Source organism: Sinohyriopsis cumingii, chromosome 2, assembly GCF_028554795.1.
Source record: "Sinohyriopsis cumingii isolate HCF-2022 chromosome 2, ASM2855479v2, whole genome shotgun sequence".
Classification (NCBI taxonomy): domain Eukaryota; kingdom Metazoa; phylum Mollusca; class Bivalvia; order Unionida; family Unionidae; genus Sinohyriopsis; species Sinohyriopsis cumingii.
In genome coordinates this window covers 72,567,141-72,689,036 of record NC_142962.1, presented here as the reverse complement: position 1 = coordinate 72,689,036, position 121,896 = coordinate 72,567,141, and the positions used below count along the sequence as shown (strand labels likewise).

Genomic DNA, 121,896 nt, shown 5'->3' with positions numbered 1-121,896 from the left:
TTGTTTAATGCTTTGCCTTGAGAATTGTATGAATTAGGTTATAATGTACATGTATTATGGTTTCAACAGAAAGGAATGTAGATGGCTGCATGTTTGCAGTCCACTTGATATACTAATCATTTTGATGTTGTAAGTGAAGCACACAAAAAAACATCAGGACTGCAATAAAACTCATTTGTAATATTCTGTTTTATTTCATCAGGTTGTCCTCAGCAGAAGTCTTGCTGAAGGATGTCTACTGGATCCTTTGATGATTCATCCAATTTAGTTGTCACTCTTTCTTCTCCAACGAATGAGGAAAAGGAAGAAGTCTTTTCTCATGCAATTGAAAAAGAAAGTCAGGTACATCATGCTATTTCTGCACCCAAAAAGTCAAAAGGATTCAGATTTTTCAAACGTGTCAAATCCCCTTTGAAATCTCCAATCAAGTCTCCTTTGAAATCACCTTTTAAATCTCACTCTAAGTCCGCTTCAAAGTCTCCTTCAAAGTCACCATCAACAGAGAATCTCACTGAAGAATTTACAAGCTTGGACCAGAGGCTAAAGGAGAAAACATCAGAAGAATGGCAGGCCTTCCACGAAATGCAAGAAAGGATCAAGCAGACTGTGCTGAAAACTCAGACTAGTCTAAGCAAATATTCTGGTGACTCCTCCACATCTGGAGATTCTGAATACACGGATTCACCAAAGAGATCTAGTTTGGCAAAATGGGCTGATTTTGATGATAATTCCACATTAGCTTTAGAGGAATTAGATAATAGCAAACTAAATCCCACTATCAATATATCTTGGACCTCCTCTGATATCGATAATACATTTGAACAGAATTATGTAGAAAGGTCTGGAGGATGTTTTTGTTTGGAAACAATACCTGGAGTTTCTCCTCCCATATCACCAGGTCCTCCAGTGAATAGTCGAAACTCCAGCTTGGAGAATTTACTGTCAGAAGAGGCACAAGGCATCAAGACAAGAATGGCAGATGTTCCTGAGGTAGATCTGTTAGGGCTATCTGTTGATAGTCAAGGCGACAATTGGACAGATGGAAATGCAATGTCTCTCAATCAGGATCTGCTTAGTCTTACAGGGCATAACCATGCCCCAGATGAGTCCACATCCAGTGGATACTCATCATCCTTTACCCAAGATGCTTTTATTATGGAGGCATCAGGTGGCAAAATCTCAGTGGGTGGCACAGGAAAAACCCAGAGCTTGGAAGGATACTCATATTCCATTCCCTCAGTTAAATCTCAGAGTCATAAGTTGTCACAAAGATCCACACCTTTTGATCAAGCACAAGAATTCAGTAGCCTTGGTGGTGTAGTTGAACTCTCCGGAGATAATTCGAACCAGACAAAAGCAAGTTCTATACAGACATCAGATGTCATGTCTAGCTTGGTGGATGAATTTCTTGATTTGGGGAAAGATTCATCAGGCTCATCGCCTCGCTTATCATCCTCCCCAGGTATTCATTTTGGAACAGACTCCAGACCTGCATTATCAGGAAGCATGCCTGTGGTGTCATCTACCCTCAGCACACTATCTTATGGACAGCCAACGGTTGCTAGATCCACTGTAGAACAGGATATTATGGCTAAGATTATTCGCAATTCCCCCAGCAAAGCACTTACATCAAAACAGACACAGGAAGCTGCCCCTACAAAGCTAGATGAACCTTTTGGCTTTGTGGCAACAGAAATATCTAAACGGCTTGATCATGGTGCCAGTGCTGATTCCCAAAACAGACCAAATAGGAAGGAAGCACAAGAACAAGAATCAAAATGGGCAGCAAGGGTTAATCATACTAGTAAAGATAGTGTATGTAAGAATCCTTTCTTCAAAGATGATATTGAATCAATACAAGGTGCTGATTTTATATCTGCTTTCAATGATGATCCCTTCAAAACTGAGATATTTGACAAAGCAAGTGAAGCTCATGGTGCTGATGCTTCATTTGGTGATGTATGGGATTCAAACACGGTGGGCAAGAATGCTGACGTGGAAGTAGAGACTGAGTTGAGTGATCTTGACAAAGCATGGGAGGCTTTAAATCAGAATAAAAGTAAATTGGCAAATACAGCTTGGGATACAGGTAGTTTGAACTGGACAGCTGATTCTGTTCAAGTAGAGTCCATAAAAAATCCTTTCCAAGATGATTTCTCAGCCATGGAAAATATAACTGTTGATACTTCAGCATTCATTGATAGTGATGGTCCATTATCAGTTTTAAATAACGCATTAAACCCTTTCTTGAGTGGTGACTTCATGGACTCCAGTACAATTCAGGCATTTACTCCTGGAACTAGTAACCCATTTTTAGAGTTTTCTAATGACTTTGTTGAATCCAAAACAGGAGTGTCAGACTTTGATAAAATATTTGGAGAATCAGCAGAAGAATCCCATTGGGAAGAAGCTGCTCCTGCTATGGATGATGATTTTGATCCATTCAGAGTATCCTCCTTTCAGGAGAAACCATCAAAAACAGCTACAGCCCCAGATGACATGGATTTTTTTGCTGGGTTTTCCCGCACCAATGATCGAGAAACTGTCAGATCATCAGGTGACAGCAAAGACTTCATGCTAGAGATCAAGCCAGCTTTGGAAACTGGAGATGTTTTCAAGGAACCTCCTCCTGCTCTTAAACCTCCTCCACGACTATCTCGCTCCCCTCAACCTCCAAGAGAGAATCCATTTGACAGAGATTCTCCTCCTGAGGAAAATTTTGCTAAGTTTGAGATAATGGACAATGAGAAGCCCAAAGAACCCATGAAGAGTATATCTACAACCAGCACTTTCAGTTCATCTGAGGAAGAAGACAATATAGAACCTCTTGAGGACTTCCACCCCAAATTTGAAAAAGAGGGTTGGAAGCTTATGTTGAGATATCCAACAAAAAAGAAAATAACTGGTAACAGATACTGGAAAAATGTTTTTGTTAAGATTGAGAAACAGAATGAAGGCCCTCCCATAATTAAAGTCTACAATGAGGAGAATGAAGCTACATCCATTCAGGAGTTAGTTCTGCAGCCATGTTATTCTCTGTCAGAAATGGCACTGCAACAGTATGACCATTATGGGAAGATTCACACTCTCAAAGTGCAGTATGTGTTTTACAGGGAAAGAGTTGGACTCCGTGCGGAGAGGATTACACCCTCATTTGTTAGGAAACCCAAAGCAACAATGATTCTGGATCACTCTCCTCAAGTGTCTGAACTACTCAAATTTGGCAGTCTTGACAGAGATGAGCTTGCCACTTTTGTGATTGAGGTTGAGGATGCTTTGATGCATCTTGAGGCTCACAGGGAGAAGACATTAACTTATAATAAAGATGAGGTGACTGTTGAGCTATGGGATGAATACAAGGCAGAAATTGGTAAGGATGGAAAGGTTTTATCCCAAAGAGCCAGAGTAAGGATATTTGTATTGGCATTTGTGACTGGCATGCCAACATGTCAGATTGGCATCAACGATAGGAGACGAAGAGGGAAAGAGGTTGTAGGTAGACATGATATTATACCCATAAAGACAGAAGAATGGATAAAGTTGGAAAACGTTGAGTTCCACTGTTCCGTTGATGTTGCTGAGTTTGAAAGGTCAAACAATATATTGTTTCGTCCTCTGGATGGTTGTCAGTTTGAATTGATTCGTTATAGAGTTCGACCACGATCCAATAAAGAGCTTCCTCTGCAGCTCACAATACAGCAGATTGTCAAAGACAGACGAGTTGAAATCCGCTGTGACTTATTAGTAACAGGATACCATGCATACAGTAAAAAACATGGACAGTTTCCATGTGAGGATATTGAAGTTCACTTCACAATTCCAGAACCATGGATCTACTTACTGCGATATGAAAGGAGGTTTGGCTATGGCTCCATAAAGTCAGCTACAAGGAAACCAGGAAAGATCAAGGGTCTGGAGAGGTTGACCATGATGGCCCAAGGGACAATAACTCCTGCTCTCATGGAGGCTGATGTTGGTGTGGCAAAATATGAGCATGTGTACAGAGCTGTAGTGTGGAGGATTGCCAGGTTGCCAGAGAGAAGTCATGGTAAATTGTTGTTTTCATGGCTTTCCATTCTTCTCCACTCAGTAACTTTATATAAGGAGAATTTCTATAAAAGATTTTCACACATATGACATCCAACATGTTCCCATATTTGCATGCTTGAATGTTTGAGAGGGAAAAAGGAATTCTTACTTTCAAACCACAGTATTTTGTTGGGTGATCTGCTAATGATTTTTAGCTCTACTGGTCATTGACCAGATGAGCTTATGAGTGGTCATCGTTCATTGTCCACCATCCATTAGCACAAATTTGTTATCACTATTTCCCTAAACTGATTGAAGGATTGCCATGAAATGTTTCACATTCATTACTAACTAGGTCATGTTGGTTATAAATAGAAATTGTGCTGCTCAGACATCCAGTATGGTGACCACAAATGCCATCTTAGAAATCTTGTATTTCCTACTGCTCCTGAATTGATGATCAAATCAGTATGGGGTTTTCACTGAAAGACTTCTTATTATGCCCAGTTGGTCCTAATTTTAAATGTTACTTCTCTAACATCCAATATGGCCACCTTGAAAATTTTGTTATTGCCTCTTCTTCTGAAGAGAATGTGATATCAGCCTGTGGATTTCACCAGAAGACTTATTGTAATGTCTAGTTGGTCCTTGATGAAAATGATCCTGCTCAGACATCCAGTATGGTCACCATAAAAGTCCTGTTTTTGCTAGTCCTCTTGAACAAATCATCATAGCACTTCTTACTGTGTCTAACTGGTCTTAGTTAAAAAAATTGCTGATTTGATATCTAGAACTGTCACCACAGCAGCTGGTTATTTTTTTTTTATCTCTTCTCCTCCTAAATGGAAAACCATATTGACATGGGGTTTTGTGGGAAGACTAATTATGGTATCTAGTTGGTCCTGAATGAAACTAGTGCTGATCTGACATTAAATATAGCTCATACAATGAACATATTAAAAGCCCTGACACTAATTCTCCTGAATGGATGATCACATTAACATGGGGTTTTCACCAAATGGTATTTAAATTTGTGATTTTATCAACCATTAAATTCATGAAAAGTAATACACACCAAGTAAAATAAAATTCATAGTAACCTACCTTTTCAGTCAAATTAATAGTAATTTAGTCATTGAGGATATTTAAGTTTATTTATTGTCTAAAATTTTAAGAATTCAGGTCAGGAAGAAGTTAAATCTGTCTTGTTAAATGTCAACTTTCATGTAAGAACAAATCAGTTGATTTGACAGGTGAAACATCATATTCCACTGAGCTATTGTTGCATTGCTAATGACGTTGTGAAGAGGTAAAGTGTTGTGCTTATGTGTTTGTTTATTACATGTTCATTACATCCTAATATATTTGACCCTTTTTCACTTACATTGATTAATATTGGTATGTGAATACATCTCAAGGAGAGTAACTCTGTTGTACCAAAATGCAGCTAAATGTGACCTAAATTTCATGCTTCAGTGACTTTTGTACTTTTAGCTGTTCATTTGCTATACATATAACCACTCCAGTGGCCTAGTGGTTAGAGCGTCCGCCTCAGATGTGGGAGGTTGTGGGTTCGATCCCCGGCCGAGTCATACCAAAGACTTACAAAAATGGTACTAACAGCTGCTTCGCTTGGCGCTCAGCATTAAGAGGTTAGTGTTAGGACTGGTTGGCCCTGTGTCAGGATAATGTGACTGGGTGGGACATCAGGATATGTGTCTGCGGCATGATGCCCCAGTGCTAGACATCACTATAAACTGTCACACTGCAGACATCATAGGATATGACTGAAACATTGTTAAAGCTACGTTAAAAATCCAAATGACACACACACACACTCATTTGCTATACCTTCATTATCTTAAACCCTATTACACCAGCAACCTTTCAAATGGATATCTCGATTCATCTTAAGGAGAGTCACTCTCTCTCTCTCTCTTTTGGTAGTCTCTCAAGCTGAGGAAGACAAGTGTGATCTCATTGACGGTCAATGCGCATGTGGCTCTGGAGTCGAAATTCCGATGCACATGGGCAGTTGCAGGTGGGGCATGGGACACTGGTGGTTGTGTGTGGCTTGGATACAGCTCTTCGACGTCTCTCACGAGCTGCAGCAAGACACTGGCGGTGGTCAACCTTGAAGGTGGAACAGGCTTTTCTGGTCAGGGATCACCAGTGTCTTCTGTCTGAGGTAGAGAGCTCAATCTGGTGGGGTTGAAGGTCTGTCCATTTTGATGTGTGTCTTGGGATTTTCTTTGTACCTCTTGCGAGGGCAGCCTTAGTTTCAGTTGCCCTGGGCTAGCTCACCAAAGAACAGCTGCTTTGGGATTTTCTTTTGATCCATGCGGATGACATGACCAATCCAATGAAGCTGGGCCTGGATTAGTTTGGCTTCAATGCTTGTTGTGTTGGCTTTATCAAGGACTTCCTAGCTGGTGATTCGGTCCAGCCACTTGATCTACATGATGGGTGTCAGGGAGTTCTGGTGGAATTGTTCCAACTGACTGATATACCTTTGGTAGACAGTCCATGTTTCACAGCCATACAAGAGAGATGGGAGGATAACTGCATTGTACACTTTCATCTTTGTTGACAGGTGTATATCCTTGTGCTATAAGACTTTGGTTCTCATTTGGTGTCATCCTAGTGCTTGACTGGCTTTTTGGATCCTCACGGTGACCTCTTTGTCCAGGGAGCCATCACTGGATGTTGTGCAGCCTAGGTATTTGAAACTCTCCACATTCTTAAGCTGCGTGTCGCCAATGGTGATGCAGGGTTGTGAATAGACAGTGTTTGGGGCAGGCTGGAAGAGGACTTTTGTTTTTCCCAGACTAATTGTGAGCCCAAAAAGGTTGGAGGCTTCAGAGAACCTGTCCACGATTGCCATTAGATGAGTCTCTTCATTTGCCATGAGGGTACAGTCATCTGCAAAGAGTGCTTCAGTAATGAGTCCTTCTAGCATCTTGGTTTTTGCAGCTAGGCAATGGAGATCAAACACTGATCCATCCAGGCGATATCTAATTTAGATACCAAGATGAAGGTCACGGATGGCATGAAGCAGTACCTGTTTGAAGAAGATGTTGAAGAGTACCAGAGTGAGTACACATCCCTGTTTGACACCGTTAGATATGGGAAATTTCACAGAGGGTTCACCGTCTGAGAGAATCTCTCCAGTTGTGTTATCATGGAAGAGCTGGATGAGGTTGGTAAACTTCTGAGGACACCCAAGCTTCTTGAGTATTACCCACAGTACGTCTTTGTTGACCGTATCAAAAGCCCTTGTCTTGTCCATGAAGACGGCATACAGATTCATGTTATGCTCAAGGTACTTCTTTTGGACTTATCTCACCATGAAGATCATGTCAACGGTGCTGTGGTCTAGGCAAAAACCACACTGAGACTCTGGGAGGTTATCTTTTGAAACTGCCGCAATAAGCCTGTTGAGAATGATGTAAGCAAGTATTATGGAGAGCAAGGAGATGCCTCTGTAGTTACTGCAGTCCACATGTGTGCCTTTATTCTTATAGAGGGTCACAATTGATGCGTTGCAGAGGATATCTGGCATCTCCTCTTCTGTCCATATGCTGATTAGCACATCATGGAATGACTCCAGAGTCTGTTCACTGAGAACCTTATACACTTTGCTGGGATACCATCCTTTCCAGGTGACCTGCCACAGTTCATTTGTTTAATGGTCATCCTCAACTCCTCTATTGTTGGGGGAACGTCCAGTTGGTCGTGCGTTGGCTGTTGGGGTATTTGGTCCAGAACAGATTGGCTGATTGATGAGGGCAGGTTTAGGAGCTGACTAAAGTGTTTTTTCTATCTGTCCTTAATGCCAGCCTTGTCCTTTATTAGTTTACTGCCATCTCCAGCAAGCAAGGAGGCAGAGCCAGACTTGAAGTGTTGAAGATTGACTTGATGGCATTGTAGAACTCTTTGGAGTTGTTAGTATCAGAATAGCAAGGCAAGGCGTTGCACTTCATCAGCTTTCCCTTCCCACACATGGTCATGCATCTTGCGGATTTCTCTCTGTGCCTCAGCTTGATAGGATTTGAAGCAGTCTTTTTTGGGGATGGAGTTTGTGTCATTCTGCCAGTCCATGAATGCTTTCATCTTTCTGGCAAGCAGATCTTCAATGGCACTGTTGTTCTTGTCGAACCAGTCTTCTTGGAGCACAGAGTCACCATAGCTGTTTCTCTTATCATGTCCCTGAGCCTGTTCCATTTCTCTGAGGCATTTCCACGTATAGGTCTGTTGGTGGACAGCTTGTCATCTAGGCTTTTCTGGAAATTGAGCTGGGTAGAAGGCTGCTGGAGTTGGACAATGTCAAATGCTGTCTACAAGTTTAGGACACCTTGGGTGATGTGGGGCAATGCACAGCTTTAGGGTAGTTCGGACAAATCTGTGGTCTGTCCAGCATTCTGCTCCTCGCATGGCCTTGGTGATGAGGACATCGTGGGCATTGCGCTGGCAGAGACTATTACATGTTACATGGTCGATTAAATGCCACTGACGAGATCCTGGATGCATTCAGGTGTTCTTGTGTTTGTTTGCTATTCTGAACATTGAGTTTGTGATTAGGAGGTCAAATTCTGTGCATTTATATCTTAAGGAGAATAAATCAATCACATAAATCAAGGTCACTGTAACCTCATTTTCCAGCACAAGTTTGTTGTGTATTTTCAGCTATTCATTTACTATACCTTAAGTATCTTAGAACCAATTTCACCAGCACTCTTTAAAGTTGATACTTGGGTGCATCTTAAGGAGAGTAACTCAATCATAGAAATCTTGGTCACTGTGACCCAATTTTCTAGAAGTTTGTTGTGTATTTTCAGCTATTCATTTATTACACTTTCTATATAGTTTTTTTTTTAAATTTTCATTTATTCCTACATTATGCACTACATATCTTGAACCTCATTACATCTAAGGAGATTAAAAGAACCATACCAAAAGTAGGTTATTATGACATCATTTTCATGGTTGAGTGTTGCTGTTTTCCTTCTCATCCACATCCTTCCATGACATGGTGACCTTGACTTGAGACAAGTATGCTTGAATATTATCAGGCTAGCTTGATTGACTGTCATGGCACTTAGCTCCCATTGCCTCAGCATTAATTCTCCATGTTTATTCCACATGTGTTCATTTTGGCCAGGGGATTCGTTCACATATCAATGTTGTGGGAAGTGAGACAATATGTGGTTTTGATTAAAGTTTTTCATTTGCATTATTTCCAAAATCTTTGATATGTTCTCATAATACTTTGCATAATTTTTATGAAACCTGTCCTTTTGACCTTGGGGTCATATGGAAAATTTATGTTTATGTTTTGGTTAGAATTGTTACTTTGCTTCTATTTACTATGATGACTGTTCTTCACTCTTGGTATGAATCATCATGAATATTATCAAGTTAAAACAATTCATTCTGCAACATGTTTGCTTGCCCCTTTGACCTTGTTGTAGAAATTTGTGTTATGATTTTGGTCAGTTTTTTATTTCATTTCCTTTACGTTTCCTAATTCTCTAATAGATTTTTTTGATGCTTTACATGATTCACATGAATCATCATAAAATCAAGACACTTGCTCAACCCATTACCTTGGAGTTAAGGTCACATAGAAAATGTGAGATGGTTTTGATTAATGATAATTTTCATTTGATTAAATTTCCTAAACCCCTTGATGGATTCTCTATATACTTGGGATGCAGTTATTATAAAGCTAGATAATTCATTCTATGACATGCATGCTTACCCTTTCAAATTGAGGTCAAGGTCACTGTCATAGAAAATTCTTTCCCCTTTGACTTTGTGGTCAATGATATAGCAAATATTTGTGTTAAGAATTTGGTTCAAGTTGTTTTATCTGTTTATATTTCCAAAACCCTTTGGTGGCAGTTGTTCATACTTGGAATGTATTATTTTGATGAAACTAAAACAATTCATACTGCAGCACACATGCTTTCCCATTTAATCATGGGATCAAGGTCATAGAAATTTGTATTAAGGGGTGAGTTAAACTTCTCATTTACGTTTTATTTCCTAAATCCCCTGATAGATTTTCTACATATTTATTCAAAATGAATCATTATGAAAAGTAAGACTATTCATTCAGTGACACACTTGCATGCCACTTTAATCTTGTAGTCAGGTTCACAATGATAGAAATTTGCATTATGCGTTTGGTTGAAGTTCTTAATTTATTTATATTTTCTAAATCCCTTAATTGATTTTCTTCATAATTGGAAAGATTAATTAAGAAGCGAAGACAATCCATTCTGCAACTTGCTTGCTTGACCTTTTGACTTGGGATCAAGGTCATATGTTTTGCAGCAGTGCTTTGATCATGGGTTCAACATGCAGGCCCTGTCCTTATTGTGTTGTTATTGTTACTAAGGACTATTATTTATTTGTCACTAAGTGTGAGACACACAACACACATACAAGTTAGGAAGCTTAATTGTAGCATCAATTTACTTCATGTCATAATCATTATACAAGTAACCTTATGGTTAGAAATTCCTTAATGTAGCAAACCCCATATATGACCCCAGAGAGCATTTAAACATAAAGAGAACACTTAATAAAAGATCATGATGAACAAGTTTCATTAATGTTTCCTTTTTGGAAGCCCTTCATTTCCACAGCTAGAAAACTAGTAGAATGTGAATAGATATTAGAGTGTAAAAATAAATAAAGATGGATATAACGGACTCTGTCATGACCTTGGAAAGTATTAATTTATATATGCATGGCTCAGCAATTTTATTCCACTGCTACTCATTTGTGGTTTATAAAATTCTCAAATATAGAAAGAAGCACTTGCGAAAATTATTTTTGGTCAGATATATATCAGGAACTCAATTGCAAAGAACATGAACTTAAATTCTTCACAACAGATAGTCTTTCAATTTAAAAAAAATATTCTAATCATGTTTTGGAAGCTTTTTAGAAGAAAACAAGCTTAAACATTACAGAGCACAAAACCAAAAATTGAATTTATTGCCTTCCTTTTTATGTGATTATGGTCTTTTTAGAATAGTGCTTTACTGATGTACATGTACTGAATATAAATGGAAGAGTCAAAGGAAACTCAGGCTGGTATGACCCTTTGCATGGCACTAACATTGATTCTTTTAAGTGTTTGTATAAATAGATAATGTGCACTGGTTGGAAATAAATTCAACTTTTCCAGACAAATTAGCTGTTAGGTCCCTGCATACAGTTATGATTTATTCAAAGACATAAATGATACCACTCCTAGGTCCCTGCATACAGTTATGATTTATTCAAAGCCATAAATGGTACCACTCCTAGGTCATTGTATACAGTTATGATTTATTCAAAGACATAAATGATACCACTCCTAGGTCATTGTGTACAGTTATGATTTATTCAAAGACATAAATGATACCACTCCTGAGTCCCTGCATACAGTTATGATTTATTCAAAGCCATAAATGATACCACTCCTAGGTCCCTGCATACAGTTATGATTTCTTCAAAGACATAAGTGATACCAGTCCTAGGTCATTGTATACAGTTATGATTTATTCAAAGACATAAGTGATACCACTCCTAGGTCATTGTATACAGTTATGATTTATTCAAAGCCATAAATGATACCACTCCTAGGTCATTGTATACAGTTATGACTTATTCAAAGACATAAATGATACCACTCCTAGGTCCCTGCATACACTTATGATTTATTCAAAGACATAAATGACACCACTCCTATAATTTGTGTCCTTTACAGACCTTATCAATGTGATAGTCTTTGAATCTGTCACAGTAGTAATTTTATTTTTCACATTTTATTGGGATTTTCATAGTTCAGCCGAGCATATGCTGTTATGATGTCCAGCCATGCTTCTGTTACTAATTTCATTTTCACAGCATAACTTGAGTTCTCCACCAGCTACAGTTACCAAACTTTGTGGATGGCTTGCAATTGGGTTAAGGAAGAAGCCCATTGATTTAGGGTTAAAAAGGTTACTGCAGAATAGCACTAGTTCTACAGCACATATTTGGACCAAAATCAGTGGCTGGCATGCATATGAGATTTATAACAAACTTGTTGATTTAGGGTCAAAATGTCAAGGTCAGTGTGATTAAAAGAAGGAAAATATTTTCTGCACAATGATATTCCTTTCATACATCACAGACCTGGACCAAACTTTGTGGATAGCGTGTACTTGACATTAGGCAGAAGCCTCTCAATTTAGGGATAAAATGGTTAAATGTCAAGGTTACTCTGGCTAAAAGAAGAAAAAGAATTTCTACAGAATAACATGAGTTCTACATCACAAACCTGCACCAAACACTAAGGACTACTTGCATTTGGATTAAGTAAAAAGCCTAATCATTTTGAGGTAAAAAGATCAAAGTTGCTGTGACTAAAAATTAAATTAGTGTCTCCACCATAACATTAGTGGTACAGACCAGAATCAGTCATGGTTGGCTTGTACCTTGGGTAAGGAACAAGTCCATTGACTGTGTATTTGGGTGTGGAGAGGGTCAAAAGTCAAGTTCAATGTGCCTGAAAGAAGAAAAATTATTTCTGCATCAAACTTTAACTTTTGACTTTATACATTGATCAAAATTTGTGGAGGGCCTGATGTAAAGTTTAGACAAGGCCTAGGGTATTTATTTTAGTGTCAAATGATAGGCCCGTCGTGGATCTGTGAAAAGTGGATTTTGCAGAATAAAATTTGTAGGTCCCTTCTTTTGTGGATGGCTTACACCTAGGGTGCTAAAGAAACCTATAGTTTCTGGATTCTGAAGGTCAGAGGTCACAGTCATGGTAAGTCTGATAAGAAAAAAATGGTTTGTGTGTCATATGTTTGGTTCAAAATTGCATTCCTTAATCAAAGATCCAGGTCAATACTCTCTAGAGTCAACCATGCCCAACTTGTGCCTACATAGAGACCTATTAAACATGGGGAGGGTGTTCAATGCGCCATTCAGAGTGCTCATATTTAAAGATAATTTGATAGAAGTATTTCTTTTATTTTAAAGATTGTTATTTTCCCAGATGATTTGATGGACCAGGAATTCTTTAATCTTTTTCACTTTGATTTTCTTTTATCATTTTCTTTGTTGTCTCTCAGCAGAAAATTAAAGTATAATGACTGCTATGGGTGGTAAATTAAAGTATAATGACTGCTGTAGGTGGTAAATTAAAGTATAATGACTGCTGTGTGTGGTAAATTAAAGTATAATGACTGCTGTGTGGTAAATTAAAGTATAATGACTGCTGTGGGTGGTAAATTAAAGTATAATGACTGCTGTGGGTGGTAAATTATAAGGTTAAAAGACCAGACTCCAATTTCACTAGCATGTCATTTAAGTAAAGAAGTGTCCTGAATTTTTTTTTATTGGTCCAGCTTAATGTGTTCCTTATGTCCATGCAGATCAGATCAGCTTTATTGGGTAAGGTTTGATGAAACAAAGGAGACCATCTTGGCATGGATCTACAACCATTTTCTGTTTTTGTTGGAATCATTTGTATTAGTGAAATTAAAAATGTGTCACAGCAGTTAAATCTTTAAAATTTATAACCAATATCTCAGGTTCATCTTAATCTAAAGAAAGAGAAGGATTTTCTATTTGTACAAAAGATATTTGCTTACCACTGTTATCTGGTGATCAGGCAGCTGTCTTATTTATGATAATTACCAAGGCAGTTTTCACTTCAGCCTTAATGTGAAAACAACTAAGACCCTTTTAATCCAGACACGTTTAATTCCATTATCATGAATGAGGATTCTGAGTGAAAATAAATTAATGATTCATAGAATCGCGAAGGAAGTCAGTTCCTGGTAATAGTCATTCAAATTGTGATGTATTTGGCTAAATACATGCTTTTCTGACATCAGTGTTCACTGAATCCCACAGATATTTAATATCGAGCCATTTCTATCATTCATTTTTTACTTGCGGAGATTTACTGCCATGTAAATTGCAGTAATTGTCTCATATACCTGAAATTGGCATATATATATATATATATATATATATATATATATATATATATATATATATATATATATATATATATATATATATATGTCACCCTGTGCAAAATAGACATTTGTCCCCCCCCCCCATCGTATTCAAAATTCAAAAACGTCTGAAGAACAGTAAATTTGCTTTATTCTATCAAAATACATGTACTCTAAAAAGTTTGTTTCATTTGAGCTCCCTTGCCTGATATTTGCACCCCTTTCCTTATCTGCTACAAATGGCATCTTGTGTGTCCTGATATATGCAAGCTTGTGGAAATTTATCCTGCTTTTTAAATGAATGGATTGTAATTTTTGTCAAATGCAGATGTAATTAACATTGCTTTTGATTGTCATTTATGCTTTTTTCAAATTGTTCTCCATGTGCTTTTGAGGAAAGCATTGATTCAGAAAATCCTTCTATCTGTTTCACAGACATTTACAAAGTTTCTTCTTCAAATTAAGATTTTTGAATATCTTTCTTATTGCTTGGTTTGTAACAATGAATTAATTTGGCAGGCATTAGGAGTTGAAATTAAATTTTTTTTTAAATAAACTCTTCTGATAAGAGTCTTGCTTTATATCAATCCAGAAAGAAAGCAAGGAAAGTTTAGCTGGTAGGTTAAAAATATTACCTATTAAAGACCGAATCTGTTTGAGAAAAGCCAAATTAATGTACAGGATATCTCAGAATAGTGCTCCTGAATATTTACAATCACTATTCCAGTATAGGCTACCTGGTAATACTCCCCACCTGCGATCCATGTCTACCAAACAGTATAAAATTCCCAAACCAAATAAGGAGTTATTTAAAAAAAGTTTCCAATACTCTGGAACTCTGCTCTGGAATAGTATTCCAGCTGAGATTAGAATTGCCCACTCTATTTCCTTCTTCCAAACCCAATATATCCAGTGGCTTCAGAGATGCAGCTTAAATAAATAAATTCCTTTGTATGAGGGCCTCAAGGTAGATTAGTTTTTAGCTAATTGTGTTACCCTCTTTAAATAAGGTCATTATTATTATTATTATTATTTATTATTATTATTATTATTATTTATGTAAATTATGAAGATTTTCTCAGAATTCAAGAATTGCTCAACTCGTAATTCCATTTTATCAATTTTAAAACAAAAAGTGATTTTGCATCATTTCCACTATCTCCATGATGAATAAAGATGTTGTTAGAAGATATCGTATGCAGATAATAGTAAAATCTCAATTTGAGGAAAATGGTCCCTTTATCATGCTGCCCTCCCATATATGCATGGATCTATGTCACACAACTCTATTCCTGAAACATTAAAAAGATAGTAAAAATTCTCCAAACTGGACACTTTGTGACCAAAATCTTTTAGCTGTTTTATGGCAGTGTCCAGCACAAAGAAGTTTCGTTATCTCAACTGATCATAACCAGTTGAGCATATGGAATGTCCTATTGTCTGTCCTCTGACACCCATCATCCATCTGTTAAGACAAGTTTGTTATTGCTACTTTGCCATGACTACTGGAGGGTTGCCATGACACTAGACACACACATTCATTCCTTGGTCTAGTATATCCTGAATGAAAATGGTGTTGCTTGCACAGTCATTATCTTAAAAATCTTTTTTATTGGTACTTTTTCTAAATGGATGGTCATATCATCATGGAGTTTTCACTAAAAGACTTGATATGACAGGTCAAATTGATCCTCATTGAAAATGCTGCCACACAGACATCAAACATTGGTCATTGCAGTCTGTCATTTTTTTAAATCTTATTATTGCTACCGGTACTTCTCTTGATTGGTATTAACATGGGGTTTTCACTAAAAGACTTCATATGATATATGGTTGGTCCTGAATAAAAATGGTGCTAATCAGACATCTAGTATAGCCACCATGGTTGCCTTGGTGATACTTTTCTTTTTGCTATTTCTCCCGAATGCAAAGTTATATGAACATGGGTTTTCACCAGAAGGCTTCTTATGTCTAGTTAGTCCTAAAAACAAATGGTGTTGATCTGAGGTCCAGTTTGGCCACTGCAGTAGCCATTTTGAAAATCTTACCATTATTCTTCCAGAACAGAATTGTAATGTCATGTTGGTCCCAAATGAAAATGGTACTTATCTGACCTTCAATATGGCTGTCACAGTGGCCATCCTAAAAATCTTGCAGACACTTATCCTACTCTAAGGAAAGTCATATTGGTGTAGATTTTTTCACCAGAAGACTTCTTTTATATATCTGATTGGTTCAAAATTAATATGGTGCTGATCTGACCTCCAACATGGCCATCATGGTGAACATTTTGAAATCTTGTTTTTTCGCTGTTTCTTATGGAGGGAGAGTCATGTTGACATGGAGTTTTCATCAAATGACTTCTTATGTTTAGTTGGACCTAAACAAAATGGTACTGATCTGACATCCATTATGGTCACTATGGCAGCCATCTGGAAAATCTTATCACGTCTAATACTGAATGATCATATACACATGGCATTTTCTCTTGAAGACTTTTAATGACATCTGATTGGTCCTAAATGAAATTGGATTTGCTCTCATACCCAGTATAGCTGCTACAATGACTAATTTGAAAATCTTTTTATTCCTCAATAATATAAGATATGGTTTCAACAGTTCAAAAGCAGAGATCATGTTGTCTTGAATTCCTGGCAATTCTTTTTGGCCATTAGAGCATCAATCCCCTCAAGGGACTCTTGTTAGAATTAGCACAGACTAATTGGAATCAAATTATGTGGCTTGTTTGCAGAGAAAACTAGGGTATAGGGAAGCTTCATCTCATATATCTTGAGGCATTAAACCTTGAGATGATTTACAGATGTACAGAGTGGTTTTAGAATTTTGGTCACCTCCTGGTGACAGGGATATATGAATAACTAAATGGAGCATAATGAACATGCAGCATTACATTTGATTGTTAGAGATTTCTATAAAATCTAATATAACGGTAAGAATTGCACAAGGATTTTTAAAAACTGATTTATTTTCTTTGCAGGTGCTTACAAGAGTCATCTTTTCAAGCTGAAACTAGAGCTTGGCCCACATGACATAATTCCTGCGACATTCCAAGAGTCTACTGATGTTTACTTCACTATGCCTTGCAGCACAGTGTCACAATCTCAGATCCGCTCTGTGTCAGTACAGAACCCAAACCCTCCAGAGAAGTGGGTTCGCTACATTGCCAAATATCACTATAAAGTGCATATCAGCCATCTGAAAGAGTTCCCAGAAAATGTTCCCTTTGATGAGGGCATCAAAAAAGAGGTTACAGAGAAGGGGTCAGAGGAAAAAGATGATAGCAATGAAGATGAAGAGGAGGAAGAGGAGGAAAACAAACATGTAGTTGACTCAGATGACAGCAGTGACTGAAAAGAGCAATTTGACAATGTTGTACAAAAGCAAAGTAGTAGCAAACTTCCAGCTATTATGCATGCATCAACTCATTCTATTAGGTTTTTATTTAAATTATGTATGAAACTTCTTTTGCCAACACAAGTCAAGAGCTTTATCTTTGGAGGCATACCTAAATTATGATGCTATTTCTTGTAAGTAGAGATCCTGATTTTTTTGGGTTCATATAACAACCTGATGGAATTGTTTCAATTTATTCTTAGTAGCTGAAATTATGTGATTTTCATTTCAATTCTGTATTATTTTGTTTTTGAATCATACGTGTGGGGTTTTAAACACATATTCTTGGGCCAGTATAGAGCTTGGCAAATTTCCTATTCCATGGTGTATTCATTAAAATTGATCAATCTGGCCTGGCAGTATTGGGAGATCAGGATATGGCTGGATGATAAATAAGGCCTGCCATTATTGGGAGATCAGTGGATATTGCTGGATGATCAGTCTGGCCTGGCATTATTGGGGGATCAGGATACTGCTGGATGATCAGTCAGGTCTGGCCTAATTGGGGGATCAGTGGATATTGCTAGAATTGCTCCACCAAACAATTTGGCACTGAGATTTGACAAGATACTGCCAAATAACATCTGTACACTCTTTGTTATTTTGTGTACTGTATTTGCTGAAGCTAATTTATGAAATTAAAAAACTACAAATATGCACACTTTGACAGGCAATACCACTGTCAATGGAAATTTCTTTTCCTCTTCAAAACCACAAAAAATGTGACTGACAAAAGTAAATGATACTCCAGTGTGTTAGTAAGTGTTATCCATTGAATATTTGCATAATAATTATATGAAACCAGATGTTAACATATCTGCCATGTTGTAACAACACTAAAATGTTCAAACAATGAACTTAGGAAATTGTGGTACAATTATTGTTGAATTTTATGAAATACCAATATTGTAAAGGATATAACAAAGAGATTATTGTAAACAGATGAAGAATGAAAAAGGAGATGACATACTTGCAAGCGAGTTTTTGAATTTAAAATTTAATAAATACAGTCAGCTGGTATATTGTCAGATTAAATTATGATAAAAAATGTGTCTTATATGAATGGGATATGTTTCATAAATGTATGCTTAATGCAGGACAACAGGTTTTTTGTTTCTCATGGAGTGGAGTTTGTTTCCTGACAAAGATTAATACCGTATATGCTCACTTATAAGTCCAGTTGCAAACAAACACTGATCTGCTGTTGCATAATGCACTAGCAGCTTAGGGTCTGTGTTGTTTGTTCAAGTAATTACTCCTAACAGACTGCATCAACCCAGATCTGCCAGCACATTTTGCAAGGGTAGAGTCAGGTGTGTATGTGGTGTACAGTTGGACTTATAAATGAGTACATGTGGTAATACTCTTTCATTTTCAGAGTTATCGACAATGCCAAGGGAATGACATTACAGTATAGTACTGTTTATATGTATGGCTGACTGAATTGTTACACACTTTTATTTAACAAATGAAATGTGTGGTTTACTGATTGTCAGTTTTGATGTTGATAGGAAGTAAGATACCCTTTTTCTTTGTAGAAACTTCACACCTTTCATAGCATAAGAAAAGGGCAGAATGTTATACTTGGTTGTAAATTATATTTGACATTTCAACGTATAACAAAAACTAATAATAATGAATGAAAACAAAGATCACCTGATAGTTATTAAAGAGTGGTATATGAAATCACATATTTAGTGAGTCACATGATTTACAAACTCTATGAACCCTTTTTAGGTGCAAAAGTATTACGTTTTTATGCAGAATTTCAGATTTTGGAATACACGTACCATGTATTGGATTATTTTACATATACATAATAAAATTTTCAGGATCATACATCACCAGGTTCAAAGCTCTGCAATTGATTTAAGTTTATATATCAGCAGCATAATAGATCCAACAAATAATCATTTGAAACAGTCTACCAACTGTTTTGAACACCAGTATTATTGTCTTACCTGCTTTGGCAGAAGTTATCAGTATCACTCATATCGACAATAACAGTATCACTCATATCAGTAATAACAGTATCACTCATATCAGTAATAACAGTAACACTCATATCAGTAATAACAGTATCACTCATATTAGTAATAACAGTGTCAGTATTAGTTTGATTTTTAGAAAGGCTTTCATTCTCAGACCCTTTTGGGGATTATCAACTTATTTGGACACAAGCTTTACTCTATGTTGCTGTTTCTGTTTTCTGTCACGTCTCTTTATCCTCAAAACTCCTATACCCCGCTGAGGTATTTCTCATACAGATCTTGGACCGTACAATCAGTAATTGTAACCGTTTGAGGGATTTGTCATAGAGAACATGGACTGTCCAATCAGTTGAATTGAATTTGTCATACATACATTGGACTGTTAAATTATTAAGTGGAACCCTCTGAGGGACTTTTCATACAGAAGATGGACTGTCCAATCAGTTGAATTGAATTTGTCATACAGACATTGGACTGTTAAATTATTAAGTGGAACCCTCTGAGGGACTTGTCATACAGAAGATGGACTGTCCAATCAATTGAATTGATTTTGTCATACAGACATTGGACTGTTAAATTATTAAGTGGAACCCTCTGAGGGACTTGCCACACAGAAGATGGACTGTCCAATCATTTGATCTGAGTTTGTCATACAGACATTGGACTGTTAAATTATTAAGTGGAACCCTCTGAGAGACTTGTCATACAGAACATGGACTGTCCAATCAGTTGAACTGAGTTTGTCATACAGACATTGGACTGTTAAATTATTAAGTGGAACCTTCAGAGGGATTTGTCATACAGAAGATGGACTGGACAATCAGTAGACTTATCCTTTCATTATTATTATGCATAGTTATTTTCACCGTCCATCTGCTCTTGAGGGAAGGTCAAGATCACTTGAAAACCTTACTGCTGGTTTTGTTAAAACAGTTAATGCATAGATAAATCTCCAAACATCCTTGAGAGTTTGGTTTAGTTTGGTTTGGTGTTTAACTGTACATCAATACATAGAAGAATATATTTTACAGAATTGTTGGAGTCAAATGACCTACCCAGAAACATACTGTGGCAGCCAGCCAAGCCTGTTCTGGGAATAATGCAGATTAGCATTCCGGTCTTGCATCTGGCACACTAACCACCGAGTCACCCCAGCCCACAAAATAATGTTGACAAGAGACTTGTATAGTATGACCTATTTTGAAAGACCACCTCTTCTACCAAACAATAATGGTCTCTCAGGACAGGTGGTCTCTCATGACAGGTCGTACACTACATAATGAATATATCCATGCATCAAGAATGGGGTCTTTCAAGACAGGTGGTGTCTTATAGCAGTGGTCTTTCAAGACAGGTTTTATTGTATCAAACTAAGCAATCAAACCATGTACATGATGAACACAGTATTTACAGTTCAGTGGACTTGGGGATTCTTCTTGCCCCTAATTGGCTGGACAGGGACTTTAATGATACAGGTATCATGACTTTTGCCTCATTGTTGCACAGTAATACCCTGCAGCAGGTCACAAGGTTTTTATTTTGTCAGGAATCGTATTTGTATGTATTATGTGATATACCAGTGGATTTACCATTGTAATAAATGCTCATTTTGTTGTATTTGTGATAATAGCCACCTTAGCTTATATTTTTTTCAGTGCCAGTTTCTTTATACATTTATTTTACCTGATTTTCGTCAAGCCCACCTGATTGAAGCCCACCTTGCTGGAAACACCTGGATAGAGGTTCAACATAGCAATCATTTTGGTACTCATTTGCTTGTTTGTCCAGCCACACCCTCAATTAAGGTCAACATTAAAGTTGTTTTTTAGATAAAGCTCAATATCAGTATTTTGTTTTGTAGCTAAACAAATGGTGAGCTTGACAAAAGGGTCTCTTGTTAGTTTTTATTATCAATGTATTTTTATTAAATCATATTTTCCACGCACAAATTACATTTATCATTTTTTATCAATTAAATGCTCATTTTCATTGTTTTAAAATTTGTGAATACCTCAGTTCTGATGCATCATTACCAGAATTTTTTTGATGAACATAACAAAAAAGGTTTGTTTTAGCCTTCATTCTTGTATTTCTGTCAGTATTTTTGGATTATCACATGTAAAGGATTAGACATGTACAATAAATAGACTGCTAAAATTTTGTCTACAAGTTAATGGATATACATATGGAGAAGAAATAACACCATATAAACCATTTTTTTGGTCATTTTAATGTATTGGTATAAGAAGTAATTATCATAACCAGACAAAAATGTGTATAATTTTTTCATTTCATATAACCTGATGGAATTGTTGAAATTCCTGCACAGCTTGCTTGTGTTCTCACTCTTTGCAAATTTTGGATGGTTCCTAGTTGGTAAAAAGCATTTACAAAGACTAATTTGATTTTTTTCTTCTTTTCATTGTTTGAGTCCACCTTGGTATGAGCATGAGCTTGGAATAGCAATCACTGGTGTCCATGATGTGCATCTCCATTTGTTCATCAACACCCTAGATTAACCTCATTCTTAAAGTTTAGATTAACCTCATTCTTAAAGTTTAGATTAACCTCATTATTAAAGTTTAGATTAACCTCATTATTAAAGTTTAGATTAACCTCATTATTAAAGTTTAGATTAACCTCATTATTAAAGTTTAGATTAACCTCATTATTAAAGTTTAGATTAACCTCATTATTAAAGTTTAGATTAACCTCATTCTTAAAGTTTATATTAACCTCATTATTAAAGTTTAGATTAACCTCATTATTAAAGTTTAGATTAACCTCATTATTAAAGTTTAGATTAACCTCATTATTAAAGTTTAGATCAACCTCATTATTAAAGTTTAGATCAACCTCATTCTTAAAGTTTAGATTAACCTCATTCTTTAAGTTTAGATTAACCTCATTCTTAAAGTTTAGATCAGCCTCATTCTTAAAGTTTAGATTAACCTCATTCTTAAAGTTTAGATTAACCTCATTATTAAAGTTTAGATCAACCTCATTATTAAAGTTTAGATTAACCTCATTATTAAAGTTTAGATCAACCTCATTATTAAAGTTAAGCTGAACATAATTGTTTACATTTTTTACTTAATTAAAGGCAAGAGTGACCAAAATAAGGAAGTTTTTTTTTAGCTGTTGCCATATTACTTATAATTACTGCTATAATCTGTGTATGTTTTAATTGGTATTCCATTTTGTAACAGATCTGATAACATTCTGTTCATTCCTGTATTTTTATGTAAAAAATTTTTATTTGCCAAAGACTTAACCTTGTTAAAATTACTCTTTTCAGATAGGTCTGTTATTAAATTAGTTGTTCAGTGTGTATTTTCTATATTTTCCACATGTAATAATTATTAATTGCAGATGTATCTTTTTTTCCTAATTGATGTTTCAGGTCATCTAATGGTCTGTTATTGAATTACTTTTTTTTCCATGTTATTATGTTGCATGAACATATTGGTATACTTTTTATAATTGATGTTTTAGGTAATATAACAGTATTTGGATTTTTTTTTACTGTACTACGTGTAGATGATATGAAATTAAATTGCATGTTTTTAATTCTACTGGTCATAGACCAGAAGAGCTTATGGAATGGTCTGTTCTCAGCCATCTATCTTCCATCCTTCCACCTGTTAATACAAGTTTTTTTTATTGCTAATCTTCCAAAACTAATTGGGGGATTGCCATGAAACTTTACACGCATTCATCCCATCGTCTATTTGGTCTGAAATGAAACGGTGCTGTTTCAACATACAATATGGCCACCACAGTGGCTATCTTGAAGGGAAAAAAATGAATGTTCATATCATGTGGCTTTCACTAAAAGACTTATGATGTCTAGTGGGCCCTCAATGAAAATTAGGCCCATCTGATGTCCAATATGTCTGTTACAGTAACCATCTTGAAAATCTTGCTATGGCTACTTGTCATGAGCAGAATGCCATCTTGTCTTGCAGTTTTCACCAGAAGACTTCTATGATGTCTAGTTTGTCTTAAACCAAAATGGTGTGGATCTATTGTCCAGTATGGCAACCACAGTAGCCATCTTGAAAATCATTTTATCACTACTCCAGAATGAAACTTAATATTGTCATACAGTTTTCACTAGAACATTTCTGATGATGTCTGGTCTTTTCAGGTAGTAGAGAGACTCATGTTTGAGGGACTCCTGATTGCATTTATTACTTACTGCATTTTATGCTTTCCAATTAATTTTGTAGTCTATCTGAATGATATTAAAAACAAATCGAGATTCCATGTAGTTGTTACATATATTACATATCCCATTTTTTATGCATTCCAAATATTGTTAGCATTTTCATTTTAATGGAATTAAAAACAAATTGGGATTCATACAAGTTTGACTGGATGCAAGAAAACGTATTGATACATAAAGATCAAGGAAAATACATAAATAGTCCCAGTCTGGGCATGTGATACAGCAATTACAAATTGAACATTCATATAAATATAACTACGAGGTAGAAATGAGTATGTAATAAAAATTTAAACCTAGTAGCTATGGTTTGTCATTGAAGTCTAGCATAATGTGAAGCAGTTAGCAGTGTATTTTTTTATGTGTATCAGGCACTTGACTGTGTGCTGTGTAGACTTGTACCCTCACAATTTTAATAAGAATTATTGTCCTTTTCACTTGCATCTGTATGCAGAGTATAACAAATAATGTGAATGCATCTAGTCTGTCATTTTTCAATGTAAATATTAAGATTGTCAGCTCAAGATGTGTGTATCGACAAATCAGTCTGATCATGCAGTCTTGTGACAGAAGCCGGTTTCAGAGTTTTGATTGATCACTGTAAAACTTGATGCATTTTATGGTAACCATTGATGGTGTGCATGTTGATAAAGCACTTTGCTCCTAATAATTTTGTTAGGCCCTTTTTACTTGAAGCTTAATTTATCACAGAACCCTGTGAATGCAACTTGTGTGAACATTTTCAGTGGATCTGCATGAAACTTTGTATATGTTATGCTCATCATTTGAAGATGCAAAGAAAGACAAATCACTTTACTGGTATGAATTTTTTTATAGATAGTATTATTTCTCTTTTTGACATGGAGTTGGATATGGATGCTAGTTGGATATACAAAATCTTTGTGAACCTAGCTAGTCTGTTTTTAGTGAATCACCATGAAACTATGTACATGTATGTCTATCCAGAGATCACATGGTTTGAGAGAACACTTATTTTGATAAAAGTATTCTATCAAGACAAGGTGTACTTTTTTTTGCAAATGTTATTTACTGTTTTAAATTGGATTTTATTGTATAATCTTTACTGTGATTGCAAAGATCTGTTTAAGACAGAATTTGATAACATGGTTACTTCTTTCTTATTTCATCACGTTTGATAGGATTCTAGATTTAAGTACAGTAATTTTGAGATCTACATCGCAAGCAGACGCATTCATTGATGTTTTGTCATTGGTTGCAACTTTGTACTGAATATTCATAATCAAGGAGAAAAATATAACCAAAATATGTCATGTTTTTATGTCATCTTGTCAGTGTAAAAGCGTTTTGTATAAAGCATAAATTATACAAGGAATCAATTATGGCGCATTGCTATGTCAGCTAGACATGCTGAACCATCATTAAATTGGCTGAGTTAAATGTACTTGTGCACTGTATAGTATCACAATTGTTAACTTGTAGGCAATATTGTTTGTAGGATTGAAGTATTTAAATTGGATTGTAAATAAGTATGCATAGAGTTGATACAGTAATAATTGACATCTTTATGACAGTAACCCATTTGTATTTTAGTTATGTGAAACAATATTTGCACAGCTTTACATCCTCATAAAAGTGTGCTTTTTTTAATATGTATTACACCTACTTAGATTAGATTGTCAAGTCATTGTTTCACTGTACTCGAGTAAAATCATTTACTACATGTACCCCATTTTGTGCATACCCAGTGTGCAAACATTGCTGACACAGATCTGTCATTGAATAATCAACCAACAGATCAGAATTTACAGTGCTTACTATACACTATAAGTTGAACGACATAGACCCAGATCTGTCCAAATCTGTCATTAAACAGTCAACCAGCAGATCAGATTTAATGCTTATTATGAACTGTAAAATTGAACAGCATAGACCCAGATATGTCATTAAACAGTCAACCAGCAGATCAGGATTTAGTGCTTACTATAACTGTAAGTTGATTAGCATTGACCCAGATCAGCTGGTGTAATGTATACCAACAGATCATGGCTATGGGCAAGACTGTTTGCAGTTTGTATTTTATGTTAGTAAATATGGCATGGAATGTATACAACAACAAACTGTATATATATATCTGGTTATGGACCATTGTATCAGATTATAGCATTAAACAGAGTGGCATTATTATCCGGATAACATGGTCATATATATATATATATATATATATATATATATATATATATATATAGATATAGATAGATAGATAGATAGAGTGTAACTACAAAATTTGGTTTATTGCTTCTTCATCATACACATTTACACATTTATAAATGAGAGCAAATAATAGTGATAAGCAGTCCCACCAGTTATAACTAGGTAGGTTTCACACTTTGAATAACTGCTACAGACTGAAAACTTTTAACATAATGGATCATCATGGCTGCAAATTTAGTTCAGAACAATGACAAAAACTGCTATATTAAAAATTATGAGGATGAGATGATGGCTTAAATGAATATGATGGCCAGGAATTAACAAAATATATAGATCATAGAAGATTGGTCAGCTGACCAAATGAGCTTCTTCTCTAAATAAAGTCATTATTATTATCTTTCTACAGATTCACTACTGTTTATACTAGTAAAGTTCTACGGTCTTTAATTTTTTTTGTATTTTCCTCCTTGGTTCATATCTGGATCTGCCCATGATATTTTCAGATTGAAGCTTTTCAAATCTACAAGATATCTACATTTACATGATATTACTTCAAATATATTTATGCTTCACAAAGCACAAAGTTACTGGTTTGATTAAGTATGGATTATAAAAAATCTTATTATTTATGGGATATGAATATGGTCTGCATGACCACCAATCTCAGGCATAGTGTCATGTTGATATAACTACACATGTTGACCAAACCTTTTAACAAACATTTAGATTTGTTGAAATAAGATGATGAAATGCAGAGAAATAGTAATTAGTTCACAACACTTGAAAGGAGTTATTTATGAATTCATTTTCCATCTTATGTAATTTAACAATATTGATGAAGTTTTTACATTATAGTTTTTTTATAGAGTTCATTATTGTTTCTTTAACTACATGTATTTGTAATTATAAGCTTTGTACTTAGTATATTTCAGGACTAGCTGTATGTCAATTGCATGGAATAGTTGCCAAAATCATACCACTATTGCCATAAACACTGCAGATTACCTCCCTTTGTTGCTCTCAAACTCTATAATTTAACTATTGCAAGACATACTATATTTATATTTAGAGCTAAATCACCTAGTGTATGTTCTGGAGCAAATGAAAGACATAAATAGCTATTGTTTTGGAAGTGGATATTAATGCACACTTTTACAGGGTAGGTAAAGAATTGCACAAATTTCAAACTTTCTAGTAAGCCTTGACTGAGATGCTGTTGTGTTTGCAGAGAGATTATATGTGAAATCTTCTTTGATATGGCTGACTATTGGTCTTTTATATCACTGATTACATGTATTAGTTGAGCAGATATTAGTTTCAAGGAGGAAGGGGGCCAATTGTATGGAGATCAGACTGTTGGCTCTAATATTGGCATCAAATGTGTCTTTTTTAATTTTCCAATACTGTAATCAGTGCTTTCAACTTTTACATAGATTCTGTCCTTGCAGGTACATAATTGTGATGGGGGGGAGGCAGCAGGCTAAAATTATCATGTATATCTGGTGTAAAGATGACGATTATGGAAGGTTTTTCTTCAGTACCCAATCTTTAGATTTTTCAGAAAGTTTGCAGTTGCTTCAATCAAGAAATGTTTTTGCATACTGGTAATCCAGTGCACAAAATTTGTTTTACATTTTTTTATGTAAACATTGATATCGACAGTCAATGAACTGAAGGCTGATCCTTATAAAAATGTATAGCATCTTCAGAAGTATTCTGTGGATTCTTTTTTGTGAGCATCAATTTTTGTGGTTTTGTGAAAACCAAGAGTACAGTAAACAATTTATTATAAACTTACCTTGTAGTAAATAGTATTATTACACATTATTAAAAATAATCTTTCATTGGTAAGATGCTTGATATTTTGATACTCACCCCCACCAACAAAAATGTCTTGCATCAAATGCAATACATCTGCAAAATTCAGTTAAAATATACGACTGAATTTGTAATTTTGCATAAGCCATTATTCTTCCTGCATTCTTTGTGACCTTGACCTTTAACCCCACCCACTCACCTCAAATCTATAGCTGTCTTTCCTGTCTCAAATACAAGCGATCCACAAATTACAAATATTGTTAGTGGCATGATATGCCTGTAGTTTTTTCTTGTTGTGGAAAATACTATTTTCTTTCTTTTGAGTCCTTCTCTGCTGACCTGTAAGCGTTGACCTCCAAAATTAATAGGTAACTTGTCTCAAATGCATGCTGCCTTTGAAGTTTAGTCAAGCTATGTACTGTACTGAGAAAACAAATTTAAAAAATGAACCAACAAGCCATTCTTCTTGTAGTGAGATTGAGCTCTCAACAAACATGGAAAATATTCACCTATATTGCATGATTCTATATTCCTGTATGCCATTTTTAAAAATGATTAACAAGATTATTCCTCCATTTGTGTTATATATATATATATATATATATATATATATATATATATATATATATATATATATATATATATATATATATATATAACACATACATAGAGTTAAAAAGAGTTTACTAAAAAGCTATATATATAAAAATTGCACTATTTATCATATGTTACTTCCACCATAGTCTTACCATGATAATTTTTTATTCACGAAGAAATTGTAGCAATTATTGCCCAGAACTGTCAGTGTTGCATTTATAAGTTAATGAGTGACCATGATTCGGATGTATCGGAAAACCCACCGATATTAATAACCATGATTCTGATGTATGAATAAACCCATCGATGTTAATGACCATGATTTTGATGTATCAATGAACCCACCGATGTTAATGACCATGATTTTGATGTATCGATGAACCCACCGATGTTAATGACCATGACTCTGATGTATCAGTAGATCCATCCATGTTAATGACCATGATTTTGATGTATTGATAAACCTACTAATTTTAATGACCATGATTCTGATGTATCAAAAACCCACCAAAGTTAATTGTCAATTTAGTTAATTAATAAACATAATATAACTGTTTTTATGTTGTCATTCTTGCCCTGTCCTTTCCTATGAATCAGATGATTTGATGAGGTACAGGGTGCAAGCACTTTCGGTATAGATAGTTGCAGTACTCAACACTTGACAGTAATCTGTATTATGCCCATTCTCTCTTCCATGACTGACAAGGTGGCACATTTTCCCTGAATGTAAAGAATGCTTCTTGTTCCAAGGGAAGAGGTACAACCATCCATCTCCTGTGTGCATGTGATGCTGGGAGCATTGCATAATTAGCTAGAATCTTAATGGGAATATAATTTTTCATTTATTTTGCAAGCTAATTTTGGTTGGGTTTATTTTTAATTTTTTTTTTTTTGTCAATTGATAATGGGACCTTGTGTCCAAATGGTTATGTAATTTATGTCTTTGGTAGCCAAAACTGGTTCATTCTGTATTAGTTTTCCACTTTATAACTATTAAGGAGCAATTTATGTTCATTTGGTATAAACAGATTGTATGAAAAATCATTTGGTCAACAGTCAGCCTTACATGCATGTATTTATTAGTAGGTAGCTTTTCTTTTCCGTAGATGAGGTTTTAGATTAAACAACAGGATTAAACCTCCTTGATTTGGCTTACTTGGCTTATATAACAAGTAACAAGCTTAACCAAATGTGATTAAGCATATTCATTGTGTTCAAGAAATTTATTCCCTAGTTCAACTGAATTTGTTACTCCATCTCCCTTCGACCAAATGAAATGATCAACAGATTGTGAAAACTACAACTACTTGACTGTGACTGCATTTACTTTGGTAAGGAATAAGGCATCCAATTAAGTATAGTAGGACTAAAGCAATTAGACTGAGCTGTGTTAGTTTGGCCTGCTGGTTATGCAAGATCTGTGAAAATTTGCATCCTGTTTGCCTGGTGTTGTGAATGAAGCTGTGCTACAACTAACTGGCTATCCGTTGTTTTCACGTGACGTCACAAAACGTTTGTACTTCCATATCCGCCATTTTGAGCCCCTAGCCCCTCAAATTGGCACCTAATAACATTGTTCATCCTGCATAATTATGAAGGCACGTCTCATTTTGTGCGTAAGAGTATAATAATACATCACATTCTGTTGTGCATGTCAACCGCATGAGACAGAATGCGTGACTTTTCTACTTGTTTTCTTCAAGTAAAACGTTTAAATTTCAACAATCTTTGTTATTCGTTCATAAGAAAAAGATCAATCAATAAACAAATGCATAAACAAATGGATACACAAACAAGCAGAAACATTTAATAATTTGTAATTTTCATGGGATGAAATCAATCATTTGGTTATCTTTCAAGTTAAAAAGCTAATTGTAAATATATAATTTAACATTTCTAAAAGCATTTCAGGAATACTTTGTTTTGACATTCGACACAAAGTCATGTTCCATTTTGCATGTGTTTCGTTTGAATACAGTGAAGATGAAACGTCTGTTTGAATGGTTATCACTTTCATTCAGTATCATCCTACTTCCATCATCTCCACAACAAATACAATATTTGACCAGTCTAATTAAACTGGTTTGTCAACTGTCTTTGGTACAAACACCTGTTGTCGCAAAAAGTATTTGTACATAAAATACATGCTGTAAAATTTTAATTCATAACTGATATTGTATCCCGAAAATCATTGTCTGGAAATACTCTTTCAAGATGACAAGCTTAGGGATATGATACGAGACACTTTTTAAAAATGTCAGTATTGCCTGTTTGTAAAATAAGAATGCATTTCTATTTGATAGCAATATACATGATTACGGTTCAGCTTCACTATTATGTCTTTCGATAAAAGCAAGGGAACTTCTAGCCTTAGTTTTATTTTTGTTCTATAGGGCACTTAATTTCAAGTTTAATATATGTATTGTTTCAATGAAGTAAATGTCCTTATCGACAGTTAAATCAGATTATTATCTTGAATATACATTATGACTAATGTTGACAAAGGTTTGTTAAGGACTCATAATGGCGGCGCAAGTGTGATCGCATTGCATTGTGGGTATTTGCGTACTCAATCGTGACATCTGTGAAAACAACCCATTAAGGCAGTAAGAGATTGCCCCCCCAATTCCAATCATATATGTGGGGGTCAACGTCTTGCATTTTATGAATATCCCACATTACAATGCCTTTCATTATAAGTTTATATTAAAAGGAAGGTATCATCATGGATTGTATTTCATCAAGTGAGAGTAAAATTAAAAAATTAAATGTATCATGTACTTCATTATAAGACAGTCTTACTATAAGGTGGTAAACTCTGTGCCCTTCTGACAGAATAATAACGAGGGAGTACTGTCAAGTACTTCATTATAAGACAGTCTTACTCTAAGGTGGTAAACTCTACCTTTCTGACAGAATAATAATGAGGGAGTACTGTCATGTACTTCATTATAAGGTAGCCTTGCTATAAGGTGGTATACTCTATGCCTCCCATGGACAATGTTAAAATGAGGAATTACTGTAACATACATTAAGGCTATCTAAGTACATGTATAAGGTGCTGTGCTCTATGGCTCCCATGGACAACTATATACATGTAATTAAATAGAACTGAAACGTGTACACCACTATGACTGCCAGCACCAGTACTGTATTTAGTGTCATTTAAATTAGCATACTTTTAAGGCCTTGTAACTCGCTCACCCTACACATTGAAGCTACGGCTACCAAAAGCATCTTTTGTGTAATGGTAGCTTCAGCAAAATTCTGGCTAAAGGCTCAAATTTATCTGAATCGAGCCAACAGAGATTCCATTTTTGAAACAGGGTGAGAGATTTTGGTCTATGCAGGTCAAAAATGGCAAGTATGTCTGATAGATCTTTAACATGACCAATATCTGCTCTGCCATGATGCCTGAAAGTGTTGGAAATCATGGAGCTGTAGCCTTTCATAGTAATCGGGGAGAAATTTTTTTCTTGAACATCCAGAGAAAGAATCAGCCAGTTGTGGCATTAAGAGACTCAGGGATTGATGATGTTGAATTTGCACCAGTTCGTGAATACTTGACAAAACATCGGGATGAATCAGTTCTCTAAATCACCTAAGTAACCTTAAAGGAGACAGGAGACCATTCCTGCTGATCACCTACATGGAACATACACCACAGTCACTGCTGACAGTGTCAGCCAGAACAGGGTGATGATGCAGTTGATAATTTTTGTGAGAGCCCAAGGACTTGTGTTGTGACCAAACTGAAGCACACAAAACAGATATATTTTTTCCTTTGTTGTTGTTGTAGGGTTTAACTCCATTTTTCAGCACATGATAGGCTATACATGGCGGCCATAATTAAAGGTGAAGGGAGAACACAGGAAATCCCTGGAAAGAACCACCGACCCTCAAGAAGCTAATGGCAAGCTTTCTCACATACCTACATTGGCCGAATCCAAGACTCGAACCCATGCAGACAGAGGTGAGATGGCAGTGATCCTTAACGGAGAGCGCTTTAGACCACTTGGCCACTCGGGGCACATTTCCTTTGTAGGTAAACCAAAGGAACTTGCATGCAACGGGATGAATATGGATGTGGAAATATGGATATCAAGTCTAGACTGATCACAAATTCATTCCTTTTGTGCAATGTTTGATTGAACTAGCCATTTCCATTTTGAACTTTGGCGCTGCAATACATTTGTTGATTTGGCTTAGGCTGATGATTGGCCTGAGCTTTCCATAGACCTTTCACTCAAGAAAGAGCTTGGAATAAAATCACTTGAGCAAGGTTTCCAAACAATCTCCACCGCCTGATTGTCAAATAATGACCTGATCTCCTTTTGCACAATCTCAGCTCTCTTCAAATCTCGTAGGATGTTCATCATTAACAGGAGGGGGTTGGTAAAATGAAATCTCAAGTCCCTTTGAAACAACCTTGAATGCCTTTTCATTTTGCGAAAGAGGTTGATCTGACACTGATGGTGCTAGCTGGTAGATTGTCTGCAGATGGTCAGGGTGGTGACTCAGCAGTTGTTAGGAGGCTTGAGGAAAGAGAAACTGCTTCCCATAATGAGGAGCCCATTTCTGAAATTGGATTGAGGCTGAAACTGTTCTTGTTGCTGAGCAGTATTCTGACTCATTTCTTTGTCGATGATCATCTCGTCTTCGAGACCAAGACTGATTTGGCCTGAATGTTTCAGATTTGAGCAAACAGAAGTATCTCATCTTACCAAATTTAATTTGGATGAGGCTGTCATAGCATTAACCACTGAACACAGTGATACATAGTTAATGATCTTGGTGATCCTAGCTGTTGATTCCCAGGCATGATCACTTTTTGCTTTTCATAAAGTCCAAAAATGTCTAGTGATACTAGATCATCCAACACTGAAGATGTTGCCACAATATTCCATATAAGCTTTAAGGTGGCATGAAAGACATTCTAGTTAACCACATAGTCATATTTGCCACTGCAATGTTCTAGCTATAAAAGTAACCAGTATGACAACAACAAAAAAAGTTGATGGTAGCTGACTTTCTGAGGAAAACATCTTAGAACTCTTTGAGTTATTGATTAGTTTTGAATCAATAATTTCTTTTGCTGACTGGCAGAAGGAAGCAGGATGCTCCTCCTCATTTTCTGGGTCTACAAATGCCTTGACCTTTGGTCTAGCTTGCAGCTGGTGATGCAGATATTTGGATGCTGCCTTGACAGTAAACGCAGTCCATTCCATACTTCGATCCGAGTTTGTCAAGGATATCCCCACACCCACTGTGTGACTTCTCCTCATCAGGGCTTATGTAATTATACAACAAAAACACACCATAGACAAGGCATTACCATCATCTCTAAATGTATTACAGTAATGCTCCAAAAAATGTATTACAGTAATGCTCCAAAACTGCAAAAGAAGGGTGAAGGCTCAAAACATCATATTCTTCTGGACAAGACTTCAAAATTTTCTTTGCTTTTAATCCTCTTTAACAACACTGCAAACCAGATATTTTCCATGCAATGACTGCATACACTGCATATATGAGACAAAGAACATTTATTACATGCATGGCACATTTAATGAGTGTCCTCACTCACTTTGAAGAATGCTGAATCAAAGTAAATTAGGAAAAAATCCAAAGTGTACAAAAAATTCACAAAAACACCACTTATTATTAAAAAAGTTAAAATATCTAAGCTGTATGTGTGAATAACTTCCAACACTGCATACTAATGACACTGTTTTGGAACACAAGGTCAGAATAAAGTCCATATTGCATTAAAATAACTTCACACATTAGTTAAGAAATAAAAACATTTGCCAGATGCAATAACAACCTTCTAGACTCGTACTGACTTTCTGTATTCATGGCTTAAATTTGTGAACATTTTCAAAAGAGTTTTGGGAGGTCTTGTAGAACTTTCACAGTAGTACTAAGTGAAAGCTTAAAACTGGCACAACTTAGTGGTGGTCAAGAGGCAATAAATGGATAAGAGTTTCTTCCCTTTGCTAAAATGAGGCAGCAAGCTTATTTTCTTGAAGTTAATGTACACTGAGAATATGTGCAAAGGAGAAACTCTTCAAATAAACTCCTATCAAATATTAGAACATGGGTTTTCTTAAGAGATGACAACACTAATTTGCCACCTGGTTTATGTGGAAACCAAAGAACTACAAGGAAGTCAAAAAGAAAATACAGCTGTGGTAACCTAAGTCACAAGAAACATAACAACAAACATGATTAAAACTGGCTAAATGAATCTTTTTGGTAGATTTTATTTTATCTGGTTACTATGGATACCAAACTGTTACCAGGGAAGCTACCAAAAACACAAGTCTGAAAGAACATATCCAAAGAAATATTGCTAATAACTTTGATAAAATTAGCAGTGCATTTTTTAAGTCAACGAGATACCCCTAATTTGTTATGCATATCCTTGACTGAGCTTGAAGAGACGTACATGACAGTAAATTAAAAAACTTTACATTTAGCATAATCTCCACATTTTCCACCTGGATGTTATGGAAACCAAAGCATTGCCAGGGAATACACCAACAACACAATGTCAGCAAACATAAATTTCTACAAAGTTTTAATAAAACTGATTTTGATTTTGGACGTCAAAATATTTTTAATTATTTACTGCTATGGAAAATAAGTAATTTACTATGGAAGCCACTAAAAAAAAACAACAACAGAAGTTGCTGAAAAATGATCAAAGGAATATCTCTACGAAGTTTGATTATGATTTGCTATTCAGTTTTGGAGATATTTTTTTTAATGAAGTTAACCTGGATGGACACAACGTGATGGGCATAGAGCGGGACTATAAGACTAGATAAAATGATGACTTTGGAGGAAGCTGAGAGAAAAAAAAAGCTACGATGAACATTTTATTATCATTGATAAACTATTTCAATACAAAGACAAACAAGCTGCAAATTTACGATGTTTGTAACAATGGTACACCATACTTTATACATACAACTCCAATACTAGAACAATATAATGTAGCATTATAGAGATCTGGTTGGAACTAAATTGCATTTGTATAGACACAGACACTACAGACTAAAAATCTGCAAGTAAACAAGAGCCCACTGAGGGGACTGATGGTGCTCTCCAGCCCAAAAAGAATTTCTAGGAAAATAAGATAATACTATTTCTTGTTGTTAACTGATATTCTTGAGAAACTCCAAAATACCAACATTGGCAACAAAAATATTGTCTAACCCATCTGAATTTACATAACCAAAAGATAGCTGTATGTGCAGAACAAAATTCTTTGTCATGATCAATGACCCCAAACCTTATATCATGGATAGACAATCATTCAACTTGTAATCATATTAAAAGGTTTTTGTCAGAAATGACTAAATTCAGAAAGTTTACAATCATAAAAACAAAAGTACTGTAAACTGTTTATTTTATGCCTGCCATGTGACCAATAGTACTATTTAATGTAAAACCCTCTTCCATTTGGCTGAATAATTTATTTTTTAATGTAAAGTTAATAGATGCATTCCTTGTCTTAAATGAAAGCTTTAAAAAAATTAGGTCAATGTAAAAAGTAAATCTTAAGTTACTTTGCATAATATATTCTTCTGTCTGATGACCTTGAGCACTGGGTTTATTGACCTCAAAATAAATAGGTGAGTTTCTGATCGCAAAGGCAAGCCATCCACAAAGTATAGTTATGCTTTGTGACATACGAATTAAGTTGCTTTGTAGAAACAGCTTTCCTTTATGGAACCCCTCTGACCTTGAGAGCTTTGACTTTTATCAATTGGAGTTCTTCTACAATGTTTAGTCAAGGCATGAGTTCTGTTGAAATAATTTTATCCTTGTTTCAGTCCCTGTGAGCTTGACTTTTGACCTTTTGACCCTAAGTGAATAGGTTTCTTCCTAGACTCAACTGCAAGCCATCTACAAGGTCTTGGAACTCTATGACCTTGATCCCTGGACCCCAAATCAAACTATCTTTGCTATTAAGCCATTTGCAATGTTTGGTCAATGTATCTAGAATAAAACAAATACATTTACAAAATCTGATTACACTGAATGGTGGAGAATGCAAGTTATTGTTTGGAAACAAAAGGTGAGCAGATAGATCTACAAATGAATGGGCTGAACAAAAATGGAAAAATAGCTGTGATAAAAATATAATCAGGTCATCCACTAAGGACCATTATAAAGTGTGCATAGCTGTAGTTTTGTGCTTTTCCATGCCAAAAGAGATTTGGGATGAATATAAGGATAGACTGACAGCAGCAGCAACAACAAAAAAATACTCTCTCATACCATCACGTTGGAAAATAAAGACTAACACAATCACATTTGTCCAAAGTATGCCTTACTCCTAACATTATTGACATAAATAGATTGGGCACTAAATGAACAAGCACAAATAGACTGATCACTAAATGAAGATGGGTAAATTTAATTCGCTTACACAAGACCAGTATGTGCAATCTACCAAAAAATATGGACTACAAAATACCTCTCGGACTTTAAATAATACTTACAAAATGTTTGTAAAGGAATCTGCAGGAAAAAAAGTATTATGCAAAATTCAGCATATATATTTATCCCTCTCTGAATGCTGCTTGATGAACAGAGTTGTCGTTTAATTTGTAAATCAGCTAATTCATCCAAATTGAAAAGCCAAATGCAATTGATAAGCAGTAATGTACATAAGGAATAATAAATAACCAATTCCTAACAAATGTGTAATCATCAATTACACAGCTCTTCTATGCAGCTTTTAAGTACAGTACCATCTATACTCACTCACAAGTCCAGTCAAACTGCAAACAACAAAGATCTTGATCTGCCATAACATAAAGGACCTGCAGATTAGGGTCTATGCCGTTTACTCCTAACAAACTGCATACACCTTGATCTGCTGACACATTATCCATCAGCAGATCTGAGTCTGTGCAGTTTTTAGTTGGACTCTTCTTATAAGTGAGCACATCACTGTATTCGAAAATTAGCCACTATAAACATTAATTACCATGCAAAAAATATATTCAAACTAAAGTGATCCTGACAATGAAATATAGGTACCTTTTATTAAAATAAATTTCTTTTCCCAGCTTTTTTATTTTTTTACATTTTTAGGACTTTTCATGGTCACTGTATAACCAATATTGTGCTTGCATGTAATTAAATCATGTACAGTAAAGATTGTTTATAACATTTCAATGGGTATTGGGATTTTTAGACCATTATAACAAATGTTTTATCCATAATTTCATCTTTTTTCCCTTTTTCTTAACTGTCCATGTCCATGACATTGGCCATACATGTAGTGAACAATTTATTCTGGTATTATTACTGTCAGAAACTATGTCATGGTTATAAAATTTTAAAATATAAATTTGATTAACGAGCATATAATACATTTTTTTATATGCATGTTATCATGAAAAAAGGACAAAGCATTAAGTTTTACCATAGGATGAAAATATAAATATACAAGTACTTGTACCTGCCTGTAAATACAAAAAAAATCACTTGTGAATTTTTCTTTGTTCTATAACTTTGTTGCTTCCTGGCAATCACTAATATCACAAACAATATCCTCATGGTAAATCAATTTACATTTCAGTTGGTGGTGTCACAGGTGTGACAGTATCACAATCATAATTAACATATTCCATTAATTCAACAACCATGTTACCAAAATAAGTGTCATGCACCACAGCAATGATATATGTTTGCTCACTAAACCCTGCCTTGCAAAGTAATGTGGAAATATCACAGACAGTACATTTATTTTGTCCTCATATGTTAACTGCATTGAACCATAAACCTCGATTTAAAAGTACCAATTATAAATGAGGTGTGAATATCACACTTTTGTTACTTGGCATCTTTCTTAGGACATTCTTATCTACAGATTATTAATTATGTCTTATCAGTTTTTACCTGGTGCTTTTGTTGTCACTCCTTAGTTATTTAAATGACCACCATTGGTTTTGGCTCATCTGGTGACAAAAATGTAATAACAGTAATTTTTCCAGGTGAACCACACCAATGAAACTCAATAACATCACAAAGGAATGTTATAACAAATACATAGTAATTAGGAATATAACAGGGGAAATTAAAATCAAACATTCTAACAGAAACTTTGTACAAAGTATCTAAGATTGTAATAAACAATCTTTATGGTACATAAATGCATACATACATACATACATAGATACATACATAACATACATACATTTAGAGACTGGGCAAAACAAGAAAAGTGAACATTATTTTCTATGACAATAATACTGCTTGAGTTTTTAGCTTAATTTTTACATCATTAAAAATCCAAATCACACACACACAAATATTAATGCCAATGTTAGAAAAGCATAAAATGCAGGTCACAGTGACCTTCTGTGGTTGCAAGGGTGTAGTACTCATACATGATTTTCATTTTCCATAAAAAGAGCTGAAAAAATGTTAAGGGGGCTTTGGAGGCCCCCCCAAAGGAGTCTTGAGTGGCAGCGCCCCAAATCTGGGGGTCCAGGTGGCCAAATGACTCCATCCAAAAATGCATTGTACTTGTAAAAAACTGCTCCTAGTGCAACTTATGATCATAAAATAAACCAACATAATCATTTGAAAAAATAATAAACTTACCAAAAATGTTCAACTTGACTTCAATAATTTCACAATATTTCTTGTCACATGAATTTGTTCTCCAACACTATTGATGCTGAAGTTATTTCATGTGCATGTCAGTGTTCACATCATAATTAAGTCACAATAATTTCTCTGTTTTTGCAGCAAATATATTATACTTATATCTTTTCATAACAAATCTGTAAAATAAAACACCCGAGTATATCAACCATATCCAAATAATCCCAAACATTCACTTGTCTTTTTCGCCACTGGACACAACCTGTTGATATTCCAGTCTGGCTTTTTTTTTGCGGCTTTGGAAAGATTTCTTTAGCCTTCCTTTTTGTCACCACTGACTTTTTTGCCTAAATGTGCAATTGTTTCTTTTCCTTCTCAATGACAGCCTTTTTCCTTTCAAGCTGGTGCTTGTATTAGTGACATGCAGCGCACATATTTCGACAAAGGGCTACATCTGTTCAAGAAATCTTTCTTCTTATAGTATTTAACTGCACTTTTTCAAGATGCCTTCTGAGATTCAATTTTTCTGTATGCAGCTTCTTTTGTAGGTGCTATTCCAAACTCTTCCAAATGCGATTACTGTAATTCAGATCTTTCTTGCAGAGGTCACAAAATGCCAGTCCTCTAGCATTCAGTTTTCCTTTAAACTGACTAACTAAATTCACATCATTTTTATGCTCCAGCCATTCCCATTTCCATACATTTTTTAAACCTTTACCTGAATTTTTCATGTCATGGTCTCTCTCAACAACTCAGGGCGCCATATTTTGCAAGCATGCTTCTTCTTTCCATTGCCATCAGTTTCCATTACACGAAGACTCAATGGATAAATTTAAACCTTTGACCAATCAGAATACTCTTTACGAGAGTTGTGTGCTAACTAATATATGGAATGAATATTTTACATGGGTCATTGCAGAATGGGACAAAACAGACCATTTTTAAAAACCGGATCAGAGATGATATAAGAAACAGATTATATCAAGAAAAAATCTGATTCAAGACAGAAGAAAAGTGGAATTCTGCTTTAAAATGGAGAAAAATCATGTCTGAGTACTAACAGATGTGCGTGTGTGATTTGGATTTTTAATGTAGCTTTACCAATTTTACAGCCATGTTGCTATGATGTCTGCAGTGGCAGTTTATAGTAATGTCTAGCACTTGGACATCATGTCCCACCCGGTCATATTATCCTAAAAACAGGCCAACCAGTCCTAGCACTAACCTCTTAATGCTGAGTGCCAAGTGACGCAGCTGCTAGTACCATTTTTATAAGTCTTTAGTATGACTTGGCCGAGGTTCTAACCCATAACCTCCCACATCCGAGGATGAACACTGTAATCCTCTTAGGCCACTGGGTTGGTCTAACAGAGATGGATCCAACTCTCAAACTTCATTACTTGAATATGAAAAGTACTGAAATATATGAACTATAAACCTAATTTCAACACACAGAAACTGAAGCATAAAATTTTAAGTGACAGAGCTTATTTTTGCAGTAAATGTTTAGTATTTAACAAGATGCATGACACCAAGTTCTATGATTAGAGATACAGTGTAGGTTAATATGCATATTGCATGCCAAAAACTTGTTTTGTAATGAGGTAGACAAAAGCTTAATCAAAACCAGCAAAAGATTATGTCCTTTCTTCAAACTGTTTTCCAATAAACGGGATCATATACACAGACTTGTTTACTTTTAATACAGATGTTGGTGAACTAAAAAGGATTAAAAAAATTGTGATCCATCCCTAGATAATCATATCCTGTACAAATTCATATTCTATAGAGGGCAATTCAGATGAAATAGTTGTCCAAAAGTCTGTATTTCACCCAAATGCAAAGTTCACTCCACCATGTCTTGCTTTGAAGCTATTAACCCAACTTGTTTGTTTCAACTGAATGCATTAATACTTAACTGTATAATATAAATTTCTGTCTGAATTTTCCCTTCAAAACAAAAGCTGCTAAGAAAAAGAAACCATATTTTCTGAAACCAATACGGACACTAATTTGATCAAAATAAATGCCAGACATTATACTGCTATTTATTAAGTCCTCACCGAAACTTCACACATGATCCTTGAAAAAGTGAAAACAGAACTTGGGCAACCCTACTAGAAGCAGAATTATCACTCTGAAAATATCCTGATCCATTACCAATAAAATCACAAGTTTATCAAACATTTCATAATATATGCATGTTATATGAATCTCTATGGAATCAGTTGCCAATTTTCAACTGTAATCTTTTTTCAATACCACTTTGAATACAGAACTAAGCAATACACCTGGGGGAGGATAACAAGCTTTCAAATCTTTTATCAAGTTTTAGTAGTATTTCAGCAGTATTTTATGGTGACTATTCTGAACTTTCTACACTCACTTCTCCCTATTTTGATTAACTGTCCTATCTTCACAGAACAGAGAAATTCTGCACAAATATCTGAGTCCCGCAAGGACCCTGTATACTCGCTTATAAGATGAGTCCAACTGCAAACTGTACAGACCCAGATATGTCATCGCATAATACACTGGCATATCTGGGTCTGTTCAGTTTGTTGGGAATAATCAGTAGAACAAACACAGACCCTAAACTGCAGGCACAATATGCTACAACAGATCAGGATCTTTATTGTTTGCAGTTGGACTTGCCTTATAAGCAAGTACATACTGTATCTGTACTACTGCTGTAGTATTCCAATGCACGCTGTATTGTGAGTGTCATAACACAATGATGTAAAGGCACCTGAAGGCAACATACCCCAATATACATACATTTAAATTCAGATAATAAACAAAACTGAAGAGCTTTTGTTTTATTCAATAAAAGTATTAATGATTTTGGCACTATTTTTATGTTTATTATTATCCATCTGCCTGACAAACATTAATCCCTTTATGGAGTTCGGCTTGCGGGGGGGGGGGCTTTATTGGACTTTTTTTATTCACCCAAGCTGAAATCCCTATGCAGATTCTAAAAGGCTATTTTGAAAAATTGTGTCCAATTGACTTGGTTAGCATTAAAGCCAATTTCAACATTGGTATGAAACTCTATATGCCAAAATGAAACAAGAGGCAACACTGAACATGTGATTATATAAAACAAGGTATAGTCTGCACGGCTTTGTTAAGATAATTAGACATGTTGTGCAAGCATCTACAATCTGAAAATTTTTACTTTCAAAGGAATCACAAATTAAAATTTGAAAAGAAGCCCCTTATATAATGATGCAATCCAGCAGCAACTTTCAAACAGACTATATCCAGTTGTGCCATGATCATGTGATCCTATGATCAGTGCATATGTTCCAAATGTTGGCAGTGCAGTCTAATTTTCTTTACAACGTCAAATGTGGGATTTAGCTGCCAAGAAAGAAAGAAAAAAAACCCTCCAAAAAACTTGTGAGAAAAATGTTCAGAAAAACACATTTGCTGCAGATTTTTACACCAATACTGAAAACTAGTTCCAATCTTAACCAGGTAAAACACAAAATTGTATTCAATATCCACTTCAGAACCAGCAGAGATATTTTGATAATAACTAATTCTGGTCGAAAAGTGACTGCCAACATGAATTTTAAAAAAATAGAAGAAAGGCCTGAAAACTGTAGCATACATTTCAATTATAACTGTTTTTAATGTTTAACTTTAATTATTTGAATGTGTTTAACTGGTAGATAATTTGTTTACTGCAAGACTCTATAGCTCTACCACCCTAGAGCTAAATATAAGCTTTGATTTTTGGGGGACAGATTGAACAATTCTTTATTTTAGCTAGACCTGTATCATCACATCCCACTGTGGATGATCCAATACACCATTTATCTTTCCAGGAGTTCTATTTCATTAACCAAATTTGTAATTGATATTGCTGAAAATGGAAACTAAATCATCACAAGTACAGCTGTAATTTGTTTGGAATATACATCCACTTTTACTCTTGTAATAAACTGTCCTTTACAACATCAGCAGTGCTATGTATTACATACACAGCAAGGAATATGTATAGAACAAAAAATGATCCTCTGCTTCTATGCATACTCTCCAATGCACAAGAACCCATATCTTTCATAGACCCCGTAATTTATCTTCTTCTTATGATGAAGGTTAAGATTGTGGTATGCATGTCCTTCATTGCTTGATGCTTTGTTGCCAAATTACTGAAAAAGTGACACCAATGGTTTGCTCCTAATTATAAAACTGTACAAAATATCAAAAAAAAAGACACTGTCTGCATTACAAGAGAATTGTTCACTTTCAAAGATTTTAACAATGACTGCTTCAGAGCAGAATAAAAACCAATACTCCTCTGGCAAACCATTGAACAAACCCAAAAACATTGGCACAAACATATTTTAAAGCCAAACTGGAACTCTCTTATACCTTAATGGCTAGGTTTTATGCAAGGGATTCTGAACAGTAAACTGAAAAAGAAACAACTTTATCTTTCTAGTACTCAATATCGGCTACCGCAGTCATTGAAAATACAGCACAAGAAGAAAACTTATGATATTTGCAACCTGGCCATAAATGTAAACAAGAGCCACTCGAAGGGACTGACACTCAAAGGGCCAAAAACTATTTCCATGATGTCAAGAAAAGAACACTTCTTCCTGTTAACAGCCATGTGCTGAAACCATCTTGATCTTCTTTAGCGATATCAATATTTTCAAATTAATTTCTCTGGTTGATATAATGGATGCCATATAAGCACCAGAAGAAGCCTTCTGGTGAAAACCTCATGTTGATATGACTTTATATTTTTGAGAAACAAGGCTGCCATTTTGGATTTCAGACTGGCACAATTTCCAATAAGGACCAACCAGACAGCATAAAAAGTCTTTTGCTGAAATCACAATGATGGTGCAACCAGCCATCTGAGAGAAGTAGTGACAGAAAGATCTTCAAGATGAATATTATGGCAGCCATATTAAAGTCAGATCAGCAACATTTTCATTAGAACCAACTAGACATCATAGAGGTCATTCAGTGAAAACCACACTGTGAATTACAATTAATTCAGGAGAATCAGTGGTAACTAAATTTGTAATGGATGACAAACTAGACATCATGTCTTTCAGCAAATCCTCATGTGCACACAATAATCACAAGGAGTAACAATAAAAAATATATTCATGATAGCCACTGTGATGGCCATTTTGGACAGCAGATTAGCACAGTTGTCATTTAGAACCAATTCAACATCATGTCAATTAGTGAAACTGAACATCCATTCAAGAGTAGCAATAACAAGAGTTTCAAGATGGCTGCTGTCATGGTCATACCAGCCATCAGATCAGCTCCCTTTTCTTTTAGGATCCACCAGAAACCCACATAACTATCTGGATTCTGGTTCAGCAATATTGCTGATTAAAAAAAATTCAACATGGTTGCTGTGGCAACCATACTGGACATCAGATCTGTAAAATTTCCATTTATGACTCCATAAACACCAAGAGATGTTTTTCACCGACAACTCCACATACTGATATGAACATTAATTCAAGAGTGGTGATAACAATTTACAAGATGGACATCAGATTGGCACCATTTTCATTTTAGTACGAGTGATAAATTGTGCTAACAGATGAACAGATAACTGTAAAGAGACCTTCACATAAGCTCTCCTGGTCTATGACCAGTATAGCTAAAAATATAACCCTATTGAATGGAACAAGGATTCTGTGAAATGCACTGTTTCACCTGTAATGCATTTACCTACCATATCAGGGTAAAGTCCAAGGTCAGAGCTCATCCCCTACTGAAAAGTTGGATTTTGCCAAAACTCAGCAGTATTACTATGTGGATAGTCACTATATATGATGAGCTTCCATAATCAACACACCTCGTGTCAAATCTTACCTGCCTGTAGAAAATCTATTTTCTTACAGATAACAAGATAAACATAAATGCTGCAACTTTAATAAGCCAATCTACACGATAATTATTGCTGACCTTCAGTTCTGTTTTCTTGTCTTTCATGGAGAAAATTCTGAATATTCTGCTTTCCTTTTTGACATGATTAGAAGTTGAATATTACGAAGATGCAATACAGTGATAGCAGCAATTGTTTGTGAAGTCCAATATGGCGGACAAAGACAGGAAGGAATGGTAGCCTCGATTTTGAATGAACCAATCATATTTTAGAAACCATTTCCAACATACATTAAATACATTTCTATCAGAATGGAAAAGAGTGCCCATTCTAAACAGAAAATTGCAAGGAAGTTTTTAATTATTTTTTTTAATTAAAAAACTTATTTTTAGCAAGAAAAACATGTGCCCATATGCAGGATCAAATATAGGACAAATACGGGAACTATGCTTCAACCATCAAGATGCCTTGATCACATGAACAATTGAAGAAATGACCAAGTGTGAAGTGTACCATATACTCATTTATAAGACAATATTGTAAGAATTATATGATGTAACAAATTGTGGTACCATATATAGCCACTTTTAAGTTAAGTCAAATCGCAAACAAAAAAGATCCTGATCTGCCACAGGGTAAATGTTTTTTTTCTACTGATCACTCCAAAGAAACTGTACAGTACCAGATAACAGATCTGGGTCTGTGCAGTTTGCAACTGGATTCAACTTACAAGTGAGAAGTTATACAGTAGTATGGCTAAATACATTTTAATTGTTATGTCTGAGAAAATAAATCTTATTTCTAGTGATTTCATGCGGGTAGGTCTTGATGTAAGACTGCTTAACCTTGTTAGGCCTAAGTGGCTATCCTAGGTGATAACTGTGTGGTTTAGGCAAATTTAAACTTCACAATATCGGATGTTCCCTGACCTGCTGTCCAAATTATCTAACATGGGGTGGTGATGGTCAGGAGACTAATCTGAGTACATACTTTAAATGATGATTTAAATGATGTTGAAATTGTGACTTTCAAAACTTTATCACAAACTTAAGGGTATAAAATTAAATAAAGTAAACAATTATTATCTTCATTTGAAAATTGTATATGATGATGATCAGTGACTTTCAAAATCTTTAAGAGTCAAGGATACTGACAGTATTGTTCCCAGTACAGGTGTATGTGTGTGTGTGTGTGTGATTTGGATTTTTAACGTAGCTTTAACAATTTTTCAGTCATATCACTACAATGTCTGCAGTGTGGCAGTTTACAGTGATGTTTAGCTCTGGGGCATCATGCCGCAGACATACAGCATGATGTCCAACCCAGTCACATTATCCTGACACCAGGCCGACCAGTCCTAACACTAACCTCTTAATGCTGAACACCAAGTGAGGTGGCTCTTAGTACCATTTTTATAAGTCTTTGGTATGACTCGACCGGGGATTGAACCCATGACCGTCCACATCCGAGGCAGATGCTCTAACCCCTAGGCCACAAGAGCAGTCTTCCAGTATAGGTATACCATATCTAAATATTTCATCATTTTCTGAGAGAAAAAAAACTAAAGACATTTTTGTGAGTACTTAAATTCAACAATCAAAATTTCATATTTGTAGTATATAATTTTGTAGATTAATGTAAAAAAAGACCATAAATAATGAATACAAACAAACAAAATTATGCAGACAATAAATGGTTCTTTTAATGGTTAAAACACTACTACCTCCTGTATGAGCAGAAATGAAACATCAGAGATCAATTACTTACACTCAACATTAAAATGGAACCAATGCAGCCAACAACCCTAAATTAATCAGATATTAAAGCCCACATGCATGATCTCTTACTTAAAATACTGTCCTGAGAGTTGCACCAATCATATTTTCTAAGGCATTAGCACAACGGCTTACATGTGGTATAATTACCTTACAATAAATAAAGACTGTACAAAAGAATTAAAATTGCACTTCCACAACTGGTATGCTAAAAAGGTCACAGAATAGGAAGATGTCACTGGTGAAGATCAGTATGCTGCATTGAAGGCCATAAAACCTCATCAATCAAGCTTATTTATGCTGAATGAATATTTGGAAGTAATGTGAAAAATATGAATGATCAGACCAAATTAACCATGGCTTTGAGATATCTGGACTTAATTCAACAATTTCAGGATTATTTACCCAGAAAGCATCTGAGTGTACCGGCTAGTTTGACAGAGATGCTGTTGTTGTTTCAAGTTTTGTCCAAAAAACTCGTTGATCTGCAAGCTTCGATACTCTGCTGTAATTAGTATATATACTTGCATGGATAAAATGAGGCATGCTTGCAGGATTTAAATTTTTGAACAGTTTCCCTTGCATGAAGAGTCAGTCTGAATATGTATGATGTCCAATTTTCATATGCAATTGTCATTATTTTTTCTTACATTTTCAGTAATACTAGTAATTGAATACTTTATACTTGTTCTAATTTGTCTCTATCCTTACTTATCTTGCATCATATCAATTTAAGGCAGTGAGTTGAAATCACAGCTATTTAATATTGTAAAGATATGAGTGCACTGAAACAACATAAAATGCAATATAATTCTATATTACGGGTCAAAAATAAAACAAACAAATGCAAAAGCTAATATTTTATTACCAGATTACAGTATATGGTGTTTTCTCCCATAGCTTTGTCAGTCTCTAGGAATGTTAAAAAAGAAAGGGGGTTACTTCATCACATATGAGTTTTTTCCCATTACAACTTTAAATTCCTGCTTCAAGGGAAACAATACAATCCATGAAAATTAGTGAAACCACAGTAATTGGCAACTGCAAAATCATAAAAGTTATGCAAATTTTTCCAAATCATAAAAAAATATGTATAAAAAAAACTTCGCCATGTAGTTTTGTATCAAAATTTTAAAACTGACCAAATGAAATGATGACCAATTAACCTTATGTCGCAAAATAATTCCTAGTCACAGTTATTTGATCTTGAAAGTTGTGTCATGGATGCAAGTCTATTTATAACATTTGAGGTGGATCTTTTCTGACATGTTTCAGCTGGATATATTTATAATTGCTCCTTAAATTTAATTCTAAGGATAGACTTTCAAGACTGAGCAATTACCTTGCACTGAGAAGGTTAAATAAAAGGAAACCACCCCCCAAAGACTTGTATGACCTGGGTTCAACATATCTGTGCCCAGAGTCCAGGCTCTACCAGAATGACAAGTCTTGAATACCAATGAAGAAAAATAGCCAAGTAGGCTACTAAATAATATAATGAAATGCTGTTTCAAAACACATTTATAAAAAATATTTTTCAAAGGATAATAACTGTTAAAGACAAATATGAAGTCATAATATTGAAGATGAATGCTTCAAACTCAAATGCCTTCTTTTAGTTCCTAAATTTACACTGGGTTACCAGATTCTTTTCCTGGTAGCCTGCTGGACTACCAGCTGTTTCTAATATTTTTAAGTTATCCCGTACCAAAACAACATAGGAAGACATCTCATGGATAATAAATGTTATGTAATTATAGCAATACAAAGCATCTTGGGATATGTTCAACATTTTCTAAGTAATAACATGAAGTTGACTGCCCAAAATATAAATTGAAATATGACTACAAATTTGGATCTTTAAGCACTTTAATGAAATAAAAATTGCTGGTGAGCAGAAAATTTTATTTTAATTTATCTAGCAGTAACAATTTTTTAAGTACAGGTTATGAATGGAACAAATTGCTTTTTATCTTAATATTATTTATTTCTTTTTTCCCAAACATTATCAAATGGAGTTCAAATCATTAACATTGAAAAATATCACTGCCAACGCAGGCTTTGTTGCTACAATGTCCTCTGCAAAGAAATCCACCCACCAACTCACAAGGAGGGAGTACAAACCAACTGTCACAGGTAAAACTGGCAATTACATAACAGTTTCCTTTGATGAAGACACATATTCTACTCTCTCCATTCCTAATTTCCAACTCTTCATCTAAGCCATAGCTTCAACCGTAAAGCATCCACACCATTCAGGTAATATCGGAACAGACGCTTATCACGGACAAACCCAAGGTTCTCATACAGACGTAAAGCAGACTGGTTTGTGATTTCTGTCTCCAAAACAACCTGTAGATAAACAGAAAGTAAACAGAAAGATTAATAGTAGTACATTATTTCAGCTTCAAAAAAGCAGTATATGATGAGGTAACAGACATATGTCTATATGTATGACATAGATCAATCTTACAGTCAGATTGCTTTGCATGTGGTGAATATATAAGCAAGATAAGGCATGTCTACACATAAATTCATACAAGTCTTTGCCTAATCAGTGCCTTTCTTGGGAAAACAAATGTTTCATTCATACAGCAAACATGCTAGAATGACCACTTAAAACAATAAAGAAACCAGTTTGGTTAGTAAACACCTGGCCACTGACCATGGAAAGCAGATAGCTCTTCTATACAGAGAAAACATTCCACTTTGGATATAAGGGGATGGCCACTGAGATCAGGTGACTGCTATATAAACATAACCATTATGGCAGGTCTGGCTGTATTTGGTAACAGAAACCATACTGTGATGTGGAACTGCATATACAATGCTGTCATGCATTTCTGCACACCTAAGGTTTTGTCTCCAATATTGAGACAAAATGCATACCGAATTTGACCGATTGACGAAAATAAAATACTGCAATGGTTACCATTTGAAAAGAGGCAATTGTCACCAGAATATTCTGTTCAAAATAATATTATTTTGGAAACACGGCATACAAGCCCCGTGTTTTCATGACTTGCATTATGTCTGCCAATTATGCGCACAGCTTTGAAAAGATATAATATTTATGCATCAGGCTATAGAAATGAAATACATGCACATTACTTTGGACTGTTTCTGTCAGCACTTCAGTTGAGTAATTAGGTCAGGTTTATAGCTAGTTTTACAAAATTCAACATAACAATGCTAATAAATGGCAAGTGATATTAAGCAGACTAAACCAATGTTGTAAACAAAATTAGTAAAGTTCAACATTTTATAAAAAATAAGCTATTATGTGGAAGAGAAACAGCAATCAATAGGGTGCAATGTGTTTACAATGTCTTGTTTATGGGGAAAAATTAATAAAGAATTTAGAAACAGACTATACGCCAGGAAATTTTGTGAGAATCTCGTTCTAGTGACAAGCTGGCATGTGGGTAGCAGACGATTTTGTAAGTGTGGGACAACTTCTTGCAAAATCGGAAACTTCGGTTTAAGATGCATAATTTTTTTAAGGTATGCATTTCTATCTTTTATAAAAATGTTTTTATTTATATGATTCTAACAGATACATAGTAAATAGGATTTTCTGGGTTACAGGTTCAAGAAGGTCATGGAATGGGGTTCTCACGTTGGCATGCAGAAATCATTTTCATATGCATTTCAAGTCGAAATGTGGGATATTTTGATACACTTTGTGAATATCACTTTTCTTAAAGTACGCTTGTTCTTTCTTGATACAAAATGAATTTTTGACAAAAAATAACACGTGATCCAATGTTTACAGAAATGACATCGTTGCGCAGAATTACCCGACATGGTGGTATATAATTTGTTTAAAAATTCAAAATCTTGATGCTAGTTTCCATTATTTTAATTTGGTCAATTTAGTCCACACATTGATAGAGCATTTTTTCATAACTTCTTCCTACATGATGCTATTTTTATGACAGCTGCAATGTTTAGTAGTAATCTTTATTTGAAAAAAAGATTTTTTTATTAGTCTTGATTTTGCTTCCTATAAATAATAACTGTTATAACCATCTGCACGAGGGCACTTGATCAACATGCTGTTTTCTAGACATCATAAGAAGTCTTTTAGTGAAAACCGCATGCTGATATGATCATCCGTCCAGGAGGAGTAACAAATTACATGGTTTTCAAGCTTGCTTCCGTGTTGGTCATACTGGATATCCAAGCAGCAGCATTTTTATCTAGGACCAACCAGTCCATGGGATGAATGTATGGGTCAAGTTTATGGCAATCCTCCAAGTAGTTTAGGAGATAACAAACTTGTGCTAACAGACAGACAACTAACAAAAGACAATCTCTTAATCTTTTCTGGTCTATGACCAGTAGAGCTAAGAACCACACCATCAGCTCATGTGGTCAGGTGACCTAAATTCAGAGACTCGGGTCATATTACTCACCTGAATAATACTGACAAAGCAAACTTCTGAATAGACTATCTCCCAAACTTTATATCATGTTGATTTTATCTATTTATTATATCCTGATTTTAAAAAATTCTAAATATAATGGTATAATTAATGTGCACAGCCTCTTGTTTGTAATCAGGCACCCAAGCAGCTATTTATTTCTGTTTGTTTTCTTGTCTGAGCAGCTCTGATATTTTTACTTACTTCTGCCAAGTGTTTGAATCAACTGCTATTTGCTGAAAATCTGAAAGTGATCCAATGAAGGACAACTCACCTCATCACACTCATCTCTGACCATGGCTCTGATTGCTTTCAGCACAAGGTGAGAACCTGTAGTTATAAGAAAACTGTGGTACTTTTTGTTTTATCATATATATGTTCATTTATTTATCATAACAATAATGATTGCACTTGGGATTTCTTATGGGTTAATTAACTTCACTTATAAGGAAACACAAGAAAATCATTCAAACATCTAATATGAAATGTAACAACCAACAACAACTGGTAGGGCCACTCTGGTGGCTTAGTAGTTAAGAGTGTTTGCCCCGGAAGTGGGAGGTCATGGGTTCGAACCCAGCCGAGTCATAACAAAGACTTACAAAAATGGTACTAACAACTGCCTTGCTAGGCACTCAGCATAAAAAGGTTAGTGTTTGGACTGGTCAGCCTGGTGTCAGGATAATGTGACTGGGTGGGACATGATGCTACATGTCTGCAGCATGATGCTCCAGTGCTAGACATCACTATAAACTGCCACACTGCAGTCACTGTAGCGATATGATTGAAAATTGTTAAAGCTATGTTGAAAATTGTAATCACACACACACACACACACACACACACAATCTGCCAGGAGCAATATTTCTAAATGCACTCCATCAGAAAAGTACATAAAACAGTGGAAACAAGTCAACTGTGGATGGGAAATGTTATACCAGTGGTATTAGATAATGCTTACCTTACTGTTGTAATCTGCAGTGTTTAAGGCCAAATGCAGGTTGTTTTATGAGGTGTTCGAAGTAATAAAGGGTTCAAAGGTGGTCCATGGTGGTTTTCTTTTAATAAATATCAGCTGACTTTGGCTGACATGAGATACAAAGAATAGCCTGGACAATATATGATTTTGATGTTTTAATTGTTTCTGCATTGTTCAAGATGTTTTAGAGGAATATTTAATATGGCAGTTGATATGCTTTTAGTTCAATTCACGTCAAATTGCCAAAACATAAGCTTTCTCTCAGAGCCCAAAAAAAACCTAAGAAATATGAACCTTGGAAATATATCTTATATCCAACTCAAAAACTTTGTCCAGAGGCTGAACTTGACTTGGACAAGCATCGGTGAGCTGTGAGCAAACTTGACGACAAAAAGTGATTCAAAGGGAAATCATGACCAGAAAACAACTGAGAACCTGTTAAGTGTGAAACTTGATACAGAGGTCTGGCTAGAACTTTAAAACTAGGAGTCCAGGACTCCTATTCTGGAAAAAAACAATAGGATTCCTGCAGTCCTCTCCCATAAGCATATTGGGCAAACCTGAAGTGGCTAAATATCCAGAAGAGAAGAACCAGTGGTTGCCACTGAGTTTAATTTTCCATGTTCTGTACACCACTAACATGGAGCTCTTGTTTGTTCATCAGACTGATATGGAATTTTGTCAATTTAATGAAAGGCCTTATTCCAAACACTAAGCCAGGCATCAAACACTTTCTTACACTTTGCTACTGTTCCAACCAAACTATCAGTTCAAGCAACTTTAACACTCTCCTGATTCTCATTACAATCTTTGTCAATTTGCCATTTAACCCCAAAATACTAATTCAAATTTGCAAACACCATTTTGCCCAAGTCTCAATATGTCTTAATTTCAAGGTCACGTGCACTACTTATTCTGCAGGAAATTGTTGCAGGAAATGAACACAATAACGAAAGCTAAAGTTGTACATCTGATGTACTCTTATGTACATCTCTGGGTCTTTCTGCCTCTGAATTCTGTCCTTGTAAATATCATCACATTTTCCCACCACTCAGCAGATAGTCGAAGTCTTTGATCTTACCGCCCAACTACTTTATTATGTTCTTTTGATTGTACTCTGGTAATGAACACATGTATATCTGGAGGTCTTTAAGAAACCTTATTCTGTCATTGTAAATATCAGCACAGTTAAAATGATCAATTTGATAAATACATTTTCACACTAAGCAGGTGGTTGAAGCACACTGGCAAGCATTTGAATTTGCCACCCAGCTATTGTGTGCATACAAAGGACTCCTGCATCAGTGATTTTTTGCGTCCCAAATAAACAAATTGCATCCAAATACATATTAAGCGTTTCCGAGACCTCTGTTGATAATCATCATCAATGTCAGTTTGTGAGGGAAAGTAAAATTGCTTGTGGACTTTATTTAATAAGCAAAAAAAAAATTGTTGCAGTAAACTATGATATATACACCTCTTCCTTTTTCACTAAACTGTCCTACAATGGCTGATATTTATTAATCATAATGTCCTACAATGGCTGATATTTATTAATCATAATGTCCTACAATGGCTGATATTTATTAATCATAATGGCCTACACTGGCTGATATTTATTAATCATAATGGCCTACACTGGCTCATATTTATTAATCATAATGGCCTACACTGGCTCATATTTATTAATCATAATGGCCTACACTGGCTCATATTTATTAATCATAATGGCCTACACTGGCTCCTATTTATTAATCATAATGGCCTACACTGGCTCATATTTATTAATCATAATGTCCTACACTGGCTCATATTTATTAATCATAATGGCTCAAAGAAGTGTATTTTCTTTAATTTCTCAGTCTCAGAAACAACCTGCCAGTGATGATCATTTCAACTCTCAGTCTCCAAAGAAACAGATAGAACAATTAATCTAAAGGTGTTAGAACTCTGAAGCATCTGTTTGCTCTATGAATAACAAACAATTGCAGCAATGAGCACATGATAACAATAAAAAAATCTTGAGACTTTCATTCGGACTCAAGATTTTGGTGTGAAAGGTTAAATGACTCTTCAGATTTTAAAACTATTGAAAACCGTGTATTTTGACTTTTTGTATTGTTTAACTGTTACTATGTTCTTCAAAATGTTTCCAGAGGAATATTAAATGGCAGCTGATAGTTTACTTCATTTTCAAATCTAAATGCCACAAAATTAGCTTTCTCCCAATACTAAATCAAAATCTAATGGCTAATACATATGAAACTCTGGATTATGCGTATATGTGCTGTGTGTGCATATTTTCGATGGAATCACTTATAATGTGGATTCAATGTACAAGATGCGATTTGCAGGTGAGTACATGGTGTTGATACTCTATTCATGCTATACATTAGACACATATATATATATATATATATATAAATAGTATTCATGTATATGTACCAATTCGTGGTTCTCTAAATATAGTAAACTATTATAGGTGCCTTCTCCATTTTCTGTGCCAATGAAGCACATATTTTACCGCCCGCATTTATTACCTACCCCCCCCCCATGCAATTTCTTTGGGTATATGCATCATTTTCTTGAGCTAACTGACCTGGTTGCTTATAACACAGTTCGGTCTATAACACGGTCAGGTTCTATGGCTCCCAACTACCGTGTTATAGCAGAGTCACACTGTATATTTAATAGTGTACAATCAATTGTCAATATCATTAATCCAATCAATCTGTGCTCTTGAAACAATGTTTTAAGTCAAATAAGTTACTACTAAGTTGTCCACATGGCTGAATGCACCATGATGCAAGTCCTGCGCTGAAGCAGCTCATCAACAGGGGTATCCAGGGTAACATTGCTGGCGCTGGTATGACAATATCAATGCTACATAATATTTATATGTCAGCATTAAGCTGATTCAGCGTGTGACCGTTATTCGTTGATTAGCATCACTGCAGGACTGGATAAAGAACATTATATAACTATAGTGAGTTGTAGTTTCGTAGTTGGAAATTTTGCTAGGTATCTAATCTGCCTAGCTATCTGCTAATGTGTATGCTGGAAGTTCAACAGCCACATGAGGCCTCTTTGGGTGGCTGGCTGCTGTGAATAGGATCAATGCATGGGTGGTATTGATAATTTGTGTGCAGTCAATCAGAAGTAGTTTAAAGCAAGTGTGTTAAAGCGTATTTACTTTTAAGAATATATTATCTTTCAATTAACCCCCAAATCAAGTGCTTACTCCTTAACTTCCACTTTTTAATTCTGATTTAAAATTCAAGACATGTCAAGATGAATGTTATGAATGAATTTATATTTTGGAAATGTTTACATTGGCACCAATTATTTTTGCCGATACCGATTATACTGATTGTTCTAATAATTGGCCCGATTATGAGTATGGCAAAGTAATCAGTACAGCTTTTGATGTAAGACTGGTTCCAATTTCATTTAGAATCTCTGCAGTCATCCATTAATGCACTGACATGCCACGAGACCCTAATACATACAAACATTCATTTATTTTATATGGAAAACTCCATGTCAATAGATGGTCACAGTGCTGGATGACTGAATGGCCCAATTTGGGACCATTTATGCATCATAAGAATTCTTCTAGTGTTGTTATGACTATCTATGAAAGAGCATTTGCAATGTATCCCCTAGGGGCACAAGACTTTCCATTTACATGGAGTAACATTCAGCTTTTAAGACAGTTGCTATGCCAGATTTACTGGATGTCATATCAGCACCATTTTCATTTGGGACCAACTAGACATCATATTTTTTTTTATGAAAACCCCAACATATCGAGGCCCTAGATGGACAAGTTGTCTAAAGTGCAAGCCCTTATCAATCATTGCCATTTCACCGATGTCCACATGGGTTTGAGTCTTGGGCTCAGCCTATGTGGTTTGTGAGAAATCTAGGCAGTAGTTTCCTCATGGTTAGTGGTTCCTTCCTAGGTTTTCCATGATTCTTCCTCAACTAGATATCATGTGTAGCCTATCATGTGCTGAAAAATGACATTAAGCCCATGACATCAACAAATGCAGTGATGGTTTGGGCACCCAACTAGGAGAACAACATAATAAAAGTAAACATTCAATCTGATTAAAGAATAACATACCGATACAAATGTTCATGAAATTTATCACTCTTTTCTTTTTAGGGGCTGAGAACATCTTTATGAAATATGGTCCATATGCAAAGCCACATTTTTCATCTTGTCCACAGCTGTCAGACCAATTATTTTCCAGGTCTGCTCATGGGAAGCAGAAAAAAGCCACTCTAAGCAGATGGGCTGCTTTATATGGTTTTATTTCTTGTAAAGTCATTTTAAAGGAATGTTCAGAATCTGGATGTTTAGGAAATGTTCTTAGTACTTAACACAACCACCTTTGCATTTTCCCTCAGAAAATATGTTGTTTTTATGTGATGGGCCTAATGCCAATTTTCAACACATGATTGGTATAGCTGTCAATGAGTACCAGGGTACAAGCCCATTCATATTTAAGTGGGTAATAAAATGAGCCATTGGGTACACCTTTACCATATACAGGTTTTCTGGAGTACTTGTATTCAAGTTGACAGTCCTTTTGACCAAGCCTCGAATATAGGTACACCCTCCTTTGATGGCCTGATAACTCGTGAACTTGCGTATAATGTGAGGTCGGGTGTGGATCCCATTTATTAAACCAGAAAATACCCCAAAATTTGATCCCTATTTCAGTATTTGGTGAACTTAATTGTGATCAAAATTGGTAATGGAAACTTTGATATATCGCTCATTTTATTGTCAAAAACAGTAGATAGGGCCTGGAAATTTGTATCAATATTATGAAATATCAAATTTAAAAATGGGGCATACAATTTTTTATATTTTCTTTCCAAACAACATTCCTAGTACACCAAAATTAACGATAAGCAGGGATCGTCCTGGGCTTCGCCAATGTCGCAAATTGCGAATTTTTTTCCTTATTGGCGACAAAAATATCCCATCTGGCGATTTTTTTGGCGACAGACTTTTTGGTTATTTAATTTGTACATACAATCATAGATTTGGACTGGATAAATTAAAAGGGAGAACGAAAGGAAGCCACAAACTTGACTAAGCAATGCATTGGAATCAATCTGTTACACAAACAATCCTTTGTTTGTATTGACAACCCCATCTTTACAGTGCATTGTTACATCATAATCTGCTTATGCTGACATCTGGGTTGAGTACTGTATGCTGTGATACAGTCAATCATGCTACCGAACTATACCTACAACTGACCGACTTCTAAGACGCGAATAGAACAGATACAATTGAATGGCTAAATCTTCTGTTGTTTTTTTTTTTTTTTTTTACATATACCAGTACAATAGTTTTGCTGAACCTTCATAGAAAACTGATAACCTTTGAAGTACCGACTACTGTGTATAAATACAAAGTAAATGGAAAAAATCTCAATCACAATTATGTCTGTCGCCAGTACAGCATTTTACTCATTGATCTTTTCCTTTGCCATCAATCCGTGTTACGGCTGCTGAGACTTAAACTCCGAAACAAGAAATAGCACCAAAAAAAACCAACCAGTTTTGCATAATTAATAATAATTATTTATTTCTCAAAATACAAGAGTGAAAGAATCTCTAAATTGGGTGTGAATTTATGCTTATATATACGGTCCAATATTGCCAGGTGTTGACTCGTGTAAGTTTCATTCGTGGGAATGGAGATCCTATTTTGTTTGTCGAGAAAATTTATACAGCATTCAGTGACCATTCTTGGGATTTAGGAAGCAATTCACTACAAGCTTTGTGAAGCTAGCCATAAAGGGGTGGGGGGGCTGCTGATAGACTACTGGTGTCACCTGTCAGTGCTGTGGACTGTGAGCGTGGATTCAGTAAGATGAACCTCATAAAAACTGACATCAGAAATAAACTCTGCATCTCATCTCTCGAGAATTTCATGAGAATCAGCATGTACAGATGTGAAAAATTTGACTTTGAAACTACATTCAACAAGTGGGCAGCCCTAAAATTGCGACGGATCTTCATGTAACACTTTGTAACATTTTGTTAATGCTTGTTGAAATTAAAGAATTAACTAACCCATCTTTTGTAATTTTCATTGCCTGTTACATTAATAGACTAAATGAACACTTGGAAAAATGTACACTACTTGTTCTGGCGACACTTTTTGAAAATTGGCGACAAAATATTGAGGTTGGCGATTTTTTTGGCGACAGCTTTTTAAAAGCCAGGACCATCCCTGGATAAGTAAGGAAATTTTGATCAATGAAAATGTCACTTATGCCGAGTGGATGCAGTACTTTAATAAATAAATACAAATTAAAAAAAAATTTATCAATTGAAATTTTTGTTCTAGTTTTAACTCCGTTTCTTTTTGTTGTTGTTGTTGGGTTTAATGCCATTTTTAAGCACACGATAGGCTATGCATGGTGGCCAGTATTAATGGTGGAGGAAGAACCCGGGAAAACCCGGGAAGAACCACCGACCCACGAGAAGCTACTGGCAAGCTTTCTCACATACCCACATTGGCCAAATGCTAGACTTGAACCCACGCAGACAGAGGTTAGATGGCAGTGATCCGTAACAGAGAGCACTTTAAACCACTCGTCCACTCAGGGCCCCCTATGTTTCTTTTAAGTGTAATCATCATAAATGCAATGCGTCCTCTTGTAATTATACGTAAAATGTGTCAGTTTTTTGTAACAGCTATGTCCGCAAGCGTTTCTCTGAGAACCTAATTAAGTGCCAACAGTGTTTTGAAAACTGACTCGTGGAAGTATTTGTTGTATTGTTGCACTGAATTAAAAGCTGGCCTCCTTTGTATTATTACATTAATTATGTCTTTTAAATCAAACAAAAGAGGTGGAGTTAAAGATAAGTTAAAAGGCAAGAAAATCCTACAAACTTAAAATCTAGCGGCCCTATGTATAGCCTATCGTGTGCTGAAAAGTGGCATTCAACCCTACAACAACAACCTACAAAGCTTAAGCTCAGTCTCTCAATAAGCATCCACATATGACAGTAGGACAGAAAGTAAGATGATATTTACAATCACAATATAGACCACAACAATTTACTAGATGATGATAAATTTAGGCAAAGTATCCTATTGCACTGACTTTAAAATTAGGGTAGGTTGGTACATTTTTTTAAAAGTAATCATTTATAGTACAGTCCTACCCACTTATATCAACATCACTTATGTTGACATGCAGCCTATTTCTACAAAAAATCAAAGTCCCGGTCCCTTGGTCTACTATTACTATCAAAATTGTCATGTGTATGTCGACGTCGAGATAAAAAATAAACATACATGTTGACAGAAGCCCTTGGTCCCAGCTTGAACGAATCCTTTGTTTTCTAATCATTTATGTCGACAAGCTGCCAGTTCCAACCCATACTTTGTTCAACAATTAGTTGATCTTGCCGCCAGGCTTTAATTTTCCTGCCTAATCATTTATGTCGGCAAACTGCCAGTTCTGACCTGTACTTTATTCAAGAATTAGTTGATCATGCTGCCAGGCTTTAATGTCGTGGTCGGATAAAAAAAAGACTTTTGTTTGGTCTATAAAGTTGGCCTCTCGTGGCGACTGAAATAAAAGCAATGAAATCTGATCGATTATTGCATTTTAAAACTATGGTGCTGTGAAAGTTTCCTTTTTAACTTTATATATTTTTACGATGCTACCAACGGCAGTGTAAAATGCAGATTATATTTAATGTCTCTGGAAACTAAATATCTGGCTGTTAAGGAAGTTGATGGTGGAGCATCTCACAAAGATGTCTGTGAAAAATTTTCTCTTAAAGATAACACCCTGTCAGGATGGTTGAAAGCTGCCGAGTCAATAAAGAAAAACTACGTTAAAAGGTAACTGTGCTCCCCCCAAAGGAAGAAGCAGAAGACTGCTAAATTTGAAGACGTGGAGGAGGCCACAGCAAAATGGTTCAATGAAACCTGCAATGCACATTCCACCTTATCCACAGATCATGATATGATCATCAAAAATGTGAAAGAATTTGTGAAAAAACTTTGTGTGGGGAACTTTGCTGCAACAAGCCGTTGATTCAGTTGCTTTAAAGTTCGTGATAACATTGGATACAAAAGGATTTGTCGAGAAGCCAATGCAGCAGACACATCACAGCTTGATGGATGGAAAGCCCAACTTAAAGATATATTACAGAATTATAAGTCTGAGGATATATACAATGCAGAAGAAACGGCTTTATTCTTTAAGTGTACTCCAGACAAGACATACTGCATCAATGGTCAATCATGTGTTGGTGGGAAACAGCCTAAAGACCGCATCTCTGTTCTAGTCACATCAAACATGATTGGCAATGATAAAATGCCACTTCTCGTTATTGGCAAGTCTAAGAAGCCTTGCTGTTTTAAAAATGTGCACCATCTTCCTTTGGATTATTAAGTGAACACAAAAGCTTGGATGAGGTCGGACATTTTTATAGAGTGGATAAGGAAACTCGACAGAAAAATGAAAGTGCAAGGAAGAAAAATTGCCTTGCTTGCGGGTAATTGTTCTGCGCACCCACGTGTGGACGATCTCCAATACATCCAACTAATTTTTCTTCCTCCCAATACCACGTCACTTATACAGCCGATGGATCAAGGAATCATCCAGAATCCAAAACTACATTATCGAAAACTTCTCACCCACAAAAAGCTGGCTGGGATTGATCAGCAAGCAGAATTTAAGGAAGATTTGCTTGGGGCTCTGTACAACTAGAGGAAAGCTTGGGGATTATTGAAGCCAGAGACCATACAGAACTGCTTTATGCACGTTTTCTTCCCGAAAACAAGGAATTTCATTAATTCTCCCCATCAGATATCCCACATAGCCTTGAAGAAGATGGCTTATATGAAGGTATTGGACATCTCATGGATGAGTTTGTTCAGATGGCTATTGAAACAGATGACAAGGAACATTGCCTTGCAGCTCTAGCAGATGATGCCGTAAAAATGGAATGAAGTTTCAGAAAACGGCACAGAAGACAACATAATTCAAACTGATGCTAATGATGAATCGGAAACACTACCTTTGCCATGTGATTCATGAAGAGGGGCCTTTTCAATGTGCAATGGTTTGACAAGATTTTCTGCACAATCAAACTCATTGGTAATATCGGAAGAAGCACATGGTCACTTGGAAAAGTTGCATCTTCTTCTCCAGAGAACAACTATCAAGGCTCAAACAGAAGAAGTTTGCATGAAGTTTAGAAATGCATGTACTCTCGTTATCTCCCATGCCCACTTGTTGTGCTAACAACATTTAATTTTAATTAATTTAAATTTAAATTAAATTTTATTGTAATTTTATGCATTGTTTATGTTATAGATAATAATCTCAATTACATGTATATGTATTTGTCATTAAAATCTTTTACTGCTACATGTATTTGTATTTTGAGAGAATTCATAACTTGTTATCTCTGGGACATATTTTAAATGTATACCACTTGAGCTGACATTGTTATAGTATTGTATTGTAAGAATCATTTTCTTTTAATACCTCATTAGCATGTGTCAATATATACAATATTATGCCTTCATTAATCATATCAGCCGCATATCTCTTGTTCGTTTATGTACTTTTCACGATGACTTCTGTAACTAAATACATGTACTGTTTAAACCAACCTGTTGACAGGTTTTCATTTCCCTGTGAATAGCCCCATCCCCTTGGTAGCCTCAATAAGATGGGAACAGACTGACCAAAATCTAGGCCAATTTAAGTACATGTACTTGAAGCATGTAAATAACAACTGTGCAACCATGTGCTAATGCCGACATTAAATATCGTAGTGAATGTTTTTCATATCAGGATGTGGCCGAAGCAATATTTTATTGTGGATTTTATTATACAAAGGTAACCAAAATGTAATTTGTCAATATACAAGTGTATTTCACACTCGTTTTGTCTTGATGTACTCAAAATTTCCATTGTTTTTGTTTTCTCAAAGTGTAGATGCTACTCACTGATGACAGGTCACCCCATACTGATGAATTTAACTTGTATCTTTCTTTCAGACCCCACCAACACTTGTCTTGACATCCACCTATGTCGACAATATTTACTTGGGCCCAAGGATGTTGACATAAACGGGTAGGACTGTATAATGACTAGTATACATATTGTACTAAGCACTTCAAACACTGTGCAAAACCAGCTCAATTAAATGCACAAATCATTTTCAGGATGTTTTTAAAAAAATTAACTGCTACGATCGGCAACAAAAACAGGGATCATCAGCCAACCGGAAATACATGTTTGCTTTTGGCCTCAGACAATGAGGATGAATTCTTGGACTCTGCAGCGGATGACATTAGGTAGGGAGATATACTGGATAATGTCAAATTAAAACAATGCATGCTTAACTTCTGATTTGTACACATTTAATACAATTTCCCTTTGATTGGGTACCTGGGTAACCAATCATTAGGATTGATGGGTACCTGTTATAAGTTTTCTAAAATTTTGACACCTAAAATGATAGGCTATACATGGTGGCCAGTGTATTTGGTGAATAAAAAATATAGAAAAAAAAGCAGGATAAAACCACGAACTCACTGGAGACTAGTGGCAAGCGTTCTTAAAGAGATGTCTCACAAAGATTTTAAAACTAGGAGTCCAGGACTCCCATTTTCGTAAAAATAAGAGTCCCACCATCAAAAGTTGCAGTCCCTTCTTTCCTACAGAATCAACACAGACGTGATTGCATGTATTTTTAGATGGAGAGGTTTCTGTAATGTACTCACTATAATATAGCTTCATTACAACAGTCCATTGACAGGATCACAAATTTATGGTTTATTTATTTGTATACGTACTTGAAATAATTTTAGGCAAATAAATAGTATCTGATTTGCTATTTTCCCCCTGTATTTTCGAAATACGTGTCAAGTCAGAAAACAGCTTAGACCTTAAAGGGCATCTTGCGAACTCCACAACATAGCATTGTCCCATAAGTTTCTGACCAATAATTTGCATTTTAAAGTTAAATCTTTAATAAAATAATACATAGGCTTTGGTTTCAATGATTTTTATATTTTTTCTGAATATATTTGCCTGATGATTTAAGAAAACAGAAAATCTAATCAACTGGTACATCCCAGACTTAGCAAAGTCTGCCATTATTTCCCATTAGGCCTGCAGGTTCACTTACAGTTTCAAACTAATTTTATGACAAAATAGTGTACAAGAGGCAGTTAATATATATCCAGATCACCGATTCTGATCTTAAAACACAAGTTTGTTTGTTTTATCATCAAAGGATAGCATGTAGGAAATTGATAGTTGCTACCTTACTCAGAAAAGGGTTAATGGTCAATCAGCTATCAAAACATAATGCTTGTGAATGAGCAAGAGTTTGTTTGTCAACATAATTGACATAAAAACTAGGCCTAGCTACTGATGCCTTGAGGCATTCATTTCGCTACAACACTATAACTAACCGTGCTAAGGCGAGGGGCATTTTAAAAAAAATTATGGTATGGTCAGTGAATGTACCTCTTAAATAATCACAGGGTTAAGTCGTTTTCACTTTCCTAACAGAAGAAGGTGAAGTTTACATTTTTAGGCGACTTGTCACCCACTTACAAATGGCATTTTGTCTAAGTCTCAACATGTCTAGACTCTGAGGTCACTGCTTATTCAACTACATTCAGAAATGAACACAATAACGAAAGCTAAAATTGTTTATTTGATGTGCTTTTATAAATGACCGCCAAGTACATCTCTCGGTCTTTCTGCCTCTGAATTCAATTAATGTGAATATCAGTACATTTTCCCACCCGGCCGCCAGTCAAAGCCTTTTTGAACTTGCCGCCCAGCTACTAAATCATGTTCTTTTTTATGTACTCTTATAAAATGGCAACATGTATATACATCAAGGGGGTCTTTCAGTCACTGAATTCTGTCATTGTAAATATCAGCACAGTTAACTAATCAACATATTTTCCCACAAAGCAGGTGGCTGAAGCAGGACTGGCAAGTCTTTGAATTTTGCCGCACACCTATCACATGCGTACGGAGGACTCCCACGTCAGTTATTTTCTGCATCCCAGATTAAAAAAATTGGCATCCAAGTAGGCGTAATTAAGCGTTTCCGAGACCTCTGTTATACACCCAAACTGGCTGAAACCGAGACTCTACCCATGCAGACATTGGTGAGATGTCAATGATCTGTAAAGGTGAATCCCTTGACCACTTGACCACAATATCAAGCTAATATATACTATATCGCTGTATTTTCTACTAATTAAAACTACTATGAATATATGCATTTAACAACAATTAAAAATGTTATTTTGTTTTAAAAAGAAGAACAACTTAACCTTCATGAACCACATCCAGTTCTTGACAATGCAAGAATAAGCAACCTTCATGAACCACACCTTATTCTTGACAAAGCAATCTATTTTACATCTGCTTTTTTTTCAAGGACATTGAAAAAACTTTCTCCAAAGTTAAAATACTGAGGACTTTACTGTCAAGATATAATTTCCCCATTAAATTATATTTAATGTTCTCAAGAATTAACCTATGATTATTAATCCACTTATAGTTACCAATCTTCTTCCTCCTATATGCAGCATCCACAGCCAGCATCGCTATATAACCTCTGCGTACCATCTTTTTATGTAGGTCCAGTTTACAAACTATGGCACCAACAAATTTTTCACCATCCATTGCCTAGATAATAAAGTAAAAAGTAAGGAACAAACTTTTACTCATAAATGAGGAGACTTAAATTTTAGCAAAAGAATTGACATACTGATGTTTAACTCTTCCTAGCGTTGTGTTCAGACAACAACAAAAAGGATCAATAAATTCTGGGCCGGTGATCTCTTTTCAAATTAAAAATCAAATTAGTCAACTCATGATGTAACTTGATAGGAGTAAACAGTGGGAAGACAATTCATATATACAGCTGATGACTCAACTGGCTTTGTAGGCTGACTCACAATTTTTATGTCCCATTATTTTAGTTTTGTGGTAATCATGTGCAAAAAATACTAGAATAAAATTTGGATACACTGATTAATACATAAAGGACAACTTTGATATGAATCTAATCTTATGCCATGTTCTGTATCAACTTGCTATACTACACATTATATTGTCAAGAGCATCTAAATAGCAATGAATAGAAAATCCAATGTTGTAAGCAGTGTGATTTTCCAGAATACTGACTCCCTTGTGAGTGGGTTTCAGGTGATTAGCAGATTTAAGTTGTTTCACTGTCAATTGATTCAATGTGCATAATATACATTGTGCCCATTTTACTTACAAAATGCTGCCAAACTGCTGTGGCAATGAAAAGTTGATTACTGCATTTGGTTTCAGGTGCAGCTACTCTCTAAGATACAAATATTTGAGTAAAGATGTTTGACTGAAAAATTATTTGGATTCGATGTTCAGTTATTTATTTCACCTCTAGTCTCTGCCATATTTGTAAAAAATCTGTTGAAGTGCAATTCACACCGACTCAAGACTTTACACTTTTTCTGTTAAAAAATCTTAAATTATTTCAAGTTTCAATGGAAAGTAAAAAAACGCAGTGGACATCAAAGCAGAGATCCATTCCAATTCCTTCCTAAAAGAAACGTGTGCAGTATGCTGCAATCAAACTAAGAACGTTGGACAGATAGTTATGTTATTAATATATATTATGGTTACATTTTTATTTCAACCGATAATACATCACTGAAAGTTTATAAACACATGGAGACAAAACTGTCTCCATGACTTTCACAAAATCTTGACAAAAAGTGAAAAAATCTTTAAGGTAATTATTACATAATTACAATCACCTGTCACAATAAAATTTATGAATTAAACCATTGTGGTTATTTCTGGCTTCAGTCGAATGTGACCAAAGATTAAACTTTTCCTAATAATTGCTGCAATCAATTCACCATCAGACTGTCTCAGAAAAAACAACTTCTGTTATTTATATTTTAGCTTCACATATGACTGAGGGTCAAGTAGTTCTAACTTTTAAAAAAAGTTCTTTGCTGATATTTAAGTTACAAATCTAGCCTTGTTTAAAAAATATTAGTATGTTCTGGAAACTTCTGACCCATATCCCTGGCCACTGTATTATGTCTTAGGTACATGTATTCACAATTATTTCATTCCTCCTTATGTTCAGCCAGTATAACTATGCTGTGTTCATTCCAGAGGAATAATTTTTTTACTTATTCCTCAAAATTACAAACTCCTCATTGACATTTTGAGCAAAAACACAGTTTTGGGATTATTGTGAATTCATTCAAATACATTCTGGATTATATCAGTGTGACACATCAAGACTATTGGTACATCAGCTCATTTGAGATTATTGGTATATCAGCACATTCAATATTTTAAGTCATTTGCAACAATCCTTACTTTTGGGATTATTTGGAATCTAATTACAAAAATTGTACTTTCCTTATAAATTTTCACTCTGTAACTTGGAGAAATAAAAATTACTTTGACACTCATTAATTTCGCCTCTTTCCATTATTTAATACCATACAGCTCTCAGCAAAATATAAGGATGAGAAATCCTGGACTCTTTCCTCACGAAACTCAAAAATCCCCAACATATATCCAGAGTCCCTGACATAAATTCTATAGTCCAGCATGGACACATTTCTTTTTAAGATATATTAAATATAGATCAACTTTTTACATCTGAGTATTCAGAAGTGATCACTTGTTCAGTGAAGTGAAAGCCTGGTATTTAACCTTCATCTAATAAACTGCACAACCTTTCTGACTAACAATTAAATAATGTTCTAAAGATATAACTTAAGTATTTTCTTCAAAGTAATCAACGGGTTCATGAACATGAATTGAATTGTCCACCATAATCATGATACATATACCAGTGAAGACCAAGTCGTTCACTGCATCAAATTAGGCTGTCCTGATAAGGGAAGCAATAAACAATACCTACGTAAAATGCAAAAGAATATAAACTTGTGCAGATCTTGCAACTTACCAAAAAGCATAACTTGGGCCAGTTATGAATAAAGTATCTATAAGTGTAAATTGAATATGGTTCTGACAAGTCCTTGGTAATCAATCTCATGATATCACCCATTTGGTGCTCTGATTCATAGACAACATAGTCTATCCCATCTTGGGTATCTCTTTCTGGTTCTCCCTTTTGACCCACTTTGGTTAGTGCTTTGGTATTGTCCTGAATATTTAAAGAAGCTACATTTGAATTGAACTCTATATCTTTCTCAACGTTTCCCAAACTATCACAACGTTCTCTTTTCAAGGATTTTTTTCGATCTGAATATGAAAGTTCGCTCTCTGCGCTATGGCACTGACAGTCTAAGCCATCAGATGTAGGTCTTGTTAGGCTTTCAAAATCCGCATTTGGGGTTTTCTCTTGTAACTGATCTGCAGCTTTAATCAGGTGAGGAATAATACCATTATCTTCGTGTATGTGCCTTATTTTTCCATTTGGTAATGTATGGTCCAGTTCCTTTATGGATAGACCAAAATGACTATCACAGCAGTCTGTAAGAGGCGAGGCGGATTCGCCGTTGCTGGTTTCATAAATATTTGGCTCCATTTTCTTCTCGTCTGTCAACTCCTGATCTGCCATTATAAAGCTTTTATACTTCCCTTATAGTTCAAAATCTTAAATCTCATTAATTAAGTAAGTATATTATAATCGTATGTGCTTGACAGTTTTGCACCAACTTGCTCAATGACCATGTTGTTAGAAGCCATACTACTTCCGGCGATTCACTGATTAATTGGCAACAGTATATCATTCCGCATGGAGATTGTCCAAGTATTTTTCAACGTTACCGTCAGTCAGATGTGATAGTAGCTGACAACATCGCTTATTTCGTGAAAACAACATAATTTTTAATGAGATAAATTAATACAATGAAACTATTTTATGGAGCGGAATAAATTCCTTTAGGTGTTTCACGGCACTTCCGGTGTCTGTGCAAGTCTTGTGTAAAATAGAAATATTTGCATGGTTCCACAAGTTTGATGCCCTTGATATCTGTTAAATCTGGGAAAGAAATTGAGGTGATAGAGAACCTGTAATCACGTTAATTTTTTTTTAACTTTTAATATTGTATTGCCATTTAAGTCCAACTGAATTTATATATAAATAAAATGCAAGATGAAGAGCGCGCTATAGTAAGGTCCTTGCCTCCGATAGAAAACCTGTAATCACAGATTTTTTTAACCTTCAATATTTTATTGCAATTTAAGTCGGATTGAATTTATGTATAATTAAAATGCAAGATGAAGAGTGCGCTAGAGTAAGGTTCCTTGCCTGTGACAGAAAAGCTGTAATCAGAGAGTTTTTCCCTTCAATATTTTATTGCCATTTAAGTCCAACGGAATTTATAGTTACATATAATTAAAATGTAAGATGAAGAGCGCGCTGTAGTAAGGGTCTCCATTAAAGAACCCATAATCAGATATTTAACTCTCAGTATTTTATTACCATTTAAGTCCAACTGAATTTATATATAATTAAAACACCAGATGAAGTGTGTGCAATGTCCTTGCCTCTGAGACCTCCCTTTTTGAACAAACGTGGACTTGGACTTCCATTTTTGAAATGCTAAAGAAAGTGGTGTTTTGTCAAGTTTACTTGGAGCAAGATATAGCATTTACCTCGGCTGGATGAAATGTCTACAGCTTAGGTTTTGCTTCAAGTTTTTTTATCTGCATATGTGTTTCATGAACACTTTAATAAATTATCATTATGGCTTGAATCATTTTAATTCTTAAATAAAATAATTTATGCTACAGGGTTGGTACTGGCTTTAAAAAAGTTGTCACCAAAATAATTGCCAACCTCAATATTTTGTCGCCAATTTTCAAAAACTGACACCATTTTCATAATACGGTACTATCCATTTATCTCAACACCCTTTGGAGCAAGGTAATATTGTCAGCATAAGCAGATGTTTTGATAAGGGGTGGGCTAAAAATAATTGAAATTTTGCATACAAGTGTAATTTTATTTGGTGATCTGTCATCAATGACTAGGATTTGCACACAGATATACCAACACCACCCGAAAAATGGAAATTGTGATTAAATGAAGTCAACTAGTCTGAAATACACTTCTATATTGACAACTTACATTTGTACACTATACTCCATAATTTGTTAAATAATGTACATGTATATTGGATCATAAGTTAGAAAATTCATTTATTAGTCAAATCCTGTTAGAAAATACAACTAAAACATATGTATAAAAAACATAGCAGTCCTCGTTTAATCTGTTGTCAACAAACAAATAATTCACACTGACATTCATTATCCTAGTCGCGCGTGACTTTATATCTGTTTATATGCTAAATGTACATGTACATAAGTTAGCCTTGATTTTGGTCAACCAGGGATGGCTACCATGATGCCGAGGCTACCAAGGGGATGAGGCTATTCATAGGGAAGTGAAAACATGTGAACAAATTAAAAAGTTGAACAAACATTCTTGTGAGATGTCCCACCTTCATTTAATTTGATGGTATCTTATTTCAAAATATTGAAACTCATAATTGAGTTTTACACTGCCATTGGTAGTGATCGTAGGCATGACTTTTTTGTTGCAAACAGGAACTTTCACGGCACAATAAATATGTTCTAATCACTATAAAAAATGAGAAAAAAAATGCTTTTAAGTTTGTTGCTGAATTCCTTTGATCAAAGATCTTCGGCTTGATTTGATGAAGGTACATGTGTTATTGTAGCCGCCACATAAAGCCCTCTTTGCAGGACCAAACAAATGCCCAGTTGTTTATGATGGAATTTTTGCTTTCTCAGTATATATATATATATATATATATATATATATATATATATATATATATATATATATATATATATATATATATATGTATGTATGTAGATATATATATATATATATATATAAAACGTTCGGTGCATCAAAAGATATTAGTTTTTTTTAAAGTTTCAGCAAATCTATTTTTTCTGGTACATATTTCAAAAAGAAAATAATATTACCATCCTCTGGTTGAATGTAATGATCCCCATTTTCCACCTTCAGAGGTGGTCGATTGTAACTAGACAGGTAGCCTGAATATTTTGGTTATATTACGGCATACAGTACTAAGGCCAAACATCAGCATAAGCAGATTATGCTATAGCAACGCTGTGTTAGGGTGGTTTGTCAATATGAAAAAAGGATTTGTTTATGTAACAATAGATTACAATGCAATTTTATATCCAAGTTACGGATTCCTGTCATGTTCCCTTTGAATGTCTCCACTCCAAACCCAAGACTGTAAATACAGTTTTTAACAGCCAAAAATCTTGTTGCCAACAAAATCACCATATGGTATATTTTGTCACCAATAAGGAAAAAAACAACAATTAGTGACATTGGCAAAGCCCAGCGCAATCCCTGTACTAGACAGTTATGCTCGCCACTTTTACCTTGGGAGTCAAGGGCAGTCATAACAAATGTTTGTGTTAGGATTTGGTTGTAAAATTCAGTTGACAATGTTTCTGAAACCCCTCGATAGATTAAAAGTAAACTTCATATGAATCATTATGAAGCCAAGACAGTTCATTCTGCGACATGTTTGCTGACCCCTTTAACCTTGGACTTGGTCATATAAAACTTGCGGTAAGGCTTTGTCATTGGTATACACCTAAACCCCATGATGGATTTTTTTTAAAAACTTGGTATCATAATTATGAAGCTAAGGTGTTTCATTCAGAAACATATGATCATGCTCCTCTAATCTTGGGGTCAAAGTATAAAAAAAATTGCACTAAAGTTTAGGATAAAGTTTTTTCTGTACTTTTTAATCCCTTTGATGGATTTTGTTGATGACTCATTTTGAGGTTATGTTCATTCTTTCTGTGACCTTGGATCACATCTAACAGCACTCCTTTGATCATAGGTTTGACATAGTCACATGCCTTCATGTTATGTGAGATAATCCTACAAAATGTATTAATTTCTAGCCATGTGTTTTTTGTTTGTTTGTATAATCAGGCTTTTATGTTTTAACTTTTTATAAAGTATCGCCCTTACGAGGACCACCTCAACTGCTCCGGTGGCCTAGTCATTAGAGCGTCCACCTCAGATGCGGAAGGTCATGGGTTTGATCCCTGGTTGAGTCATACCAAAGACTTATAAAAATGGTACTAACAGTTACCTCGCTTGGCGCTCAGCATTAAGAGGTTAGTGTTAGAACTGGTTGGCCTGGTGTCAGGATAATGTGACTGGGTGGGACATAATGCTACATGCCTGCAGCATGATGCCCCAGTGCTAGACATCACTATAAACTGCCACACTGCAGACATCTTAACGATATGACAGAAAAATTGTTAAAGCTACGTTAAAAATCCAAATCACACACACACACACAAAGACCTCCTCATTCAATGTAATAAATGACTTGGCCTTTACCTGTATATGAATCATTATTTTGACATAAGATTCAAGCCTCTATGTTTAATTTATCTCCTTGTTAAAATTGTTGAGGGAAACATTTCAATAATACCATCATAACATAATTTAAATCTATTATATGGCCTTCACTGTTAAAAGAAAGTTTTAAAGATAACTGCAAGAAGCACAAAGAGCAAGTTTATCCTCTGTAAAATGAGTGATCACTTAATAATACCCAGATTTAAAAACTGTCCTATTGGATAATTATACAAGGTCCTAGAAAATCTGAATCAAGTTATTTTCACCATGATGGATATTGATGATGCTTGATATGATCATTATGAAATGCTGCAACTTGTACCTTGTATTTGGGTCAAAGTCACAGAAAATTTGCCTTATAGCTTAACCAAAGTTTTTTATTTTTTTCATGTATTTTCCTAACATTTTGTAACATGGGCATGAATGGTGTTTTCACTTACTATAAAAAAACATTTTGTGAAACAATACTTTATTTATTTGAAACATTTGTTTTTATATGTGAAATAACGGTCTAAGTTTAAATTAAATTAAATTATATTTTCACATACATAAATGTTTTGTATGTGTATATGTATGTATGTATATATATATATATATATATATATATATATATATATATATATATATATATATATATATATATATATATTACATATTTTTGATTCTTTTTCACATATGTGAAATTCTTTTTAATAAAAATAGCTTACCTATAGCTTTTGTTTACCTTTCTTTTTTGTGGTGAAAAACCCACTGTCTGTTTGATGTGAATTTATCCTCCTCTAATGTAAAGAATTGTCATTATGATGCAATCGTCTCATGCAACTTGCCCTTGTCCTTGGTATGTCATGCACAAAACAGGTGCGGATAGTTCATCTTTTAAATGATGTAGTGATCAGAGTTGTGTCAGTGATTCACCAGAGAAAATTTGCCTGTAAGAGTGTTTTTTAACTGCATTTATGGCCTGACCTATACATTTTTTTTGATCTAATGGTATTATGCTATCCATTCGTTTTTCCAAATCATAGGTGGTCACATTTCCCTGTGGTATTCAGTCTCTTCAGGGACTTGAAGTTACTTTGTGTACATCCACAGAGGTCAGATAAACTTCACTACCTTAATCAAATATATCTAGGTGCCAGTAAGTCATTGTATGCAAGAATAGTGACAGCCTGTTACACAGAGGCTACATGTTCTTCTGTCTAGATTGACTCTTATGCTGTATCTGTACTATTTTTATTCAGTGCATTGAATTTTCTTTTCAACATTGTTGTTGTATGTGTGTCTAATTCCTTTAATCAATATATGTTTTAAGAAAAACTTTCTTTCTTACACACCTGTGTTCTCTGTTCACACTGCAATACCTTTTTGTTTGATGCATCGGGGATGATGTTCAGAACAAGTTGATCCATCTCCATTCTCAACCATCTCATTAAGAACAATTTTGGGAGTCTTACGAGTGGGCTCAAACTAGGATAGGGAATCAGATTGGCATCCTCCTTTCCTGTTATCCCAGTGAATCCCTAAGGGATGTGGAGCCCTCAACCTCAGGATCATTGGTCTTGTATGCCCCCTAGAGCTTTTGGACCCTGCCCTCACAGCAGAAGCAATACTGCAGCTTACGTCTTGCCATCACCTCATCACCGAGTGGAAACAATTCAGAAGGCTAGAGGTGTCACTTCTTTCAGAACAGACAGACATTTTCATCTCTCCCTGGCTAATGCCATTCCATCAGCAACCACCCAGCATGTTGAAGTGTGGGGCTTAGCAGAGTGGTTCTGTAGGACACACGTTACTAATGATATGAAAAAATGGGAACCAGCCTGGAAATGGGTGAACATAAAATAGAGTATATATGGGTCTGGCTGACCAGGATTGGTAAATAATGTAAGTTATGTTTTAGAAAAAAGAATCTTTTGAGAGCTTATCCTAGTTGTAAGTAAAAAAAATAGAGACATTGTTTTATTGGTGGAATTTCAGTCCTTTAACAGTTTTGAGTTTGGGACAATCAATACTAAAATTAGCACCTGACTCTTTGGTGCAGAATTGAAAGCACATGTTTTCAAACACAATGCATGTCCAGAAAATGCCATGGCTCATACCCTTTCCTTTACACAGAAGCTGCCATCCAGGTTTCATCTATACTGATAAATGGAGGTTTGACCATGAGCACTCAAAAATGTTAAATTATTGAATTTTTAGTATGGTGTTTGTGTAGGTTTACTATCGTAAATGAATTAGTACCATGAGTCCTGTACCCACTCCACAAACAAGGGACTTAGTGATACCCACACATTCCAGGAAGTGTCTTCGTTGATGCTATCTCCATTCTGGTAGACTCTTATAAGTTCAGTGTGGAAGAAGCACTTCTGATGCCAGCATCTACACTCACTTCATCCTCTTTGTTGGATGTGGAAGATTAGATGTAGTCTTTTGAAAGAGGCCTCCTTGAACCCAGCTGCCTTTGAGTGCATGCTGGAAGCTGTGGCCAAGATATACCAGCATGCACTTTCTGTTGCCATGTCTTCGTCAGTAGAACTTTTTCACTTCCACAGTGACATTGCTTTGGACTCCTCAGATGTCGCCCACATTCAGTATCTTCTCAGGGCTGCTCTGCTAGAACCTGAGACTATCGTTGGAGGCCTCATTCCTGCCTTTGGAGGCCTCATTCCTGCCATGGCTTCTCATGACTTTATGGATCATCAACATAGATCCTATACATCCACTCCTGGCACATCGCCATCGGCCAGGAAATATGTCAATGTGAATGGCCCTCAAGGTCCTTCTGCCAGGTTCTTCAAGCAGACACATCCCCATTCCAACAATCAACCTCAAACTAGACCTCCTCCTTGTCTGTCAGGCTCCCAGAAACATAAAAACAGAGGTTCTCAAATAACCTGGAAAGGAAGGAGGCAGTTATACCCCCCCCCCTTTCTTTTCCCAAAGGAATGGGTTGGGGATAACTGTAGGGACTTGAACCTTCACCTGCTGAACATCTCTTTCCCAGACTTAGGCCTCTTTTCAAACATCATGGATGATGGTTGGGTCCTTTCGGTTGTGCATATGGGGTACCAACTCCAGTTTCAGGAACTATCTCTATCCAGGATCTTCCTCTTTCTTCACCAATCCAATCTGATGAAACTGAGTAATTTCACACGTACCCTGTTTACAGAAAGGGGCAATAGAAAGAGTCTGGAATGATCAGACACCTGACTTGCATTACCATATCTTCCTGGTTACCAAGAAAAATGGAAAGTTTTTGCATCATAATCAACCTCTTCCCTTTAAACCATTTTCTTCTTGAAGAACCTTTCAAAATTGAGACTACCTCCTTAATTCAGAATGCACTTCACCTGTCCGATTGGGCAGTCTCCATCAACCTTCAAGATGTGTACCTACACATCCCCATATATCCTCCTCACTGCAAGTATATCTGGTTTTGAATAGACCAGAAGGTTTTTCAATTTCAGGTCCTGCTGTTTGGAATTTCTTCTGCACCTAGAATATGAAAATAGTAGCGGCTTAGATCCAGTTACTGGGAACACTCATTCTCCAGTTTTTCAGTGAATGATTCACAATGTACAGGTCCAGTCCCTTCATCACCATCTCTTCCACTGTTGGTCAGTGATGGCTAAATTGGGCTTTTGCTCAGCCTTGAGAAATTGGAACTTATTCCATCACAAAACTTTGTTTAAATGGGGATGAATTTCCTCACAAATTAGAACTTCTCACCAGATTGGATAGATCAGACCTTGGCTCTGTTAGAGTGGTTCAACCTGTACCTGTCCCTTTTTTTGGAACTTGAATGCCACTGCTGACTTGGTTCTTTTAGGATATCTTCATAAGAGACTTCCACAGTTCCTCCTTCTCGCAAGGTGGAAACCTCACAGATATTCTCTATCAACTCAGATCCTTCTAGGACCAATATTTCTTCACCATTTGTAATGGTGGAAGGAATCAGATTCATGATTGGAGTCCCCATGCATGCACCCAACTCCCAATCCTATCTGTTTGCCAACATGTCAGGTTCCGGTTGGGGAACTCATTTAGAACTGTAGGGCACAGTTCTATAGGGTCTTTGGACCCTATCCAAACCATACTTCCACATAAACAACCTAGAAATGAAAGCATTATAATTAGTGTTGCAAGGGTGCATCAACAGAGTAAAGGGTCAATTGTCATATGTCAGTTGTAGCTTATCTCCAACATCAAGGAGGTGCAGATACCCATCTCTTTCTGTGGAAGTCTGGAACCACCTGTACTGTGCCACCTCAGGGAATATAACACACAAGAATTTGGGCAGGAAGAACGTTTTGTCCAGAACTGGTGGAGCCATCCTCACAGAATAGACTTTACACTGCTCTGTTACAGAGTCTCTTTTCACACTGTGGAGAAGATCCCTAGTGGATCTATTTACAACCAGGTTCTACAGTAGACTTCTTGTACATTTCCCCTGTCCTAGATCAAGGAACATGGGCAGTGGATGCCTTTGGTCCACAGTGGGATCACCTTCCCACCTTTCCAACTGCTACCTCAAGTTCTGCAAAAAATCAGAACTTTTACAGCTCAAATCACTCTTATAGCCCTCACTTTGCTCCCATTGCTCATGGTTCAGTGATTTTCAAGACCTATTGATTGCTTAATACAGGTTTTTTCACAGGAGGGATCTTCTGTTGCAACACTGGAGATCATTAATACACAACAGCCCACAAATTGTCCACCTTAACATTTGGCTCATCTCAAGCACTCTGTACCAGTTGCATCATTCAGGCCAGAAGAGTGTGTGTGTGTGTGTGTGTGTGTGATTTGAATTTTGAACATGCCTTTAAAAAAATTTTAGTCATATCAAAATGATGTATGCAGTGTAGTAATTTATAGTGATGTCTAGCACTGGGGCATCATGCTACAGACATGTAGCATCATGTCCCATCCAGTCACATTATCCATCCTGACACCAGGCCAACCAGTCCTAACATTACATCTTAATGTTGAGAGCCTAGTGAAACAGCTATTTGTACTATGTCTTTGGTTTGACTGACAGGGGTTCGAACCTCTGACCCCCCGCATCAAATGGCAGACACTAAAACTAATTAGGCACTGGAGCAGTCATGCCAGAAGACAAAGTTTGATTCTTGCCTTATATATCAACACTTGCTGTCTCCAGTTTAAAGGGAATTATGATTTGGTTCCCTCTTTTGTCAACCAGGACTTTTTGCCAAAAATCAGTTACCTTCCAAAGCTTCACTACCAATAAAAATCCTGAGTCTCAGTTGAATCAGATGATACAGATAGACTTTTTTGGCCTCAGAAGGCACTCTGTTTCTTTCTTAATGCATCCAGTTGAAAAAGGAATGGTAGGAAACATCTTTTCCTTCCTTTCAAGAATTCCATAGACATTTTAGCTGCCACTATTTCGTGATGGATTGTCACCATAATCAAAAGAGCATACCAGTCTCTTACTGATCTTTACCTTTCTTTATGAAACTTCAGCTGTTGCTACCTCCTGGCCCTACCTTAATCACCACTCCTTGGAGGACATCATAAAGGCAGCACTTCGGTATTCCCATACTAGCTTTTCCTCCTTTTACCTCCATTCATTAACACATTAAAACACAGGCATTTTTTTCTGTCTGAGTCCCATTGTTTTGGCACAACATGTGTCCCAAGAAACACCAACATTCCATAACATGGACCTCTCCATCAATGGTGAGTACATTCCATTTACTGTTGCTTTTTTTATCAGTTTAATGGAGCATCAGTCAACCCTCATTACTGACAAATTCATTTAAACAGTAGCTATTGATAAGCTATTGCTGCTATTAAAATGCAGTTTTTGGAGAGTAAAACTAATTTTAATTATGCATTACTTACCCATAGCTGTTATAGGATGCCCTTTGATGTCCTGATATTGTAGTTGTCTATGAAAATCTGAACTATCTGTGTTTATTATACACATGACATACCAGTGACAAGGTCGGTTGCATGAGTGGATTGCATCATACTGACAATTCATCATCCTAGAGAAGGATGTATTCACATTAAACAGATCAAAAAAAGAAAGCTGTATAATAGTATGGGTAAGTATTGTGTAACTAGTTTTGCCCACCCACCCCCCAACTACATTTTAACATAAGTGAAAATAATTTCATGTTTGTGAGAAACAATTTACATAGTATAAAGTTCAATTTCACATGTGTGATAAAGCATTTAACATATGATAGAAAGAATAAAAGTGGCTGAAATGGCAGGATATATCAGCTTCATTGATTCAAAACTTGATTTTCAAAATTACTCCATGATTTTGAGGGACTTTTCATTGTGTATTAGAAATTGTAGTAGCTCAGTTGGTAGAGTGTCAGACTCCAAGTCTAAATGTCATGGGTTCAGTACCTGCCCAGGCCAACCTATTCTGGCTGTCTCAGTGTGTCCTTGAGAAATTCACTTCGCTCCCATTTCCTTGGCATGATTTATCTGGTGTGTTATATTTGCCATTAAAACTGAGAGAAAAACAACAAGAAAGATAATTATGTTTTATTCAATGGTCTGGATTTTGTTTCACATTTTGGCAAACTTCATTCATCATTTCTTTGTGTAATGTCTTTCAAGAAAGAGTTTAAAAATGATTTTTAAGTGGAAACAGTTTTATATGAAAAAATCTTGAATATCCTAAAATGTTGTGACACACTCCTTGGTCACCTTACAAGTGACCACCAACTATGCTATCTGAAAATATGGACTTGTTGGGCTACAGTAATAAATACTGTATGTACTCACATATATGTCAAGTCAAATTGCAAACAGATTTTGATCTGCCATACATAATACTCCTGCAGATCAGGGTTCATTACAAGTTAATCTTGACAGTTTGTTTTCATGCACAACCTTATAAACCAGCTGGTATTAGCTATCAATAAACATTTAAGTTGCTGATTTCTTTTTAATTTTGATAGGTTGACTTTATGTTTCTTAAGATCATCACTTATAGCAACAATACAAAATATTAGAAACAGTTGTGGAAAAATTACTTTTACTGTAAAAGATTTGGCACAATGCCATATGTACTCATTTTTAAGTTGAGTCCAACTACAGACTATATAGACCCAGATCTGCCATCACATAATGTTCCTGCATGGGTCTGTACAGTGTGTTAGGAGTCACCACGACATTATGCAATGATAAATTAGGGTCTGTTTTTTGCAGTTTGAACTGAATGATGCAAATACATATGGTATTTTCTGGCTTACTTATTTAACCCATATGTTGTGCTTCATTTGTTAAAATTGAAGTTGGTGAAGAAAAATATCCTAATCAATTGAGGTATAGAAGTGGTTTCCAACCTTTTTTGGCTGTAACCCATAAAAAAATATTCTGAGCCTCATGACCGTGCTTCCACATTTTGATAGGTTTTGCCACCACCAAAAAAAGAAATCCTGGCGACCCTCAAAAACATCTCACGACCCTTATTTGGGTCCTGACCTGGGGGGTTGGAACCACTGGCATAAAAGGTATAAGTTACAGATAAAAATAGCAATCTATCAGACTATTCTTATTCTATTTTAAAACAAGAGCTATGCTCTAATTTCTTTTTCATTTGCTTGAGCAGACAATCATTGTTGAGAGATATGGCAGCTCCAAACAAAGCTGAACGTGAAAAATGTTGGAATGCCAGAGACAATTACTGGGAATGTGTTGAAGTAGAAACTGCAGATTCTGTGAAGTGTACAAAATTAAGGAGACTTTTTGAAGAGTCATGTTCAAAAACTTGGGTAAGTGGTTCAGTATATACTGTATTTCTCAGTGTAACATGGTTTTGTAGATACTACAGTTGGCAGTTTGTGGACCTCAACTACTGCATTATTATGAGGGAGGGCTTTGATAGTAGTAATAATAATGTTAATAGTAATAATAATAATGATACTAGTAATAATAATAATGATACTAGTAATAATAATTATGATAATAGTAATAATAATAATGATAGTAGTAATAATAATGATAATAGTAGTAGTAATAATAATAATGATAATAGTAATAATAATGATAATAGTAATAATAATAATAATAGTAATAACAATAATGATAATAGTAATGTACAATGATAATAGTATTATTTTTACTATTTATGATATTCACCGCTCTGGTGGCCTAGTGGTTAGAGCGTCCGTCTCGGATGCAGGAGGTTGTGGGTTCAATCCCCAGCCAAGTCATACCAAAGAGTTATAAACATGGTACTAACAGCTGCTTCGCTTGATGTTCAGCATTAAGAGGTTAGTGTTAGGACTGGCCAGCCTGGTGTCAGGATAATGTGACTGGGTGGGACATCATGCTACAAGTCTGCAGCATAATGCCCCAGTGCTAGACATCACTATAAACTGCCACATTGCAGACATCGTAGTGATATGACTGAAACATTGTTAAAGCTATGTTAAAAACCCAAATAACAACAACCACAACTATTCATGATACCATATTAGGCAGCACCTCTGATGCAGGAGGTTGTGGGTTTGAACCTCTGCCGAGTCATGCCAGAGACTAAAAAAATGGTACTAACAGCTGGCTTACTATGCACTCAGCATTAGGAGGTTAGTGAAAGGACTGGTCATCCTGGTGTCAGAATAATATATTGAGACTGGGTGAGACATCATGATATATGTCTGCGGCATGATGCCCCAGTGCTAGACATCACTATAAACTGGCACACTGCAGACATCATCGCAATGTGACTGAATTTTTTTAAAGCCACATTAAAAATCCTAATCAATCACACACACACACATTATTATTATTATTATTATTATTATTATTTGATTCAGCTTCTAGTTTTAGTACCATCAGTAACTTTATTATTGTTTTTGTAATCATCATCATCGTCTATATAAAAAAAGAATTTTGCTCACTGAGATTAGAATCCTATGATATAATATTTCTTCCGAGATTAATATTATATGTGGACTGAAAATTGCATTAGTTGATTATCAGTATGATGCCAGTAATCATTAGTATTCATTTTATCAATGATGTAATCCAAAGTTCATTATTATGAAATGTTTTATATGTGAGGACACCTAGTGATGCTCAGACGAAAACAATAATTTAGGTGAATTAGTTGAGATTTATTTTTAAATCTTTCACCATTTTTAAGCTCCTAGCTGTAAGATCAAGTGAGCTTATGGTATTGTCCAGTGTACATCTTGCATCGTCTGGTATCCATGAACAACTTCTGATGGTATTGTCCACTGTATGTCTTGCATTGTCTGGTATCCATGAACAACTTCTGATGGTATTGTCCAGTGGACATCTTGCATTGTCTGGTATCCACGAACAATTGCTGATTAGATCTGCCATTACTACAAATTAATAAATTACTTTTAATGTTGCAGAGCTGCTGAATAGGATTTATTATTAGAATTTATTAGGCCCTTTTAAGTTTGTACAATGATATCGATCAGCTATGCATTACACCAGTATCATTCTACTGCTGATTGCATCATTTGCACATTATTTATGACTTAATAGCATGAAATGTTATTATTATATTGTTGTTGCTGTTGTTGGAACTGAACTTGTTTTACAAAATAATTGGTAAAATGAAAAATTAAGACAGAATTCAAACTGAAGAAAACATAACCATGAATGTCTACATTTTAAAAGACAATTAATTATTAACTGCTTTGGTGGTCTAAGTGGTTAGAGTGTTCACCTAAGATGTGGGAGGTTGCAGGTTCAAACCCTGGCTGAGTCATACCAAAGACTTATAAAAATGGTACTAGCAGCTGCCTTGCTTGGCACTCAGCATTAAGAGGTTAGTGTTAGGACTGGTCATCCTGGTGTCAGGATAATGTGATTGAGTGGGACATGATGCTGCATGTCTTGGCATGATACATCACTGTCACTATAAATTGCCACACTGTAGACATCATAATAATATGAGTGAGAAATTGTTAAAGCTACACTAAAAATCCAAATCAGACATACACACATACACGCACAAGTAATTATTCTGGAAGGGAAATTAAAAAGGATATGGTATGCACATTTCAATGATTTTTTTTTCTTCTCGTCTGTACTCTGTAGAATTCATACTTTCTGTACAATCTATTTGTAGGTTCAATATTTTGATAAGAGAAGAGACTATTTGAAGTTTAAAGCCAAACTGGAAAGTGGAGAAATAAGAGATCCTGTAGAAGTTAGAGCTGAAGCAAAGACTTCCTGATATAGAAATTAAAAACAGTAGTGTATATAAATCAACATTAATGTTTTCATTTTATTCTCTACAAGACTTTGTTGTGAGACTGAAAAAGAAGAGGTTGCTCCAAGACACTTGAAAATGTTGTTCCCAAAAAACTGCCACATATGCCTTTCATATTAAAATGTTTTAAATAATTTCACATAAACATCAGATTGAAGGAAAAAGTTGTATATAATTTTTCTTTTGTATAATGCACCTTGGATTGTCTAGCGTCAAAGCTATCATTGTTTAATGTACAAGCAGAGCATTGCCTATGTTGCTTTTATTATCAAGGTTATCCATGTTTGTCAAATTAACACTTACTACACTGCTACTAGACTGATCATTACCTTATGTTATCTACATGAACACAGGTAGTGAATAGCTGTAAAATACTCAGGTTGTGACATCTGTCACTTAATAAATAAGGAAATTGAAGAATACTTGACTAATGTTAATATTTGAAATAAGTCCTGTAAAAGAAAATGAAAAAGTCAAGAAGGACCATAGACCTTTCCAACAGAAAGTTCTTCAGTATTTGTCTCCCCCTGGACACTGCATGTCACCATATCTATGTTTTAAGGTACTGCTTTTATGAGCTTGATGCAAGAAAAACTGAATAAAGAAAGGCACAGACACAGAAAGCTCTGAATTTTAACCCTCTAACTCAAGATTAAACAGTAACACCATAGTATTTGTAGACACTTTAACTCTCAAACACTAGAGTAAACACTAACATCACAATTTAACTCTCAAATGCCAGAGTAAACACTAACATCACAGTTTAACTCTCAAACACTAGGGTAAACACTAACATCACAATTAACTCTCAAACACTAGAGTAAACACTAACATCACAATTTAATTCTCAAACACTAGAGTAGACACTAACATCAGAATATTAATACATAATTTAACTCTCAAAAACTTGAGTCAGTAGTAACATCAGAGTAATAGTAGACAATTTAAGTGTGACAGTTATATCCACTTAAATTTTATTGACCACGATTTTGAGAAGTTGTCATGTGGGGAAATATAGAAATAAAAACTTGACCCATACATATTTAATTAGGGCTGAAACAGTAAATTCCTTGATCAGTTACTTGTAATACATTACCCAAACAGTTGCCAGGCAACCTCAGTCCGAAACACCTCACCTGCATAACGTGTCACACTTGCTGACAAAATGATACCTCCCACTTGTTTGTGCAGTAGTTCTAGGTATACATTCCACCTGTACTAACTGTGTCATATTCTCAGGCATTTCAGGTAGTATATAGCACCAATCAGACAAATTATCAGGCTCATTAAAATGCTAAATAATGAATGTGTGTGCTCCTAGTGTTAAAATGAATTGCCTGTACTCTCAGTGGAATAAAAAATGGTTTTGTGTTCATGAATGAGTGTGTGTACATGTTTGCATAAAGTTTTATTAAAAAGGGTATAAATATTATTCAGTTTAAATTCATAGAATAGCAGATTTTGGGTTGCAACCAAGGAAGCTGTATTATATTAACATTTTTAATATATTTAGCCATATGCTCAGCTTACTAAATACACATGTTACAAGGTGATGGGAGATTGTTGTTGTTGTTGTTCTAGGGTTTAACGCCATTTTTCAGCACAAGATAGGCTATACATGGCAGCCAGTATAATTGGTGGAGGAAGAACCCTGGAAAACCCAGGGAAGAACCACCGACCCACGAGAAGCTACTGACAGGCTTTCCCACATACCCATGTTAGCCGAGCCATGGACTCAAACCGACGCAGACAGAGGTGAGATGGCAGTGATCCGGAACGGTGAGCGCTTTAGACCACTCAGCCACTCGGGGCCCCAGGTGATGGGAGAGATGTGGTATTAGTAAACTGGTTACTAAAGTGATTTTAAAATTTGACGTTCATCATATACTAACAGAATTTTGTTTGTTGAACAGTTATTTGTGATTATTTGTTTCATTCATTACTAGATTAACTGATCCATTTGTGTGTTTGTTTAGAAATTCATTTATGTACCTACTTTTGTGATACTTTTAAAAAAAACTTAAAATAATTGGTGAATGAAACAATAAGTGAAAAAATATGAAGTTTCAGATATTATGATCTGGAAATTTGGGAAATATCAGTTTTGTAATGGCAGAATGTCACATGATACAAACATGGTTTCTGTAATGGCAGAATGTCACATGATACAAATTTGGCATCATTCTTTAAAACCATAATTTATTTCTCTATGAGACTTTGGGAAATGCACACCAGCCTAAACATATTATAGTTATTTTGGATTGATTGGATCCTTAGCTATGTAAAAATATTTCTTTATAAAAGAGTTAAATATGGTCACATGATACAAACATGGCCTCATTCTGCAGGCATTTCACAGTAATCATCTAAAAATAAACAACACAGACCCTGTGTGTAATATGTCAACAGGTCTGAGTTCAATCAGTTTACACAAGGGTGTGCTTTGTTCAGGATTTTGTACTTTGTAAATGGGCAAATACAGTAGTGATGAGCAGAAATCAAATGCAGAGGGGTCAAGGCTTAAGCTGATGTCTTATGAAAGCTTGAATTTAAAATGCATAGTGCAGCTTCCTGCATCACACTCATTTGCACACTTCGGTGCAAATTAAGCAAGATATTCAACAAGTTGTAACAGTAGTACCATTTTGTCTCTTATGACCCCAAAGAATAATGCTATTCAAGTTTATATCACCTTCAAATCCTCCAATGAACTATTGACAGCAACAAAGTCTGCATTTGCAAGTTCAGGCATTGCTCCACAGACCAGCAAATGGTGAAAGTTCATGACCTAATTACAACCGATGGTATGAGGATGCTAACTGAATTCTGATTTTGTTTGATTTTAAATACAGAAACATTGTTATGTCCCATCATGGCAGTTGTAGGGCATTAATTATATATTGTTACCCTATCTTGTTTTTCCATCTGTCACAGCTTTGGTTAAATTTTGAATGTTGGTCATTTCAGGCAGTGCAGGTGGGCATACATGTTCCATGGAGATATTTTTTTGTTTTAGTGTTTAAGTGTGTGTGATAATATATGAAAATGCCAAGCCTGCTAGCTAGTTTTAATTATGTTTATACAATTCGTAAAAGAAAATAATTAAAAAAATTATTATTATTAAAATATTAATTCCCAGTCATTTTCTTCAGGTAACTTATTTTTAATTGCATGGTGTTGCTGAATTTAGTCATGTGCTTTTACCCTCCTTGTGATCACAAAATCCACTTTTTGAGTGTCAAAAACCACCATGACCAGTCTTGAAGGTTGACAGATATGCAAATGAGACTATCAACTCATCAGGTTGTGGAAAAATAGCTTTATTAATAATAGAAACTTGCTGTGTACATAATCTTCATGAAAAATGGATTTAGACCTCGGTATCTTGAAATTCCAAAACTCTTTTCAACTCTTTGAGCAAAAAGTGTTTTGTGCATTGCCTATTACAGATTCCTGTATGGTTGTTAAAAGATGTCGGCAAAGGTTTGTGAAACTTAAAACCACAATTTGTGATTAATGGTGCATAAAATTGTTTCTTGTATTATCTGACATATTCATCCTTTGGTTTGCTTCAATATGATCCTGTCCTCTGAGCGTGCCAGGCACGACACTATTATATAAAATTCATCGTTTGCAAAAACACTTGATTATAGTTGTATGACAAGTAGTGATAATACATTTGTGCTACTGGTCAACAGACACAAACTACAGACAAATGTAAAGCCATAGCACAAGTTCATATGGTCTATGACCAGTATTGCCATAGCTAAACAGTAAATAAATGTTATGTGCTAGTTTTTGTTATAATTTACCTCTTAAGTTTAGAAATTGAAAACAGCCATGCAAAGCTCAATCTTCTGAAAGATGCAAACCAGAAGAAAGACTTTCTCAAACCCAGTCAACCTCATCTTCTTTTTCACAACTGTGATTACCAGTGGGAAAAATTGGGGAATACATTTCCTACAAATTTGACCGCTCCGGTGGCCTAGTGGTTAGAGCGTCCGCCTCGGATGTGGGAGGTCGTGGGTTCGATCCCCAGTCGAGTCATACCAGAGACTTAAAAAATGGTAATAACAGCTGCCTCGTTTGGCTTTCAGCATTAAGAAGTTAGTGTTAGGACTGGTCAGCCTGGTGTCAGGATAATGTGATTGGGTGGGACATCATGCTACATGTCTGCGGCATGATGCCCCAGTGCTAGACATCACTATAAACTGCCACATTGCAGACATTGTAGCTATATGACTGAAAAATTGTTAAAGCTATGTTAAAAATAAAAATCACATCACATCCTACAAATTTTGTAACCCTCTGTATTGCTTCTTAATTATGCTGGTTGCAATTATCTGCTGTGGTGAAGATGCAGTACTGATGGAGAAAGATAATAATGGCATGAAAATCAGACATGTTAAACATGTGTTTTGGATTTTTAATGTAGCTTTAACAATTTTTGACTCATATCACTACAATGTCTGCAGTGTGACAGTTGCATAGTGATGTCTAGCACTGTGGCATCATGGCACAAACATGTAGCATCACGTCCCACCCAGTCACATTATCCTGATACCAGAATTACCAGTCCTAACATTAACCTCTTAATGCTGAGAGCCAAGTGAGGCAGCTGCTAATACCATTTGTATGTCTTTGGTATGACTCAGCTGGGGTTCAAATCCACCAATCATCTTGCCATTAATCCCTGACAATCTCCTTGTCATTAATCCCTGACAATCTTCTTGCCATTAATCCCTGACAATCTTCTTGCCATTAATCCCTGACAATTTCTTGCCATTAATCCCTGACAATCTTCTTGCTATTAATCCCTGACAATCTTCTTGCCATTAATCCCTGACAATCTTCTTGCTATTAATCCCTGATAATCTTCTTGCCATTATTCACAGACAATCATAAGAGATTTGTTGCTTTATTTTTAAACATAACTCATCTTGGAACTTATTTTCCTTTAAATTTAATGAAGTACATGTACTGATATTTTAACTTCTGGATAGATATTATTTGGCCCATTACATAATCCAAAATTCATATTGCAGTAATATTGATATAATGTCCTTTGTGTCAATTCATATTTGTTCAAAATCTTTGCAGGTATCTTTGTGTGATTTTTTGTGTCCAGCTACTGTACAGGTCACATTGACATTCAGTACTGATGTTTCAGTAATGGGTGCAGTATTCTAGAAATTTGATTACCCAGATCTTTAAACAGCAATTCAAGTTTTCTTTGTCACTACAATTTCTAGTAATCTGGTTGGCCAGGCCCTTTTGAATTTTTGGGGGTTCAAGTCTGTATGAAATTATAAATAATATACTTAACACTACTTTTTCTCACACTCACATTGAAATTTACTGTGTAAAGTATTTGCAAGCCAATTATTTAGGTCTGACTGAGTAGCTCACTTACAACAATTTGTTTTTCACTGGATGTAAAATTTAACGATAAAGATTTTTTTAACCAGTCTATTTTTTTCTCATAACATAACAGTTTGAACATTTCTTTCAGTTCATACTTCAATGAACATAAAATAAAATTGATCCTTAATTATTCATTTATTCATTACCAAAAAAATTACAATTGCAGCTTTGTTTGATGAACTGACTCGCAGTTAATTAAAATTAAAATTAAATTTATATGGACCAAATCTGGAATGGGCCAGGTATGTCATGGACTAAGAGCTTCAGTCTCCATGTATCTAGATTCTCCAGTTTCATCCACTGCAAAAGACCAAACTGCTCCAAAATCCTAAGCTATCTAGCGAGTGGGGTAATATAAGTTGTGAACTCTTGATGAATGACTGACATGAAATAAGTTTAACCTTTCAGATAAATAAATACATTTTAAACTTGTAGATACTCAAATCACATTATCTAGTTCATGGGCAACCCTTACATATTTTGTGGTTGCATGGGCAACAGTATCCTATTAAATACCAGTACATCAAACTTTGACATCTGCAACTATAAAATCACAAGGGCAGAGAAAATGGAATATCTTCAGACCTACACCAATCCCCAGGTAACTGAAAATGGAATACCTAGGTGATACTGCATGATCCAAGACATAAATTAAGGAGAATATTTAACACAACAGTTTCAAGATCAACAAGCAACTGGCTATTTATTTTCTTAGGTGGAAGTGTGTACTTCTGGATAAAACAAAGTAGGGAAGGATCAATAACAAAGAGAATTGTTTGTGCATCATGATTTATTGATAGTTGTGATGTGATACAAGAGCAACATGCACACATGCATTGTATGCATGCATACACACAAACATGCCATTGTCACTTATAACAATTTTTATTGATAGTTATGTATGCAATATGTGAATATTAAGTATATACAATATATCTGAAATACCAATAAAAAATGCTACAAATAAATGTGAAACACAAATGCACATACATGTACATACAAAATCTTTTTAAAAATCTCCCTCAACCATTCAATAATTAATTTCCACCCTATTTTCCTAGAAAACATCCATCAGTAGACAAAATATAAACAAATCTCATCTAGCATATATATATATAAACATATATATGTATTAAATGGAACATTTGGGCTAAACTATAACATGTACCAAATTGAAACTTTTTTATTTCTTACATCCATAACATTATGAGATGCTGTATTTTCTGTATATATTGGGACACAATAAGATTTATTTTTCCTGTCCCAGAACTATTTTTACTAAAGTCCTGTGTCCCAAGACTTAAAAAAATATGTTGAATTCACCACTACCTGCCAATGCACGCTGCAACAATATAAGCAAAATATTTGATAATAAAATGAAAGAAACTAACCATATATTATCATATATTCCTCTTTGTTCATCAAGAGCAATTTATTAAAGAAAACAATATATTCCCAAACTTTGTATATGTTGCATATGCATCCATTCTGCAGTGTCTTTTGCTTATGTAAGATAACAAGACACATTGCTCAAGATATAAAATCCAAAGGTTATTTTATTACAAAGCAAGCTGAACATGGAAAACAACTTTGTGTTCTTTTTTAAGTGCACTGATTTTTTTTGTTCAATATCAAGTTGGCCAACATAGAGAAGCCACCTTTGGTTCCTTTTTATGGTATTCATGATAATTTTAAAAATAAAATGAAACAACAGAACAGTTCTTAAAGCAATGCAATTTAGTGCTTCATGCATGGACACCAATGACCCAATACTTCCCAGGAGATTTAGAGGAGAAAATTAAACCATTTGATGAATTTGTAAAGGTCAAAGAGAACACGATTTCACCAACAATATTAACATGGATGAAACTCCAGTGTACTTTGCTCTCATTCCTGGATGGACTGTCAGTAAGAATCGGGTTAAAAGTGAGAACCTGCATGACTGTTGCAGATAAAAACATCTTACTTTAGTCCTCCTATGAGAATTTTTCATGACATGAGGAAGCTAAAAAATATTCATGTACCGAAAGTATGGATCATACATGTGGAGAAGGAATGGGTCGATGATAAGATGCTGCAGTGGATAAAGGGTTTTATTTCAAGAACACACTTTAATAAATAAAAATATTTAAATTTAAGTTTGATTGCATTTCCTTACATGTAATTTCTGAATGATTTAAAATGTGTCTCACAATCGACTCTAAAACAAAATGTGAAACAGACCAGACAGTGCACTAAAGTTACTTAAAAAATACAGTACATAGTGCAGGGTGAGTGAAGAAACAAATCAACAATGTCAAATGATATGTTCCGTCTTTGTTCAATCTGCTGACATGCAATCTGAATTGCAATGCCTCATTGTAGTAGGTACTAGGCAGCCAAAAATATTCAAAGAAAGAAAATTCATACAAACATGGCATTTGTCTATTTTCACTATATAAATGAAGTCATTTATTTCTCAGTTTCTATTTTCTTTTAACATATACAGGCTCTTGATGGAGAATAGTGGATTTTTTTAAAAATCCTGTCTACAAAGGTTTCCACTTATAAAAATATAAAACTCCTTTGGTCTCAGATTACCATGTTAACATTATAATGGTGCAGTACTATCATAATTCAACCTCTACCTTGTTTATGTGATAAACATGTCTGAAAAGAAATTACAACAGCTTAGAATTAAGACAATAATAACAACTCTAAAGGATGGATTTTCCCATTAATGATTGATATGTGAAATAATTCATTCCCTATTTAGATACATACCACAAATGAAAATTCTGAATGATCCTAACACCTCAATTAGTCCTTAAAGACATAAGTAGGTTACTATTACCTACCCTTTTTAAAAAGTGTGAATATTAATCCTCAAAATTATTGCACTTATTGCTTGATGACTAGACCGGCAAACAATGTCAGAAAATCTGAGCTTAACGCAATAACCATCGTCATCAATATAGTATGACAAGCAAGATGCCACCAAGATTTCATACAGCAGTTTCAGAGAAATGGGAGATAAATGCAATTAACACTGGTCAATGTCAAAAGAACAACAACGTTCTTGAAAAAATGATACCTATTTCTTGTATTAGCTTTGCATGGTAGATAATAAATGTATGAAGTGGTCTTAATGTAAAATGAAAAATCCTAACATGATTAAGTTTTAATTAAAGCAAACAAGTGATACTGAATGTAACAATGAGTAACCTTGGTGCTGAACAATTCTTGAATCCAATGGAATTGGTGCTGAACAATTGTTGAATCTAATGGAATTGGTGCTGAACAATTGTTGAATCTAATGGAATTATTTCATCCGGACTCAGTTTCACTAAATATCTTCAAATTCTCTTCTTAAAGTTGATATTTTACATTTTTTCCTTTGTTGGCTTGATTGGTAATAATGACATTTCAAAGGAAATGTTGGGGGTTATTGAAAACCCAAAATCTTGTTACTTCCAAAAGATTGCAGGTATACAATTTTTAATCTTTAAAGTTAGTTTTTCTTTTCTCCTATTTCTAGGAAACATTCCAACTTGATCAAAAGTAAGCAAGATCAGAATCTAAGGAGGAATTATGAGTTTCATAAAACCAAGACAGAGCTCCAGATAAAATAACATTCGTTCAAATATGCATGATTCTTTGAGATTCTAAACAATTTTCTTTAAAATGTTTGGTGCACAGATCACAGACATTACATGAATAACAAAATGACGAAAGGAACAAAATTACAAATATTGCATAAAGTTAAACAAAATAATCCATTTTCTCACATGAGATATGAAACTGATAGTACAAGAGCATGTTATCTAAATTAAATGTCATCAGTAAACAAAGTGTTTTTTCATGTGATATGAAGAAAACGGTATTGTCTACCATAAAAATTATGCCCAAGGGATAAATTATGAGTAATCAACACCGATCCTAATAATTTATTAGTCCTGTGACAAACAACTTGCATGGGAAAACACCACAGTATAGTATGCATCAAGCTGACATTAAAAATGTCACATGCATTTAATATTCCTTTGAACAACAAAAAGTGAAAAGCAAAAAAACAATCCACCATGAAGTCCAGCTGCTACTTGTAGACCAATCAACATTTTCTACAGTATTCCTGCTTTTTGGTATTTGCATGCAGCTTTTTTCTGCCACACAAATGTACTATTTCATGTCTATAGTGCTAACTCGAAGACACAAGTATGTCCATTCAATATTCTTGTAGTCTCCTTCAACTTGATTCCACCTGAAAATCCTTTGACAGGAATGGTCACACTGGTAAAAGAAAAAGAAGAAATAATGAGTCATATTACTGTATTTACTGCAACAGTGACATAAATATCGGCACTATTTCTATTTAGTAGCAACTTGACATCGTAGGAAGTCTTTTGGAGAAAACACTATAATGATGATATGACCTGCCATCTAGGTGAAGTAGTGATAACAAGCAAGATGAGAAGTTGGATCTGCACCATTTTAATTTACGACCTACAAGACATGATAAATCTTTCTCAAAAAGCCTTCCTGATATGACCATTCATTCAGGAGAATAATGATATGTTTTTCAATATGGCCACTGAAGCAAGCAAATTTACTAACTGAAATAGCACCATTTTCAATACTACATGACGGTCTACTCGGGAAAGTGATGACATTGTGGTAAATGTGGTGGCCATGTTAGACATCAGATCGGCACCATTTTCATTTAAGACAACCAGATATCATGAGAAGTATTCCAGTGAAAACTCCATAACAATATTATGTTTCATTTACGATCAAAAATAAGATTTTCAAGATGACCCCATACTAAATGATTCCCATTCAGGAGGAGTAGCAATAACTAGATTTTAAAGCTTGCTGCTGTGTTGGCCATATTGGATATCAGATCAGCACCATTTTCATTTAGGACCAACTGAACTTTATGAGGAGTCTTAATGTGAAATCTCCATGTTGATATGACAAACCAGTAAGGAGAAGCAATAAGATGCCACTGTGGTGACCATAATTGACATCAGAATGGACTGGAATGCCCCAAAGTTACCAAAAATGAATTTTTATTGATGCATGTCATATCTCCATTATGTTGGAGTCCTTGATTTTGATCAGACTGTAATACATTTAGGTATCATCAGGTACCATCCTCTGCTTGGAGGTGGGGGTGGGAATGGCATGTTTGTGATGGATTGGTATCACATTCAATGCTTTTTGCAAAGGAATCCAGTAGATTACTAGCACTATCAGTGTCAGTCAATAGTACGTAGACTGGATCAACAAGTTGTTCATAAAGATGCATTTACTAAAATGGAAACTAACTGTGGCAGAGAACAATTTTACAGTTACAGATTCAGTGGAGAATATTTTGCATACATGCATTAGCAGTTTATATACTAGTTCAGTATGTGCATGCCTGATATGTGGTCATACAGTGCATAAATGATCCAATGCAGTGAATCTAAAGAGGGATTCAACCTGCTGCCTAGGTATATGTAAGCCAGCAGAAATTCAGTCTCTACTGGGCAGGCTTTCCACCATTAAATCTGCCCCAAATTATGTTCTCTTCCAGCCTGGCAATGTCAGACAAAAAATAGGTTCCACAAAACTTACTGGTCTATAAACAGTAGTAATTTGAATTTCATGCATCCTGAAAACTTCATTCGATTGAAAGTGTTTTCTTTCAAATGTAAAAATGTTATTACCCTAATTTTTCAATATTATTATAATAACCGTACTTACACTCAGATTTCCTCTTCTGACTTTGCTGTTTAAGAGCCTGAAATAAATAAAATACATGAAGATAAATAATATCCAACAATAAATAGCCCATTTCATGCAGACTTCAGGGAACTTTGTAATTTGCTCGGAATTCTGATCACGTGGCGGGTGGTCAGTTGACCGTAATAGCCACTCGATAGGTGGTGGGCAAAATATGGCTAACGCTTCAGCATCAACTTCTGTAACTACTTCAACATTGTTTATTAAGTTGAAAAATACATATTCAACAGTGATGCTGCTGCAGATATTGACGAAATTTAACATTGGAACCATCCTGTCTTATTTTCTGGAAACTAGGGCAGATTTCAAACCCATACGAGAGAGTAGCTTTGAACTGTTTACATCTGAACATGTGCATGTAAGTAAGGAAACGGGTGTCGAAGTAAATTTAATCCTGACAATCAAAGAGCAAGTTGTTCAAACTATTTCTGTGCATCCAAAACGTCACTATAATAAAATCGTTTCACATGAGTTTATCAGATTTGTTTTTGAAAGTCTGTGGATAATTTACATATAAATTTCAATCATTTAATTAATTTTATTTCTGAAATATTTCTAAACAACAATGGATGCCATTTTGTTATGTACATGTACCCACCATTGTTTGACTGTCTGGAGTATAAAGTAACTCAGGAGGTTATTCGGATAATTACGGAGCAACTAGGTTAAATTCGGTATGAAATGGGCTATTCCAACCAAGATTACAAAGATGTGTCCCACCTCTCAGGTGTCACAGTGGTTAGAGCATCCACCTCAGATGCAGAAGGTTGTGGGTTCGATCCCCAGCCAAGTCACATCATAAACTTACAAAAACGCTACTAACAGCTGCCTTGCCTGGCACTCGGCATTAAGAGGTTAGTGTTAGGACTGGTCGTCCTGGTGTCAGGATAATGTGACTTGGTGGAACATCATGCTACATGTCTGTGGCATGCTGCCCCAGTGCTAGACATCACTATAAACTGTCACACTTCAGACATCGTAGCAATATGACTGAAAAATTGTTAAAGCTAAGTTAAAAATTCAAATCACACACACACGCACAAAGATGTGTCCTCACTTGCTGTTTTAATAAGCTTGTTTATGCCCAACACTAAATGCCAACCCAGATATTAAAGTTGTCTGCTATTAAGACTGTTTCTTAAAATAAGCAATAGAAAAAGTGTGACAAGCAACAAGCTTTGTAAACTTTGACAAATAACTTATTTCCCAAGAATAAAAAGAGAAAATGCAAAAAGAATGTACGGTATTGCAAATTAATTCTCAAATAATCCTAGAATTATTAACACAAGTCCTAATGAATAAAGTTCTGAATAAACTTAAATGGCGTTCCAAATAATTTCCAATGCTGAAGGTGTAGTGGCCAGTAGTCTCTAATGTACTAATGGCCTGAATTGCAGTCATATGCCAAGTCTTTTGTTAAAAAACAGTAATATAATCCAAGGTTTCCTTGTTTGAATTCACTTTAATTCCCAGATAATGTCTCTTTCCAAGAATATTACAGAGCACTTTGTATTTCCAGTTTAGAATAATTTGAATTAAATAATTTCAGCCCAAATAAAACACCGAACACAACAAATTATTCTGCATCAAGATCTTATAGCACAAATAATTTCTAGATAAACTAGATTATTTAAAAAACCAAGACCACAAAAGAAGAGCCAGGATGTAGGACAAAATTTCATTTCCAGAACAATCCAAGCTGTAATTAGGCACAGTCTGTTACTAAAATTATAAGAACACGGCAAACATAATGTCCTCGACTCAGAACAAGATTAAATGTTTACTTCTATCAATAATGATCCTAATATTAAACCAACACTCAGAGAAATTATTAGCATATGTATTAGTTGTTTACAGAATTTTTAAAAATCAATGATTCTGGTCAGGTAGAAAAAGCTGGACAAAGCTGGCTACAAAATTCAATTTTACATAACCCATTAGCATATTAATAAATAAAAAATTAACAAATAACAAATAACACAAATTAAATATACATAACAATACTGAGTCACTGTTTTAATAAATCTACTTGGGCCATCTTCCCATTTATGAAATTTACAAGAACATCTCAATTTACAAACAGTGCATAATAAATCGTACATGTAAATGTATCTGATATCCTTTTAATTTGGCATAAATTTAATGCTGAATTAAATGTTAAAGAATAAATTAACTTTTCAGAATAACAAGGCTTTTTTTTATACATAAACAGCAACAAAACCCTGCCTCCACATCCATTCAAGGTTGATAAAATTATCTTTTACACTAAAGACCAACTTAGAGCTGACATTCCTATATAAAGACAGAAATAACAAATTTATAGAAACAAGCATATATGTATTCCAAAAAAATATTTAGGATGTTATTTCATTTTAAACTTGTATCAAATAATTCCTAAAATAGAATTTTATTGTAATCGATGTTATTGTGGATTTAACAATTTTTCAGTGCTCAATAGGGTAAACAAATTTAATTAGGATAATAGGCATTTTCTGTTTTTGGTCTGTTCAATTATATACATCTATCACTGGATGCTTTGTCACTTGCCTAAACTCTTGGAAATTTACAGTCAATCAACTAAAAGCAGCAGCACTACACTTACACTATTTCTAATATTTTTACCACAATCAGGCTGCTTTAATCTAGTTTGATAATTGCAACATTTTGTAAGCTGTATTCAAACAATGAATTTAACTGTGCTGTTTGAGTACATTACATTTCACAATCCAAACCATATCAAGCCATTTGCTACAGTCCTGGAAAAAAATGTATAAGATTACTGTACACATCTACATACTATTTTATAATCTGAGTAGTGTACGAGAAACTGCCAAACTTTATACATGCACTGATATACACAGACACATATGCAGAGTTATGTCCAGTCTGCAACCTTACACATTTAAGTACAGAAAAAATCTGAAAGGATATGCACAGACTGTGGCAACATGTCATGAAAAGATACACCCGAAAAGTAAGTATCCATATCATTTTCAAGTTTGTTAAATGTGTGCAAACTATTTAGAAAGTCCTCTAAGTCATGAAGACCTTTAGGCTGGTACTTGGTCATATGCTGCACTCAACTGTTTTATGGCTATGTACCAGTTTTATTGGATCATGTAACAATGTTCTTAACAATCAAGATTACATCATGTTTTCACAGACCTCTGAATCACTGAATTCAATTACTCTATTTAGTATCTAAATGAATTGGAAGAACTGCAATTAATGAAAATGACAATGGGGATTTTGCCTTGGAATCTGATTTTGGCACCAGGAGTAAAAGCTCAACCATTTTGGAGTAAAGAATGCATAATACTGCTATTATTCCATTAAATGACTGGCACGTAAAATAAACTTTCTTTTCTTTACAACTGTGCAGCAATTTAGACCAAAAAAATCCATGATGGAATGTTTGTACTATCTGAAGACCTTCTCATCTTCAAGAAGAACATAAGAAAATTGCATAGCTACTTAACAAGAAAGAGAAATACTAGCATGAAATTAATGCACTTTAAAGGAATTTAATATCAATTGACAACTGGTGATGTCAAAAGTAATGTTCATAGTAAATGAAGAAATAATTGGCTGACACCCCTTTACATGAAAAAAGACCCATAAATCTTGGAAAGCTGGAGAAAAACACTGCACAACGTTTTCAATATGTTGACATGCTGCGCCATCCTGGACATAAGATCAGCACCATTTCATTTAGGAACATCACAAGACGTGTTTGTGAAACCCATGTCCTTATATAACCTTTAATTTAGGAGAAGTAACAAAAACAAGATTTTCAAGTTGGCCACTGTTGGCCGCCAGATAGACACCAATGTCATTTAGGACCAACTCGACACCATAAGTATTTTTGTGTGAAATATGTTGAAATGGCTTTCCATTCAAAAGGAATAGAGATAACAAGAGTTTCAAGATGTCTGCCATGGTGGCCATATTGGATATAAAAAGTGGACATCAAAAGTCTTGTCAGTGAAAACCCAATGTTGATATGACCATTTACAAGTAGCTATTAAAGGATTTTCAAGATGGCTGCCATGCTAGCCATATTGGATGTCAGGTCAGCACCTTTCGACACAATATGAAGTCTTCTCAAGAAGCACCCATGTTGATATGACAATCGATCCTAATGGAGTAGCAATAACAAGATTTTTAAAATAGCTGCTGTGATGGTTGATCATACCAGATGTGGAACTATTTTCAGTTGGACCAATCAGTCTTTGGGATGAATGTGTGTAAAGTTTCACGGAAATCCTCCAAACAGGAGTTACAATAACAACTTGTGCTATCGATGAAAGGCCATCCATCAAACAATAGGCCTACCCATAAATTCTTCTGGTTATTAGGAGATAAAAAAATATATGATTACCACACTAAGCTAAATTAATTGTTTACACTTGATTAATAGTCATCAAGTCCAAACACACATAATAAGAACACTATGTTAAAAACTTTGTTTGCATCAACCTTTTTAATTGCTGTCCAGTCTTCAATAATCTCCACATCTTTCAACATGTATACAATGTAAGGTCCTGACACCGTAACTGGTTTTCTGCGTCTGTCAGGGTTGAAGGGGTCAGATTTCTTCTTATTCTTCTTCAGAAGATGAGTCTCATTCCATAAATCTGAAATAAAAAGTTAAATATAATCAAATGAGCTAGAAGATAACTCTTTGAAGCAACCAACTACCACAACCAGACAATTTATCCTGCAAGGCTACTGAGACACAAAAGTAGTGGTGATCACCTTTAAAGTGTGAGAAACATGACTTATTACCCAGAAAAAGTTGAATTCTACAATAAGTAAATTTATTGTACCATGAAAAGCGGCTGTTAAATACAGATGAGTGCTTAACACATTACCCTCTGGAGGTTTTTGTCATGCTCGCCTGAAATTCGAGTACGAAACACATTTTGAAAGCTATTTCTGAATGCATCCGAAAACACCAAATCCCAGGTTTTCATTGGCTATTTTGCTCGCGCAAGAGCAGAAGGGTTAAAGTTGGAGTTTTTTTGTTGTTGCTAAAAGGACCCATTATTTTTGTATCGAGACCACTTTTTATTCCAAATGCCCATCTTATCCTATTTTTTGCAAAGGTTCATATGTCTGTTTGTAGTTCATACCGGTTTGCCTGAGATATAAGACCAAAAAGTCTAAAATCCAGCCACAAAATCGGATCCTGATCACGGGCTAATTTTGGATACAAAAAATTGATTCCAAACATTGAGGTTTTTCCCTCTGCATTTTGTAGTGCAACTAGAAATTCCAGATTATTTGGTATCATTGTAGAGCTACATCTGTCTACCTTTCTATAATACCACCCACTTTAGTGTACCATGCATGACCATGATGCTACAGAGCTCAGCAGTAGGCTACTACCTCCTGCCATGTTAACTCATCACTCTGGGTTAATGTGTTAATAAAGGTAATTTTTAAAGTATGTTTGATTATCTTGCAATTTATTGACCAATTTTGTATTTTTCTTTGGCTGCAATGGTGAAGTGATTCACATTCTTCTTGCAGTAGCAAGATACACAAAAAGGTAGCTCAGAAATAGTAACAGCAAAAAAAAATAAAAACCATACTACAGTAACTGCAACAATAATTGCAAAACAAAATCAGATACACTTCCTGATGCACAGCTTTTAGGAAACAGATTTGTTATTCTCAAACTACCTGATGAAATGTCGATATTATGTCTATCTTCTTCCAATCGCCTGATCTTCTCTTCTAGTTCCTGCTTCAGAGTATCATATAATATCATTTTCTCACTCTGAAATACAGAATGGAAAACAATTGTAAATGGCTGCGTAAATACACACAATTAAAGAAGAAGAATCAGAAGTTTTTATTTTCTAAGATAAATATTGTGAAATATAATGAAAATTTAAGAAATCAAAAGCTTTAATGTTTTCATTAAATTTTTTATGCAAGAGCAGTTATTAGCATATTTCTTTGTGTATGATTTGGATTTCTAATGTAATTTGAAAAAAATTAGTTATATCGCTACAATGTCCCATTATCCTGATACAAGGACAATCAGTCCTAACACTAACCTCTTAATGATAAGCAACTAGAGAGGCAGCCGTCAGTACCATTTTTATAAGTCTTTGGTATGATTTGGCCAGGGTTCAAACATGTGACCTTCCACAGTCAAGGTGGATACTCTAACCACTTAGGCCAAAGCAGTTTTAGCATATTCCTTTCATGAAAATTATTTATTGTGAAGAGACTGTTCAGAAAACATAAATTACACAATTTATAAACTATCACAATTCAAACAACATTTTAAAGCCTATGATATTTTAAATTTTTCGTTCTTCATTAATTAAAAAGTTGGAAAACTCTAATCTGCTTCTGAAAAACAAACTTCACTTGTTTTGCAAGATTGGTTCTGGAAATGTACATTTTAGTAAACATTTACAGGGCTAAAGGATTATGTGCCCAGTCAGGCATTTCTTATATAGAGGATCTCAAATGGCAAGCAAAAGCTGGACATTTCATAAATTTAATATATCATTACCCATGAGATTCCTTTTATCACATAGTTTTTATTCCAGTCGAAATTATTTAGATAGAAAGAAGAAGGAATAATTTCGTTCATTCTGACATACGGTGCATCTTTCATTTGTTGTGCATAAAATATAGTCCCAAACAAAGTTGAACTAATAAAAGTAGATTGTACTTTTTTTTACAAACTATAAATTAAAGAAAAAATTTCCATCCGAATATACAAAACATTTTATAATGGCAAAATAATTTTTCAAAACAGAATGATCAATGTGATGTGATACCACATTGTTAGATACGGTACACAATAGGCCTAGAGTACTGTACATGTTTACCCTAGAATGTCCCTTTCAGAATAAAACATTACATTGTTGCGATTTTCATGTGAAATAGGATTACTGGATGCAGAAATTCCCACATTTACTGCAATGCATTTGTGACTGGGTATTTGCAGGATCATTATTTGACTGGAACAATAGATTGCACAGAAGACGTAAACAAATTTCTTTTTGAGTTGGATTTGCATACCATATATACTGCGCAAAGATCAGCTGTGGTTGGATAAAGTTCTGTCAGTTAAGAGACCCATTTATGTCCAAATTCTTCTGTGAACAGAGGAGAGTTTATTTACTTTTGTAAGTTAACATGTAAACCACGCTTGTATTTATGGTGGATTCTATATCTATGTTACAGATATACTGACTCTCCCCCACCTCGCCATCAAATAAGCAATACCCTTAGTTTTTCTTCTTAATGTTGTTCTTGTTTTGTAGTTTTACACCATGTTTCTCATTATGATATTGTTATACATGATATAACAAACCCCTGTGGGGGTAACATCCATATTCAGACAGCCGAAATAATTTTCCTCAATTTCCTTTCACGAGTCGAGTTCAAAAATGGCCACCAAAAATGTTCATTCAAAACAAAAAAACTGCAGAAGGCAGGGTTACAAACATTTCCCCACAATCCCAGCCAATCATTAAAGAGGACACTGCACAATAATTTCCTGGGCTTATTTGGACCACTCAGAATCACATAAAGTGATATTTTAACATACAGAAATATCAAAAATATGAAACTGCACATACTATAGAACTATACCTATTATGTGATAAAAACAATATAGTTTGACTCATAATGTATATGAAGTACAATAATATTAATAAGCAAACAACTTGCCATTTTATACTGGTTGTGAATTCAGAACAAGTGGGCAAATTACAAAGGCATAGCATTTGTAACTAACTAAGAATTTATTTTTTTGCATAGTGAAACAATGCAAAGCTTTCATTGATACTAAGGGTTATCAGCTACTGGAGTATGAAAAGCAACTACATTTTTAAATTCATATGAAATTCACTGAAAAACTGATTTAACACTGTCTAGGTGTATGACGTGTTTCCTATAGACACACTGTCAAAATACACAGATTGATTAGCACACCATTTACAAATTCTACTCATGAAAGCATCAACATTTTCAACTAATTCTCACACTATTTTAAATATAAAATTAAATGTTATACATATTTACCGTATATACTTTAATAAAAGACTAATGGCAAACAAAATGGACCCCAAGCTGCCATCATATAATGCATATGCAAATCAGTCTATGATATTTATTCTACTGATTGTTCTCAACAAACTGCAAAGACAAAGATCTTCTGGTGCATTATGCTATGGCAGATTAGGGTCTATGCTGTTTGCAGTATGACTGAGAATATACAGCACATGGGAGTAAAATGTTTTGATTTTTTTTTCTGACTTGTTTTACCAATGTGCAAGTGGATGAATCTCTACAACATGGATAGGTCAAATATGAATGGTAACCTACAAATGCAAACTGTGCTGTTACCATAGAAAATTGCCACTAACTTGATCTTACCCTCATGTTTTGTTCAGCTGCCAGTTCCTCGCTTTCACATTTAATTTTTACACTTTTTATTCTCATTTCTCTCATTACTCCTGAAAACAAAAACATTTATCATTATATGAAACCAAATAATATCCTTCCTTCACTTTTGATAGCAAGTGGTTCATTAGGTTGGAACAAATCATTCTAACATCCTGCAAAAATCCACGTCAATTTTCTAATATAAAATGTAAAGACCAATTCCAAAAATCTTTTGCCCCCTGACCCCAAACACAATGCTCCAGTAGACAGGCCCTTCCCTACTTTATAGCCACTCTATCCCCTAGAAAAGTTACATAAGGTAAATTACAAAATATATCTCATTCAAACTGTGTCTGAACAAAATCATAATTTTCCAAACAATGGAAACTTGGATGTTTCGGGATCTCATTTGTTTATAATTGGCAGATTTGTCCTTTATTTTAAGACAGCAATACAGGCCAAGTAATTGTTAAAACCCTGAAACAGGCTTGGGTTAAGAGGGAATTTTGATTAGCAACTATACCAGTACAGTGCGACCATGCCATAACATGCCCCATGATAACGCGAATTTGGATATAACACGGTTGTGACATGGCTCACAAAATTTTGTATATTCATTCGTACTTGAATTTTTTTTTATTACATCAAAGTACATGAAATAGTGTATACAAAATGTATTATCATTTTTGGGAAAAGATTGCATGTGATTTCGAATATAATATGATCATGATGTGGTCCCTGAAATTTTAAATACATGTATGTGTACTTTTCTTGTACCAGGGAAAATATTTTTAAGTACGAAAAATAGTGTTTAAAAAAATGTTTAATATAATACGATCATGGCATAGCTTCTGTAATTTAACAATTTCGACAGGTTCTTGAAGTGTTATATATGAAAATAAACATTATCAGAAATGCTACTTATTATTGATCCATGAGTAAAGCCAGTAAGTCAACTTCATGATTGTCTTCTGTCTTCAATCAATTCTGTATACAATCATTGCCAACATGTTTTTCTTCTTTAACTGCATACACAACCAAGCAGCAGACAATGTGGTGGATGATAAAAGATTCTCAAAAAACGACAGATGTCAACATGTTTGCTGGGCTTGGCAGCATTATTAGTTGACCAGTAATTAATGTCCGCTTTATTAGCTGGAAATTGAATGAGTATGAAATTGTAAATGCTTTCAGCTTTAAATTATTTTTTTTTATAAAAGTGACTTGTGACCATTGAAGGCATACTGCACTTAGTTCTCGGGTTTTACATGTGTATGGTGTTTACTTATGAACTTGTTATTAATTTGCTATTATTTTTTTTTTATAAAAGTAGTTTACCATTATGGAAAACTAAGTTCACAAGTGCAAGTAGTTCTCTGCACTTTGTGCAATGATTAGTATAGTAGTATTCACACATGTTTTGATATTCACAAAATCTGAAGTAAAAGTTATATGCACACTGAAAGCATGTGTTGATTGTTAATTATTCTTGCTGTAGTCATTCAAACAAATAGGCGTACAAGAGTTAATTATTGGAAATTTACAATGGATAAAGGTACACAGAAATGCATGAGAAAATTTTAGCAGTATGAAATCTGTACACACACCGTTCATAGACCCTAGAACGTAATGAACTGTACAGTTGCTTCGTCTTTCTAAGCCTAATTTTGCTGTTAATTTTTCCCACTGACACACAATGATCTGTGAAAACATTTGTGAATAGTTTAAATATGTATGAAATTTTTGCAATAGAATTACAGATATTATGGATTGATTGCAAGCCCCGATGGTACACTATCAGACGGCAAGTAAACAGTGTTAATACTCTGTTCATGCTATATATCAGACATAATAATTATTGAATATTGTAAATCTGTGTGCAATTTTTCAATGGAATTACATGCATTGCGGATGTTACAAGCTAGACATAACTGAATACATCCTCTGCACTTAACAATGCTAACACAAACCTCAGTGTCTGCCTCATGATCAACTGTCACTTATGTCATTTTTTCAGTGAATGAAAGAGCAATGACAACTTAACAATGACAGTGCTAGACTGGCTATAGCATTACAGTTTTATATACTTTCCATTTCTTTCAGCAAAGTCCTTGAAAAGTGAATTAAAAAACAAGAGTCTCAAGAATCTTGCAGCAATCAACATTTGGCAGCAGTTTACTCACATTGAAACATTTAAAGCTGGATTACACCACAAAATGGCTAAATACAAGAAATACTGGGATTGACATGATTTATTTCACAATCCTGTTTTCTTTACCTGCAACCTGAGTCCGTATTTTCATGTTTTCCTGTAAATCAGCCAATGGATTCAGGTATTCAAGGGCTTTTCCTGCCTTCACTTCCTCCAATTTCATCTCTACCTGACTCAAGCGCTCTCTATACAGACTGGAAAGAACAAAATTCCAGACATAGTGATATTATTCTGAAAATGTTAACCTTTTCATTTGTTACTTATGCCAATCTTTGGTATAATTAATTACATAGTTTGTCAAAGACTTGGCACAGAATTAGAACATTATGTTTTCATATAAACAGAAAAATAGTACCTCTAAAAGTGATCAAATTAAAATCAGATCTCCACTGTCCTAAGTGAAGATATGAGAGTAACCTCTTAGGGTCATGTTCTGGTGACATATGTTATTACCTTTATCAGTAGTTTTTTTCAGCCATTAAGATGAAGTCTTATATCGCCATGTTTGGAGAGCATCAATGTTTGCTGAACGATTTGATTCTCTTTCCCATTTTTAAAAGCTGCATCTCCTTTGGCTAATTCAGAGGTCACCAGAACATGACACCTAAGCCGTTGTCAGATCTTCACATAGGAAAGCAGAGATCTGATTTTATGATTGCTGCCAAAAGTTTCTTGTATTGCCCATATGTTTTTCCTCAATACATGAAACAAAATTTACTTCTTTGTTGTTGATAAACAGAAAATGTATTGCTAAAGGCATCTGTACCATTGCCAGTTAAGTTTTCTCCTGACAATGGTATCATTCCATATAAGAACACTAAACAAAACATGTAAATAAATCAAGCACACATATGACCTTAATAATTCATACGGTAGTCAACATTTTTATGATTTTTTTATATGTAAACATGGCCAAGAAAACCAAAAGAAACACCCTTCTTGATACCATACCTAATTTTTCCCAGGTACCAACTTTGGCAAATGAAAATACATCAAACTTTATTGTCAGAGATGGTGTAAAGGAAGTAAAGGTACCTTGACTGCAGGTCTTTGACATCAATACAGTTCATGACAACCAAAAACGGTAACGTTTCATATGGCCACCCCCCTCTGTAATGAAAAGTTACCGTATTACATATACAAGAGGTGTCCCCTTGTAAGTAAAAAATGGCATCAATGTGCTATTTAAAAGTTCAGTGCAAAAAACATATATGGGGAGGGAACTCCTTATGGCTGAGGCATATAAAAAAAAAGAAAGAACAATATTATATAAAAAGAAATGGTAAAACAACTGTTCATTTTTATATACAGTAATTTTCATATTTTTTCACAATACCAGTAGAATTAGCAGACAAAATGTTTCATTCAAACAGTTCACAATTTACAAACTTCAAGCATGCCGAGGATTTTACAGTATCCGTGAACTTAATTTATCACATTTTCAGATATAATCCCTTAAATTACATTTACCTGTGAAAATCTTGATTACAATTAAACATATTACAGAAGAGCAATCAATTAAATTACATAAAATTTTGAAGAATGCAATGAAACGCCTAATATTACTTTTAATTACATTTCACTAAAATATCACAAATATATATTTCAATGTATGTATTACATATAATAAAAGTAAAAACTATACTTTAATGACTGGATGTATTTTTACATTTTAAAAAAATAAAGATTATACATATCTTGCAGACGGCACTATTATGACTCTTGTGACATTGGATTTTTATTCTTGCAAGTTTTACTATCAGTGTATCACTCCACAGTTTCTTATTTTGTACACAAGTGAATTTCTGAACAAACAGTTAATTCAGACATTTAAACAACACAAAATGTTACTAATTAAAACCTGAGAATACTTATGTTGGCATAAATTTTATTTAAGCTTTCAATATTTCCCAGAGGTTGCAGATATCAAACTCTGTATCACTACCACATGTTAAATGTGAAACTATTTGTTTATAGAAAACACCTGGTTTAAAAAAAAGCACAAATGTGTATCAAATGTTTGAGATAAAATTATAAAAGTTTAGCCAGTCATATTTTCTTCCAATTTTGATGAAAGAAAGGCAAATTCAGGTACTTAAATCCCCAAAAGAATGCATTTGTTTGTTTCTCAGATTAGAGACTGGGAGAAGATACAGATATTCTGCAACTAGTGAATCAGTTTGCAATTCACAAGCTTAAATATAATAAAACCACAAGCCAGACAGAGACTTTTATTTCAGCTCACATGAGATGAAAAGGCTACTCAAATATGACACAGATTTCCATTGCAAAGATTAAGCAGGTGACAAGCTTGTGAGTATATACAATTCTGTGAACTCGGGTACGATTCTAATTTTTAATGGAAGATTATAATTCCAAAGATGCTGCCATTTAAGTAGTAATAATAATAATAATAATAATAATAATAAGGACTCTGTATAGTGCCTAATCTTTAGAAGCTCTAAGTGCTTTACAACATTAGACAACACCTATAACTTAAAAAAACATATGTAATGATAAGATTACAAAAAACAAACACCATGACATTAGAAAACAAAAAAACATGCTGAAAATATATAAGGTAGGAAACATTTGTAGGTCTTTAAGTTTGTTTTTGCAGTCGAAATAAGTGAGTTTAAAGAGCACTCTTGAATGGGATCAATGTGTCTAAGTTCAGTGGGCAATTCATTCCACGTTGTTGGGCCCTGGTATGCAAAAGAACGCTGTCCATATGACTTTGTTTTCATAGTGGGAATAATGAGCATACGATTATCAGAAGAGGAGCATAAGTATCTTGCTGGTATGTACACATGGGTGAGGTCGGATAGGTATGTTGGACTGGAGTCCATCAGTGAAACATAGCACAGAGAACAAATTTTGTGTTTGATTCTGGATCGAATGGATAGCCAGTGTAAGGTACAGAGTAGCTAGTAGGTGTGCTCTGATCGTGGTACTCTAAGCATGATCCAAGCAGCTGTGTTTTGAACTTTTTGAGGTTTCTGGAGTAGATATTGAGATGAACCAGACAGAATTGAGTTCAGAAATGCACCTCTCTACACCTTCGATGGTAGCATCAACTTCAGTCGGGTGGCTAGATTTATATATTTGGGTGTCATCAGCATACAATTGGTGAGACACTGGATGATGATCTATGAGAGCGGCTGAGTGTATAGAATGAAGAAAACTGGTCCAAGAACAGACCCCTGTGGAACACCACAACATAGATTAACTGGGCTTGAGTGTATTCAATTATGTAAGCTGTTTTTTGCTTTCATAAACAGATTGCTTTAATGTTTTTCATAAGACTATTCTAAACATTTCTATGTTTCTCACTATCTGAAGAATTACTGTGGTGATTTCCTTATAAATGCATTTCTACTGTTTCAAGTACTAGCAGCAATTAGCCAAGGGAGAAAACTACTACAATTTCTAATCAATTAACAGTATTTCAGTTGCCTCCCGTCACATAAGTTTTAGCTTGAAAGATCAGTGAATATCCTTTGTGATTAATTTTAGTAAGATATTATTACTATTATTATTATTAGTGATGTGAGCTATATTTGGTAAATGAGAAATTACTTTCTAACATGAAAGCAGATTAAGTAATTGTAGAGTAATATTAAATAAAAAGTTATTTTGCAACTGATTAAATTATAATTAATTGTAATTAAAAATTATGATTACAAAATACTGCTGATTGCTTCAAAATATGTAATCAGTAACAGATTACCCCAGTAATAACCCATATATTAAACATACAATATATTTTTCTACTGAGTCCTGCACATATTCAAAATTTACATGCATGAATGAGTCCTGAAAATACAAATTATAAAAAGTATGTGTCTGTATGGAACATTATATCTCTATGCAACTCTCTCCTATTGTGCTTGTACAGTTACTCCTTCATTACAATGCTATCAATGGAAACAAGAGAATGTGACTCTTTATAGTGAGACTGCCTCAGATAGCATCTGCCCAGACTATTTCTGGGTGGTGTCGTACCAAGCCAATTTTTCCCCAAACTGGCCCGTGTTTCTTATAAAATAGCTGCAAATGTGTTCACATTAATTTCAAAAATTTTACTACCATAAGTGGCATAAACCATGCACAAAAACTAGGCTTGTTGTATAGCCATCCTCCAATGATTACCACCATCTTGTAATGCATAAAACAGGTCTTTGTTTATTGAACAGACCAATCATAGCAGTGTGTGCACTCACTAGACAACACCAAGCTGAATATATAAATAAAGGGCCACTTTTGTCTATCCTTATTTGTATTTTGATTAATGTTCATTCATCTTCAAAGCAACAATTAATGAAGGATAGAAAGGCACTGAATCTGCCTATCAGAAAAAACAGTCGGACTCCTTTTGATAGCTGTCAATTAATAATTATTACATTCATGTAGCTCTGACATGTCCAACCTGCCTCATGTGAGTCATATGTGGCGGCCAAATCATTCACAATGTGCACCCAGTGGCCATATAGTAAGACCTTTTAAAAATACATTTTCATATTTAATTATTAAACTGTTCTTGCTCATGCAGCTGGTGACCTAAATTATTTTTGGGATTTGTTTTGGCATCCAGCCAAAACAGGATGGATGCCCAGGCTGTAGATGAAATCAAATAAGTAATACTTCATTCTCAAAAGGACAAAATCTTATACCAAATGCTACTTACTGGTTATAGCAATCTTTTTAAGACACACCTAATTAACTAGTAAATACACTGATCCTGCCCATTAAAACTTAAATCATAGTTCATGCAGTCAATTTAAAGGATGCACGGAGGAAGCAGAATATAAGTCCTAATAAAATTAGGAGTTTATTAATTTTCTTAATATGTCACCTATATTCGCAATAAGGTTTGAACAAACGGCTCTAGAAATAATGCATTACCTTCTAAACAAAGTGACCTAATGTCATGAAACTTTGCTGCCTATAACTGAAAATGTCCCAATTTAGGATGTGATGTCATTTTTTTTAAAACTTGTCACAAACATAGTGACATCATTTTCTATATCCCATATGTTGATGTGGCAAAATGGCAGATGTTTCCATTTTCAAAGAGTGATTACACAATGTTATGCACAATTAGAAAAATCATTTACACCAATAAAAGCTTACCATGAGCCGAAGACAATGATAAATTTTAAATCAGTAGATGCATGACATTTTTTGGGATGGTATACATTTAAGATGATATAAAAAGGCAGTCCAAGGAACACTATAATAATAATAAAAAATGGTTCATTCTGTGACAGTATATGTTAATGTCTGAGAAGAAAGCCGACATTTCATACAAAAGTCCAGAGGAAATTCTAAGGAAGAGACATACACATGTGGGTGCCCAGATTGCTTAATAAGGAACAAATTCATTATGGTCAAGATCTGCAGGAGTTATTACACAGGTAAAAAGCAGAGTGTTATAATTTCCAAATATGAATAGTGTACGTGGTACAAGCTGCATAAAACTTAAACCTGAGGGTAAACAAGAAAGCAATGTACAGAAGCACACAAGTTCAATATTTCCCATAAAAGTGTCTTTCTAAATCTGCTGGAAAGGTTATATGCATTATGTGTTCAACACACAAGGAATCATTCGGATCTGAATGGTAGCAGAGAACACCTCACTGAATGGACTATACTATACAATAGATCTAATTTACATGAAGCTACCCACAAAAAGTGCCCATATCTACTGGGGTGGGGAGTGGCTTTATTTTGCCTGAGCATAACACATAAAACTCTAATCAAAGTTCATTAAATCAAGTTGAAAAGAAGATACTTTGAGAAGGATTATTAAAATTACAGAGTTTGTTGCAGAACTTTTTAATCAACTATTGATGTAGATGCAAGATTTTTATTTTGGTCATGTGACCATGTAGCTGTAACTATCATTCCCAACTTACTGATAACCACAATCCTTCAACTACTTCTATCCCACTTAGTTCCTACTCATACCCAACCACTTGGAGGTATTTTTATTCCCTGCTTACTGATAACCACATTTCATCCATGATTTCCTACCAAACTTAGTTCCCACTTAAGGTTTGTATGAAATTCCCAGAACTGTTCTCAAAACATTCTATAACAAATTTCTCTACTTGATTTAAAGGTTAAAATCTCCATCTACATGTATGCAAAATAAATTTTTAAAAAGATGCATGATCACTTAGATGGATTAAGTTGCAATGTGTCGACTTCTTCTCTACGAGAATTCATGAGAAAATAAGCATGTCTGATGCAAGGTGGCTGATTCTTTGTTTCAGAAAGACCTGAAAAAGCGTAAAAACAATGTAACCAGAAAAAGCACAGATGACACAGGACCAAAGAAAGCTTTCCACTTACTGTTCTTTAAGTTCCGTGAACTGTCTCTCAAGATCCATCATGTCATCAAGACATTCATTTCGTCTTCGTTCACATTCTTCTTCATCCAGATCTGAAAAGCAAATATATATAGTTGGGTACTAATCTGCACTGATTTTATAGCTGTTACTGGTACTAACAATAAATACAAAGACATGACAAACAACAATCCATCTAAGGATTCATGTCCTGATCCACAAATTAAGGTATTTTTTTTATTGCAACTTTGACAAAAACCATGAAAATTTATTTCAATAATAAATACATGAATACATGGTTCTTCATTGTTTAGTCCTAAACATCCTATGCATGATTAGTATATCAGTTTTTCTTTATGCTAGCATATCGGTACATCAATTCAATCAAGACTCAGTTACAATACAAGTAGGGTTTCAGTACACTTTCAACAAAAGAAGCAGTAGGTAACTTCTAAATTGATACTTTTGAAGGAAAACACAGGATGGACATGAAGGAAATAATTCAAAATTCAGTGCCTGTGGCAAATCCACAAGGATGCTACAACCTGTGCAATCATGGAAGAAGTTTCCATGTCAGAAAAATTCTGTTATTATTAGAATGACATGACAACAGAAAGACTACATGATATTCATTCATTACATGGGGCCCCATGTGGCCAAGTGCTCACTGTTCTGGAGCACTGCCATCTCACCTGTCTGCATGGGTTCGAGTCTCGGGTTCAGCCTATGTGGGTATGCGAGAAAGCTTGCCAGTAGCTTCTCACGGGTTGGTGGTTCTTTCCAGGTTTTTCCTCCACCATTAATACTGGCTGCCATGTATAGCCTATCTTGTGCTGAAAACTGGTATTATGTTTACATCCAACTTGCTGAATGATATCAAACCATACCCTGGTGCAAATAACATGGGGGGGGGGGGCACACTACAGATAGATATTATGTATTTATGAGACTTTGACTTGTGTAAGGTAGAGTTGTTTGCATTTACAACATGCACAATGGAGAGAATGTTGGCATACTTTTATGTGAGATAAAAAAAAATATATTTACCACTGCATTATTTTTTTGGGTGGGGTAACCAAGGGTAAGAGTGTTAAGGTTGACAATGAGAAACAGGGACAGTCTGCCACGAGGAAGCGCACATATTTTTTGTGCCTTACATTCATGCACTGTGGCTGAAATTTCTTTGCTTATTGTACTTGTAGAAACTGTAAATGATGTAAGCACACTGCTAAACAAAATTATTGCTACTAAATGCTCAAAAAAATCAGCATGAATTAGTGTAAACCACTTTTTTTTAGCAATTACAATAGGAAAAAATTAAATTTTCCAGATTAGTCAATATCAACTTCTGAAAGTGTAATGAATGAATTACAAAATATATAAAAAGTACAAACAGTTATCAGCTCTTTTCTCACAATTTACTTTTGAAATCCAGGAAAAGAAATGACCAAGTGGAACAAGCAGTTTTTTGATAGGTGAACATCTGAAATAAGGTCAATCTGTATACTTTTTAACCCAAATTACACTCATTAATCATACAACAATATAAAGGAAAGTAAAAGGTATTTTAAAAATGCCTAAGATATACAACGTCTTCTTGAAAAGGCCATGATAACCAGCAAGGAAAACCAGGGAAATTCTTTTCTTTGCAAATCTAACCCTATGGATACATACAGTAACTAGGGTATAAAACAAGCTGACACTATGTTTGTCTTTAAAGCCTAGCAGACAGTAATTGTAATAAAATAAATATACAATTACTGACTTTGGGATATATTATGAAAAATTTACTTTTCATGCATAGAAACATTGAAACATGGAAAAAACAAAATGCACTTAAATTATTTATTATATATCACAGTGCATCATTCAATGAGTTTTGTATACTTCATAACTAATAATTTAATCATAATTATACAAGAAAGTAGATGGTAAGTTTAAGTATACTTTCAGATTTATTAGTTTTAATGACTACAGATGTGCATAATTTATACTGCACCACTTTTAGGTAAGTAACTACATTTAATAAAACTAATCTGCATTGATCTCACATGCTTTAGTTAAATGGGTGAAATTATTTCAGTGACTATTTAAGTACATATTTAAAAGAGAATAAATTATAAAATATGATGAAATGTCAGCTGCATTGAAAAAAGTCTTGATGCTTGCAAAATAAGCAACATATGGTAAATAATACTTTGTTGGTGTTAACCTTTAGTTTAAATATTATTTTATTATTCCTATTTTCAGTAATTTTTTAATGAACATATCTTTATAAACTATTTTGAAATATTTGCATTAAAAAAGTGGTCTTCATGCTTTTAACAAGATAATATATTCCTCAAAATGAATTAATGACTGATAGTTCTATAAATAAATGTTTAGTTTATTGCAAAAATCCAATGTAAGTTAATAAATTTTCAGCATACTTTTATTATAATTAACAAGAGGCCCACAAAATTAGCAGTTGTAATATAGAACTGTATTTAATTAAATCAACAATTTGAACAGACTCTTTTTTTTTTGCTTATAAATTTTATCTAACACCATTATTTATGTAACACTATTAGTACACAGTATCATACTTTGTTACCCTGCAATAAGAAAGAATTGTGTTACTCAGATGCATTGTGTAAATGTACACAAAACACTAGAGTACAGATGGTATTAAACAGCTGACATTATGAAAGAAATCTGCTGCTTGCAAATTACTAATACACTTTAGCTGGTCAACTTGTCTGGACATAAAATAATGTGAAAAATTAGTTCATAGTGAATAGTGGAAAAATTTCATTGATTGTGTGATGATATAGGAATTTATAGCCCACAAGATTCAATCAACATTTATTACTAAAAACTAGAGCATGTTGTTGTTGTGGGGTTTAACGCAAATTTCCAGCAGACAATAGGCTATGCATGGCAGCCAGTATTAATGGTGGAGGAAGAAACTAGAGCATGTCAAGTCTATCAAAAATAACAGGGTAGACTGAATTGTTTTCAACAACTTGAACAAGTGCTACTTTCAATATAACATCACAGCGACATTAATCCAGTCTATACTATCTTTTGTTGTCTTGTGACATCATGAACTATGTGCATTTCCATTTCTGCCATTTTGATTCCCTAGTCATGCAAACTGGCACCTAATAGCAGTGTTCTATCCATAAAAAAGGCAAGTGCTTGTGCTAAAGACAGTTGCCAAAACAATTTTTTAGTATGGTCAAATATTTAAATATTGTATTTGTAGTGGAGATAATGAATCAAAGCAAGAACTGTTGTTCAATATTGTCTATTATCCCTGTATTAAAATTAAATGTGTGTTTAATGGAATATGAGTTTGTTGATGTCAAAATAAAGTATTCATGGAATTTATTTAGAAATATGAAATCATATATTAACGATTGGCTTTTTAACTTCAATGATAACAAAAATATTGATTTCTGCCCATGTAAAATGGAAAGTCATACCATGATTACACTTGTTTCTGTATCCATTTGTTTATGCTTCTCTTCACTGATGATCTATTTGTTAATGAAATAATAACAACAATGGCATAAGATTTCAATGTTTCATTTGAAGACAAATGGGGAAATTCACGAAGTCGGAATCTTGCGCATACATTCCTGTATTAAATTGATATTGTATCATAGTATGATACTGTGTACTAATAGTGTTACATAAATATGGCCTTCAAGACAGATTATTTCAGTAATGGGTGCCATTTTGTTGGAATTTGACTATACTAAATGACCATACACGGCCTGTATGAATCCTACTATAACAAAATGTGATGTCTTAAGATACCGTTACGTAAAAAATGAGACAAGCGTTCATAATTTTCAGGTGGGTGGATCTGGAATCAGAATGGCGAGCAAGGAACTGCACATGTTTGATGACGTTACGTGAAAACAAATGGTAGCACACAGCATTCGTGCGACGTTTTTCCAGATGAGGCATACTGAGCCCCGTGCCAATAAACTCGGCCTATAATTTAAATGCGTTTCGGTGTTTTCAATGTGTTTTTACGCATTTAATTGTATCTCTTTGATACTGTAAATAATAAGCAGATTAATACAAATATGGAACCAGAACGCGAATATACGTAATCACCAAGAGCTGACTCTTAAATTAAACATTCACTTTAATGATCTGGCGTACAAGTAACAACACACGTTAACAGCTTCGGTACACATATCGACGTGTTCCTAAATGGAATCTGTAATCTCAGTGGGTTATGTGACTTCTAGCCATTACCTTTCAAAAACCAATGTCAAATACGGGATGTAAAAAAAATTATTTATACGCATTATACCTGAGATTCCTTCATCATCCTCCCCTATAGAATCCAAGTCGTCTCCGTCCTCAGATCGTTCCTCGCTCTCTGGCGTCTCCTGCTCCATTTCCTCCTCTTCCGTCTCTGTTTTTCCATTTTCTATGACTGGCATTTCCGTCCTCACATTAAGCACAAGTTATGACTTCTTGAAGAAAAGATAAAAATCTCATCGAGCGCGTAAATGTACGTCTAGTCTCTGGTGAAAAGAAAACTCGACTAGACAACAACCATCTGCGCATGTCTTTTGGAAAATCCCTGGAATCCTATCCTCGTTTTCAATATTTTGAACAGAACTGAGCGCCGTAACAATCGGAATATCTTCTGCATTTTCCATCCAGTCAAGAACATAAACAGATATCCTCCAATCACCTCCCAATCGAGCGCCAGCATTAGTCTGGTTCCCGGCCTGTTTCCACTCTGAAAAGTAATGGATTGGCAAGAGGTCAGGGAACCAGTTTAGCGTCAACACGTGCTATGCAAACCAACAACACATTGCGCTTGTTTTTTTTCCTTCTTCTTCTTTTAAACTGAAATACACTTAAATGTACCCACATGTATATTAAAGTTTTTAATTGGCAAATGATAAACGTAAACATTTGAAGTCTCCACCGTTTTTTAGTGACTGCAGACATGATTTTGCATCTACTCTGTTACGGACTAAGAACACGTGACTGGAAAGTAAGACCTGGACTGGAAATGTAAGGGAAAGCTCACCGATTAGTATGTACTTCTGAGAGAGTGACGTTTGTAAGGTGAAGTTGTTTGCATTTGAAACATACACAGTGGATGGAATATTGGCATACATCTATGCTACTTTGATGAAATGTGGCTGACATTTCTTTCGATACTCTACTTATGGAAATTGTACATGATCTAAGCGCACTGGTGACTAGATTGACTGCTCCCTTATGCTAAAAAAAAAAAAAAAAAAAAAAAACAGTCTAAAGTACACTATCTTTAGCACCTATTAAAATAAGGAAAATTAATTTTACCCCACTTGACAATACCAACTTCTAAAAGTGCAATGGATGAATTACAACATATATAAAATGTAAAAAGTTATCGGCTCGTTTTTTAGATACATTTGACAACTTTATCCAGGAAGTGAGAATGAACAAGAAGAGCTAGCAGTTTTTGAAAGATGCACATCTGAAGTAAGGCTAAGCTGTATACTCTATAACCCATATTACATCCATCAATCATACACCAAAATAAAGCTTCTTTTAACAATGCCTAACATATAAAAGGTTATTTTATAATAACCAGTACAACCAGTGAGGAAACCCGGGGAAATTCTTTTTCTTTGAAATTCTAACCATATTGCAAAATAAGAAACTGCAGAGCGCCACCTAAATGATATGTTGTTGTAGGTTTTAAAGCCATTTTTCAGCACAAGATAGGCTATACATGGCAGCCAGTATAATTGGTGGAGGAAGAACCCTGGAAAACCCCTAGAAGAACCACCGACCCACGAGAAGTTACTGGCAGGCTTTCTCACGTACCAATGTTAGCAGAGGCTAAGACTCGAACTCACGCAGACAGATGTGAGATGGCAGTGATCCGTAACGGATGAGTGTTTTTAATGTACCATTATTTCTTCTTTTCTTAGAAACATAAAAAGTATTAAAGCATATAAAAAGTATTAAAGCATATAAATGGAGACTTTTCATAGTATATAACAATGTTGAAAGTGAAGAATTCTTTAGTTAAGTTTAACAATATTTACCTTTTGAACGACTTAATTTCTTTTAAAAAATTTTAATAAACGCTATTTCCATAATTAAAACGGTAGATTTAAAAAATACTGAAAACAATACAAAATGGAAAGAAGCATATCGTTTTAGTTCTAAGCAAATGTCTAAGAAAACAAATTTACCTCGCATTAATCGAACATATGCTCATTCTACCCTTAATAACATATGTTTAAACAATTGATTTGTGGTATTTATAAATACCTAAACTTTCATAGAATGTTTTTGTAGTAATCAGAAAACGTATTCTTATTGAAGCCTTACTTTCTATTTGTGACTCATTATACTGAAAAGTGGAAAACGTTCACATTTGACAACTTTGGTGCTTTTGTAATAATAAGTAAACGCATTTTAAGTGAAACAATAATGTACATTTTATAACTTTTATTCTGAATGGTGGATGTCTTGCACTTCCGACAATTTTGATTGGCAAATTCTGATTTTGTTTGTTATTTATGCATATCATGTGAATGAGCTGTACATAGTTCATTGGTTATTTGTTCTTTTAACTGAACAGCAATAATTTCATTATGTATATTGTATGTAGCAAATTTGGTTTGTGCCCGAAACATTCGACTTTCTCTTGAATAGTGTTCTCGGAATTCGTTCAATATGCCGCATCCCAAAATAAACAGATTGTGACATCAATTTGATTATTTTAGGGTATATATATATATATATATATATATATATATATATATATATATATATATATATATATATATATATATATATATATATATATATATATATATATTGGTAGTAGCAGTAATAGTTCAGGCTACAACACTACAACATCTCTTATCTAGTATTTTGGATGCTACAAATACCATTTACGCCTTGCTTCATGAATACCATACACAACCACCACAGCTTGTGATGTAACCTCCTGAAAAGAAAGACAAACACAGCTAAGGACAAAATTAACGTCCTATTCTTGTCGTTTAGCATATAGCCTGTCACGAGTACAAAAGCAAAAAAGAAAACTGACTATTTTCTTTAAAGTTTTGCATTATGTGAACATCAATATAAACCACTCCCTCTATAACTCGCGCCCTGCTAACTCGCGAACCTGCTGATAACGCGGGGTTAGTCGTGGATCCCGTTTTTTTTCTTGTACAAAATGTACACCTATTTGTTGAAAATGAAGAAAAGCGCGATAAATATTGGAAACTGAAACCTTGATATATCGCTTGCCGTTTCATCAAAAACGGTTGATATCACTTGGAAATAGTCCAGTCGACGCTATAAGTTTATACACTTTTAATACAAAGTCATGCATTTTGTTAAAATTTCTTTCCAAACAACATTCTTGGAACGCCGTAAATAACAGCATGCAACGAAATTTCGATCAATGATAATGTCACTAAAGCCTATTTGAGGCAGCAATTTTAGAATAAATACCAGTTTTAAAAATATATTTAAAAAAAATTTATAAAGTGAAATTTTAGTATAAGTTATATCTTTTACTTTTACTTTCTCTTGAATATATCTTGAGTTATATCTTTTACTTCGGTTTAAGTATAATGATTGTAAACACAGTGTGCCTAGTTGTGTTTAAACGTGAACTATATCAATCTACCGTAACAGCTGTTAGCTAACGTTTATGTGAGAACCTAATTAAGTGCCGACAGTGTTTTGATAACTGATTGCGTAAGTATTTGTTGTATTGTTGCAATGAATTAAAATCTGCCATTACTACGTTAATTATGTCTTTTGTGTCAAATAAAGGGGGTGAAAAAATGAAAACTTATAATTCATGCAAATCCAACCTGCATAAGAGCTAGCAGCCCCAGTAGTGTCAGGTCATCTCGTTCCAGGTGAATGTTCATTTGTGAATGTAAAATAATTAAACTATCTTAAATTAGTATACTCATTTACAGTTGTGATTAAAGATAAAAAGAGAACTAAGTGAAATGAATACTTGATGAAATAAAATTCTGGTTCATATATACGTTTTATTAATGAGAAGCTAGTTTCAGAGTTTGTAGTTAACTTGTAATTCCTGAATTGGCACTGGGGATTTCCTCACGGTTGAGAAGTTTCACTATTACTTGCAATGAAATCATGGCATCAATATTTGACTAATAGAAAATAGTTTCGACGTTGAAGGCTGTTTCATGGACTAAATTGTTTGAATTTTTAAATTAAAGGAATCTTGCTTGATTGGGAATTTGTTTCAGGACATAGAACACCATTAATTTTACTATATGTTCTCTACATTTTGTTTCTCAATATTGACCTTTCCACTGTGTGACAATCAATACAAATCATATATTAATTTAAAATACCTTCAAAGATGACTTCACGGTGAAGTTCTTGTCAAAGGTTGACCTGCATTTTTTTTTTTTAGAGGCTGGACTGTCAACAGAACAGCAGGTAAACAGAACACAGATTTCACTTCCGAATCATCACCAAGGCCTTAATACTCACTGTGCACTGTCGCCGAAATACACACGGAAAACCACACCCTGAGCTCATATACTCAGAAATAAACAATTACCTTAAAATTCCTACCAAAAATGCATACATATAATTATTCTATCACCAACAAAATGAGAGAGGAAAAAATGTTCTAAAAATAGACAGAACTACATTCGTACTGAGCTGAAAGTACTAATTGTGACCAGATTCCATCAATAAGTAGACTGGTTCCCTGACTGTTACGATTTTTCCGTTGCATTCCACAATAGTAGAGAGCAAAGCAAGGAATATACGAATCCAGGAGCGAGACTACTAAACAACAACATAAAGCCAAGCCCGACCCTAGGGCAAAGACAACGAGGCAACCACCTTGGGCCCCTCGCTTTCAGCAAAGCAACTCCGCAATGCAGTTTTTTGCTTGAGGCCCCGCTAATGGCTTGCATGTGAACAAAACCTATATATTTTTTATTTTTTTTAAAAGACACCATTCAACTAATTAGAGGGCAAAGTTCTGTGCTTTAATTTCGAAAACTCTTTAGATATAAAGTCTGAAAAAAGTATCGGTGTGAAATATACAAACCATATGCATCAGTTAAATGTTCCTTATGCTATTTATTCTAACTCATAGTAACTGTTGCGCACCATAATCTGAGACCTGTACTCATGAAACGTATGCATTTTTTTTATAGATTAGTTAAAACGTCCAAGGTAACTTGCAGATGTAAAATTCAAGTTTATTTCCCCCACCCCACCCCCAAAAATGAAAGGGTTAGTATTGTCAAGTGTGATCTAAAGGTCTGAATTAAGGGGCCTAAATCACAAATTCTCAGAAGTTATGTTGTTTTACCGGGTGTCAACAAGGTGCAATACAAGTCATGCATTTTTAAAAGGGGTCAGCAGGCTGTAATACTGTCCTGTTGCTTTACTGAGTCACACTTGTTCTTATAAATTTACCCATTCATTCCCCTCAAACGGCATGTCCTACGTATCAATAAATGAACAGGTAGGGCCTACTATATATAGCAGCAACGAGATTATTGCGTCAAGAAGCTGTCCACTTTACAGATGGCTTTCAGACCATCAGTAAGCTCGTAAGGCAAAATACCTTACAACGGACTCTTTACCAATCTAGGTATTGATTGTATGTTGAGAAATGCACACACCAATAACCCCTATGCAGTGGAAAGCCAATAATACAGTTTCATAAACTTTGAACCATCTGTCAGTAATTATAGAAGACTCACCGGAGTTAGGATAAAATTTAAAATTCAAACTGCAAATAGCTCAGAATAAAAAATATTTAATTATTTTATGAACCTCGAAAAAGCTTATCTCCTTTGCGACGTTATTATTATTTGAAACAATTAACCGACGTTATCTGCCGGCCACAGTCTTTTGGTCATTTATTTTAACATTGAGTCTGAAGAGCTGTGAATGCCTACATACAATTATTTGAGTAATTATTTATTTTATGCAATTGTTCATTACCGAGAAGTTTAACACTAGATATAGTATTAATCAATATCTAAACATGATATAAAAGCAGATTTGTGGATGCAGTAGAAATGTAAGGGGAAAATCATAATCGCAACTTAATTAACTTATATGCTGTATAAGCAACATTTAGAAACTGTCCTGGTATTGGCGCTATGTTAATTGAGTTGAAGGCGGCATGTGTTTACTTTATTACTGGTGATTGTAACTCGTATGACACGAGTTAATCGGATTACAGTAGCACTTACCAACTGTGTACCGTAATTTGTTTTATAAATAGTAAATATTTTCCAGTATTCTAAGTTTAAGACATCTGTCTTTGTACGACTTTTACGTTAATTGGGTTAAATAAATATTTTGTTTCATGAAAAAAAGATAAGTAGATAGTCAAAGCAAACATTTCTAATTCTTACATATAATTTTGTATATTTGTCCTGTCTTAATCCTTCTCTAAATACTTACCGTAGTTAAATATTTTATTTATAACAATTTTATTTAAACAATAAATATTTTCCAGAATTGTAAGTATATGAAATCTGACTACTCACAATTGGGCCATAACTTACCCGACCTTATCGTAGGAGAATCACAGGACAAAAAGTCACAATTTTAATTTTCACTACTATGGGTTACATGTAGGAGTAAAAGTCACATGCATAAGGTCACACTTTGAATTTTGTAATGTTGCATGATTTATGCACACCACTGGATTTACGCGTGCACTTCCACGATAGCTTGGTCTTACGTAATGCATACCTAATATACAGGTAAACTTTAAAACAGTTTACAAACCACCCTCATGAATTATTTTTTTTAAATTGCATTTTTATATTTATTTAAATGGCTTGTATCTGAAGCCACGGAGAGTAAAGCCATTTAGCACAAACGTTTAATTTTATTAATATGCTTGTTAAAAAGTAATAAGAAATTGAAATCAAAATTTTACTTGTAGATCCTTATCAAAGCTGCCTTTCCTGTCTAAGAGGAAACCTTAAATAAACCTGAATGGTCTATGTTACATGCTTGTTTTACAGTTTAGTTGCTAAGCAATTGCCCTTTTCCTGTTAAGCCATCAATTCACTGTGATCAACAATAGTAACAATTAAGAACATAAAGCTGCAGGATAAGATTAAATCGATGAAAATATTGCGTTTCTATAGGTCATTGGGAGTAGAATTCACTTGTCAAAGACATCCAGACTTTTTGGGAGATAGCGAAGTTTGTTATATAATCATTATGCTCAAAGTGGGGAACTTGCCAGTAAGAGGTAACACGGGAAGATATGAAAGCATTTGCTATGAGGAAAGATTGTGTCAAATTTGTAATGTTTACATCGAAACTTCCGTATCCCATCAGTCACTGAGAAAGGACGCCATAGGCTCATTATTAAGATTATTATTGATAATTGTCAACACAAACGTAAACAGCTATTTATAGTTCCTACGCAATTTGCGTTCTTAACAGAACCAGATCATGTGCACACAAGTTATTACATGAAGATATTATATACAGTTTACAACCATGAATAAAAATTATGTACCAAAAGTTTAAGAAATATAGATATAAATAACAATATTATGATCTTTGTATGACTGAGGGAATATGGATGTTTTGAGAATAAGTATGTGGTTACCCATTGCTTGGGTGAGGTCACGTGAATATGCTTAGTTCGTCAAAAATCAATAGTGCATGATGTCACGTTGGATCTATTGCGAAGTAAAGTCGCGATATACGGTGTATATAAGGAGAAAGTAAAGCTATCAGATTCATTCCGATTTCTTGAGTCATTCACATGCTTGTGTCCCTGATGTAAGTTTACAGACGTGTTATATATTGTACTTAGATATTTTCGAGAGGAAAAACATCTGTCTGGACTGTTCAGTGGTGGTAGAAAATACTCATTATATGGACAATAATATTATTCTGGAACTGCTATAAATTATTCGAAGGAATTCAACGCCATCTTGACAAAGTCACAGTTCTTGGAGGACCATTACATTTCCAGTT

General features: G+C 34.8%; 4 protein-coding genes across 7 annotated transcripts; 2 read left to right on the top strand and 2 right to left on the bottom strand.

Moving 5' to 3' along the window:
- The first annotated feature begins 211 nt into the window (after window positions 1–211).
- LOC149805159 (uncharacterized) lies at window positions 212–28,839 on the top strand. Its single transcript, XM_089947902.1, has 2 exons — window positions 212–4,048; window positions 17,041–28,839. Exons 1-2 carry the CDS (start codon window positions 232–234, stop codon window positions 17,412–17,414), a joined length of 4,191 nt encoding a protein of 1,396 aa, XP_089804028.1. The 5' UTR covers window positions 212–231; the 3' UTR covers window positions 17,415–28,839.
- An 18,580-nt stretch (window positions 28,840–47,419) lies between these two features.
- Window positions 47,420–67,767, bottom strand: LOC149805158 (N-alpha-acetyltransferase 30-like). The gene is made up of 4 exons (XM_089947898.1): window positions 67,008–67,767; window positions 64,585–64,708; window positions 51,273–51,328; window positions 47,420–48,923 (listed from the first exon to the last, which is right to left on the bottom strand). The coding sequence occupies exons 1-4, from the start codon at window positions 67,623–67,625 to the stop codon at window positions 48,786–48,788; spliced, it is 936 nt and encodes a 311-aa protein (XP_089804024.1). The 5' UTR covers window positions 67,626–67,767; the 3' UTR covers window positions 47,420–48,785.
- Window positions 67,768–67,858: 91 nt separating this feature from the next.
- LOC149805157 (cytochrome c oxidase assembly factor 6 homolog) lies at window positions 67,859–84,851 on the top strand. 3 transcript variants are annotated; one of them, XM_089947899.1, is made up of 3 exons: window positions 67,859–68,079; window positions 79,066–79,228; window positions 81,568–84,851. In XM_089947899.1, the coding sequence occupies exons 1-3, from the start codon at window positions 68,027–68,029 to the stop codon at window positions 81,673–81,675; spliced, it is 324 nt and encodes a 107-aa protein (XP_089804025.1). In that variant the 5' UTR covers window positions 67,859–68,026; the 3' UTR covers window positions 81,676–84,851. The 3 variants fall into 3 exon arrangements, with proteins under 3 accessions (XP_089804025.1, XP_089804027.1, XP_089804026.1); XM_089947901.1 differs by having other exon boundaries at window positions 67,878–68,065; XM_089947900.1 differs by lacking the exon at window positions 67,859–68,079 and adding an exon at window positions 68,101–68,694.
- Window positions 84,852–87,907: 3,056 nt separating this feature from the next.
- Window positions 87,908–114,483, bottom strand: LOC149805156 (breast cancer metastasis-suppressor 1-like protein-A). Of its 2 annotated transcripts, XM_089947896.1 has the most exons (9): window positions 114,200–114,483; window positions 109,892–109,982; window positions 104,570–104,644; window positions 103,601–103,728; window positions 101,314–101,393; window positions 98,590–98,686; window positions 97,381–97,538; window positions 92,863–92,899; window positions 87,908–91,404 (listed from the first exon to the last, which is right to left on the bottom strand). In XM_089947896.1, exons 1-9 carry the CDS (start codon window positions 114,330–114,332, stop codon window positions 91,400–91,402), a joined length of 804 nt encoding a protein of 267 aa, XP_089804022.1. In that variant the 5' UTR covers window positions 114,333–114,483; the 3' UTR covers window positions 87,908–91,399. The 2 variants fall into 2 exon arrangements, with proteins under 2 accessions (XP_089804022.1, XP_089804023.1); XM_089947897.1 differs by lacking the exon at window positions 104,570–104,644 and having other exon boundaries at window positions 114,200–114,476.
- Window positions 114,484–121,896: the final 7,413 nt, after the last annotated feature.

Bases quoted from the DNA above. Each gene is read 5' to 3' on its own strand.
- LOC149805156 (XM_089947896.1), bottom strand. From the start codon at position 114,332: ATGCCAGTCATAGAAAATGGAAAAACAGAGACGGAAGAGGAGGAAATG. The intron at 104,645-109,891 runs GTAAGTGGAAAG...TTTTCATTACAG, and splicing joins TTCACGGAACTTAAAGAACA to AGGGGGGTGGCCATATGAAA. The intron at 97,539-98,589 runs GTAGTTTGAGAA...TTTTTATTTCAG, and splicing joins TAATATCGACATTTCATCAG to ATTTATGGAATGAGACTCAT.
- LOC149805159 (XM_089947902.1), top strand. From the start codon at position 232: ATGTCTACTGGATCCTTTGATGATTCATCCAATTTAGTTGTCACTCTT. The intron at 4,049-17,040 runs GTAAATTGTTGT...TTTTCTTTGCAG, and splicing joins GTTGCCAGAGAGAAGTCATG to GTGCTTACAAGAGTCATCTT.
- LOC149805157 (XM_089947899.1), top strand. From the start codon at position 68,027: ATGCCCTTGATATCTGTTAAATCTGGGAAAGAAATTGAGGTGATAGAG. The intron at 68,080-79,065 runs GTAATCACGTTA...TTGCTTGAGCAG, and splicing joins ATTGAGGTGATAGAGAACCT to ACAATCATTGTTGAGAGATA. The intron at 79,229-81,567 runs GTAAGTGGTTCA...ATCTATTTGTAG, and splicing joins AGTCATGTTCAAAAACTTGG to GTTCAATATTTTGATAAGAG.
- LOC149805158 (XM_089947898.1), bottom strand. From the start codon at position 67,625: ATGGCAGATCAGGAGTTGACAGACGAGAAGAAAATGGAGCCAAATATT. The intron at 64,709-67,007 runs GTAAGTTGCAAG...TTTATTATCTAG, and splicing joins GGCCCAAGTTATGCTTTTTG to GCAATGGATGGTGAAAAATT. The intron at 48,924-51,272 runs GTGAGTTGTCCT...GTTTATCTACAG, and splicing joins TCAGAGATGAGTGTGATGAG to GTTGTTTTGGAGACAGAAAT.